The sequence below is a fragment of the Eschscholzia californica genome, unplaced genomic scaffold (genome assembly GCF_041429995.1).
Source record: "Eschscholzia californica isolate CP2 unplaced genomic scaffold, dmEscCali1.0.p SCAF_4, whole genome shotgun sequence".
Lineage (NCBI taxonomy): Eukaryota > Viridiplantae > Streptophyta > Magnoliopsida > Ranunculales > Papaveraceae > Eschscholzia > Eschscholzia californica.
The window spans coordinates 36,036,548-36,148,960 of NW_028238461.1; the positions used below are offsets into that span (position 1 = coordinate 36,036,548).

At 37.4% G+C, this 112,413-nt stretch overlaps 5 protein-coding genes and 1 long non-coding RNA gene across 6 annotated transcripts; 2 read left to right on the forward strand and 4 right to left on the reverse strand.

Moving 5' to 3' along the window:
* Window positions 1-37,246: 37,246 nt before the first annotated feature.
* LOC147544364 (transcription factor MYB53-like) lies at window positions 37,247-39,282 on the forward strand. Its single transcript, XM_086634145.1, has 4 exons — window positions 37,247-37,378; window positions 37,498-37,768; window positions 38,120-38,944; window positions 39,046-39,282. The coding sequence occupies exons 2-4, from the start codon at window positions 37,503-37,505 to the stop codon at window positions 39,101-39,103; spliced, it is 1,149 nt and encodes a 382-aa protein (XP_086490271.1). The 5' UTR covers window positions 37,247-37,378; window positions 37,498-37,502; the 3' UTR covers window positions 39,104-39,282.
* A 3,463-nt stretch (window positions 39,283-42,745) lies between these two features.
* On the reverse strand, window positions 42,746-43,657 carry LOC147544365 (uncharacterized). The gene has a single exon (XM_086635685.1). The coding sequence runs from the start codon at window positions 43,655-43,657 to the stop codon at window positions 42,746-42,748; it is 912 nt and encodes a 303-aa protein (XP_086491811.1).
* Window positions 43,658-53,406: 9,749 nt separating this feature from the next.
* On the forward strand, window positions 53,407-57,175 carry LOC147544366 (putative membrane protein At4g09580). The gene is made up of 4 exons (XM_086635130.1): window positions 53,407-53,917; window positions 55,165-55,435; window positions 55,541-55,711; window positions 56,522-57,175. The coding sequence occupies exons 1-4, from the start codon at window positions 53,724-53,726 to the stop codon at window positions 56,645-56,647; spliced, it is 762 nt and encodes a 253-aa protein (XP_086491256.1). The 5' UTR covers window positions 53,407-53,723; the 3' UTR covers window positions 56,648-57,175.
* A 1,963-nt stretch (window positions 57,176-59,138) lies between these two features.
* Window positions 59,139-61,469, reverse strand: LOC147544367 (uncharacterized). The gene is made up of 3 exons (XM_086635129.1): window positions 60,837-61,469; window positions 60,540-60,712; window positions 59,139-59,438 (listed from the first exon to the last, which is right to left on the reverse strand). Exons 1-3 carry the CDS (start codon window positions 61,341-61,343, stop codon window positions 59,336-59,338), a joined length of 783 nt encoding a protein of 260 aa, XP_086491255.1. The 5' UTR covers window positions 61,344-61,469; the 3' UTR covers window positions 59,139-59,335.
* A 32,840-nt stretch (window positions 61,470-94,309) lies between these two features.
* Window positions 94,310-96,015, reverse strand: LOC147544368 (uncharacterized). Its single transcript, XM_086635686.1, has 2 exons — window positions 95,643-96,015; window positions 94,310-95,349 (listed from the first exon to the last, which is right to left on the reverse strand). The coding sequence occupies exons 1-2, from the start codon at window positions 96,013-96,015 to the stop codon at window positions 94,310-94,312; spliced, it is 1,413 nt and encodes a 470-aa protein (XP_086491812.1).
* A 191-nt stretch (window positions 96,016-96,206) lies between these two features.
* LOC147544369 (uncharacterized) lies at window positions 96,207-97,271 on the reverse strand. Its single transcript, XR_015239729.1, has 4 exons — window positions 97,158-97,271; window positions 97,027-97,065; window positions 96,858-96,938; window positions 96,207-96,307 (listed from the first exon to the last, which is right to left on the reverse strand). It is a non-coding gene; the product is annotated as an uncharacterized LOC147544369 (long non-coding RNA).
* Between the last annotated feature and the right edge of the window lie 15,142 nt (window positions 97,272-112,413).

Genomic DNA, 112,413 nt, shown 5'->3' on the forward strand with positions numbered 1-112,413 from the left:
TCATAGTAATTGGATTCAAGAAAAATAGGAAGAAGTAAGTGGATTGTCTATGTGAGTTTTGTGCATACTACATGTTTGGTGAAATGTCTGTGTGATTTTTTCCTGGTGGAGTTCCTAAAATTAACTCTCTCTACATAACAAAAGTTCCTTACAAATGTGTATCAATCAATAATTGTGAGAGGTTGCCCTAACATGGACCAAGTACTATTGTCTGGTCCATGTATTCTGTCAAGACTACCAGTGAAAGTTTTAATTAGATTGTTGTTGTCAAGACCAAAAAGACAACTACACATATATAGGCTTATAATAACCTCCAAAAGTTGGGTTCATCCTAATCTTACTACTCCCAACAAGAATTATAGGTTAGTTTTGAGGACAATTTTCCCTTCAATTCAATTTGTACTAGCCTCTTTTGGTAGAGAAAGAAGCACGAAGAATTCATATACGATATGCACTTAGAAATTCCTATGAGAATGTATAATAAACTTATCACCAAAATTTTGCTTTCAATTTGCAGTTTACTGAAGAGGAACCAGTAAACTTGGTTCAAGTACTATTGTCTGGTCCAAGTTCCTAGAATCTTAACTTTGATTTTCTAATTGTCCAAGTACTATTGTCTGGTCTATTTACCCATATAGGAAATGAAACTTACCTCGACCATGATGACCACTTCGTCCTTTCCTTTTAACTACTTTGTCTAGAAGGAATAACCATAACTTGGTGGACTTGTCTTGGTGATTCTTTACACTTCTACAAGTTGTCAAGTTTATGTGTTTTATTTGGCCGTGAAACACAATTTAGAGCCACTGTATCTTGCACTATATGCAAGCTATTTGAAACTTCAAACTTTGATCTAAACTCATTGGTAGTAGAATATTACCTCAGATTTTTTTAATCTGTGTTTGGAATGGGATTTAGTCTTTATTGGATTTCGATATAATAGCATCAAGTCAACTTATTATCCGATAATCAATGTTAGAGACAATCACATTTTAACAATCAAAGACTTGGATTGATTTTTATTTAGCCCAAGATAGAGGTTAACATAGTTTATATAACAAACTAAAAGGAGTAATTAGTCTTTCCAATCAGATTGGTTACAGATATAATCATATTATTAGATCTAATATTCTACTTTTCACACCGAGAATATATGCTTCACTCTAGAAATTATTAGCACTTATTAGATTAATATATATATATATATATATGTATATATATATATATTCAAAAGTCAGGGTGTGTCACTGTGTCCATTTATATATGCTCAACTGTGTTGAGTGTCTCAAGATAGTTCCGTGCCGGAGGCACGGGCTATAACCTAGTATATTTTCATTCCAGATAGAGAGGCAAAAAGAGAAGAGAAGAAGTGGGTAAAAAAGAGAAGAGAAGAAGAGGGTAAAAACGGAACCTGTTGTTGTTCGCCAACAAAAAGTTATTAATGGATTACCTCTTCATCCTACAGACTGCACTTAACATGTTGATACTATTAAGAGGATCCTTCTCTTTGTTCTTTCAACAAAAAATTTAAAAGTTATGTTGCCTATAATTGTTTTATAGTGTTTCATTTCGTCAATCCAACACAAAAAAGAAAATAAAATAAAATAATATCTTTAAAAGAAAATGAAAGATGATAAGCCACCTATCTGATTTAATACTTAATTAATAAATGAATTAAGAACATATATTAAAGTATTAAGAATCAAACTTCAGGACAAATTTGCAATAGACTGTTGATATGTTTGAGTTGTTACCGACTCTAAAATGGACTTTAACGATATTTTTAGACAAATTTATTATAGGTGCAAGCTTTCCACGTTCTCCAACTCCGTCTCACTATCTCAACTAAATAACAACTTGATTAAAAGATTGTTTTGAAGAGTTCATCTAGCCCGATAGTTAGTCCGGACTCCGGAGTATAGCCTTCAGGATGCCTATTTCATGTCTCTCAAAAACTTTCCAGACTCATTCTTTTAAACTCCCATCACAATTTATATTAAAGACACAACACATTATATTCATCATATTGTCCCATAGAGTTATGCCACATACCCACTTGGCTGAGAATGATAAAAAAAATATGTTTAGGTGACATTATTCGTAAAACACCATAGTGTCTAAGTACAAAACCAATTGAAAAACTACAAAGGTGTAATGATAGTAGAAACATATTAGAAGCAGTTAGTCCGGAACCCTTTTTTTTGTCAAAAAGCTATTTTATTTCCCATATGTGAAGATTGCCCAGGACAATGACTAACTACGACGGTTACCATAGCATATGTGAAACACAAGAGATCAAGTCAATGACTACAAGTACCTAAATTTGCTATATACTCAAGCGAATTATAATTTCTCCTAGTTCATTGGATTTCTAAAAAATGGTGTCTCAGATGTCAAAATAGCAGTTCAAGAATTAATCAGACAACACTCAAGTATTCAATTATCTAAGTTTGGCCTTATTAACCCTTTTACCCAACTCTTCTATCTATGTACTGAACTTAAGAGCATTATTCGGCACCTCAAAATTTGAGTGTAGTTTAATGATATCAAGGCGAGCATTGGTTTTGTTTAAACATCAATCTGGAACATAAAATAGTTGATATCGGATTCGGTCAATAAAGAAATCAACCAAGACTTGAAAGGTAGACCGAACTAACCTGGTGAAGGTAGTATGATATGTTCAAACAACTAATTGGTGGCATAGAGTTTAACATTTATTGCTCCACTGTTGTCTTAAGCTCGGGTGGTAAAACTTTCAGCATCCGAACTACCTCTCGCAAGGATGCAATGAAATCATTCAGATCAAATATATCTTGAAATTCACTAAAACCCAAGTAAAATATAATCAACTGTGAATAGTATCTCTTGAAATTAAGAAACATATGGAATTTGGAACAATATCGAATTTACCTAGGATTGGCCCAGAAAGAAGTTTTATCGATCTGAAGGACTGCAAGTATAACGTTCAGACATCTTGGAATCATAACCATGTCACAAATATGTAAGAAGTGAGACTTGATAAAACAATAATTAGGTAAAGAACAGTAATTCATTAAATGATCATAAAAGTATCTAACTGCTGATTACATATGATTAGACCTGTTATTAGACAAACCCACGAGATACTTAATGTTCTTCTGCGTATCTATTAAAAAAGGATAAAAAAATCAAAATAAAATTGGTAAAGCATATGGGTACACAAAATGAATTGTTTAACTGACATCAAAATTATTAATGGATTACCTCTTCATCCTACAGACTGCACTTTACCTGTTGATACTATTAAGAGGATCCTTAACTTTGTTCTTTCAACAAAAATTTTAAAAGTTATGTTGCCTATAATTGTTTTATTTGTTTCCCTTCTAGACAAAACGTATAGATGAAAGAAGCATTTCTTGTAGTGTTCCATTTTCATTTTCATCATAGGCAGAGCCGGCCCTGGCCCAAAGCGAGCAAAGCCTCGCTTTGGGCCACCAATTTTTGGGGGCCACTCAGTTATATATAATCTGGTTAGGAAAAATTTAAAAGCACCCTGTTGGTTTAATTAAATGGCCCACTAACTCAATTCTTCAAAAACCCAACATGGGTGGCCACGGCATGTCTGTATCCCTATTTCCCAGGTACGGTTTGACTTCCCTTTTCAAATTAATTAACCTTTTCTTTTTATTCTTTCTCCCAGAGTACACAACCCACTTCAGCACTTTCTGAACATTTGAACTAAGATTCTTAACCAAAAGTTTTGTTAATTCATTTTTCTCCAAGTTATTTCTAAGTTTAGCATGACCACACAAAAATCCTAAAATTTTAAAACTTGTTGTCTTCTTTTTTGTTCAACTTCAAGATTCGACAACAACTAATAGTCCAGTGGTAAGTAGGTTCGATCCTATAGAAGTGCAACCTCAGGAATATTGAACTTGGTTATGAACAAAGCAGTTCATGTGGGATTTCACCATTAATTTGTCAGACGTTAGGATAGTAGTAATTCGACGGTTATCGTGCTTATCAATGGCTTTGTAATGACCATTAGTCAATATTCAGAAAAAACAACATAATTCTAACAAAAAACACTTCAAAAAAATATAGTCGTATAAGTGTTATTTGGAAAGAAATTTAGTCGCTCCTTTAGATATCGCATTTACGATACCTGGAGGATGTTGAAGAAATTAGTAACACGTAATTTATATACTACCTTAACAAAGACAAGACAAAAAGCTAAGTACATATAACACATTGAGCACTACCAATTAGAGAAGATTACCAACACCTATTAAAGAGGTTACTTACAAAATTCTGTCAACTATAGAGTTCAACGTTGCTTCCGCAGAAAAAAAAAAATCTCAAAGTTGAAGTTGATTGAATCTTTATTCGGTCTATAATGTCACAAGAAAGGTTAACTGAGTTGGTCATTTTGTCTATTGAGAAAGATATAGCCGACACACTTGATCATTCAATAATTATTAGTGATTTGGCATCAATGTAAGAAGAACAATGATCATGTAATTGTATTTATCACTATTTTTTGTTACATAAATATAATAAAATATTTATATTACTTGTAAATTTTTGCTAGAGTTTTACAATTTGCTATAATTGAAGGGGCCACATTTCGTAACATCGCTTCGGGCCATCAAAAACTCAGGGCCGGCCCTGATCATAGGTTCCTGCTTCAAACAAAAGGAAATGGATAATCCCATTTCTAAAGAAATGCAAGGGAATCCTAAGTTTTATGCTTCGAATAAAACGAACGGACTAAGAAGACACATCAACTATCTAACTTGCTTATGAAACTTTGAGATATCTTTAAGAAGAAAGGGAATTTTATGGATGTCACTTTGGTAATGTAGATTGTTACCACTCTTGGAATCAGAAATTCACTATTGAAATACTAAATTGATGAAACCTAACCTAATCCGTCTTGAGACTCAAGAGAGACGGAAACCAGTCAACTAATCAAGTATTTCTTCAATCTCGACTACCACAAACAAATACGTAGAATATTATATCTCGGTGAAGCACTTAAAAAGAAAGAAAGATGCAGAACCATATACTCCGATTAGGTGTATGATAAATCTAGACTAATTAACAAAGATGAAGAGAAGAAATGATATAAGCTTATACCCTGACATTGTAACCTTTCCATAGCCTATGATCTCCGTATTCCACAACCTGTAACAACAAAAACTATATATGTCATTAACTTCAAAAAATATTTAAAACCAAAATCAAACTGAACAAGTAAACGATTTTCAAAAGGTAACAGATTTAGATTTTTAGATTATCAGGGAAAATCTGAAGTCATGTAACTGTGAAGAGGAAGATACAACATTTTACGGTTTAGCTTCAGAGATGGTATGTGAAGATGAAGAAATTGTCGCACCATTCTTCTTGTGACCTTCTTTATGTGTTTTTTCTCTCAGAGATAGCTGTTTCCACTTCCTGTTATATAAGGTGATTTAACCATAGTTCCTTCATTGATGATGAAGTAAGCATGAGATTGAAGAAGATGATGGAGCAAGATTGTAAAGGAGAAGAATGTACGACAAAGAAAATAATAGAGGGGGAAGAGAAAGACTCATAGGTACAAACTATTTGGGGTCGATTTGGGGTGATGATAAACATTTATATTATCCATGTAAATGTTCCAAAGGAATGCAAAAAAGACTGGAAATTCATGAACATTTATTCAAATATGGAAGCAAAATCACCCACATTTCAGGCAAGCATTAGAATGTTACACAAACAAAAAAAGACAGGAAATTCATGAACATTTGTTTTTTAAATCTGAATTAGTGGGTCTGAATTATAATTTTGACATATATACCCCTACTTGATATTTTACACAAACAAAACCTAACCCTCCACCTTTTCTCTAAAATAAAAAGAAAACCCTAAACTTAAACCCCTTATCCTCTCTCTCCAAGTCTCCAACAGCCTCCCTCTCTCAACCTACCTCTTTCATTCAAACACATGTTCCGGCGATGAAGTCTGGCAATGGAGGTCCGACGAGGTTTAGACTCTCTCAATCCCTTTCTCTCTTCGCCCCTCTTTCTCTCTCCAACAAATCCGGCAACGTGAGGAAGGTAAACCCTCGACAATGGCAAGTTAAACCCTCACTCTCCAACATATTTCGTCTCTCTCCCTCTCTCTCTCTATCTCTCTCTCTCTCTCTCTCATTCCCTCACTCTCCCTAACAGATCGAGGAAAACCCTCGGCAGATCTGATCGTGACTTCGTACTTCAATTGTATGGTGGTGGTGGGCTGGTGGCGGTTTGTGTTCATTTGGTAGTCCGAATTGTACCTGCGGTGGTGGGGTTTATACTCTGTGGTCGTGGGGATGTGGTGGTCTAGGTTGTGTAGTTGTGGGGGTGGCGGTCTAGGTAAGGTGGTGGTGCTGATTTCGGTGTTGGTGATTTCGGTGTTGGTGTTGGTGTTGGTGTTGGTGGTGGTGGTGGTGGTTGTGGTAAAATTTATGGACATTTGTTTATGGTAAAATTTATGGACATTTGTGTGGTTGTGGTGGTGATTTCGGTGGTGGTGGTGGTGGTGGTGTTGGTGTTGGTGTGGTGGTGGTGGTTGTGGTAAAATTTATGGACATTTGTTCCTCAGAGACTAAGTTAAACTAAATTTTGCAGCGGCGCCAAAAAACTTGATGGGCCTAAAAGGTTACCCTAAAAGGTCTTCACCCGCAAGTATACGGGCGTCAAGTAATAATTCCGGTAAGACCGGTTCGTTCCTCAGAGACTAAGTTAAACTAAATTTTAACCTTAAAACTATTGAGATTTAAAATTGGTTTGATGGTGGTAAAATAAAATAAAATAAATATAAAATAAATAAATAAATAAGTCGGTATTCAGAAAAAGGGGACCTAGGGTTTTCGAATCCGTCTTCCTAATAATTCTAACGACAATTTAATGTTGATCTAATTAGAGAGTTCTTTATATAACTCAGGTTTTAGTCCATGAACGGTCTAAAAACCCGGAAGATTTTATCGTTAAAATGGTAAAAACTTTAATAAATTATCGAGAAAACAATTATTATGACTTCATCTAAAACCCTAGATAAGAAATTTAGTTTCTCATGATGATAGATGGAAGTTTAACTAAATAAATGATGGGAGAAAAGTAGAAAAAGTTGGATTTCTTACTGATTTTGCAGCCAAACAGAACCTTAAGGAATTGATTTCCTTCTGTTTTTCCCGGAAATCTGCCAAACGCACCCTCTGGGAAAACGATTTTCTCGTCTTCCCAGAAATGGATTCCTTCTGGGAAAATAATTTTCTCGCCTACTTTCTCGTCTTCTCCTTCTCTGTTTCTCACTCTAACCTCCTGTTTCTTTCTCCCTCTTACTCTAATCTCTCTCTCTCTATGTTATCTACTTCTCTCTCACTAAGAAACAGGAACAATAAAGAAAGAAAAAAAAAGGAATAAAACTAAGATTTAATTGATGTTCAAAACCGAGTCTCTCTCTACAATATCTCTCTGTCTCTCTCTCTCTAACTTTCTCTCTTACTCTGTAATCTCTCTCTCTTTCTCACTAAGAAATAGAGTTTTCAAAGAAAAACAAAAAATCAAAGTTAAAAACAATCTCTCTCTCTACTGTTCTATCAAAGCCTAGACTCAACTTTTCTCTCTCTCTACTGTTCCTCTCTCTAAAATCCGTCTCAAAACCGTGATGATTCTCTGTAAAAAAATAGTCTCCCTTCTTCAGCCGACCTCTTCTCTTTTTATAGAGTTAAAGCTCAATCGAATCTCTCCTCTATCTCTCTCTCTATCTCCCGGGTCTATCTCCATTTCTGTTTTGATTGCCCACCAAATATCTTCCTCAATCTCTCGATCCTCCCTCTTCTCAGGTTTCTCTCTTTCTGTTTTATATTCAAAGCGTTTCTCTCTCTATCTCTCTTTCGGGTCTTATATGAGACAGCTTCCATAAGCATTAGATAGAGACGAGAGAGAGAAGGAGATAATCTGTTTTGATTCTCTCTTTCTCGGTTTCTCTATCTAACTGTTTGAAAATAATGGCAGCTCGACTTTCACGTGAGGAGGGATCGAAATGATCCAGTGTATCGCGGAAGAGTGAAGACCGTTACTACACTGCTTTAGATGTCCACACGTGTCACGTACATGAACCCGGCCATTAGATCCTCACGGGTTACTACTTTATCTTGGACCGCATCATATGGAATCAAAGACCATAGAAAATCCCGAATGCCATCCTTCCGTACCCGAATGTAGCCCGTGTCTCTCCTGGTTCGTGCGATTGTTTCCTGGATGCATGCCATGTGTCCATCTTGTCATTTAGTCCACTAAGTCGGACTCGAACTTTGACCTTCTCTATTTTATTGATCCGGACTCCGATTTGACTTCCGTTTTTGCCTACGGGCTCGTCTTGGACTATACTTTCCATCCGAACACTAATCTCGACCAAGAAGTCAGATTCAACAAATGACCAAAATGCCCCTAGTCTGTATTCTTTCCGACTTTATCCGTTTTGCACGCGTAACTCTGTAAAAAGGTACCTGAACATAAAAGAGAGTAATTCGTGAGAGTAACTGCTCTAGAGAGACTAACTCGTCTATATTAAGAGACTCAGATGGGACATTTCCATGTCTCATCAGTGGTTGTGGTAAAATTTATGGACATTTGTTTATGGTAAAATTTATGGACATTTGTGTGGTTGTGGTGGTGATTTCGGTGGTGGTGGTGGTGGTGTTGGTGTTGGTGTGGTGGTGGTGGTGGTTGTGTGGTGGTGGTGGTTGTGGTAAAATTTATGGACATTTGTTTATGGTAAAATTTATGGACATTTGTGTGGTTGTGGTGGTGATTTCGGTGGTGGTGTTGGTGTTGGTGTTGGTGTGGTGGTGGTGGTGGTGGTGGTGGTTGTGTGGCTGTGGTAAATAATGACTGAGGAGAGTAAAATTTATGGGGGGGTATAAATGACATTTATCACATTTCAGCATTGGACATTTGTTTTCAGACTTGTTTTGAAGTCTGAAAAATATTGGCTCCTTTTCAGCCAATTCAGACAATTGACCAAATTCAGACAACATTTCTGATTTTCTTAAATACATAAAGCAAACATTTGAAACCGGAATTGATCCCAATTCAGATTTCAGATCTGAAAAATTAAAAAAACAAACACCACTTGAGTCTGCTTCATTTGTCCAATACATCTATATCAAACAAAGAACCAGATCACGATTAAAGCACACCCAAATTAACTTTTGATAGTAATTAGATAATTACGTGGTCAATTATGGCAAAAAGATAGCTAAATATAATACCAACCAAGGAGAATTCTTTCACTTTCTCAAGCAAAGGTGGATGGGATGTAGGTGTACAACAAAATAAAGGAGAAAGAAATTCAGACAGACCAAATAAAATGAAATTTGATTAGGGGAAGATGAGATCTTTTAATTCTTTCTCAAATTAAACAAGAACATCTTCATAAAGCGAAACACATTCAGAGTTCAAATGAATATTTTGAATTTACATCGGTCAAAGAAAAGAACAGGATTACCGAGAAGAGAGGTCTCGATTTAGATGGTACAGTGTTTCAGCCATTGGAAGAGATTCACATCGCCAATTTCTTTAATTTTCTGGCTTCATAAAAAAAGTGAAAGCTTAGAGAGGTAGCAATCGACAAGTCTTGAGAAGATTTGTAACGGAGAAGATGAAAGAGGCGAGAATTTTTAGAGGTGGGGAATTCAGGTAAGGAAGAGAAGACAAAAAGATAGGAAATATAGCGTTCCAATGACCAGTGGGATCCTACGGCTAGGATTCATGGGTTAAGACTCAAAGGTTGAGATTTGAACACAACTCATTAATCTTGTCCTAATCACCTTCACCTTGCATTCAGTCCTAGTCAGCAATAACCCATTCTGTTTTGTTATATATATATATATATATATATAAATGCATCCCACTCTCTTTTATGATTTTATCTATATGATGGTAGATCTCTTTTTCTCTTCTTTTCGATATATATATATATATATATATATATATATATATATATATATACATATATAAATGCATCCCGCTCTCTTTTATCTTTCCCTCCTTTATTTCTTTCCCGTTTTCTCGAAATTTAAGTGGAAACTTATGAATAAAGATTTTAAATTCCGAGTTAAATAAAATATCATATCTCTTAAAAAATTTATTAGAGATTAATACATATAGTCTTGATTAGAATGATGTAGATAATCAGAACTATATGTAAGACGTTGAAATAAAAATCTCATTAACGAAAACACAAGGATTTTCAAATACTTTTAATCAAGAAAAATTTGGATGTCATTGATCCAATTTCCAAAAACAAATTGATAGTGTTAGAGTTTTTTAATTAATACAAATATTCAAGATATTTTTATTTTCTCTGTATACGATATGTATATAGAAAATTGTGCTTATATTTTAGTTGGTCTCGGTATAAGTGCATCAACTTTTTTTTTTCGTGCGTATGATATGTCCATCTAAATTAACCTGTTGAAAATCACGTGCAAAACAATTGTAATTCTTGCTTAACACGTGTGACCTTAACCAAAATTTCTTATGTACAAACTAATGTAGACTTGCCTTTATACATAATTGAAACCTAAAAAGGTTGATAAATCACTTTAACAAAAAGAATTTTGGCCGAGGGATTTTTGAAAAGTTACACTCTGATATACATGTACAAGTATGGGGCCACAATTATTTAATTCGCTTCGGGCCCCACAAATATCAGGGCCGGCCCTGTATCAAACTAGTACCAATGTTAGTATTTATATTAGTATAAGATGCCCCTACATTAATTTTCACATATGGGGATATTGGTGGTTTCCATTTCTCCATTTCTGGCTTAGCCACTTTCTTTTGCATTATAGAAATTTTGGGAAAAGCCATAATCATTTTAATAATCGAAGCCGTATTGTTGATCGTGTGTTGAAAGCAGCGATCGCATCGAGATTTCCTGATGTACCACAGTATAGTAACAAAAAGGATAATGTTAGTATTTGGTTGTGAATATAGGACATTAGAATTTACCCCTCACAATCATATTTGAATCTAATATCAATTTCAAATTATTATCCTTATTTGATAATAAAAAAATCGGTAGAAATCAATCTTCAATTTTCGGAAAGTAAGACAATAAAGAACTAACAAAACCCATAACCCACTTCACTTAAAATGTCGTGCAATTTCAAATCCATCTTATTAATTTCTTAGGCTAACCAAAGCACTAAAAGTCTAATACATTAAAGCACACTAAAAGAGATAATAAAGCAAGTACGATATTAAGATACAAATACTCATGTTAGGATTTCATCCACTATCCTAGCCAAAGAGTTAAAAACCTATGAAACCTAAATACATGGTTCAATTGATAATCAACAAGTAAAGAAAAAGAGAAGAGAGAAAATGATAAAACCGAATTGAGGTCGATGAAGTCCGTTGTTCGTGTAAACTCTCCCTTGCGTTTTTCAAAAACTTGTATGCGATGTAGCTCTTGAATCTCCTAAATGTTGGTATATGGGTTGTTTGTGATGATGCACAAAATGTCGAGACGTTGACTAACGTCAAGAAGTCAAGAATACACCAAAAGTCCAACGGGTAAACCCGGCTTAAGGCAGCAGAAATGTTAAACCCGCAACGCTCCGATACCTACGCCCTGAACTGGGAGGTCGGCCAGGATCAACTAAGAGGTATCAGCCCTCTTTCGTCTACAACACGATCAGATCAACCCTGGAATCTCTAAAGGAACGAAGGGTAGTCCACGTAAGGTAGGCCGATGCCTCACGCCCTAAACTGGAGAGGCTGAAGCGAGCCGGTTAAAGATCTTAAGTGTTTAAGCAAGCTTGGACTTCAAGAGTCTCAAAGGAGGAAACATCTCCTCGAAGATCTATCACCTCGGCAGAATATATACGAAGTATCCTTTAACTTAGGAACTTCTATTTATCCTAGATACGAGAAAAACTATAAGGGAAACTCTAACCACGAACAGTGGGAAACTTCCCTAAACGGTGGCTCACAACTGCCTCATCTACACCGTCTATCACAGTCGGTCTAACTCAGCCTATAAAAGGCCCCTCCCCTATCGTCTTCCACAAGACATGATCTCACAACCAGAAAAATCACTTACACTAAGTTCCCAGAGCTCGCCCCTAAAAGGTTCAATCAATATTCAATCTTTCACTGCAAGGAGCAACCTAACTGTCTTGAGGGTTGGAGTTGTTTTCGAACCCTTTGCAGGTCTCCCCCCCAGGTTTACAAGGAGCAAGGAGCAGGTGAAAGTAATCTTGACCAACCTAACAGAATATTCAATCATAATGGATGATGTCATGCAATAAGTCCCTATTTCTTGAATAATTAACGGAAAACCATTTTTCGACATCAGCAATTGGCGCTAGAAGAAAGGCGTCTCTCCAACAATACCATCACTTCGGTAACCCGAATCCTTACTCAATCACAAACTAATCACCTTCGTCCTTTTAGGCAATCATGTCTTCAGACGACCACACCCCCCGAGGATCTCAGGTCAGACTCCCCACTTCGGACGAACTCATGGCCGAAATTGAGTAACTCAAAGACTGACCAGCTGCAAAAAGAGGATGAGATGAGGCGACTTCAAGAGATCCTTTGTAAAGCAGAAACGGCCCGGAAGGAACAGACAGTGGAGGAAAGGCTGGAAACAATCAAGAGTCGAACTCGCAAGCTCTTCTCGACGCTAGTTAATGCCTTTTCATCAGGGCAAGACGGTGGACAACCGAGTGCCCTCGACTAGTTGTACTTAGAAAAAGTGCTAGATGATGTCGGAGTACTGAATCCGAACTGGACGTATGTCCCAAAGCCCCGAGGGACCGGACCAGGGTGCGTGAACAATCCAACCATCAGTGGGATACTCGTGCACTAGGTGCCAGAGCTGAGCCGGACGTTCAAGAAAAGAGGAGTCTCATCGAGAGCCGTATAAACCTTCCCACTCTTAGCAATGAAATATTGGAGGCCAAAAAGCCCAAGAACTTCAAGCGCCCCATTCTCGAGCACTATCACGGTGTGGAGGACCTTGTAGTGTTTATCAACAATTATGTTTCGTTAATGAGCTTCAGCATGGCCGATCGAAACTTGTGGTGTGTGGTCTTCGCTATTATTCTGGAAGGACTAATAGAAAAGGTTCAGCAATTCATAAGAAAAGAAGAAAACTATCGGAGAATGAAAGAAGTGGCAAACATCCCTTATGAGGTTGTACCTCCCAGGAGGAAAGATCGGGAAGAGGCGAGGAAGGCCTGATTTCACCACTTTCACACCGTTGACGAGAGGCAGGGAAGAGATCCTACAAATCCTTGTCTCAAAGGAGAAAGTACATCTGCTAAACCCAACGATGATATGGAAAAGTTTGATCCCAGGGACATTACAGCTTGGTGCGCCTTCCATCGAGGCTATGGCCACATAACCGATGACTCTCGGCACCTCAAGAATTTAAGAGAAGAACTCGTAAGAAAGGGGGAGCTCGACAAATATATAAAAAAGAGCAACCGCCTTACGATTACAAGAAGGAACAACAACCTTATGATTACAAAAACAAAAGGCACTCGAGCAAAGGTGGAGTCAAATCTGAGCTCAACACCAACACAAATTCCACTTTTGGCAAAAAGGTGGCAAAAGGACCCGAGGAACACACGGGAATAATAGGCAATATTAGCACCATAGTTGGGGGTCCGAACCTTAGCGGTACCAAGGGCGAGCAGCGCAGATACGCTAACAAAGCAAAGACGCCCCAACCCTGCTTATGAAGCCCAGCATGGAGGAACCAACCATAATCATCACTAATGACAATTTAATAGGGGTGATTACTCCGCACACCGATCCGCTGGTGATAACGACCGTGATAGCCAACTTGAACGTCAGACGAATTTTAGTCGACACAGGCAGCTCAACCGAAGTCATGAGCATGGCATGCTTTCAGAAACTTGGGGTAAATTATCAATACATTAAACCTTACAAATATTTCCTGACAGGATTTGGTGACAATCAAGTCGAAAGCGATGGAATTGTATCGTTACCTATGCTAATCCGAGACGGAGTAGCAAACAAGGTCATGATGCTGAATTTTGCCATAGTCGAAAAGTTGCATGCCTACAATGTTTGACCTAAATCTGTTATCTTTATTAATCAATGACATCAACTCTTTAACGATTCTAACTATTACCTATCAACCATCAAGCATCCATTATTAAAGAAACTAACCTAAACATGATGGATCGAGAATTTTGAAGCATAAGCAATGAAAGATTTAACACGTTTCAATATATAATTATGGGATATTTAGCGTTTGGGTCAAGGATAAGTACTGGTTTTAGTGTTTAGGTCACAAGTTTGTCCGTTATAGGGTCTGGGTCACGAACTAACCATTGACCACGTTGACTAATGACGCAGTTAACTAGCGTCATTAGTCAACGGGTCAATAGTTAGTCCGTGACCCAGACCCTAAAGTCGGTACTTATCCTTGACCCAAACACTAAATAGCGTTGCTGTGAGCCGTTCCAAAGACGGAAATAAATTTGAACGCATTAAAATCACAAAAAGGATTTGAACATCAATTCTTTCAGGTCTTAAAATTGATGGATCAATTTGGTCTTTGTTGTTCATAGTAATCACCATGATTCTTTCTTCAACCAAGTAGAGAAAATTTCGTCCATGAAATTCAAAATTTCTGATAAACTTATAGATGTTGATTTCTCATTCAAATATAGATCTAAATCTTTAATAAAAATAACTAATCGTTTTGTTGTTTGAAGAAGAAGCATTTTTAGGTCAGAATCATCAGTAACATTTGATATATTTATATCGTAGATATCGTAGTTCTGGAATTTAGCCATGGCGGAAACGAATGATGATTTTCCAGTTTATGGAAGACCGAAGAAGATAGCTTTGTTTCCAAACAAGACGTAATCGATGATAAAATTGTTTTAATTTAATAAAAGATTCTAGATCTGATTTTACCTTGTTTTTTAGATGTGAATCCATGGCAACTGTATCGAAAGTTGTTAGATGAGTAAATGAACAGATCTTCACCTTTTATTATGAAAAGGGGGGAAAAGCTAGGGTTTTCTGAAGTTGGGGGTTTTCCAGGGTTCTTGAGAGTTAGGGTTTAAGAGAGCTTGAAAAGAGAGAAAGAGAGAGAGAGAGAGAGATGACCGGAAAAAGCTTGGCCGACCGGCCAATGCTTACGCCGACACGGGAAGAAGGAGTTGAGCTCGACTCATGGAAGGTGGCAGCAGCTTGGACGTTCATGGAAGCACCCTCGAGTTTGGGATTTCAAGGGACTAACTCGGTTTTCATGGCAGCAACAAATGGGACTTAGAACGGCTCACATCAGCTCGTGTTTAGTGTTTGGGTCAAGGATAAATACCGGCTTTAGGGTCTGGGTCACGGACTAACCATTGACCATGTTGACTAATGACGGTAGTTAGCTATTGTCATTAGTCAAGGGGTCAACTGTTAGTCCGTGACCCAGACCCTATAACGGACAAACTTGTGACCTAAACACTAAAACTGGTACTTATCCTTGACCCAAACACTACATATCCCTATAATTATCGCCTAAGAAGCATTTACCATTAAAGATGTTAATCTAAACATGATAAATCAACTCGATACAATACTTAAATGAGGAAATCATGAACATGGTTGAAAAGAAATCAATGCATATTACGCACTTAAGCTATCGAAATGTAAGTCTACGAATCATACATAGTCAAAACTTAATCAAAATCCTAAATTTGAGACTTTGCTATTTATGTTCTTAAAAAAGAGTTTCATTATAAAAGTTAAAAGCAAAAGAAAGGTAAGAGGAATATCACCATATATTATAAACATTTTTATGATGGTGATCAACCTTGATGATGGAGAATAGTAAGATGGTGGTGATGGAGTGTGATGAGTTTTTATGAAGTCCCTCTCACAAAGACACAAATAAAACTCAAAGAAACAATCTCTTTAATCTCTCTCTTACCAACAGATTAAGAGGTCTGTCCTCTCTCTCTCTCTCTCTCTCTCTAACCTTCTTCTCGTTGTTTAAACTCACTTTATTCTTCTCTTTCTTTCACAAAATCAGTGAGCAACAAAGAATAATTCAGTTATCTCTCTCTGTCTATAACAATTTGAAAACTTCTTTCTTACATAAAAGGATGTTATCTAAAGAAGAGAAAAATATGAAGACTTTGTTCAATCTCTTTCTCTACAACTCTTTGAAATTCCCAACAGTAAAACAAAACAATGAGAAAAGAAGATGACAATCCCTGTTTCAACACCAATCTCCTGTTTCAACACTGATCCCCTGTTTCTGTTTATTTCTCCATTCTGGTTCTTCTTCTCTCTCTAAAATCCATCCTTAATTCCTAGAGAAGAACAACCAGATCAATCCTAATTGAGCTAAAGAGATGATGATGCTCCTCCCAACCGAGATGTCTCTCTTCCTCTGTTCTCTGTCCTCCAAATAGAAGAAACACCCACCAGTCGATTCCCTTAATCTCTTTCAAGATCAATCTCTCAATAAAATTCTGTTTCTATCTTTCAGCCGAGGAGATCAAGAAAAATATACCCCTTACTGTTTCTAAAAGATTACCATGATTCTCTCTCTCTCTCTCTAAAACTTTCTATGAGAGCGTGAGAATCGACCAGCACCATCTCTCTAAGATTTTCATTTTCAAAAATTTTCTCTGTTTCTTTAACTCATCTTTGTAAAATTTCATGAACTCCCCCTTTCTCTCTATATTTGGAGTTGAAGTCTGAGAATAGAGATGAGAGGGAAGGAAATAATTGCTTTACCCAAAGATTGGGCGCCAATCGCGTAAAGGACGTGCTGTGAAGGGGGAGGGTAATAACGTGCATCGCAGAGCAATATAAGACATTACATCGTGCATCTCAGGTGAATCCATGTGTGCTGATTTTATCATGTATGTTGGATTATAACAAGTCAGGGTGGGTTGGCGGATGGCATCTTGCGCCAGGTTATACCGGATCATTAGCTTCCGGACATCCAAAAGTGACCCCTCAACTGACAAACGGTATCCCTCGCCTGATCTCTAGCGTCAGATCTTTTTCAAGCTTCCGCGCCACGTGTCTCGGGACGGTCTTTGCTTCACTCCAGTTAACTGGTTTTGACCCAAATTTTGACTTGGATTATCTTTCACATCTGGACTCCGATTTGACTTCTGTTTTCGTCGTTTGGTTCGTCTTACACTCTACCTTTTATTCGAGCATCAATATTTACCAAAATTATAACAGAACCCTTACCAACAAAATGACTGAAATGCCCCTGAGTAAGAGAAACAAGCAATTCATCAGAGTAACTGATCAAAATTGACTAACTAGCTAGAGTTAAGAGATACAGATGGGACATTTTCATGTCTCATCAGAGAGTTCGAGGTCGTCGTCTCTATAAACCACCTGATGATGAAATTCTCGATCCCGGGAACGAATCTAGTGGGGACAGTTCGGGGAAACCAGGAGATAGCCGAGAATGCTACTTAATCTCAACCCGAAATAGTAAAAAGGAAAAACTTACGTCAATCGATGCTGGAGAGGATGGAATCTTCTACGACGACCTCACAGCGGACATGCAAGAATGAGGCGGAAATCGCACAGGTACGAACAACTCCTACAACTATTCTTTTGAATTTCTCTTTAACAATAAAGCCGTTTGGCTGGAGGGTAGCGCTAGAAGCTACGATATTGATCAATAAATAATGCTTTTTCAAAACAATTATTATATAAGGAGAAGTCTTAGTTAACTAGGCGTGCTCAAGCCGACGAAACAACCCTTGTAGCCTAACCCAGGACCAGGGGCCCAAGGAGAAGTCTGGTCTAAACTAGGCGTGCTTAAGCCGACGAATATGCAGAAGTCCTAGTTAAACTAGTCGTGCTCAAGCCGACGAAACAACCCTGGACGCCCGAGCCACGACCAGGGGACAAGGAGAAGTCCTAGTCTAAACTAGTCGTGCTTAAGCCGACGAATAAGGAGAAGTCCTAGTTAAACCAGTCGTGCTCAAGCCGAAGAAATAACCCTGGTAGCTCAACACACCACCATGGGCCCAAGGAGAAGTCCTAGTCTAAACTAGTGGTGCTCAAGTTGACGAATAAGGAGAAGCCCTAGTTAAACTAGTCGTGCTCAAGCCGACGAAACAACCATGATAGCCCAACCCAAGACCAGGGGCCTATGGAAAAGTCCTAGTCTAAACTACTCGTGCTCAAGCCAACGAAATAACACTGGACAGCACTAGACATCACTGTTAGCCCAAGCCACGGCTAGGGGCCCAAGGAGATGTCATAGTCTAAACTAATTGTGCTCAAGACGACGAATAAGGAGAAATCCTAGTCTAAACTAGTCGTGTTAAATCCGATGAGTAAGGAGAAGTCCTAGTCGTGCTGAAGCCGATGAAATAGCCTTGGTAGCGAAAGCTACGACCATGGGGCAAGGAGAAGTCTTAGTCTAAACTAGTCATGCTCAAGCCGACGAATCAGCCCTGATAACGATAGCTGCGATCTGGGGTCAAGGGGAAGCCCTAGATAAACTTCGAAGTATCAAAGGAACCACAAAACAATTATATAGGGCTAACTCGGTCTCTATTTTGCAAAGGAAATTAGTAAGTGAGGACATGCATAACTAGATTAAGTCTGACTTTGAATCTTGTGTGCAGGAGAAGACATTCGGAGTCAAGCATAGTAAGTTAGGAAAATCGCATTAGTAAGCCTAGGGTTATACTGACAATAACAAGTTTCTTCGGTTAGTGTTTTCATGTGCTTGCAAGAAAAGTAGAAAGAAACGAAAATCAAACCCAAAACAGAGTTCATTCAGCAAAAGCATATGCTCCTATATACTTAAAGGACAAAAGAGACAAACATTCACTTAACAGCAAGACCGTTACGACGATAACTACATATTAGAAGAAGAAGAAGAAGAAGAAGATTGAGAAGAAAGAGAAACCACGTCAGGAGAACTCCACAGAAGTTCTCATGACCACCGCTACGAGCCGACCATTCCCCCGACGAACCAAATACCCCATCACCTCAAAAACCACCGGTCGACCATCGCTCTAAACCCCTTTTTGGGAAAAATGCAAGGGACAGAAGGGATCAGCAGAAAGGACCATTTCCAGATGCTCAAACACGGCTAGACCCATCCAGCGAAGAACCCTAACGAAACCTTCGCCTTCGACTTCAATAATATAACTTCGAATGAAGAGGTCATCGGTAGTGAGAGTCAACTAAAAACCTAATCAAAGGTTGTCCCTAGGGAGAGTCCCCTGAATCAACGAAGTGGCCATAACGGAAACGATGAAGTCACTCCCCCCCCCTCGCGAGTTACATTTATAGGGGCAAGGCAGTTGGAACGAACAGACGCGGTCACCGAAAGGCTTTAATAAAAGCAAAGAACGAGAAAAACAAACCGTCAAGTTCTACGTGCGGAAAAACAAAGAGACATAAAATAACTAAAGCAAGGACCAAAAAGTAATAATCAAAGTTCTTATTTATCCCCGAAGAACGTCTATTACAGAAGAAATTACTGTTGAAAGTGTCTCTAATATGGGTTGATATCGAACCCGGTTTACGACCCGCCAACCCGCTTACAAGGACCCATTAGCGGAGCTGATTAGTGAGACAGGGCTGGTAGGCGAAGCAGGACTCTGAGGCAGAGCTGACCTTCGAGACAGAGCTAGAACGTGGAGCAGTGCTTATGTCGAGTATAAGTGTTAGCGTATTCATTTGTATTTCGGATTTAGAAAGGGAGTCGTTGAGGCGGTGGGATTAGGGTTATAGTGGCTATATAAACTAATACTTTAAGGAGATATCGTTGTCTAATTCTCACGAATCTCTTGTGTAACTTGTTTGCTTATCACAGTGGAAATCATAGCTTTGTTGTCGCCGTGGAGTAGGTCTCATTCTCACGAAGTGACCAAAGACGCAATACGAGTAATTTGTCAGATAGGAAAATTGATGAAGAATATCATCAAGTCCGGACGATATAGGGGTCGTAGTATTTAGCTAGAAACCAACTACGATCCTCGAATTACGAAGTAATTCGTGGCTAACTTCGATCGGATCCTACATCGGGTTACACATAAGAATGTCTATCTAATCGGATGATATGACTAGTGGGAATGAGAAATATAATCATGGGAGTGCCCCATAAACATGTCTCATAGGCCTAAAACAAGTTTAGGCAAAGATAACACAAAAGCCCGGAAAAGAGGGATTTTGGGCCCAGGTAAAAGGGAGACCTTTTGGGTCCAAGAGGAGGGCCGACCATGCTCATTAAGTTGCCCATAAGGGTCTGGCCAGATCTGGAAAAGATCATATGCATGGGGCGGCCACATCTTAGGGAAATAGGAAAATAAAAACTAGTTTCTATTTTTGACTATTTCCTTAATCTTATTCAAAAGGGACTTTTTGGGAAACCTAATTAGGGTGGGACTCTAACTAGGGTTCTATATAATGTCTCTTAGGGACTTGAATAAGGTGTGGAATTTCTTAAGAAGCTTTCTTACTCTACAACATCAACTAGAGAAGAGAAAGTTAGCTAATTCCCAAGCTATCTAACTAGTCAATAAAGAATAAGGTGTATTTCATATCAAACCACCATTGGAGTTCTAGTTAGCTACAAGGTGGGAGATCAAGTAGATCATTCGGGTGTCTTGAGTAGAGGAGTACCACGTGGGCTTCTTGGTCTTCACATTCGATTGGAAAGGTTAGAGGGAAAACTAGCAATTAAGGTAATATCTATCTCTTAGTTAATTATTAGCTTATGCATGACGATCCTGGGAATGCTAGTGTTAGACATGAGATGTCTGATATTCCGCTTAGAACACTAGTATGAATCATAACCCTACAGGTCTCAATAACCGAACAACGTAAATCTCTTGTGTTCTGTGTGATTGTTCTTTATTTCCTATTGCTTTTCTTGGATTACTCGATTTAGGTCATAGCAAACCCCAATTGTCATAACAAACTAGAATCGAGCTTTAGTTTTGAGGTTTATGTGATGGCGAAATACGAGATAGAGAAGTTCGATGGAAGTAATTATTTTAATCTTTGAAAGATTAAGATGCGAGATAGAGAAGTTCGGTAAGTTGCTGGTCGTATCTCTTATATGAGTTAGGATTGGTAATCCATCCAAGTTGGGACAGTAAGTTGCTAGCCGACACCTGAACACAGTAAGGTGCTGGCTGTATCATTTATGTGAGAAAGGATTAGTAACCCACCCAAGGTGGGACAGCAAGCTGCTAGCCGTCGCCTGAACACAGTAAGGTGCTAGTTGTCTTCCCTACATAAGATGGTATCAAAACCACCCAACTAAAAAGGAAAACTACGACTACATAACCATGATACCATCTCTTTAAAAAAAAAAGAGTCACAAAAGAAATCCAATGGGTTCACTTGAACCGTTAAAGTACATACCAGGGAGTCTAAAACAAATCAACAAAACATATATCCGACGCGTGTCGACCAAACAAAAGGGTTGAACGCCTGACGACACACGACGACGACTACAAATAGTTCGTCAATAAAGAAAGGAAATCAACACACATAATATTTTAAGCAAGTCAAGACAAAGGAAAGCACTAATGAGGCGAATCACCTCCGATTGCATCACCGCCCCTCATCACCTCGTCCATATCTATCGTCATCTCTCCCGCCCGCGGCTCCGCCAATAGCTCCTCGTGACGAACCCGCCAGGCCTCTATGTTATCATCCATATCCCATCCTTCGGGTCCATTCTCTCGGTACTCGACGAACAAGTCTGCACGGGTCTGTAACGCCGCATCAGTCGCGATCTGATCCCTCACGAGGGAAGTCATCAACAAATTGTTGGTTGTAAGCCGCTGTTCGCTCCATCACGACGTAACGCCCCCGAAGATCTTCCAGCTCTCTCTCCCGATCACGCAGCGTGCCGCTTTGCTCCTGAAAAGAAACCGTCTGGCTGTCGTAACGAGTCTGCAACTGGGAGAATGATCCCGTGACCTCCGCAACTCGGTCTACACTCTCGCTCAACTGACGACGGGAGGAAATCGATGCCATGAAAGCCTACAAAAGCCAAAAAACAAGGATGAGCGTGTAAATGTAACAAGGAATAGCTGCAACTTAAATGAGAGGCGACTACCTGGTAATGGTGTGAAACACCATAGTCCGCGCCTCCAAAAGGATCATAAGCAAGGAACTTCTGGTGATCCTCAGAAGAGAGCAGATGGTCCCCTCCAGTAGACAAAAAAGTGGAACCATCAAAGGGAGAAGCAGAAGGATGATGCCTCCACATGGGAACCCCACCAGAAGACCCAGATAAGGGTATCGCCGAGTAAACCGGCTCCGAAGCTGGGGCCTCCTCGGTAATAGGAGCAGACAAAGAAGAATGCGAAAGAAAACTCCTACCTTGGGCCTCTTCCTCTGGCCACCCTTCCGGATGTCCGCGTAAGCACCAGGGATGTAGCCGGAACCCACCATTTGTGACGACGCGAAAGACTCTGTACTCGCTGCAGGAGGTGAGAATAACACCTCTTGGTGATGATGAAGCGCACTCCGTATCTCGAAACCGCAGTAGGAGGAGGAACTTGACTAGTAAAAGTTCTACCAGGGACGAAATCCCACAGAGGAGTACTTGAAACAAGAGAATGAGACAGAAGGAAAGCGCTACTTCTCTCGGGTCACGACGTTCGAGCAGCTGGAAAATCCTCTCTTTCCAGCCACGAAGCGTCGCAACGTTCTGATTGTTGAACGTACAATCTGTCAAGGAGATGATACAAGATTAGGTAACAACGTACATGGCGTACTCAAAATAAACGGTAACATACTTACGGGCGTCTTGCCAACGGGAAGGAATCTGACCTACCCCCGGTCACCGAACACTAGGTCACCACGTGCAAGAAAATAATTTGTTTTCCACTTTCGGTCGGTATCCGCAAACCAGTGATTAGGAGAACACCAGGTTTTCGCAGCTTGATGCCATACCGACCCTTGTCCCTCGAGTGACTCGCCAAGTGGTAGAAATGGAGGACATCGCTCGCTGAGAGTTCTACGCTTTGTCGGTAGGCCAACACTTCCAAACACAACAAAAGCCTCCACGCGCCCGGCATGAGCTGCGAAGGAGCTATCTCGTAATGATCTAAGACCCCATGAACCAAGCGGGGGATAGGGAACTTAAACCCCATGGAAAAAGGAGTCGTGTACAGTGCGGTCTAGCCGCCATGATCCTCGTCAATTCGCTCGTCGGGTTGAGGAAGCCTGAGCTCTATAGAGTCGGGAATGTTATACATGAATCGTACATTCTGAAGTTCATCCTCCGTAATAGTGGAGGCTGGGTTTTCAGATAAGCGCTTCAAGGATGCGCGTTTTTGCGCCAACATCCATCAATATTCAGAAGGTTCTGGCGCATGAGTCGGACTAGAGGAACTACCGTGCTGACGGTAACTCATTTCAGAAGGCAAAGTCTGTATGGAAAATGGACAAGGTTTCAGATCCTACAACGACTAAGGTTAAAACACGACAAATGCGTGAGGCTAAGGAAGTGAGCAATAGTTGGCTTTGTGTGCGTTCAGTTAATCAAGCCCAGTGATAGTTCACTCAAGGTATCAAACCTAGCAGTAACTCACTCGAGGTATCGATCCTAGCGATAATTCACTCAAGGTATCAAACCTAGCAGTAACTCACTCAAGGCATAGATCACAGCGGTAATTCACTCAAGGTATCAAGCCTAGCAGTAACTCACTCAAAGTATCGAGCATAGCAACAGCTCGATCAAGGTATCTAACCTAGCAATAACTAACTTAAGGTATGAATCTCAAAAACACATGCCAACAAATAAGGAAAGTAACTTAGAAGATCAAACACTATGAACATTAAAGAACGAATCAAGAACAATTGAAGAACACTAAAATTTCAATCAAAGAACTCAACAAAGTTAAGTAGGAAAGAGAAAAATACCTTATCAAGGTGAAGAATCCCCAGAATCTCTCTCCAAGCTCCAAATGGCAAGTGAAACAATGGTCTTTCACCTCTTTTTATAGGGTCCAACCCAAGGGGTACCCCCCACCTCCTTCCCGCGAGGTGGTCTTTCGCGCAGATACATTTGAACACTGATACGCGAAGAACATAGGCGTTCCAAGGACCCACGGCATATCTAGGGCATACGTGGGAACCAAGTGGGCGACACCCGGACAAAACGAAGTGAAAATATCCGATCGTCCAAACGAGGTGCAACAGGCCACTGGCCGTCCGGACGGCCAGGCGCGCAGGAGCGGGCTGGGCGTATTGCAAAAGACCAGCGCGCGCCACGTGGCGCGCCCTCGCCCTGCACGCTCCCATGGCGCCCGGCGCGCAACAACCCACTACGGGCGCCCGAACTATCCGATTATGTCACATGGCACCCCTCCTCACGACCACATTTCCGTCAAATGAATGCTTCTGCGATTCTGTCAGACCAAGTATGTGAAACCTATCGGCACCTCAATAATACGAGCAGGACACTCAACCTCGAAACAGCCATCGCTACGATGCAAAGTGGCACTCCCACTAGTAAAATATGATCGAGACGCGCAGTCCTCCGCTGAAACGGTCATACCTCACTACTCTCTACCTCCGCATCCAGACTTAGAGAGTGGGGAGCAAATTGTATGGGCAAATATCTGCCCCACGAGGTGCCCGTAGAATTTAAGAACAACCGCTTTGTAAGGATAAAATCCGCGAAGTTCGATAAGAAGGCTCGGTAACGGCCCGAGTCGCAAGTCTGGTCACCGGATCCATACCTGCTTAACACTAAGCGTATCTGACACGTGTCACGCGATAGCCACCTCCTAGTACTAAGCTATATGACGGCCAGAAGGTTATTGCGTAATCCATAACCGCACTAGTGGTAAGTATTCCGTATCTTCCACTTAAAGACGGGTGTTACCGGCAAGTAACTTACCGCACACGCGGTAACATCCTGACCGTCCCTCGAGAAATTCGAATATTCATCTGATGGTCAGATCCTCTAGCCCTTAACGTATCTCTCAGGAGTAATGATACGGAATAAGTACGTCGTTACTCGCTGGTCGTCATCAAGGCAATCCCTCTCCACCACTATAAATACGAGAAGCAACAATGAGACAAGGGCATCCAATATTCGACAACAGTACTCGAGTAGCCTAATCCATTCTCTCCACTCACTTGCTCTCTCATAAGCATCTCAAAGATCTTCTGATCCTCTCAAAGTCTCTGACTCATCGTCTTAGAAGTTGGGAGATAGGAGTCTGATGTCACAAATCAAACGACAACTAGCTAACCGTATCAACACCATATGACCACCACCTTATTAGAAAGCTCTCGGGTCTCATATACCTCTCATCCAACAGTAACTAGCTGGTCGTAACACCATCTCGCAGTAACTAGCTGGCCGTATCACCATCCTAATACGGCCACCTCCTTACCGCATCACTCACCTAGCAATAAGACGCTAGGCGTATCGTCATCATCCATCCAACGATCCTCACCGTCCGATCCACTTACGACCAACACCTTATTGCTGATCCCTTTACGACCAGCACCTTATCGCAAGTCCCACTTACGACCAGCAAGTTAACGACAATATATCATCACCATCATCCTCTTCGTTACAGTAAGTATATCACTACCGTGGGGATCTGTTCCGACAACTCCACGAGCCGCGACACCTAAGCACTCCGACGACGGTTACCTCCCTATCGCCTACTTTCACTTTATTTATATTTGATCGAGTATCTGACTTGACCGTCGGAGCCCCCTCAGGCCGGCACCATCCCGGTGTCCCAGAGGCTTCACGATCTCTTCTCTCTTTTTGTGTGCAGGTTCTTTTCGACACGTAGCTTGTCCCCGAAGCATCCGACCCGACCCGACAAGACTTTTGACCGTTGGCCCGACTTTCCAACCCGTAGACATTTCACCGTCTACAAGCCTACGTTGCTTCCTCAAGATATTTGAAAATTCATCTCCACACTTGAAGCTGGCAATCACCTTCTCCCGGTTCAAATTGGCTAGCTCGAGAATGTTGCGGCAGGACTTATGAAGTAAAAGCTTATATTTCTCCATCCGGAAAAGGACACCAACTTCCCCCTCGTTATAAGCTTCGAGCTGCTTCTCAAGAAGGGAAATACGAGCGCTCGATTGCTCAGACTGCAGCTCGGAGTTGAACTGGAATTGCTCATCCTTTAACTTCCAAGAATCTCGGTCAGCAACAGTGACATTCAAGTCAGTGCTCAAAATCTCAGCTTCGGTCTTGAAAGATTGGGCATCTTGCTCAAATCGCTGCCTCTCGCTCTCCAGACGTTCAATCTGGCTCAAATAAGAAGCGGCATCCTGGCTAGCACGAGAGCCCTGTAGTAGATCACTATTAGTTCAAGAGGAAAACAAATAATGATAAATCGAACATAAGATATAAAATACCTCGCTTTGAAGATGATAGTCGAGGCCATCAACAACAGAGGTCACCAAACGGCATAAGTCCTTAGGCCAGCGGGCCATCGAGAAGGAAGCCCAGCAACAGCGAGACCTTTTCCCTTATCATCCTTGGAGCTACTAGCTCTTATTCGGGAAGCGACATCCCACTCCTGGCCAGAGGAGTTCCCCCCTAAAGTAGAACCCTGAGGAGCCAAAGGGGTAATAAGACTGCACAATTCATGGATGGTGATGCCGGCAGAGCTCTGATCAGCCATCGATTTAGTTCATGGCTTCTTGATAGCAGAGGAAGAAGGTTGAGAACCAGTCTTGACCAGTTTCTTCAAAGAAACTGAAAAGCCAAAAACAGGAGCAATGAACAAAAGCAGTACAAAGAAGAAGTAAAATGAAGAAAGAATCAAGTAATGTACCTGGATAAGAGGGGGGCACACCAGCCGTGAGAATAGCAGCGTAATCAGAAACATCTTCAAGGACCAACCCTTGATCCCCCTTTTTCAAAGCACTCAGAACCTTCACACACTCAGTGTCTTCAGAGTCGAAGGGGATCTTGGGAAGTTCGGTAGGAAAATCCGGAATACGAGCAACAAAATCAAAATCCTCCGCAGGAAACAGAGGACGAACAAAGAAAAATCTTCTCTTGTAATCTTTGGGAGTAGAAGGATCCTGATCGAGAGGTGAAATAATACCAGAAATGATCGCTGGACTTAACAACAAAAATCTGATAAAAAACATAAAGACTAACCTTCTGCTTTAGTTGATGGCAGACCAGAAAAAACGACATGACCGTCATTACAACATTCAGACTCAGTTGAAAAAGCCGAAGGCCGTAAAAGTTCAAGACCTCCCCAAGAAAAGAAAGAAACGGGAGAAACAAACCCAACTTTTAGAAGACCTCATAAATGCTGATGCAGTGGTCGGGAGTGAGACAGACCCGCTCATCAGGGGCAGGGAGAAGAAGTTCAACAGTGGTCGGGATCGTATGTTCCACACGGACAGATCAAGTTCTTCTTGGGTCATCCGACTTTGATAATGCTTCCGACCAGAGAAAGAGGAATCGGGAGTAAGAGCAGCCATTCTTTTTAGAGAAAGAAGAGAGAGAAATTTGCAAGAACAGTCAAGAACGATAAAAAGTAGAATTAAAGAGATAAAAGTAAATGATTTATCTCGAGGACTGTGATATTTATAGAACAATATCAAGCGAGAGATTGGTTGAGGATCCGTGCCAACGTGGCCCATAAGTAAGAATTGAACTGGTGGCGAGAATGGCCCCTAACCGCAAAAGTAAATGCCCCCAAGGCAAATCACAAAACAAGAACACATTGGAGGTTAAAATACTTCTTTATTTCAAAATAACATCTATTACAGAAAAAAATACAAGTAAGGACACCAAGGCCAACACATGCGGTCGGGTCTATTACAGAAGAAATTACAAACAAGACACTTGGAGAAGAAATGTGATCAGTAGTCGCAGTCCCCCACGTGGAAGAAGAATAACAGCCAGAAACATTTCTCTTAAAGTAGAATTAAGGATAGAGGCTAGGTGATCGATAAAAACTCGACACCAAACCGGTACCCGAGTGGATCACCAGTCGTTGATCAATGCCCGACAATAGGTTTTGACGACCCCCACATGCCGAGAGTGGCATCACCAACCGAAGTTGCTCAAGACAAAGAGGATCCACGGGGGTCGCCACTACCATCATCGGAAGCTCCACCTTTCGCCATCACCATCATCGGAAGTATATCTCTTAAAGAAACATCAAGCATAAACTCAAACAGGGGCCTCGTCTTAAAACCCTAACAATATAGAAGTTGAGGGAAAATATCAAAAGCAATATTGTTGAAGAAAGTGAAGTGTTGAAGAAAACTCAAAGCCAAAGGTGGATATTTATAATGAAAGAAGAAGATCAAGATAGCTCCTTAAACAAGAGGAAAGCATTAAAGAAATAGGAGAAAAAAGTCCTCGGTAACGCACTAAGTCATAATGACTGGGCGTCAAATCGCGGCTGAAGACTAACCAAGTCAGAGAATGGAACTAATGAGACCCGACAAGGCTCGCTCGTGAAGGAGATATATTCTAAGTCTGAAGGTATGACCTTCCTGATAGAAATATATCCTAAAGGTCTGAAGGTACAACCTTCCGAAGGAGCGTCCTTCGACAAAGATGGCAATGCATACGTTTGGATTATAGGATAATGATGACCTTATTTGGAAGATCAATCAATCCGGTTTAATAAGGAGTCGTAATGCTTAGCTAGAAGCCGCTTACGATTGTCGGATCACTTCGGTTATCCGCGTTAACATAGATCGGATCCTACAACGGGTTAAACATAAGAATGGTAACTTGAAAAATGTGAATAGACTAATGGGAACTAGTATATAGATGGATATGATCCAGTCTGATGATACTTAACAGATAGAAAAGAATCGGGCTCGAAAGAGAAGTCTGAAAAGGCAAAAGCACACTTTTGGGTCGGGAAGGGAATCCCTTATAGGGATTTCCCTGGCCGGCCATATAAGAGAAGTGGGCCGGCCAAAACAAGCCCATAAAGGGTTGTTGTTGCCGGCCACACTAAAGGGGAAACCCTAATTAGGGTTTATCCTAATTAGGCAATCCTAGAAGAATTAAACTCTTTTTGTGTTTATCTTTTCTGAGGGACCTTTTAGGATTCCTTATTTGAGTAGAACTCCACTAAGATAATGCCTATATAAGGACCAGTTATGAGTTCAGAAAAGGTTTGGAACTTTCTCAGAAGGAGATCACTCTCTTCATAGATTAGTTCATGTATGTATCCTAGACAACTTTGTGTTAATCATATGATGATTGAGATTCCGCTTACAACACTAGTAACATGATTAGGATATGTATTAGATACATGTAATTCCCAACAGTGGCATCACGAGTCGTTTGCATGAAACTATCTTTGGCTAGAACGAACTAGATTCAAACTTGAGATTGAATGATAGATAGAATTGTTTGAATAAAGATTCGGACAAAACTTTGATTATTTTGAATTAGATTCAAACATAATCAAACATGTATTTGAAAGAGTATCAATGCATGGAATCATTACATTTTGATGTTTTTGAAAAGAGTTTTCGAAAACGGATCTAGCGGATTATAAATTTTGAAAAACGGGTTTCAAAATCATGAAGTTTTGGTGTTGAATAATGGAAAAACTGCATGAAAAATAGTAGGAAGAAGACAGTCGGTTGGAGGTTTTTGGAATAATCCAAAAACCTATAGGCCAGACCGGCCAGTTGGTCTCGGGACAGCGTCCCGAGACCGAAAAACATGGGACAGGAAGTCCCAGTCCGAGTAGGACCGGGATTCCTAGTCCCAACAGGACTGGGAGTCCGAGATTATCGAATCTCGGGCATCCCAGACGCGTCTGGGACGCGTCTGGGAAGTCCCAGTCTGAGACGAACTAGGACGGTACGAGACGTACGCATCTCGGACGCTGGGATTCTGAGACGGCCTACCGTCCAAAGCACTGCACGCATCTAGGATGCGTCCATGGCGTCTCGGACTTGGAGTCCGAGACAGCCTATCGTCCAAAGCACTGGACGCATCTAGGATGTGTCCGTGGCGTCTCGGACCTCCAAGTGTTATGCTAGGACGCGTCCAACACGTCCCAACCGAGACAGTCTTGGCATTCGTCCCTATAAGTGCGGACCATTGATTAGCTTTGACCGAGACTAGTCAAAGGACTTATTGACCAAGTTTGACTGAGGCTCATTGGGCCTTGACTCGAGAGGGAGATTTTGTTACTTTTTCTTCCGATTCCAAAACATAATTTTTCCGACATTTACCCGCGCCATCCGAGAGCCCAAAACGGAGTTTTTCCAAGTTTGATTTTGGAAATCATTAAGGAAGAAACCAAGTGGGCCATCAGTCCGAATTTTACGAAAATTGACTTAGAAGCCCATTAGACATAGGAATGATACACCCCAATTAGCTGTACGGAACATAGCAAAACCTGGAAACGAATCTAGGATACATACTTTATTTTATGAATGTCATATATTTGTATGTATACATATGTGTAGTGTAATATTGCCTTTAGTTAAGTTAACGATTTTTGTTTCTAAGCACAAACGAGTACGTGCCCGAATAATACTTAGAGTATAGGGTCTAGAAAAGTCATTGATGAATCGAATGATGAGGTCATGATTCGAGTGGGAGTAATCAATGGTGGTTCAAGGATGAGAATCCAAACGAACCATTAGGCAAACAAGAACTAAACTAAAAGATAAAGATCTTTTAAGAGGCTATACTAGGGTTTTAAGATAAAACCTTACGAAAATTCACATAAAACTTACGTATACGTTATGAATGGTTACGATAGAGTTCACAGTAACACAAACTTGATAAAATACGTAATAATCCCTTAAAAGAAATTTTGAGTATAAGCCTACCCAGAAATAAGACACCTGTTGAGCCCTTGTTCATCGATGGTGGTCGCCTCCGCAGGGTGCCATCTTTTACCTCGGGACGATATGGGTAGATCTAGGAAGAGGTCTACGCGTCTAAACTGGTTTTACTCAACGAGTCAGCAAAACGGTTTTGGATTTCGAGGCAAAGGATTAGTTTGACACTTAAGTGTGAAACTAATTAACTAAGAATCATAGGAGTATGATCAGTAAAGATGTTACTCACCCACGGCGACGGAGTTAAGGGCAGTGCCCTAGTACGCTTAACTTCGTAGAATTGGGATCTTGGAATCGTATTATTTAAATAAGGGAAAAGATTCTTGAATAATATGGCAAAATTAGGATTTTGATAGGATAACAAGTTTAAAGTCACTTTGCGTTCTTTACATGTAGTTTAATTATATAAACAAAGAAACTCTCAACATCCATTGGCTCACAGAGAAAGAAGAGTTGAACGGAGATAACTTTAAGGTATGGGAACTGAACTTGGGACTCCTTAGATCCGAAAATAATTAATGCAGTTGTCTTAGACACTCCTATTCTGATAATCACGAAAGAATCCACTAATGAGGAAAAGGAGCAAGAAAATAAACTTCGGAGGAAATCAGAGCCTGTAACGTGCTTAATGTTAGCAACCATGGAACCCAATCTTCAGGATAACTTCATACACATGGATGCTTACAGCATGATAGGACAACTTAGGGAACTGTTCCAAAAGAAGTCCATAATGGAGAAAGTACGAGACGTCAAAGGCAATACTAGATTGCCGCCTTGAAAAGGGTAAGCCTGTAGGGCCACATGTTTTCAAAATGATCAGTCTTTTTGAGAAACTAGCACGACTTGGAGTCGATCATGGCCGGGATTTCTCCATTGATATCATCCTGCATTCACTTCATAATGGGTTCAATCAATTCAGAATGCACTACAATATGAATGGATGGGATAAATCTTTAGAGGAACTACACGCAATGCTCCAGACAGCTAAGGAGAATATCGTAGTAGCTGAACCAAGAAAGAAGTTCTAATGGTTCAGAAGGACAAAGGACTTAAAAGGGAAGGGAAACAGAAAAACAAAAGAAAATTTGGCAAAGCAAAGGGCAAACAAGTTGCCAAAACCAAAAAATCCTCTTCTGACTCCAAATGTTTCTACTGTGATGGCATAGGCCATTGGGAGAGAAACCGTCCAAATTCTTGGAAAACAAGAAAAACGGAACGGTAGTTTCCGCAAAAGGTAAAAATGTTAAAAGTTGATTCAATTAAATACATTTCCCTGAAAGGTATTGGGTACCTAATGCTCATTTCCATATGAATGACAGGAGCAAGTGGGAGCTGAGTATTTAACTGATAGGAGACGAACCTGTCAAAGAGGAGAAGAAGCAATGGTTGTTGAAAAGGCTCAAGAAGGATTTTAGTCTCCTATAAGCATTACTTTTATTAGATTTTAGTATTTTCTTTTTCTTTGAACATATTCTCTAGAATTGAATTTAAGAGAAATAAAGTATTTAGTTTTAATATTTTATTATGTTCTCAGAAAGGTGCCTATTTCAACTTACAAACATTAAGACCTACCGATTCAATTAGTTATTAATCTAGTCAGACAACTAGGATGAACATGAAATTCAAAAGAATAAACATGGTTCAAACTAACTAGTCTGAAAGATCTCTTATGACAAAACAGAGGTCAATTAATCACTAATACTTATGTTAGACATAAGATTATAGTTAATATAACTAGAATCAACTAAGTACTCGAATTTAGGAAAAGGTTTTAGAAACTTGACCTAAATCAAGTAATGAATCTAAATGACTAAATTTTTTTGATGAAATCAAAAGTCCTGGTCATAACATGTCTTCCGAAACAACAATATCTAATACAAGATGCATACCCACTAAACCTAAAACTGTTGTGGAAAATAAAAGATTTCCTTATGGGTATGGATTTTAGAAAAAATTTTAAAAGGTCTTTTATTTAAGTCTGCGAACTTCAGACTTAGTTTCTTCTTCAAAAGAAGTTATATGGGGTTTTTCCCTTACAACGTCGGAACAAAATTGGATTGTTCTCCCGTTGTTGTCTTCCTTGAAAGGAGTTATTCAAGAAGACAAGTGGGAGAAATATTTGAATCTGATTCGAACCGAGCAACAAAAGAACAACAAATGGGAGTATCAGAAACTCGCCAAGTAACTTCTTAGAAGACTTAAGAAAATTCTACTATATTGTGCAAAAACCCTAGTGAGTCTTCAGAAGATCCACAAAAGCTATAGCAGAACCAGACTCTGAAAATTGGCTAAGAGTCAAAAGGATCAAAAGTAAGAGTTGGCATCTAAAATTCTTAAAGAAGTTCAAGGGTTGATTTTCTGATAAGAATAGTTAGAATCTTGTTCGACAAGAGGGTAAGTGGGGGTAGAATAAGACAATTTTACTTCCTGTATGTGAGACATACTAGAATTGAGAAACAGTTAAGTAACTGACTCAATAAGACACCAGACGAGGGTAAATAAATTAAATGGGCATTAAAATCTATAAAGTTATAGATAAACAGATGATATCACTCGTTCAAAAGAAAATTTGAAGAGGTCTAACTAGAAGTACTCTTAAAGAGAAATTTTACCCATCTCTCATGGATTACTGCCAAGCAATCAGGATTTGGAAGTTCTGATGAGCAAAAGAACACATGAGGGAAACACTGATGTCACTAGACATAAGATCATAAAGATGATCGACATTTACCCGCACATCTAGAAATACACAAGTATTTGATGTCGTCACCCATACACAACAGAGAAATTCCTAAGCTATTTAGAGCATCTAGGTTAAAGTCTCTGAAAGTAAATAGTTGAAGAAAGTCATAAAAGCAATCTTCCGAATATAAAGATAATAATCTTTTAGGAAGGACAACCAAGTGAAAAGGATTTTTCACAGTGGGAGTCGTTGCAAACTCTACTAGTGAAAGAAAATACAATTAGGACTTAGGAAGTGTTAGTTTTAGTTTAAGAAAACTGACATTATCGAAAAGCTGATGAAGGCGTTCTTCAACACAATAATAATAAGCAAAGTGGAAACCAAAGTGGATTGAATCCACAAAACTAAACTGTAACCTTAGATCAAACATGCGAGATGTACAAATCTAAGGAATTAGGGTCATGAAAGACTGCCCTAAAAGACTTGTAAATTGGGCACGTAAAGAGGTTTACGTGGGGAACTCACTTTTACAAACTCTTGTAATCCGAAATAAATTAGTTTCTTTCGTCCTCTAAATTGTGGTTTAGAATTTAGACGACAGTCCAAAATAGTGGAAAGTTCCATGCAGGTTTATTAGATACGTGATCTAATGAAAGAAACCCTGCTAAGTGAACATGGAAGCGTTCCATTATATTATATCCCTAGTCCAGGTCAGTGGTTGTAAAACAATGACTCAAGAAGACTAGCTAAAGTGATGACGAGATAGCGATGTTTCTTGGGCTATAGGAATAAGGGTACTCAAGTCAACTTCATGGGTGTATAAAGATACACTAGAAACCCACCAAGTGAGAGTGCTTCAAGAATTGAAAATATGAACGTCATGACTCTCATTTAGAAAATTGGAGAGATTCCTCAAAACATGAGTACTCGCTCATCTTATGTAAGGAATGTCGAGCTTTGGCCTCGTCCAACGCCCCGCCGTAAGAGGAGGTTTAAAGACACATGCCAGGTAAGACAGGATAGACACTGAGCTGAGTGGGAGTACAAGAATGAAATATGTCTTCCTAACGAGAGTTAGGATAAAGTATCTCTAGGCCACTTGAGGAGTGACAACTGAAAATGCATGGTCGTGCTCAAATGGATTAAATAGTTAATCATTTGATTTGACAGTCTATCTTCCCGATCAAGAAAGTTTGATAAGTATGACGTATCAGATGAGATATGAAAAGACATGAGAATCGAGCATTGCACTTGTTCTAAGTACAAGTGGGAGATGGAAGGAGATATATTATAATTCTGAAGGTATGACCTTCCTGGTAGAAATATATCCTAAAGGTCTGAAGGTATAACCTTCCAAAGGAGTGTCCTTCAACCAAGATGGCAATACGTACGATTTGGCTTATAGGATAATGATGACCTTATTTGGAAGATCAATCAATCCGGTTCAATTAGGAGTCGTAAAGCTTAGCTAGAAGCCGCTTACGATTGTCGGATCACTTGGGTTATCCGCACTAACATAGATCGGATCCTACAACGGGTTACACATAAGAATGGTAACTTGAACAACGAGAATAAACTGATGGGAACTAGTATATAGATGGATATGATCCAGTCTGATGATACTTAAAATATAGAAAATAATCAATCTCAATAGAGAAGTCCGAAAACACAAAAGCACACTTTTGGCCGGGAAGGGAATCCCTTATAGGGATTCCCCAGGCCGACCATATAAGAGAAGTGGGCCGGCCAAAACAAGCCCATAAGGGGTTGTTGTGGCCGGCCATACTAAAGGGGAAACCCTAATTAGGGTTTATCCTAATTAGGGAATCCTAAAAGAATCAAACTCTTTTTGTGTTTATCTTTTCTGAGAGACCTTTTAGGATTCCTTATTTGAGTAGAACTCTACTAAGGTAATGCCTATATAAGGACCAGTTATGAGTTCAGAAAAGGTGTGGAAATTTCTCATAAGGAAATCACTCTTTCCACACAACTATTGGAGAGAGAGGATTTTGGAGAAAATTTCCCATTCTATCTATCAAAGTCTAGAAGAAGGAGTTCTTTATCTCCACCTTCAAGAAGGTCCTAGCTGACTAAAAGGAGGGAGTTCAAGTTATACATTCGGTGTCTCAAGTAGAGGAGCTACACTTGAAGCTCTTTATCTTCAGAATACTGGTCGGAATTTAGTTCGTGAGAAAGAGAATAAAGGTATTCTTCTTCCTTCTAGTTGATAGGTTAGTTCATGTATAGATCCTGGACAACTTAGTGTTAATCATATTATGATTGAGATTCCGCTTACAACACTAGTAACATTGTACGGATATGTATTAGATACATGTAATTCCCAACAGCTCGTCCCCCCAGTTAAAAGACGCCACGTACCCCACGCATGGCAATAGAGGTACTGTGGCAAATTACCCAAGAGATCAACGCCGAAAGCGCGTGATCAGAGGATCATCAAATCTATGACGTCATAAAATCGTGCATGGAAGCGGAAATTAATCTTCTGAGTCACGAAACTGAAACGTGTCACGAGAGGGACAATACGTGGGCACATCTCTCAAAAACCACCACTCGGTCTGCTCCAGCTAAACAGCCCCGACGAGCGGAACTGCATCAGCGTAATAACAAAAGATAAGGCTTCGAAACAGCTCAGCCAAAATCAGCCTCAAAACACAGAGCTTACAGAATCAAAAAGAACGACAGAGCTTCACAAAACAGCTCTGGTCCAGGTATACCCGTTGTCTTCAGGGTTATTTGAAATATTTAATGTCCAAACTCAAGAGTCACTTCTACTCCTTAGTTTTTCTCCTTTCGGCTAAGGAGTGGCGGGACTCGTGATGATGCATAAATTGTTCAGACGTTGACTAACGTCAAGAAGTCAAGAATAGACTAGAAGTCGAACGGGTCAACCCAACTTAAGGCAGCCGGACTGCTGAACCCGCAACCTGACAGGGCAATGGTATGTGAAGCTGGGCTTATGTTTATGCGGTTACTGGTGTTAGCGGTTTTTCATGTATATTTTGAGAAATAGAAAGAGGCAGTGTGTTGGTGGGATTAGGATTTTAGTGGCTATATAACCTAAAACCATAGGGAATCTTAATATAAGTTCTCGCTCAATCTCTTGTGTAACTTGTTTGCTTATCATAGTGAAAATTATCGCGCTATTGTTTGTCACGGAGTAGGTCTCACAAACCGAACCATGTAAATCACTTTCTGTTCTACGCGATTGTTTACTTGCTTATTGCTTTTATTAGTTTACTTGATTTTGTCACAACAATTCCTAACCCTAACCCTCTATATCTAACTGATGATATTAAACTTATCCCATCTAACGAACCTAAAATATTCAGACAATCGGAAGAGTACCTGGTCGAGCGCAATCGGTAGGGTATAATAAGGAAGTGGACGGGAAGGGGTTTGGACTCACAGACGGGCGTGTGTCCGACCGCGATTGTCCACTTACCTATGCTCTGGTTGACGGGTTTTGCCCGTTACCGATATCTCCCGTCCACAGATCCTCACAGACGCGGGTGTTTATGGGTTGATCCGAGTTGCAGGCTAAAATCCCACCCCTAGTCTGAAGTCGCGGGCAAAACTGGCCCAAATTGACCTTTTATTGGAAAAGTAAAGGGATATTATAGAAGAGAGGAAAAAACAAAGCTTTGAAAAAACATGCATGTAAATGACTTATCTAATGAGTTAGAATGCGTCTCCCATACACAAAGTCTTTGTCATTTTCAAACATCAACACATACTATAAAACCAGGGTTAACTCTATTGATTTTCTCACTCTAAACCATAATTTATCTCTCAACAATCTCTCTAGGTTTGTCTATTATCTTTCTAGTTGAACTGAAACCTCAAGATTCATCAAAAGAATCCATAAAATGTTCAGAATTGATTGGTCTAATAATATTAATGGAGATTTCTTTTCTATTTTTGCAGGATTAATGATGGGAAGATCTCCTTGTTGTGATGAAAATGGGCTGAAAAAAGGTCCATGGACAACTGATGAAGATCAAAAGCTTGTAGACTATATTCATAACAATGGTCATGGAAGTTGGAGAGCATTACCTAAACTTGCTGGATTAAATAGGTGTGGAAAAAGTTGCAGATTAAGATGGACTAACTATCTTAGACCTGATATTAAAAGAGGAAAATTTTCCGAGGAAGAAGAACAACTTATAATCAACCTTCATTCAGTTCTTGGGAATAAGTATGTAAATTTTTACCTTTTTAGTTTTTATCAAAATAATGAAATATAACTTCACAACCCTGATCACCAATTAGGTGAGCTAGATAGAACCACAAATATAACACATGATTAAATATCTTAAAGTTGTAAAAGTTTGGGCGTGGGAGATAGAAAGAAAGAACTAGGTTTGGTACAAACTCGGGGTTTGGGTTGAAGCCGGTGGGAATCGCCTTCCGGTAAGCAAGCTAAAGGTCTGGAACCGCCTTGAATCCTAACAACCCCAAGGGAAACCAACTGAGCTATAAAAGCATGGTTAAATTTAATTTCATAACGAGTAATAAATAAAATTTTATTGCTTTGTTCATTTTGTAGGTGGTCTCAGATTGCAACTCATCTTCCAGGAAGAACGGATAACGAGATAAAAAACTACTGGAACACTCATCTGAAGAAAAAACTGCTACAAATGGGTATTGATCCAATAACTCACAGACCAAGAACAGATCTTAATCTCCTTGCAAACCTACCAAATTTACTCGCGGCTGCCAACATTTACAACTTGATGAATCCCTGGGACAATGCTCTTAGGTTACAAGCAGATGCTCAAGCACAAGTAACAAAAGTTCAGTTGTTGAATAATCTTCTGCAGGTTATGAATTACAATGGTGGACAACCTAATAATGATTTATTAATTAATCACTTAAGATCAGTTTCGAACCGAGATAAGTATATCTTAAGCGAACACCTTGAACCAAATAAATTTGGAGAACTACTTGGTAATGGTAGCGCATCATCATCAGGTCAAGAACTTATCCCTAATCCAACTCAATCTTGTGGTTTTGATTTTTCTAATATAGAAAGAACCCAACATTATACAAACTCTAATTATCAATCTCTTGAAATTCTTGGAGATTCTTGTTATCACTTTGAAGAAGGATCAAGTTCAAAACTGGTTAACTACAATTATGTTAATGATAATGACATGATTAATCAGTTAAGTTGTACCGATCTTGTTCCTCCTTTGGTTTCTGCCTCTTCCCCAGATTGTTCAACTATAAATCAAGAAACAAAGAGCAGAAAGATCAAAGAAAGTGATGTTTCTACTACTCATTCGTCAACGTCAACTACATTTGAGACTTGGGGAGGCCTCAATCTTGTCGATGTCGAAAACAGTGACTATTACTGGACAGATTTAGTGGAGTAAGTATTCGATCTTTCGTTTATTTTTTTCTCATGTCCAATTCCTCTTAATTACTTAATTTTGATCTCTTTGTTTGTTAATAATTTGTTTTGTTTGGCAGACATACAACTTCTCCATCTTGGCCAAGAGTAACAACTCATGATCAGCTTTTGGATTAAATATTTAAAAGAAGAGAGTAGCAGTTTGATCATTGATAATGATTGTTGTTTATTTAATTTTAGATTTATTATATAATTATGTTGAAAATATTATTAATTTAAATTAGCACATTTTGTAGAAAAAGTCACAAGTTCATGTAAAATTTTTCCTTATTTAATGATATAGTTTTTTATATTCATTTCTTTTTTATAAAATTCATTACACTTTGTCTAAAAATCAGGACTTCATTAGAACTCTCTCTCTTAGTTTGTCCAAAGTAAGTGCCAAAGATGAACTGTAGAAAGTGCAGCAGGATTGATCATCTCTAAATCTGATTTTATATTGGAGCTTTTAAGGATTTATTGTGGTACTCCTTTCGTCACCGAAGTTAGCGTTTAGAACCAGGACTATATTAGGTGCGCGCTTAAGCTTAATACTAATCAAAGCCTTCACAGAAACTCGCAGAACTTTTTCTTTAACAACACTTTGTGTGAGTTGAATTTGATATGAATGAAGCAACAAATGCAAAATATAATATCAGTAATTATAAGGAATTTCGGTTTTACATATATAATCCGATGGCGCCTCGAGTTATTTTGAAGTAAATAGAGCATTTAAAACTTGTGGTACCTAACCTAAGATATTTTCGTTCTATTTAAAATATATGTTGAGAGTGTCTAGAATATAGACCGATATCTAACCACGTTAGTGACCCACGAAACTACTTCCAAAGGCTGGAAACTTTTTGCCTGCCTTGTTTAGCATATGTTTGCTAATATATCGAGGGTTTATCTCCAAGTCTGATCTTCGCGGCTGCCTAAGTAGGGCTAATCTTCATTGCATGCAAGGCGGACTTCTGTTTTATAATGGGTATCCCTTTATCTTTCGGAATTAGAAAGAGAAACAGTGAGATTAGTGTTCCTGGTGAACTTTATAAACTAAAACTCTAGAGATATGTTAGTAGCTTGTCCTTCATTTATAGTAAAAATCATCATGTCATTGTTCGCCGTGGAATAAGTCTAATATACCAAACTACGTAAGTTCTATGTGATAGTTTAATTCTTGTATACTGGTTTTTTTAGTTGTTTGTTCTTCGTCATAACAATATACACTACAAATCATTATGTTCAAGAACATGAAGACTAAGAAAAGCAGCAAGGAAGAGAGATTAGATGAAACAAAATCAACTGTATATGAATATAAAACAAGTTAGTTGTAAAGAGAGTCAAGACAAGAAATAGAAAAATCACTGAAAATGACCAAAGAATTCTTCAATTAGAAGGTTTTATTCATGAAAATGTTGATTGTTATTATGTGGAGGATTTGACCTTTTAGGGTAAAACAAACAATGTAATGTCAAACATCCTTTACGTGGATACTCTGTAAGCCTATAGAGGCACTAGAGTCTGAGCCTCTCCTTCATCAAAAAAAGAGTCTGAGCCTCTGAGGTCTTATAACGTAGAAGAATTAAGATGAATAAAATTAATAAAAAACAAAAAAGTAATCTTATTTAAGTATTTTAATATTTAATACCTATTAGGTTGTTAAAATCATATAAATATAAATATACATGTACCTATTATATATGAATTAAAATGAAACAAAAGTCAAGATTATTTGTTACTCATTAGGTGAGAGGGAGACTACTTCCTTTGCTTACAAGCCATTGACTGTTCACTACAAAAGCCATATTTAATTACCAACCTAGCCAACACTGCAAACAACTGCACGGCTAATTGGTTGTGCAACTATTTTAAAAATTTGTACGTCATGAGGTCGATTCGTAGTGGAAGTGGAATCAATTATTTTTTAATTTGCGTTAACAGGTATAATAAAGTACAAATAAGAACGGATTTTCATGTCTCGAAGTTGACTTTAAAGGTCTTTATATGACTTTTGGGTCTAAGATGTCTTTGCTGATGGTAGTTATCAGACGTACTCAGTTCATGTATTTATTGATAATGTATCCACACTGTATTGAATGTAATAGCTCTTGAAAAAATTCAAACAGTTTTACTACATAAAATTACCAATTAGTGTCAGTTCTATCTTGTAAGCGATGTTCTTCATCTGTTCCTTACGCCACCCTTAGTAAGGGCTAGTACCTACATGTTCACGAATGGTTGAAAGATGGATTCCTGCAAACATCTGTTATCTTAGTCTTCCTACAGAACTTCCCAAAACAATTCTGAAAAGGTGTTTTTTCACATAGCTGACGTTTCACAACCCGTCGGCAATGGCTTAATATGACGGGTTGACAAAGTGGCCATCTGTATTCAAAAATTCTATTCATCCTTCCATTTTGGTCCCTCCTGTAGCCCTCTGTTGATGTGGCGACATATCACTGGAGTATATTTTCTCATCATTCTCTCTCCAATTGCTCCACACTCAAGTGATATGTCGCCACATCAAGGGAGGGCTGGGGGAGGGACCAAAATGGAGGGATGAATAGAATTTTTCTTCATCTGCATTATCCTATATACAGGTAGATATTACCATAAAAGCTTCGCGACTAGGAGTAGAACTATTGCGGAAATTAATTTTAGTGACGGTTTGATAGAACTCCAAGTAAATGTCTATCACTAAAAGTTAACATGTAGTGTGGGTAAATTTAGTAAGATTATGAACTTATCCTACTTGAGCTAAATGTTATCTTAAACCTTTGTGATCAGCAAACCTTTAACCACACCCATTTTCAGCCAAATTCTGTAATATTTTCTAATTTACTCTTACTTTGACGGACAAATTTGGATAGGAAAAACCGTAAAAACATGAATATAGAATAAGGCTAAACCGTGTATCTTCGAAATGTGTATAGATAGCAAGTAGTGTTTGTAATTACAATGTTTAATTATTATTAATAGAAACAGTAAATAAATGAGTAAATTTTTATATGTTTACTTCTATTGAAAAAGTAGTTGATTAAGTTGAAATTAGTAAATAAAAAGATTAGTGTGATTAGGAACTAGAACTTGAAAAAAGTTTTGACAATGAAATATATATAAGTCCTAGCTATTCTGTTCTTACAAGGTAACCTTGTCCAAGAAGGGACTCAAATGATACTTAGTAGGTTTCTTATTTACCTATAAAAAACAACTAACATACCTACTTTTTCTGATTATGAAAAACAATATATGTAGAGAGTTAGTAAATATCGAAACGATGTTGATACTTCAAGCATTACCTTGTTACTCATTCGTCAATGTTAACCAAATTTTGGAAGATAAATAAACAATAAATTGAAAAAAGAGATAATAATAAAATTGTATATGTTCACAAAATCAACTATAGAATCAAGACAAGAAACTAAATTTGATTGCAAGCATTTATATAGAATTAAGGTATAAATTAAAATAGCTTAACTAACTCCAACAAACAAAAAAAAAACCTAAGCCAGTATTGGAGCTTGCCCCTAGGGTCGTTGTCTTGTCTAGTTAGACCAGGGGTGTAGCTGAGATTTTGAGGGTCCAGTGCCAAATTTCAAAGAGGCCCCTTATACGATAAATAAAAGTAAGAAAATGTGATTAAATAATAGATAAAAATGATGTTAAATTGATAATCCGTCCAAACCTAACATATATTGAACTAAAAAATAAAAACTAATAGAAAATAAACAAAAAAACTACAACTTTTGTATTTTATGTGACAATCTGAAATGATTTTCACTTGAAATTTTTTCTCCTTGCATATTTTGAAGCAAAATCATCACTTAAATCCTCGTAATCAATCTGATCTAAAAATTCATTTTCGATAGTGAGAAGAGCTAATCCGTTTAGTCTATCATGTGACATAGTCGATCTCAAGTATGATTTCAAAATTTTTAACTTTGAGAAAGTCCTTTCTGTCGATGCAACTTTGACTGATATAGTCAATAAAATCCTATAAGCAATACTAGTAGCTGGTAAACAATTCATATTCTTCAAGAAATTCAATATGCAACTAGCTTTCTTAACTTCACCAGACAAAATATTTTGTAAGAATCTTAGCTCTATAAATAATTCATCTCCTTCAACTTCAGAATGTTCCCCATTTCTCAAATTATTTGTAAGATTATCGCAAAATCCTTTTATTTCACCATCACTATATCCACTCAATTTTTCTGGTCCCAACAAAAACCCGAAGACCTTCTCATATTCTTGGTATTGGTTGGATCTTCTCTCTAATGAACCAATAGTTTTATCTACTAAGAAAATAAAATAATGAACTCTGAAATATTCCTCACCTGATTGTGAAACTAGTTCTGAGGATCCATTACCAATCTCGTCAAATTGTCTTTTTCGACGAATGTCACGCTTCTCGGGAAATACAACATCAACTTCCATTTCAGTTGCAAGTTTCTTAGCATCAACCATGGCCTCTTCAAACCCAGTTTCTCTGTATTGCTTAAAAATAGCAATTAAGCCTCTTATCAGTTCAATGGTGACATCAATATGCATATCTTCTGATTGCAAACTTTTCCTGACCTTATTTACTGACCAATATATTGTACCAAATAGTGGTGTCCAATAAAAACTCAAAATTGCTAAGCTCCTGTATTGCAATAGAATTTGCTTCACTTTTAGTTTTAGCTTCATTGTCACTTCTTCCTAATTCGAATAAAGCTTCCTTGATTTGTTGACGTTGTGTTATAATTGTTTTGACACTTTCAACACGACTTTCCCAACGTGACGTTGACAATGATTTTAGAGTAACTCCTAGATTATCCTTTAAAATTAGCCAACGCTTTGTAGAATTTGCAAACAATGTATAAATTCGTTAAATAACTCCAAAGAAATCCTTAGCTTTACTATAACAATTTGTTATATCAGAAAGAGTTAAGTTCAGACTATGACAACTACATGGAGCATAAAACGCTCTAGAATTAATATCTATGAGTCTTTTTTGGACCCCTTGCTTGCACCCTTTCATATTTGATCCATTATCATATCCTTGCCCTCTCACATCATCTATCTCAATTCTCAAGATCAAAAGCCTTTAAGGCAGTTTGTAACTCTTCAAATAATCCGACTCCAGATGTATCATTCACATTAAAAAATTCTAAGAAATATTCTTGTACCTTTACTGGAGTAGCACTCATATCTACACATCTTATGACCAAAATCATCTGCTCGTGGTTATTACTATCAAGAGTACAATAGAGAATGATTGAAAAGTATTTAGCTGCACTTACCTTTTTAAGTGTTTCCGACTTCAGACGATAACATTTGCATTAACTCATTTTGAATTACATTACTGAGATAATGAGATCGAATTTCATCAGTCTTAATCCGACGAAGATGTTCCTCCATAATTGGGCCATGTTCTGCAAGCATCTCAACAAGACCCATAAAGTTTCTGTCGTTTTTTTCACCAATTTCTTGTGTTCTTCCACGAAATGCTAGAGTATACTTGGCAAGATATTTTAATATTGAAATTGACCTACGCAATAATAATCTCCAATGTTCTTTCTCTTTTCTAATTGCATCTTGCACGGCTTTGTCTATTGTTTAGCTTGTTTTTAATCAAATTTGTGTCTCAATTCAAAGAGCCATATAAGCAATGCGTTTAATGCTAATCTCATGTTCGTCAAGCCTCACACTAAGATGTCTCCAATCTCGGTATCCTTCATTTGTTAATTATTTCTCAAAGGTCCTTTCTTGAACAATTTACAACAAAAGCAAAAAACTTTACCTGCATCTTTTGAGTACACAAGTCAATTTCGATCATGTTTTTCTCCATTTGATAAGTGTCTACTGTAGACATCTGAAGAAAAATGTCTTTCTCTACCATCTGTTATTGATACATCTCTTACGGGACCTTTTTCAATTACCAGGTCTCTTTGTTTTGCATCTAAAGTATCCCAAAGTCTTGGGTCATATATATTTTCGAATATTGGATCATTTTCTTTTTCATGAGATTCATCAAGAACACCATCAACTAAAATTTCATCATTTAAGTGTTCATCACCATTTCTATCATTTTCATTTTGTGCACAATCTTCACTTAGTTCTTCATTAATTTGTTCAGTAACTGAGTAACTACTCTTCAACTAAATTTGGTTGTTCTTTAAAACCAAATCTATTAAGAGTTCCTCTTTGTGATTGTATCATTTGTTGATCTTTTGTTTTTGCTTGACGTTTGAAATACCTTGATTTTTGTTTCTTTAGTGCCATCTTGACTTAATTGTATATATATAAAATATACTAAATTATGACTCATTTGTCAACAAAACATAATATATATATGTTGTTTATTGTGTAAAAAAAAGTTGAGATAATTTTAAGTAAGTGAATAATAAATAATATAAACTTAAAAGATTTTTTTTATAAAATTGGGGAACAAAATGAGTAGAAAACATTACTGGAAGGTTGGAAATCTCGTAGATGATGTTGTCTTCCTCTAATTTCTCTCTATATAGTGAACTTTGTAAATTTAGATTTGATATAGATTGTGATTGGGTAATGTCATAGAAGGGAGAGAAAATAATAATTTAAAAAGAAAGTGAAAAGAATAATTAGTCTGAGATTGAAATAGAAATTAGTAGATATTGTCAATTTATAAATGTTAATTCTGATTAGAGAGAGTTAAAGAGAGAAACTCAAAAAAATTAAAAAAGCCTGGTTAATAGGCTTGTATTTCCCTAGTCAAAGTCTGACCCATAGTACCGTTTTTTTTTTAATAAAGTAATAGTACCGTTTGGAGAGAGAATCATTAAAGTCCCACTTCCCTTCCTCTGCTCACGGGTCCCACTATTGCAAGAACAACTTTTTTTTCTTTACGAGAGTGGTATATTTGGTTAGTTTAATACTATAACTACTTCTTGGATATTTGTTTTGACCCTTGGATAATAGAAATGGCCCCTGGGTAAAGGTGGTCCCTATGCCACCGCACCGGTGGCACCCATTTAACCGCGGCTCTGAGTTAGACTACAACATAAGTAATAACATACGTCGGGTTCTAATATCTTTTGGATAAACCGAAGAAACAGTGGTTTGTCCTTACGGACACTTATTTATTTATCATTTACTCTCTTTTGAAATTCTCTTTTGTCATACCTATTTAAACTCTTGAATACCCCTCCAAAAATCTCTTCATTTGTTCTTCAATTTCTTTTGTTTTGGGAGATTTTATCGAGACTCGTAGATCCAAACTGTCTTTGGTTAAAAATGATCCATCAATTCTTTTTACTCTTCGGCTACCTCTGCCTTTTTAGTAATTACTAAATACCCTCAAAATAAAAAGTAAATAAATAAATAAACCCTACCAAAATTTATCAATAGTGAGTCGCTCATCCTCTCTTTCTCTCTGTCCCTCTCTCCCTTTTCGTCTCTGATAGGTTACTCGAAAGTGAAATGAAAAAGATGATTTCTGGAAAGAAAACTCTTTATTTAACTCCTAGAAAAATGAAGGAGAAATCGTATATGAATTGTTTTCCTTTTCCAATTTGGTTCGATTCGTGGAGTTGGATCTGGTGTGCAAGATTGTCGTATAAATTGATAATTAGAAAGACGATGTTGAAGGAGAAAGTTTATCTAATGGATGTTCGGGTTGATAGACATGAACTCTGCAAGGAGTAATCTACGTTCTCCGGTGACTTTTTATGTCAGAATTCATGAATTGTAGAAGCTTTATGAGAACTTTGTTGTTAGAGAAGTCCATTATAGAGAGAGAAAAATGCTAGAGAGGATGAAAAGTCCAAATCAAATATATCCTTTGGCATTTTGGTGAAGATAAGTGTTTGATAGAATGCTTGAATGAGAAGACAAATCTAAATGTTAGGTTTGTAGTACTGGTTTTTCTCGACAGTTTAAAACCGTTTGCGACAGTAGGAAGGTTGACGGTCGGAAATCCAAAGGCCTTCTGGAATTTCAAACGTCGAGGTCTTGATCGGTGAGAACTAACAACATCTAGAAGAAATCTGCAAAAGAAGATAACAAGACAAACAACCCGTGAAGTTTTTGGACACCGGGGTGGTGCCACTGCCAGCTATAGAGTCTCTCACGGTCAAATTAGTTTTGTAGAGAAAACGTAATAAGTGGAAGGAATGGCTTAGAAATGTCACCATTATAGCGTAGTCGGAGAATGGCATGGCTCATAAAATGACCCGAGCTCGGATTTACAGAAAAGATGAAGGCCAGAGGCATAAACTGTCGTTGTTAATTGAAGCGTCGATCGAAACAAAGTGAATAAGACAACGTGGATCTAAACAGCGTGGACGATTGAAACAAAGTGAATAAGACAACGTGTAAAATAAGAAGGATAAGGAGTATCGAGAATTAGAGAACTTGTAAGCTCAAGAACAACGTGAGGGCATAGAGGAAAAGAATTAAGTGTGTGTTTGCTCTGCATTTGATGGCTTTGACAAATAGAGCTACTCCCTTTATATAGTCATAAGGAGTAGTCTGTTGAGAGGCGGCGTGTAATGATTGGCCATTACAAAGTAAATACGCGACGTGATTCTTGGGATAAGGTGGCGCGTACAATAGGATTTGTATTTTATTTTGTAACCGCTCCAAGTATACGAGCACGATCTTGACAATCGGTTAGATGGTACGACGCTATGTTGTTTATCAATGATTAAGATATTTCCTTTGAATGTGAATTGACTAAGTCCGCGATACTCATCATCGTCGAGATATTTGACGCATGGAGAATAATTCTCTCTAATGATTTATTCCACGTGATGCATGGAGATCCGGATGCGTCGAGACTTTGACGTGTACATATTCGAACACGCGGAGAGTTGAATACGTGGAACCACTTTATAAATGTTCATGTCTTGAAATGAGCTCGTGGAATCTGACTCAAAGAGGACATCAAGAGATTTATGGGTTGGGCTCAAATGGGAAGCCTATGCGGAGTTGGGTTGTCAACGACAAATACGTATGTTGACCAAAAAACTTTATTAGGGTCGTCAACCTAAAAATATGTGGAACCTATTTATACATGTTCGGATCTTCAAATGAGCTCGTGGATTGACTCAAAGATAACATCAAGAGACTTATGGGTTGGACTCATATGGAAAAACTACGAGGAGTTGGGTTTGATGCCTAAAATGGTCGCTTTTGCCGTTGACGACCCTATTACAGTTTTTGGTCAACACAATGATTTGCAAATAACTTGAAGTGATTTCGAAACAGGTTGCAGTTGTTTCGAAACAACTTGCATTGGTTTCTAGATAGTTTACAAGAGTTTGCATATAGTTTGTAGTAGTTTGCAAACTATTTAAAAAAGTTTCGCAATAGTTTGCAAACGGTTTTGTGAAATTCCAAGTCAGAGCGGCACAAATTTATAATTTGAATAAAGGTATTAACGTGTATTATAAGTATTTAGAGTTACAATTATAAAATCCTAAACCAAATTACATCTTATAATAACCATGGGTTCTAGAGCAATTAGGGTCATTGGATTTGAAGAGAAGGAGGCCCTCTATTGTGGTCGGTTGATGCAGCTTTATAGATGCCTTTGGCTAAGGGAACTTGGAAAATAAATGGTTGAGTTGTTTATAACAAATCCTGTCAAAAATCTCAGTCGGTGAGAATTTGAAATATTTACCAAAGTTGGCCTTCAAGAGTCTCACAAAGAAAAAACTTCTCCTAAAGAATCTACAAACTCAGAAACACGATTTATTAAGTATCCCAGAACAAGGTCAGTTCTAAATACCAAAGATACATGATAATCCCAAAGAGGAATCCCAATATCTCCCGACTGCAAAATAGCAGTTTTAATACAATACGATGGGCCCCAACCGTCTCTCTGCAGCTGGTCAAGGCAACCTATAAAAGGTAATCAAATTGCCTCGTAGAAGACACAATCACAACGACCGACCTAACTCTCTCAATCGAATGAGTAAGTCTATAAGGTTTACTCAATATTCAATATTTTAACCGCATGGAAAATTTGACTCTCTTGAGCGTCGAAGAGGTTTTCGAGTTCCTTGCGCGTTTCTCCTCTAGATCGAGAAGAGAAAAGCGAGATTCAATGTTACAGTCTCATCATTTTGACTTATTTCATGAAGACAAATTTTGACATAAGCAAATTGACACTAGAAGGATGGCTGACTCCTGCAAAACCATCATCTTTTGGTAACTTGAATCTCAACCCAATTGCTCGGGAGTCATATCCTACTTTACTTTCGAATTTACTTTGCGGTTAGTTGCAATGTCGTCGGAGAAAACCAGAAAATTACACCCAGATCTGGTCAGCAAGACTGGCCTCAAAATCAGTAAGGAAACCCTATCAGATAACTTATTATTGGGAGAAGGCGACGCGAAACCACCAGACCAAATAAAGAAGGAAGTAGACTTGGGTCCAAAAAAACAATATAGTAGCTGGGGAAAGGGACAGAATCATGACAAAACTAGAATTCACTCATGCCAAAGAAGCCGACAGAACCGCCAACATAACCCTCCTAGTCTAGTTGAAGATTCTCCCTCTGAGGTCACTTACATCAGCAACACGCCAACCAAAGAAGAAAAGGCAGAGTTGAGCGAGTTCTTAAAGGGACAACGACGTATCTTCGCTTTCGGAATGAACGAGGAACCTGGAATAGACCAATCAGTCATCACCCATAAGTTAAACTTCAGAGAAGATCACAAATCGGTCAAGCAGAAGAAAAGAAATTTTGCGCATAAGAAATAAGCCGAAATAGCAAGGTGTATAGGCCAAAATACGTCACCAGGAGAGCCCTCAGAAATCCACGATTAATGGGCTCACACAGTGACGAAGCCCACAAATTAATAACTAATGGGTCCGACCCATTTATCTTCGGGTACCTCGAAACAACGATAAAACGCGCAAGCACATCCAGCCCTGGATGAAGAGATCAGTCCTCACCTCCTCAGCTGACCTCCCACCATGTATCCGTTGGGGAGACATTACAATCATTCAACATGGCAATATCCTAGATACACCCGTTAAGGGGTTACGATATCCATATTTATGGTGATAGCACATGCGTTACCACCATTAAAGAAGACGGCTTAACACCAGATAGAAATCGACCCAAGACACTATAAATTGACTGAGCCAAAAATGATACGGATCATCTGGTTCTAGACGAATACATCTAACATGCGACTGACATCACTGTCAGTGATCCAGCTTCCGACTAAAACACCTGAGCATCTGGTGATCGACAACCACATTGACTACTAGCTTAACATCATCGTCTACTATCTAAACACTTGAACCACTTTCTCTATCATACAGTCTGGCTTCATCTCTCTCATCCAAGTGGTATTACGGTCTTACATCAAGATACGACCTTATCAAACACTGTTCGTAGAAGGTACAAGACCTTATTACCTTTCACCAGGTACATGACATTGCCAAGTATTGTACCTAGAAGGTACTACACCTTATCAAGTAGATTGATCAAGGTACAGAACCTTATCAGGTACAGGATCTTACCAAGTATAAGATGTTATCAAATACGAAACCTTATCAAGTACAGGACCTTGAGGAAGCAGGTTATTTTCTCTCATATGACAACCACATGATCAAAGGTTCGGCAACTTTATCCACAAATGTCATCTTACTTTATCTCTCCTAAACTTCAAACCCTTCCCACATCACCCACGTGATTATTTACAAGGTCAGACCCTTAGAGATTCTCACTTTATTTACGATACATACCCCAAGGTAACTTGACAAACCTCACCAGGACTGCCTTATTTACAGTACGTACCTTCGACCAAAGAAAACCTCACCAGGGTTGCCTTATTCAATGACAGACCTCTTAGGTTGTCTAATCTTTCTCCAATCAAGTCAGTCTACCCATTGCGATCGAGCTTCAGCCACTCTACTAGCCGTGCCTAAACTCCGACCATTATCCAACCAACGGTAACATTCCAGGGATATCACTCACGTATCTATTACTTCTCTTGCAAGCTTACTGACTTGACCATCGGAGCCCCCTTAGGCCAGCACCATACCGGTGCCCCAGGGATCTTACGGTCACGTGTGTTTTGTCTCTTGTCACTGGTATAAGCCCAAAGACGTCGTTGGTGCCAAAAATATTAATAGGTGAAGGTTTGACTTCCAGTCAATGGTCTGGTCCTCTTGACTTCTTGACCAGTGATTTCGACCCCTCACACAAGGAAAAAAGACAAGCTATAGGCTTTGGGAGTAATACGAGAAGCTCGTGACGTTGATTGACTAGCCAATGTCGTGGTTGTCCCCAAGAAGAAAGACACTTGGAGGATGTGCGTCGACTACACCGATGTCAACAAGGTTTGCCTGAAGGATAGCTTTCCACTACCTTCCATTGACCAATTGGTAGATTCCACATCGGGTCACGTGCTGATCTATTTCATTAATTTATAATTAACTTCGTTTAATAATTGTTATTGAACTTCTTTAATATATTATTATTTTTTATTTTTTGACCATCTATTGTGGTTTTCATGTTTAGGCCAGTCATAAATTTCGTTGGCACTCATTTTTCTCTTCATGCATTTAGGGACGGTCCCAGTCCAAAGCAGACGCCTTTTGATTTGGATTTTGTATGTCACTTCGAAATGATAATTATATTTTCACCCAATTTCTTTGACGGAATTTTAAATATTATTTAAGTTGTAGCTTAATGGTTAAGAGTTCGCACGCAGAAGGTAAATGGTTCAAATCCTCCGATGAACACTATAATATTTTTTCTAACATGCCTTCTCTAGGGACTCAATTTTAACTCCGCTTGAGGCCTCCAAAATACTTGGGCCAACTCTGATTGGATATTCGTGATTTAAGAATAGTGATTCATTTTGTTGTTAATGGTTGTGGACCTTTTTTATTGTGAAAAATTGTGTTCTTTTTTTATCCAAAATCTTTACCAAATGACGGGTGAAATGAATTTTCATGATAAAAGGGAACTTGTCTCTTCCTGAAAATCTTTCCAACTTTCCATGGACAAAATTATGGAACAAAAAACATATGGATCCCAAAATTCAATTATTTATATGGAAGTTAGTGCATGAGGGGCTAGCAACTCTTTCTACAATAGGTAGAAGAATTTCATATATTAATCAAGAGTGCAAAATGTGCAATAATCGGGAAACAGAAACTCATTCGCATCTTTTTGGTACGTGTTCTTGCTTAACATCATTAATTTCTTTAACTAATAATCAAGATTTGATGCTATTAGACACAGATCCAGTGGAAAACATTAAAAATATTCTCAATAAAGGAGATGAAGCGAACGAGATTTGGTTTTTGTATACTTATCTGCTTTGGCAATGGTGGAAGCAAAGAAACGAAGTCCATTTTAATAACAAACAAATAGATCTTCAACGAACTTGGTGGCTGACGAAACAGGAGCTTCAAATAAACCATAATATTATCTCTGTTTTTCCAAATGATTTGTTGTTGCAGGTACAACAATGGCAACCACCACCGCAGGGATTTATCAAGATTAATGTTGACGGAGCGTATAGAACTGAAGGAGGAGCTGCGGCTGCTGTGATAAGAAATAGTGATGGAGAGATGTTGGCTACTAGAACGATTAGGTTCTCTTCAATCTCAGCTCTATATAGTGAAATGAGGGCTTTCAGATTAGGGTTGGAGATGGCAAAAGAAATGAATTTATATAACACCCAAATAGAGGGAGATTCGAGGGTTATGGTGACCCTTCTATCCGATGGTGAAGCTTTGATCCCGTGGAGACTAGTGAATGACATCTCCTATCTACGTGTTTTAAAGAGAGAAATTCAAGCTGAAGTCTTCTATTGCAAAAGAAATTGCAATACGGCCCCTCATTTGCTTGCATATGAGGAATTGGTACCTCAGTAGTACCTTTTTATATTTGTTGTTATTGGATCCTTTATCCTTTACGTTTCTTGTATTGGATGTTGGTTTTTGATATATGGTATCACAGTTCAAAAAAAAAAAAAGTATCAATCCTCAAGGGGAAAGTTCTATACTACAGGCGTTTCCACAAGTGTTAAAGGCGCCTATTTCCCTCGCAACATCTCGTTCAAATTTTAACACTTATAGAGGGTGTCTTTATAACTTCACTTCAGTGGATTGATTTATTTACGAGAAAAATAATACGTAAAGAGAGGTTTTGTGGAGGGATGGGATATGAAAAGTTTAAAAGCGCCCCTTATAAGTGTGTGCCTCCATTCTTTGCAAACGCTTGTTTTGTGGAGGGATGGGATATGAAAAGTTTTAAAAGCGCCCCTTATAAGTGTGTGCCTCCATTCTTTGCAAACGCTTTTAACCGTTATAGGCCCTTACAAACTTCCCAAGGAATACGAGTGAAACCAGGAAGGAGCACATGCCGTGTCGTCTACGAACATCAATGATTATTTTCCGCTATTTAAATACGCACGTGGATGACGTGTCAACTATTTTCCCACTTCCATTTTCCGGATTCATATTTCCCCTCTCTCTCTCTCCTTGTTCTCTCCAAACAGTCTTCAGATTTTCAGAGAGAGAGAGAGAGAGAGAGAGAGAGAAGACCCTCCAGGGAGACGATGGTTTAGGGCATTCTCCTCTACTCCTCCCACTGAATCTTCCTTACTTTCACCCATCGACAAGTACAAGTTTAGAGAGAAAAAAAGTTAAAGCTTCTCCAAGAAAAAGTTAAAATCCTAACTTACCCTAATTCCTAATTAGAGTTCTTTTCCTCTCCTGGTAATTGGTGAAGTTCTTTTTTAGATCAGGAAAATGGAGAAAAGCAAAGAAATCCGTACAGGAAGTACTGGATCGAAGTTTCCGTTGAATGTTAGAGAGGTTTCTGTTGCTTTAGCTGTTATTTTAGGATTTGGGTTGGGGCTTTTTGGTGTTTATTTAACCATGCCAGCTTCTGATTATAGCTTCCTTAAGCTTCCTAAGACTCTTCAAGATCTTCAAATTCTCAGGTAATATTCATTCTAAATTTGTTTACTTTTTCCTAGTTCTAGATTCATCTTTGATGCCCTAATCCTGATTGTGTTTTTATGGAAATTCTTTTAATATTCATGGAAATAGTTGGCTTACGCCCTTACCCATTGTTTCTAATAATGTACTTTGAATCTGCATTTGTATATATGATGCATTTAGATTTAGGGTTTCAATTAAAGGCTAGAAATTTACAGCTAAGCTGCTTGAATTAGATTGGTTCGACTTAGGCCAGAATAGTAACAAGAGCTGTAATGGTATGAATTGGGTTTGAAAACAACTGGAGAATAGCTGCTGGTCTAGCTGATTTGAAACCTTGTCTTATGATAGGTTGGGAGTAGAATGGTAGAAAATAAGATATGGATCCGATTGTTAATGTTCTGAAGGGCTGCAAGTCTAGTTCGGCCTTAAAGTGAACTATTAGCAACCCAAGTTTTTCTTTCCATAATTGTTTGTTTCTTGTTTGAAATCGTTAATGTTATATGACGCGTACGTAAGTAGCTCAATATGTGGTATTGTCTTCCATAAACACTAATACATATCCAGTCCTTGGAAGTTGGAACTGGTCGAGCGCTCGAATTACAATGAAACTAGATAAATTGTGTATTGCGTAAACAATGTCCGGTTCTGTATGTCTTCTCTTGGTTATGGTGTCCCTCCCCATTACTGTTCAAAAATTGAGTTCTAATTAGGCTTTCTTTTGTGAACTTTGTTACCAGGGCTTGTTATCATTGGTATTATCGAACTTATAACTTCCTTTTTCATTCTTCATGGAATGATCATATGGATGATTTACCTTCTCATTGGAGGCTATAGAGACAAGAAAGGTTTGGTGCTACCACTATTTAGGCCCCGAATCTACTGATATATCAGATACCATTGAGTATCTAGAGTTGTCTTTTCTGACCCCAATGCATGTAATGAATTGTGGGAAGACATTCTAACCATTGAGGTCAGATGTCACCTTTCAGCAAAAACACTGGGTTTGTGCTCCTTCGTCCATCGTGATGGAAGGTTGACAATTGACTCATACATCAAATATTTAATTTTATAATGCATCTAAGTGGTGGAAAGCAGCACAACCAAAGTTGAAAAATGAGAATCACCTTTTATATTATAATCTAAGCTATTTCGCAACTTGTGCCATTTGACAACATCTCTCTCTGGTTGTTGGATTGACGAGACAATCAGGACCCAACTAACGCTAACTTCTGCGGTTTATTTGCAGGGATCACCTAGAGAGTTACACAGGAGACTACACAATACAAGTTCTGGTTGGGTACTGTGTTGTTTACATATTTATGCAGACTTTCATGATCCCAGGAACTGTTTTCATGTCATTGCTAGCAGGAGCACTTTTTGGTGTACTTAAAGGTGTTGCTCTGGTGGTCTTCTCTGCCACAGCTGGTGCTTCTTCATGCTTTTTCCTATCGAAAGTTGTAGGAAGACCACTTGCAGTTTCTCTCTGGCCAGACAAACTTAGTTTCTTTCAAGAGCAGGTAAACATAAGCTCCAGTTATTCCCATTTATCACAATTGACTCGTACTCTATCATTACTTCCCTGAGCTAATAATTTATTGATACATCTTTTATTTACTCTATAGGTATCTAAGAGAAGAAAGGGACTACTCAACTACATGCTATTTTTAAGAGTAACTCCAACATTACCAAACACCTTCATCAATTTTGCTTCACCGATAGTTGATGTGCCATATCATATCTTCTTCATAGCTACCCTCCTCGGGCTTATTCCAGCTGCTTATGTCACAGTCAGGGTATAATTAACTTCCTGTAACATTTATCTTTGTTCTTAAATGATTTACAGAGAAATCAAGGTCTGTAGAACTTACTAGCCATTCTCTTCTTACCTGCATAGACCATCACTCTTGAATCTTGATCCATAATGATTAGTCCTCCACTTGTTCAGTGTAACAGCATAGAGCTCAAGTTCGGCCAATGGAGTCTATTCCTGCTCATTTTTTACCAGTACAGTTTAAATTGAACAGCTAATAAACTGATTGGTAGATTTCGGCAACTGGTTGATCAAAGAATTCTTTTGCACTTGGGCTACATGTAGTTCACACCTGAAGTCATTGTTCTCAAATCGTGATAAAACACCCACCCGAATACCCGCCATATTGCCTTTAATTTTGGACATCACCCAGGCCCAATGGCCCAGTTCAAACATGGTACAAATTTCTGTTGGCGCCCTACACCACCCAAAGCTTCTCCATCTAATCAGCGTAGGCACCATACCTTCCAAATGGCATAGGCATTATGTAAGACAATGTACATGCCTATAACCCAGGTCCTAGTGGTATTTTGAAGCAATGTGCTACTTTATAACCCTTATCTGAAAGCTCTTCCTTAGCAATGTGAGACCAAGTGTAATGCACATGAACCTCCTTGAAGTCCTCGCTAGCACCATGGACCGCCATTTGGGAGGGAGCATTTCCTTGGCTCTGATACCATATGATATATGACATGAAAGTTCCTCAGTCCGTGATATTTTGCTTCAGAACATAATATTTTGGTTGCAGAGGATACTAAATTAGACTGATTACTCCATCTTTTGTTCTGTGCAGGCTGGTATAGCTCTAGGAGAGTTGCAATCACTAGGTGATCTCTATGATTTCCAATCAATAGCTACCTTATTCCTCATTGGAGTTGTCTCGATTACTCCAACATTGATGAGCAAGGCCAAATCTTAGATTAAAGAGCTCTCATGCTTCGATAGGTGAAGAAGACAAGACCTTTTGGTTTTGCAGGTCCGTACTTGATTTTTGGTACTACACCCATATTGTACAGATTAAAACGAAGCATCAAAATAAGTACCATTTAGAAGTCACTACGAAGTTGTGGAGACAGTAAGTTCCCTCATTCCAGGTTTATTCAGGGGTGGCTTTATATTTGAACTAGTGTCAATTGGGTGAAAGAACATTTCAGTAGTTTAAGATCTTTTATCTGAATGAAAATCCACTCCTACATTTATTGGATCAATGTACATTTTAGTTGCTTTTAGTCCTTCCGTTTGAATCTGATATTCTTCTGTCCAAACTACAAACAATTTGTTCTCCATTTTTCTTGTTCTGTGGTAACGTAGTTGGTTTTCTCTTGTCTAATTATTTCAGAATGTTTGAAGAATTGAAACCAAGATGGTTTGGATGTAGCCATACCTAATTTTGCATTTGTCTATGTAAACCTTCTCTTAAAATCTCTGAATGCAAATGATGATTACAGATTCTTGTCTTGCAGATCCTGTTTATTTATTTTTTTTGACAAACAGATCCTGTTTATTAGTTTGTTTAGATTCAGACTCAAGAAGCCACTTCTAAGATAGTGTTTGTCTTTTTACAAGTCACATGAAATCTATATCCATATTTGAATCGGCCCAAGTAAGATTTTAGAATGTTTATTTTTGTTAGACTTGTGATCTCTAACTATTTGGGTGATTTGTGATGTCTGACTGGTCCGAGATTTGGGTTAAGTTTAGGTCCATTTGTGATGATTGTCAGATTCAGACATTGAGATTAAAGAAAAAAACACCAACCTTGGTAATATCATCAGTGATGCAAGAGTAACTTTGACTGCCTGGGCCGAAATGATATCGTCCAATGACATTTTAGGACAAATTAATTAAACTTAAGGGTGGAAAAACTACAAACTTTGTCCACCTACTTGTGTGGGAATAAGTGTTTTTTCGTAATGGCAGAAATACCCATTATTCCTCTCTCTCCCTCGTTCCAACATTGGCACATTGTTGTTCACCACCCTTTGGTATTGTTGTCCACCACCCTTTGGTGTAGCGGTTAGACACCCCCTCTTAAGTCCATCAGGTCGTGGGTTGAGCCCCAATGAAAGAAGTTTGCTATCAAGATTTATCCCATGTAATTTACGCAATATATATTATAAATAACATAATAAATTTATCGGACTTCAGGTCTCTTTCATTTTGTCGTGTTTTAGGTCTTTTTCGTTATGGTTTAAATTAGGCGGTTATCGTGCTCATCACATCTTCATAATGTATTAATGCCTTATAACGTAGTCATGCCTTGCAACGTAGTCAGATTTCTAAAAAAAAAACCTTGACACATTGTTGATATAGAGAGAGAATCGTCTCTTCTTCGGAAACCACCACTGCCATGACAAAACAAAAACTCAATATGAAGATGGTTAAGACGATTCTCTCTCTCTAGAATGATATGTAGATGTGAAAATCTAGAAAAGACTTGGGTTTTAATTCAGGTTTTGAAATTGACCATCTGTTTTGTCTCTCTAGAAAGATATGAAAGTAACAATAATTTGATTTTTGATGATCTAAGTATTTTGCTGGTTTTGCTCTTTGATATTTTTCTAAGTTTTGATGATTTTGTGTACTGTCTTTTTTTTTTAGATATTTCCTATCTGGCCCCCTATTTTGTGACCAGCTTTCTTTATGACCCCCTGTTTTTCGTAAATTCAAATATGACTCCATTTTTTAATTTAAATTTCATAACTACCCTTCCTATAAATATCTTTGCAAAATGAAATTAAATAGAAAATATAGATTTCCACCTCACCTCTCTCTCTCCAACTCACTTCTCACTCCCTCTCTCTCTCTCCAACTCCCCTCTCACGAAAGTCGTCGGCCGAAAGAATTTCCAGTCGGCGACTTTCAACCATTTAAAAAAAACTCTCGTCTCTCTCTCTCTAAACACTCCGACGAAGGGGTTTCACTTCGCCGGTGGTAGGTCTGTTCTTGAACAGACCGATCTGGCATGTTTAAGAATTGATATGATCTGTTCAAGAATATATATGATCTGTTCAAGAACAAATCTGGTATGTTCTTAAACAGACCAATACCTCCGGCGAAGGAAAACCCCTTCACCAGAGTTAAGAGAGCGAGGAGAATTTTTTTTTCTTTCAAGATCGCCACCGCCCAGAAAATTTTCTGGTCGGCGACCTTGTCGGAGAGAGAGAGAGGAGATGGAGCGAGAGGAGATGGAGAGAGAGGAGAGGTGGAGAGAGAGGTGAGATGGCCTCCTACTTTATATTTTCTATTTTATTTTGAAAAAATATTTATAGGACAGGTAGTTATGACATTTATATTAAAAAAAATAAGATCATAACCAAATTTACGAAAAACATGAGGTCATAAAGGAAGCTGGTCACAAAGTAGGGGGCCAACTAAAAAATAACTTTTTTTTAATAATGTCTCTCGTATGTGAACAATGATGATTATTGTTTTAATGAAGAGAGGGTGACATTTCCGGTAGATACTTATTTGTCAGTAGAAGTTAAAATGTACACTAATTTATACCAGTCTTCTAGCAGTCGCTAACAGGTAATCATCTTAGGAGTTAGGAATGAAAGTGATACTTCTAGAAAGATAGAGATCGAGAGAGTAGATCTCAAAAAGCTTAAACCGGAACAGATTGTGTGCTTGTTGTTTTTCCAACTTCATCTTCGTTTTCTTCTTCTTCTGCGTCCCAAAGAAAGTGGGCGTATGCTCCCATTACAAAGCTGCACAAATTTCAGAAAATTAATATTTACAAACAAGTTTAGATTAAGAGCGTCTCCAATGCAATAATCAAACTCTAAATCTTAGAGTGCCACATAAGATTATTTTAGAGTTCGTCTCTAAATTCCATCTCCAATGCAAAACTCAACATGAGTCTCTAAAATGATGTGTCAAAATTTATTTTAGAGATCCTTAAGATGACACTTGAGGATCTTTAAGTGTCACATAAACAAATCAATTAGTTTTTAACTAAAATATATGTTTTTAGAGTTTCTCTTGAATGTTGCATTGGAGAAGGTTTTGCAATAGGGTGTCTCTAAACAGGACCGTATTTGGGCCCGTGCGGGCAGGGCCTGCCCTGACACCCCCCTACAATTAAGGGCCCATTTTAAGTAATAGTCTAATATTAATGTTTTTATATAATACAAAAGGTAACGTAAATAAACATGAAATGTCCCCTAGCTCAGATGGTAATGTTTATGGGATTCCATCTGCGTGACATGGGTTTGATCCACAAAGCATGTATTTTTTTTTCTCTCTTTTTGGGTGATGTTGATATTACCATCGCTAAATGAATTTTTATATCTACTCCGCTACACTTTTTCTTAACCATTTTGTTATTTTAGATAAAAAATTTCGTCTTTTGAAATGTTTTTCAGAAATAAAAATTAAAAAATTGTAAAAAGAATTCGACAATAAATACATATGTGAAAAATCATGATACAAAATTAGAAAACTCATCTTTAGATTCTAAACTATACCGTATCCAAAAAAACAATACATTTTATACCTTGCTCAATTTTTATTTTTAATTTTTAATTCTTCGAAAATGTCAAATTCAATTTTCGCACGGCCCCCTGAATTCTCAGACACGGCCCCCTGAATTCTCAGGCACGGCCCTGTCTCTAAAGGCGAAGAGACCATTTAGAGATTAATTTTTCACACTTTGATACATAGGATTTTTAGAGTTTTTGTTGAGTCTTGCATTGGAGATGCCTTAAGAGCGTCCAGGCAAAACTCAAAAGTCAAGTGTGCCGCTTGGAGTTACCAAGATTGAGTCATGCACTGGATATGCTCTAATCCAAAGTTAAATAGCAAATTACCAGTCATTAGGTGCAACTTGAACAGCTTGATCAAAGTAAGACTGCGCCCTAATTTCATCTCTTTCATTCTCCCATATCAATTTACCATATAGAGATAATACTTCTCCATCACTTGGATTAGCCAAAATTGCCCTAGAATAATATTCCTCTGCTTTCACCACATCTCCCTCCACCTTTATTAATCCAAAAACAAAAACAAAATTCATGAACAGAGCTCTTTCAAATCAATTTAGAGAGAGAAAGAAAAAATGCCCCTGTGGGCCTGTTGCTTTTTCTAGAGAGAGAAAGAAAGTATACCTCGTGTAGAAACTTCCCGTAGTTCCTCAATAGAAGTGAATTTCCAGGATCTGTCTTCAACATTTCAAGATAATTAGTACCGATCTTGTTTTTATCACCGCTAAAGCCATTAATTTCGTCACCGATTTTCTTTCCGATTTCTCCACCAGAATAAACTTTAATTTCCGGCAAAAGGGTATTCTTCAAAATAGCAGACCCATTTAGATCTTCATCTTCAACTTCCTCCGGTGGTGTTCTCGCCGGAAAAGATGTAGATCCAATTTCAGTCAAATCAGAGTAAGCTCGTCTAATCATATTTCTCAAGATATTCTTTTTACTAATCTTTGTCTCTTTGATTTCCAAATACAAAGAATTATATCTTTGAGAATTCATATTATTCTTGCCTGGAAATAAAATTCCAGTAACAGAATTATGATATGACATTGGAACTTTATGTGAACTATTGGTAATCAATGAAGAAGATGAGTGAATCGGAGAAGATCCAGTTCTGATTAGTACAGCTTTCATATCTTACTTACTCTCTCTGGCTAGGGTTTCTATTCTCTCTGGCTAGCTCTGTGTGGAATTGTGAAAAGAAGTTGGTTGTCTTTTATAAGCACGTAGACTCATGAGAAAAGGTGTCAACTTTAACGTGATGATGTATGAGGAAATGACACGTTTTATATCCAAGTACTGTGACGTCCAGCAAAGCAACCTATTTCCAATGTCATCAACAATGATGCTATGCCCGGTGGTTTTCCCGGCCCATTCCCGGCGCACCTACGTGGCGGACCACGCAGACATAGCATCACGTGGGAGAGAGGGCAACGTTATACTTGTAAGGGATTTCAGAGTTTTGATATATGGTACCTCAAAATTTATTTTAATCACAAAAAGGGGCTTCCCAATTAAAACAAGTAAAGAAATTTCATGGTGTGTTTGGATGTCGGAATCATGAATCCGCGGATTCATGAGTCCTTGGGATTCATGATTCCATGGATTCATGAATCCAAATAATATTTTTTGGCTTGTTTGGCAACTAAGAATCCTATGATTTATTATTATTTGAGTATTTTTAAACGTCTTTATAAAAAATATGATTTTTGAAAAAAACAATGATTTTGAAAAAAAATAATGATTTTGTAGAAGGAAATATTTTTTTGTTGATTTTTAGTTTGAAATTTAGGTTCATTAATCCAAAATCCTAGCAAATCCTAGGGGGTAGGGTGGGATTTTGGTCCAATACAAAATTTGGAATTAGGAATCCTTAGGATTCAAGAGTCCTAGGATTCTTGGTAGCCAAACAGACCAAGGATTCATGATTCCTACCAAATTCCACTTTTGATAGGAATCCTAGTTAGGAATCCTGCAACCAAACACACCATCAATCCCTTTCCATACAACAACTCATCTTTTCTTCTTGACTTAGGTTTTCATTTTTCTTCATCCAAACTAGTAAAATCCAGGTTCTTTGTCTCTCTTTCTCTCTACAAATCGACAGTAAAGAATGAAAAATGAAAACATCAAATTACCAACTTAGAGCTTAAGATTCAAATAAAGCTTTGAGTGAGGGAATGATTTTGAATACCTAATGATCTTTTAAAAGAACTATGAAGAGGTGCTGAACCCATACTTGATTATTGGTAAGGATGGTGCAAGTTAGCATAAGTTAAAGAAGCAGCAAAATGTTTGTTTTTTTTTTTTGTTCATCTTGATCATACAGTAACTGGGAATCAAGATAAAACTGAGGTTTTGTTGTTGATGAAGAAGAAGATGAAGAACCCACTTAAAACAATTAATTTAGGTTAAGTTCTCAGGGTTAAACCCATGATTATGATTCTCATCAGAATATCCAGCTCACAAGTTCAATCTAGAGAGCTTTTTTTTTATGATATTTGTTCTTGATTTTTAAGTTTGGGTTTTGATTTTCTGATGAGCTGTCTAGTACTATTAAACATTGTTGAGATTCTCATGAAAGGGACTAAGGGAGATGATGCTCGATGAGGAATCTGAGTAGGGTAAATACCTCTTCTCATTTTGATTGGGAAGCCTCTTTCTGTGATTAAAATAAATTTTGAGGGACTATTTCTGAAAATTGTGGGATCCCTTAGGTATTTTGTGATTAAAATAAATTTTAAAGGTACGGTTACTTTTCACTTGCGCCGTTGGGTATTTGGTCCCAAAGTCTCTCCCTTCTTTTTTCAACAACAAAAAAAAAATATCTCCCTTTTGAAGTTTTTTTTTTTTTTTTTTCGAGACATTAACAATAAAAGGGGCCTAAAATCTAACAGTACGAAAGAGATCTAAAGTCCGACAAACTTATTACATTATTTATATCTTTTATAACTCAAATTCAATAACCATAGATTCCACCTCTTTGGGATCGGATTTCGGACAAATATTGGAGTTTATGTCAACCCTATCAACTACTTGAGTAACCAAGTGTTGACCTTCTCAAGAACTATAAACCAAATACGCCCATTTGATACGTCACCTCTTCGCCAATCGCTGGTTGGCATAGAAAGTGTTTTTTTAATTTTCTTATAGAAGAACATAAATATGGTCAAACACTTATTTGCTCAAGTGGTTGATAGTGTTGACATAAATTCTAAAATCATAGAGGTTACAAGTTCGATTCTCAAAAGAAGTGGAATCGATGGCTATTGAATTTGGATTATTAAAGGTGTAAATAAGTTTGTCCGACTTTATGCCAGCTTAATTATTGGTTTAACTTAGGCGGTTATCATGCTTATCACATCTTAATGATGTATCAATGTCTTGTAATGATTAACGTAGATCGTAGTCATTTCTCAACAAAAAAACACAAATTTCGATTGTTTGTTCAATCATTGTTATGTAAACTGATTAATTCATTCTAGGTTGCAATTTCTATTTCTTGCTAGCAAATAGGATAGTTGGATTTCACATTTCTTTCGGTCATCAACCAGTTTTTTCTTAAATACTCAATCTGAAGTCAGAGACCAAACGATTTAATCCAACATAACCGCACATGATATGTAATAAAAGTCATGGGGAAATGGACCAAAAAAGTTCAGAAATAGAAGAAAAAGTCACTATAATTTCAAAAGCTCGTCGCTTTGAGAAAACAAGAAAAATTCTCACAACACAAAATTTTAAACAGAAATCGAGGATTTTGGTATTGTTAGGCCAAATATTAGTAAGTTTTGATCTCAAGCGGTCAAAGGATTGGTCGTGATCGCATGTAAGCAGACCTTTGTCGAAGTCATCAAGGAAGTGGATCCGACGGAACATTGATCTTTGCTCCGCCTCGAGGCAAGAAAGAAGGTGGATCTGAGTCAGCTATATAACCTGAACTCCGCTCTGTCAGAGATAAAGTAGGAAGATCGGTTAGAGTAAGCTCGGCCTCTCGAGCTCAGGTATGCCTGATGATGAGATTATTAACGTTGAAGGCCGAACCAAAGATTCATTTTTCATACACGAACTTTTATGTGTCAGAAGATACGCACTCAACGGATATTATCTTCTAGACGACCATACACACGTTGTCATCATCAGAGTCGATTTCTTACCACTGCATCATCACGGTCGTGCATTGTCAAAGCTTTCTAAACATATATAGGCATATCAAGTTTTCCCTAAAACGTTAAAGATCATCTTCTTCACTCTCACTCATTAAATTATTTCGTTAAACTGCAAAAATACCCCGTTGACTTGGACGCCTGTTGAGATACGTGATACATGGGACGGATCGAGAAGGCGAATATCCGACGATCAATACTAATCCGGGATATTAGAAGATATGGAATATATAATTTCTTATATCAGGATATATCTTGTAACTATGTAATGGAAATAATAGATAGATATTATCTAGTTTCCTAGTTTAGTTAGGAGAAACTAGGAAACTTTGAACCCTAATTTACTCTATAAAAAAAAAGATGGGTTATAAGACTTTAAGCATTCGGTTACTATTCAATTATTGTAACGAATCACCACAGTTGTGGGTAATAAAGTATGTAACAGTTCTGGCTTTCTCCGAGGATGTAGGTCGTGACTATCCGACTGAACTTTTTTTAATATTGTGTCTTTAATTTATGTTCATCTATCCGATTATAATATAATCGTGAATTTCATAACGCCCGAGATTTTTCTCTTTTTATTTGTAGGCTCTTCTTCTACTTGAGTTCGATTGAAGATATCCGGAATACCACTTCCAAACACCATCACTTTTGTGCTAGCGGAATGGGGAACACTTCAGCAACCCCTTTAGTATTCATTAGAGACGCATTCAGTTAATTATTAAGTTAGTTTTTCAACTAACCAACTAATCAAGTCAGAGTTTATTCAATCACCTAGATCCGAATATCACTAAGCCTTCCAACGAAGATCCGAACATCACCAAGCCTTCCAACGAAGATCTAACAACAGAGTTTTTTTTTTGGAATAACCAGAATAGATAACAACAGAGATATGGATTCAAAAAAACAACAGAGATATGTCACGATTGAAAGAGGAAAAGATGTTGGATGTAGTTGTTATGCTCGTGATGCAATCCACTGTTTTAATTTTTAAACCCATGACTTCCTAGTGCATCTTGTCCCTGAAGATGTGCATTCTTCACGTCCTTTTAGAGGTTCTTGTAGAACAAAAAGAACTTCAATCTTATTTTACTTTTTTTTGGTTGAATATCAACCTTATTTTACTTTTTCTTTTGTTGAAGAAATCTTATTTTACTTAGTACCCACAGACATATACATCAAAGGTGAAGTAAAGGTATTCTACGTGCATGCTTGTCTATGGTTTTAAAGGAGCTTGTCAATGTCCTCAAAAATATTCTATGAATAGTGCAAACATCACATGATTTAGACAGTTGAAGTTAATGTTGTTTTGATTGTTTACAACATTTGACCATGTAGTAAATCATGTTATCTTGTAGCATATCTCCACTTCAAAATTGAAAAAAAATTCAATTAATTTTCATCTTTGATGAGTGTCAATTGAGATTCTCATCTTTAGGTGGCAAAAATATAGATCTTCAATTCTTGTACGTAATTAAAAAATCATGATATATTTACTTATGTGACATAGCTAATTTTGCAAGAAAAGAATGAATTATTTTAGAAATATATAAATATAAGAACACTTGATTTCTATTGGTTAAAATTTAAATATTGATAAGTTGGACATTTAGAGATATCTTAAGAGGACATTCTAGAAATAGAATGCCCTCTTAAGATATCTCTATTCCACCATTGACACGTCATCTTTGAAATCTTAGAGCATCTCCGATGTAACATTCAACAAAAACTCAACTAATCCAATGTGTCGAGTATGAATTGAGATTCTCTTTCTTAGAGCATCACCAATGCAACACTCAATCTTAGAAACCCTGAGTGCCACATATGATTTTTAGAGTTTTTTTCTTAAAAACTCTGTCCAATGCAATTCTCTAGGACTTTTATGTTCTTTTGTACATTTTCGGGGGTACATTTTTTTAGCCTAAAAATATATTTGATCAAACATTACCTTTTAATCTTTCATCTTCTCCATCACCTTCACCACCACAACTTCCAACCACCACCATTCTGACCACCATTGCAGCCTCCTATCTTCTCCTCTCTCTCTCTCTTTCACTATTGCCCACTCTCTCAGACTCTCTCTGTCTCTCTTTTTCCTACTCCATCTCCCTCTATCTCTTATCGTTTTTCTCTTTAGATCGTTTTCTCTCTCTCTATCTCTATCTCTTTCTCTCACTCGGCATCTGCATATCTCATGATTTCTCCCCCCTCACACAACTTCAAGGAAGGGAAGTCTCCCTTTCGCTGGAACCCCCTTATTCTGTGTGAGAGAGGGAGGGAGATAGAGATCGAGATGAAACGATTGAAAGAGAGAAAAAAAAACAGTGAGAGTGAGAGAGAAAAATTATGAGAATAAGATAATAAGAGAGAAATTGTAGACTGAGAGATAGAGTAACAAAACGAAAGATAGTGAGAGAGAGAGTAAGTATATGAACGAGAGAGGGGGCAACATAAGAGAGGGAGAGAGGAGATGAAAATTAAGGGGCAATGTTTGATCAAGTCAAATTTTGAACTAAAAAAGGATATGCCCCTAAATCAGTATTTATTGACTAAGGCTTTATGCCCTAGAGATTTATCTTTATTCCCCAAAGTCGCAGCCTTAATCTTTTATAACACTTTTAAAAAACTGCTTCGCAAAAACCGCCTAGAGAGATAAGGGACCTCCCTTTACTGGAATCATTTCACGTCAAAGTGGAAGTTGTCGATTTATGTTTTCACTTAGTTTCTCCATCTAATTTCGACCTTTCGGAGCAGATAAAAGAGGTAGGCAAGTATAAAAGAAGGGGAGAAAGTCAGGTACGGGAGGAAGATCACTCTTCCATTCTTAACGAGCCATCATCAGTTTCATCATCATTATGATTGGTGTTGTTTCCTTTTTGTTTATCTTTATGTTCTTCTCGATTGATCTCACAATTATACGACATATTAACCGGTAAGGATTTATGTGGTAGTTTTACCAAATCAACGTTGTTGTTGTGAGCATTATCTACTGAAGAATTTTTATAATATATAGAATTTCAAATTGGTTTTTCAAATCGAAGATCGATAAAAAAAGTTAAAAAAGAATTATTAAAGGATTAAAAAAAATGTTTTAGTCGAGGCGAGAATAAGTTATATTTCCTTAAGACATTTTACATCCTTGTACCCGTGCCAACAATATGATGTATGTCTCCCATGATTCAACGACTTCCTTTCAGAATTGTGATGATATTTCATAATTATGAATTGACCTGACACAAATCCAACTACTGTACACTTCAATCCTATATCTGATATATCGATTTTCTTTTTACGTAAATTTATTTATATTAAAGATTTATTTTTTGGACCAATAATAAATTTGGGTTGATTTTTTTTTTTGAGAAAGGTTGAGAAAGTTAAACATTCCTATGTGATTTAAAAGAATCACATCATTTAAGTATTATGTCTTACCAAGAAAGTAAAATTTGTCCAAGTCCAAAAACCTCCCAATAATAGAAAGGAAAGGTATGGGAGATAGGTGAAGATAAGAGGTGATCACGTGATCGGATGTGACTTAAGTGGGACCCACATGTGTAATTGTACGATCACATTGTCTACCGAAACGTGGAAGATAACAAAAGACAAGGAGCCACTATCTTTCTTCTCTTTTTTGTTGAAACGAAACAGCCACTATCTAGAGAAAGGAAAGGATATGGAGACCCATGCCATTGGCTTATGTGAAGTGCAAGGTTGAATATGATGATCGAAGCATGTGGGAGGGAGTAGGGTTGGAAAAAAGGCCTGCGAGCCTGGATCCCCCGACGAGCCGCCCTAGTCCGATTTGACTGTGAATACCCGGTGTTCGAGATAGACATTACCCGTCTAGACCACCAAATTTAGTCGGACGGGAGCGAACGAAAGGCTCTAACCGGCATTCTGCCCGCGTCCGATCGATTGTTATTTTCGACTTAGTCAGACATTTTAATCGTATATATTATATAGATAGTTATAATCAATTAATATAGTTAGCATTTGGACTACACACTTATACTTATATGCATGGAAAGACTACATTTCTTATTTATAAAGCCTTATATCTCTTTCATCTTTACAATGTGGGACTATATTTTATGGGTTTTCTTGGGTAAAACCTTAATGAGTAGTATCATTTATGAAGACTCAAAAAAAAAAATAAACACTGTGTTCAAGTCCGACCGGTCCGGAATCCAGATTGCCAGGCAATTTAGGCGACAACTAAACTTTGTCAACTGTCTGCCCGATTTGTACGGATGTCCGAAAGAACAAATTGAGAATTTGTCCATTCTGACCGGACTGGAAGAGTAAGTGACTGTGGACTACCCGCCGATCAGTTTCCCACCCCTAGGAGGGAGCGAGGACCCAATGATCGAACGGACTTTTTAATGCAAATACGAACTTAATAGATTGAGCTCATGCAGCCAGGCGCCAGCCACCAGCCACCTCTCACTAGTACCCAAGTCACGGCCAAATGTCTATTTTTGGTTGCAGTTATACATCTATAGCCCTGTACTGTAGGCACCCTTACCTATTACAACCCTTTATATATGCACCAATGGTATTTAAAAACTTTTTGGTTTGTAAGAACTTGAGAATTGAAATATATTTGAAGCCCAAAAGGTGAGCTCCTTTCTGTCTCTTACATTACTTGAAATCTTTCTTGCTCACCAGAAAACCACTGCTGTCTCCAACCGAAAAGGTTACCCATCATCTCTCGACTCTCTTCATCTCCCTTCATCTTCCTTCATCTTTATAACATCTCATTACATACTGTCATACTCCACATTCCTTTCTTTTCCAAACCTAGTTTCATGAAATTTTTTGTTTACTTCATTCATTTTCACTACCATTCATGTTCATCTCTTCTTTTCTAAAACTTATCTTATTTGATCGAGGCGAGTGTTTATCCGATCGACAAGGTTGTGATACCACTTCTCCTAAACAAAAGAGCGATTCAACACTATCACTCGAAAGCTTGTGTGGCACTTATACTCAAAATGTTACTTGCCAAGCACAAGACAACCTTTATTACAATATTTGCACGTAACCCTGACTAAGGCAAATGAATAGTTCTCTTGATAGCGAAACTCCAAGAAACCGGCACACTAAATTACTTAAGAGAAATAAGAACACGACACACCAACACACTTAGGTGGACTCGATCTATCAACAGAGTCAGCACTGGCTCAAAGCGAACAAAGGGCCGGTTTTGGGCACAAAATTTAGGGGCCACATTTAGGTAGAATTTAACCCGAGGTGGCTTTAAAATTTATGCCAAAGCCACAACTTTGCAAAGAAAAAGGGCCACTCGTACTTGGCCCCAAAAGAACGTGATTTGTATAGGGCCCCCTCAACGAAGTCTTTTATACTCTTCTGTCAAGTCCCACCTCTCACCTCTGACCTCCCACACTTCTCTCTATTTTCCTTTCATCACGTGAACTATTTTGTTCCTCCTCTCATCCCTATCTCTTCATTTATTATATATGAAAATATTATGAATATATTTATTAGGTATATGAACAGGTATATTGATTACTTTTAATTTTCTTTGGCTTCTTATTTCAATTTTTTTGGTACATACTCATAGATATATTATCGTTTTGATTTATTATCACCACTATCATTAACGAACGAATCATTATCGATGTAAATATAAATTTTTATTTCACATTATCGATATTATTATAAATACTTACACTATTTTCTTATGTAACTGGCTAACGACTCTGATTTATGTAACATTAAATTAATATAACAAGGTTGTTGCTACAAGTATAGAAAGTTGCATTATCACCACAATTAGCTTTTGAAAAAAATTAGTCAATTTAATTTTACTAAATTGATTTCATTGTGTCGGAGGAGTGAGGACAACCTATCTTAAAACCTAAAAAGTTAAATAATCTGTAGTTCAATTTTTGTTGTCTCTCTTGATCATCTAAAGAAAGATGTTTTTTTTAGGCTTGCTGTCTAATTTGTCTACAATTATAGGGGCTGGTCAGGTTCTTTCTCGAAACCTGGAGATATATTGTTGGGTTATTTCTCGAATAGCCCCCAACTTTGTGATCAGTTTCCTGTCTGGCCCCTTACTTTATAAAAACTACCCAGATAGCCTCCTTTTTCAGTTATCGTTATAACTCCGTTAATTAGTCATCATCTCTCTCTCTCCTCCATCTCATCACCTCTCTCAGCCACCTCATCTTCTCGCCACCTCATCGTATTCACCGGCGAAGGTCGCCGGCCGGCTATTTTCCCGACCCGCCCGGCGACCTTCAAACATAAAAAAAAAAATTTCTTCCTCTCCTGTTCTCTCTCTCTTCCTTTAATCAACCTATCTAATTAGGTTATTTGATCAAGCAAGTCAGCTCTCTTCTTCCTCCTCAATCGTCACCACCACCATCGGGATATCCCCCATCATCTACTCTTCGATTTCTTACTCAACAAAGAAACCTCTTTTCCTCTTCTTCTTGTACTCTAATTGAATCCCCCCCCCCCCCCCTCCCGCCGCAACCACCACCACCACCACTGGACAACAAAAACTTGAGACCCCACTACAGTTTATCCCCGAAAATGAAAACCCCTCTTCTCTTTTACCACAACCACCATCACCACCACAAAAAATCCCCATTTTTCAGCTGAATATTTCTCCACTAAAAATGAACCTAATTTTCCTCTACCACCGGAAAACCCTCTTTCTAAAGCTATTGTTCCAGTAGATAAACATTCTTATGAATTCTCACCGGAAAAACATCTCACACCACCGGAAACTCCATTAGATTCAGCTCAGGGGAAGGCCACATCACCAGTAATCTATTATTCGAGAGATAAAGAGATAGAGATGATGAAAATGGCAGAATTTGGGTTTAGGGTTTGTGAAGTTATTTTCTGTTTGATTTCATTTTCAGTAATGGCAACTGATACAACTCGAGGTTTGGCTGGTGACTCATTCTATCAGTATAAAAAATACAGGTAAAATTATCAATCAATTCCCAAATTAGGGTTTCATCAAGTTTGAATATTTATCGATTTTCAGTTAAATTTTCTGAAATTTCTCTCTTTCCTACTAAATTAGATACATTTTTGTTATGGGTGTGTGAATTTAGGGCAAAATAAGAAAATTAACACCCATCGTTTGGAACTTGAAATTGATTATGTTCTTTCTACAGTCTAAGATGAATTGGAAATTTAGGATTTTCCCCTTAATCTTCACTGTGAATTGAATTAAATTGCAGGTATTGTATGTCTGCGACTGTAAAAAAAAAAAAATTAATGTTTAAAGGTAAGACACACGGTTGAGATAGACTAGAAGAGTGAGAAAAGGAGAGGAAGAGAGAGTTTAAAAAAAAAATGTTTGAAGGTCGCCGACCAGAAAATTGGCCGGCCGGCGACCTTCGTTGGTGAAAATGATGAGGTGGCGAGAAGATGAGGTGGCAGAGAGAGGCTATGAGTTGGATGAGAGAAAGGTGATGATTAGTTAACGGTGTTATAACGGAATCTGAAAAAGGGGGTCATCTGGGTATTTTTGATAAAGTCGGTGGCTAGGAAGGAAACCGGTCACAAAATTGGGGCTATTAGAGAAATAACCCTATATTGTTATAACCACTGAATTGGAAGTTCGAATAAAGACCGACTAGGACTCTCTTGAACCCAAGTAAATTTTTACGTAACTGAATTAAATCGTTTGAGTAATACTACATAGTTATTAACACAATTTCATGTTTAAATTTGACTTTAGGTGTAAGGGAAATGTTAAAATTCCAATATACAATTTTTTTTAGAAATTTTGGGCTTATAGTCCAAAAAATTGGCCCGAAACACACATTTAGTCATCTCTAATCCTATAAAGGGTTTGTAAACCAAAATATTAATGTAAATTGATATCTAGTCCATTTGTATCCATCTCGAGAGAAAACACGAATCCTTAGAATACATATTAAATCATAATACCTAAACTAACCTTCCTTATATATAAAAACTGATTTACCTTCAAAATCCCCAATTATCTTTTTCCATTTTTATCTCCCACCTTCTCTCTCCAATCACATTTCTATTCAAAGTAACCATTATCTTCATTATCCTCCATAACGGAAACCTGTTTATTTTCTCTCTCTAAAACCGAATCATCTAATAAACCGCCATTAAACTTAGAAATCTTGTTTCATATTCATTAGAGCAGCTGAAACCTCCATCGTTTATCAGGTTTTACATTGTGAAAGTCTTTGTTCGTACCATTGGTAAGATCTAATATTGCTTCTCAGGTTAAAGTAACAGATTATCTCTCTCTCTAAAATTAAACATAACAGATTTTGATTTTGTTCTCAAAGATTTGTTTACTAATTCATTAAATTCGAATGTTTGAGGTTTATTTTCTCTCTAAGATTTTCATTATTGTGTATGATCTTGATGTTTAATCCTTTACTGATTCCTTCAAATCGAGTATGTTATGTTCGCATCCAGTTATCATATCATTTTTCTTTAGATTTAGGTTTAAGCTTCTTGATTTTCTGATATTTCTTCACATCAGATATTTGTATCCGTACAATTTATGAACCAGGTGTTATTTCGTTCGGTTTCTGATGGGCCTAAAAGGTTACCCTAAAAGGTCGCCACCCGCAAGTATACGGGCGTCAAGTAATAACCCGGTAAGACCGGGATCGATCCACGAAGATAGGAAGGTAATAAGAATATCGAGAAAGTCTAGCCCACCGGTCTAGGTGTCAACCACTAACTCAGACTAAAATGAAAAGATGATGATTGGGGTTTTGATTGGTTTATAATAAATAAACAAATAAAACGATCTAATCTAAAAGTGAGAGGTGAGAGAGATTCGGGAAAAATGGTCGAGCAAGAATAAAGTGAGGATACTTCGATCCACAAAATCGATAGTGACTATTACTAATAATCAATAAGCATGAAAAGTTAGTTAACTTCACCCATTTACTTAGATTGGCAACGAACTCTTTGTATAACTCAGATTCTAGTCCATGAACGGTCTAAAAACCCAGAAGATTTCATCATTAAAACTCATTTGTCACATCAAAACATGTATCACGAGTATCCGAATACAAAAGTTAGCTAGACATGGCTATACAAATAATAAATGGGAAGAAAATAAAGAAATACATGAGTTAAGGTGAGAATCTCCCTATTCCGATGAGGCGCGAGACTAAGATCGACGGGAAATATAAGTGTTCAAGTGCTGTCGATCTCCCTGTAACAGAATGCAGGGGTCCTCTTAACAGTATACAATGGGTGTCCTCTCAGCAGAACTTGACCTCCCCTTATCAGCCAGTATCATCTTCTTCCTTAAACAAAATCCACCATTAAATCTAGCTTCAAGCTTTCTCTCACTAGAAATTGGCAACCAAATCACAATCAAACACTAAGAAAATCAAGGCAATAATATGTCAATGAAAAGCCCTAAGGTTTCCAACCCAATTGATGGCCGGAACACCTATAAAATCCGGCTAAATGGAAGTGAGATTCCGGCCAAGTGAAGAAGATTCGGCCAAAACAAGGTCCTGCCGAGTTCCCGAGCTAGCGTTGCCGTCCCGAGTTGGTTCTGTCCGAGCTTCTAGAGCTTCGTCCCGTGCCTTCAATGGCTGTCCCGAGCTGATCCCTAAGAAATCCGAACTCGAGCTGCTGCTCCCGTGCTTGAGTTCGTCCCGAGCAGCTGCTAATGGTGTCGATCTCAGCAGCTTCTGTGGTTTTGATGAAGAACCCGAGCTGGTTCTTGTTGCAACCGTGCCGGCCAAAGCTTTGGCCGGCCTTAAGTGATAGCCGGCCAAGCTTGGCCGGTACTCCTTCTCTCTCTCTGCCTCTCTCTCCCGAAATCTCCAAACCCTAGCTCCTTGATGAAGAAGATCATGTCCCAATCAGCCTTTTCCCCTTTTTGTTCTTTCACAACTAAAGCCCTAGTCAATCATGACTTATTTTGACTTGGACATTAAAATGAGGTGCTCATAGAATTTCTTTGTTCTATGTTAGACTCTTAGCTTTTGGGCTTTGGGCCTTGTATCTCATTAGCAACCAAGGGGTGCCTTCAGCATATATTTTTACATTTCTAATTTTCAAAGTAGACAAAAATGTCCCCCGACTTCTTTCTTCCATAACTTCTCCGTCCGAACTCCGATTCAACTTCCGTTTTCGCCGTCGGACTCACCATTGACTTCAATTTCCATCTAACCTCTGATTTTCTCAAAATGACCAAAATACCCCTGGTTCCCTCTCCTTCTGATCTCTTCCACATGAGATGAAAATGTGACGAATTGCTTCGTTTTATTCCGAATGTAATGCCAAACTCCAAATAAGCTTCCTAACAAGAAAAATACATAAATTATTAGAAATAAAACCCGAAACGAACCAACTCATCCAAGTTAAGTGATCTCAATGTGGTATTTTAACGCCACATCAAACATCCCCAAACTTAGAATTTGCTAGTCCTCGAGCAAATAAACAAAACAAAACAATAAAGTAAAATCCTAACTCACTTTCTCATAACAGAATATACAATAGGCAGATGCTAGAGTTACAAAGCATTTTGACAAAAGAAAAATACCAGCTGATGTGGCAGTTGTGATATTCATCTCTCAACGGCCTAGATTTGGTCAAAGTTTCAAACCACAACTGCCACATCAGCTGGGAACTATTTTTTGTCAAAATATTTTGTAGCTTTAGCATTTTCCTATCCAATATAGGTAGTTTACAATACATTTTCATACTTTCTAGTACATTACGCAAACATCTTCTGTACGATGTTTTTATAACAGAATGTAAAATATATGTATTTTGTTACAAATTATACATACTTTATAAATAATATCAAAAAGATCTTATAAATCTGCGTACATTATATATAATTTATTCAAAATTACGCGTACTTTTTTCCCAAAACAGTTGTCGTTTATAGTACAATAAATGTTCCAAAAATTATATGTAATTTATTGTACATTATACATATTTTTTCAGATAACAGTGACCTTGTGATTCAAACTAAAGTTCTGTTTGTCTCCTAACACATTATGAAGTTTAACAAACAGTATGCATAATTTATTCCATTACACATGTCGTTTCTAGTAAATTATATGTTTAGTTGACAAATGTATATGTTTTCTTTTTGTAGTTTTGCTGTTACTTGTAGAATTTCCTACAGAATCATCCAATCTAAGTAAGACCACAAAACTAAAATCTGATGGCTGGGATAAAATATTTACTGAAGTTGGTCAATTGTTTCCTGGTGGTGCAAAAGCATTTCGATATACTCTACGACAATATAGTGTAACTGTTGTTTGTCCTGCTCAAGACTACAAATGGAGAGTACATGGATGGGCACCATTTTTGAACCAGAGAAGATTTTGTACGTTTTTTTTTGTAACAGAATGTAAACGATATGTAGTGTGAAAGAAATTATGTGTAATTTATTGAACATGACAGACATACAGTTGATAAATTACGTTGTATACATGACAAATGATGGTTTCCTCGTCATAAATAACACATAATTTACGTATTTGTTTCATAATTTGTATTCGATGTGTATTTATGTATGAGTAAAAACTAAAACAATTGTTGTTGTAATGTACCTAGAATTATATACTATTTCCAAATCTGAAAATTAAGTGAGAGAAAGTGATATATACGTTTTGTATGTTAACCCCCAAATCACGCTAAATTGATCCCAAAAAATATACTCTTTCCAAATCTGAAAGTTAAGTGAGAGAAAATTGATTTGAATCGAAAAAAAATTACATAGCAAGATAGAGAAAATTGATTTGGTTTCCAAATCTGTAAAGAAGATAGAGAAAATTGATTTGGAAATATCCGTGGTGATGGCGTTTTGTTTTGGTTAGGATTTTGGTTTCTGATCGATTCGGGTAATAGGAAAGAGAAAATTTGATTTCCAAATCTGTTTAGAGGAGAGAGAAATTTTGATTTGTTTCTATTCGTTTTTTGCTAATAAATCCCCCAAATCACGCCCAAATTTGATTTTCGTCTTTTCAGCGCTTGATTAGTTTCTGGTAATGGCGTTTCGAAGATTTAGTTAGTGTTTTTGGAAACAATTGGTTTTGGGAAAGTTTCGGTTTTGTTTTTAACCAGTTTATGGATGAGAGAGAAAGTTTAGATTCAATTATATATGTTCTCCTAATTTTATCCCCAAATCACGGTACGTAATAGGACGTTTCAAATTTCAGTCCGGCCCCACATTTTAAATCCCGCAAAAATTGAATGGGACATGGAAGGAATAAAATCATGTATAGTAAGGGTTTTTAGTCCCGAGTGCAAAAGGACTAAAAATCCATTTTTTGAGAAGATTGGACCCTAAACCTTTTTTGAACATTTTTTTTGGTCTATAAACCCATGGACCCTTTTTTTTATTGCGAAACACACGTGGACCACATTCTTTAAACTCGCGTCGGGCCTCCAAAATCTTAGAGTCGGCCCTGTTTATTGGTCTCTCTCAACTTTAGTGATTTGCAAATGAGCACACTTTCCCCTTTTATAGGCCTAAGAAGCTAGGAAGTTTCACACACTTTCAAGGATGGAGAATTCCAGAACACTTCCTAAAGACATTCCTATAAATATCTTAGACTTTCTAGAGTGTACTCCAAGGCTCTACAAGCTTCTAAAATCTTCTAGAATTTCCTTAAATTGTGAAGAGTTCTCCATATAACTGTGTATCTAGAATGCTCCCGAGAGTTACACCAAGGCAAGAGAGGTCAATTTGACTATTTTTGTATTCCAAAGCTGATGTCTTGCAATTATTGATGACATAGTTTTTGCTTGTGACTAACCATGACAGATGGAGAAATATAGGGCTCTTCTACTCCTTAGCATCTCTGCATTCTGTTATGGAGTGGGAGGACTCGTACTGAGCCAATATATAGTTAGCCTTGACCAGTCATGAAGTCAACTGATTGACCTGGACGGCTTATGGCGGATGATGTGGCATGAAAATGGCACATTTGGATCACTTAACTTCGATGAGTTAGTTCCTTTCGGGTTTTATTTCTAATTATTTATGTATTTTTCTTTGTAGGTACCATATTAGGAGTTTGACGTTTGATTCGGAATAAAATGAAGCATTTATCACATTTTCATCACATGTAGAAGAGACTGGAAGAAAAAGGAACCAAGGATGCTGATGTCGAAAATTGGCTCCCGGTTGGAAAAGGGAGTTGATGCATGACAGCCTCCGTTACGATGGTATATTCTGTTATGAGAGGAGAAATTCCCCTGTTCAGCTCTGCTTCTCAGCTCTGCTTCTCAGCTCTGCTTCTCAGCTCTGCTTCTCAGCTCTGCTCCTCTGTTTCAGCTCCTCGCTCCTTGCTCCTGTTCGTCTGTTCCCAAGGGAGAAAAACCTGCAAAGGGTTCGGAAACCCCTCCGACGCTCAAGACAGTCAGGGTGCTCTTTGCAGTAAAAGAATGAATGTTGATTGATCCTTTTGGGGGCGAGCTGTGATAACTCTGTTTTTGGAGGTGATCCTTCTAGTATGAAGAGATAGTATTTTTGGGGGAGAGAGTGTGTCTGTTCTCCATAGACCGTCCTCTGTGAAGGACGATGTGGGGGGCCTTTTATAGGCGAAGTTAGGCTGACTGTGAGTAGTGGCGGTGGTGAGGCGGTGGCCGCCAAACCGTAATAGAAGTTACCTCTATTGCGTATCTAGGGTTTCTCTTCGAGTCTATCCCAGATCTTTGATAAGTGAAAGTTCCTAAGTTCAAGGATACTTTGCTGATATCTTGCCGGACTGGTAGACTCTAATGGAGAAGTTTCCTCCTTTAGATACGTGGAATCAAATCTGGCTTAAACACTTCAAGATGTGTGGCCGACTGAGATCTTTCTGGAAAGTCCGGGATTAAGTCATTAGGTTGCGCAGCGCTGATATCTCCCCAGTTCTGGGCGTAAGATATGGGTTGAACCCGTGGAGACCCCCCTTATTCCTTTAGAGATCCCAGGGCTGATTTGTCCATGCCGGAGACGTTTTGTGCAGAGCTGGTTTCTTCTGGCCGACCTCCCAGTTAGCGGAATGTGTGGTGGACCATGAGGGATTTTAGCTGTTCTGCTGCTTTAAGCCGAGCTGTTCCAAGAGACTTCTGGTCTGATCTTTGACTCTTCAGACGTTATTCAACGTCTGGATATTTTATTCATCATCATGAGTCCCGCCACTCCTTAGTTGAAAGTAGAGAGACTAAGTAGTAGAAGTAACTCGTGTGTTTTACTTTGAAGGCCAGAAGTCGAAAGTATTACCTGTCCCAGAGCTGTATCGTGAAGCTTCTGTGGGCCTTACCTAGACCATGGCTATTTGGTAGAGCTCTGTCTTCCTGTCAGTACTCCAGAGTTGATGCATGTTTTATGAATTGGGGATCTTCTTCAACTAAGTATTATCCTTGCCAGGACTGACCCAGCCGTGTTCTTGCTTTGACGTGTGGTTTGTCACTCCAAGACACGTTTCGTCTTCCGCGCAAGTAATTAATTCTTTTCCATGCGTGATTTCATGGCGTCATAGATTTGATTCTCTGATCACGCGTTTTCAATGTTGATCTTTTGGGTTATTGCACACGGCAACTCACTTGGTCACGTAAGGACACGCGGAGCTCTGTTATTGGGAATAAGGCGCGTTTCCCAGAACTTTTAATTTTATCGCATGTTTCCAAGATGCGCTCGGTCTTTGTCTTCAATGCTTTGTACCCATTTCCTTGATCATCTTTTCTGTTATAAATATCTGCTTTGATTCCTCAACCTGCTTCTTCATCAGAACGATCCCAGAGGTTTCTTCCTTTGCTCCATAATTTCTTCATGTTCTTGTTAAGGATTCGAGATGAGGCCTCTGTTTGGAGTTCGTACCTGTTACCTGCCTGAAGGGGTCTTTTTCCGTCGATGGTGATAGTTAGGGACAGCTTTTCCGGCAATGGGGAAGAATCTATAGGCAACCCCTCTTTGATGTCTTAGGATCAAAAACAAAAGGAAGAGGGAAATTTGAAGGGAGGTAGCTCCGGAAAACCAGAGATCTCCATTGATGCAGCTCGGGATTTTCAGTGCAAGACTCGGGACAACAAGGATCAGCACCAGACGTCTCCATAGCAGCTCGGAACAGCAACCAGCTGAATCGGGAGGGCCACCAGCTGAATCAGGAGGGCAACCAGCTGAATCAAGGTGGTACCAGGTGGCTCGGGATTGTTGCACAGTGGATCTGGCCAAATTTGTTTGATGCTATACCGACCAATTTCTTGACTAGAATACTTGGGGTTTTGGCTTTTGAGTATCTTGTCTTGATGTTCTTGTGCTTTATTTGTGATTTGGACCAAAAGTCTTAGAGAGAGAAAGCTTGAGCAAGCTTTCATGGTGGATTTTGTCTAAAGGAAGAAGAAGACTTTCTTGCTAAGGGGAACTCTGGTTTTTACTGAGGGGACACCTAATCTGCACTGTTAAGAGGAAATCAGGATATTGCTAAGGGGAGATTGGCAGCACATATATATCCATATTTTCTGACGATCCTAGCCTCGCGCCATCATCAAAAAAAGGGGATTTACACCTTAACTTTTGTCTTTCTTTATCTTTCTCCCGTTTAGTATTTGTTTCGCCATGTCTAACTATCTTTTGTATTCGGGTACACGTGAAACATGATTCGATATGTGATGAATGACTCATTGTTTACTAAATGTTAGTTTGATTAACTTTGTCTAATTTTACGAATTAGAAGTTTTGATCTTAATCGTCTATTGACATATAGTTTGATAATACGTGCTTAGTTTGATAATCGATGCTTAGGATCCGTTTGATACGTGGGAAAGTAAATGGATGTGAAAACCAAGATTTTCTGATGGGAAAGAAAACTGAGGTTTTCTGATATAAAATTAAGTTTTAAGTGTTTGGTAAGACAATGGGGTGCCTTTAAAAATTTAAATATTAGTTAGTCTTTTAGGGAGTGCTTTTAGACTCTTTCCCTTGAAGTTGTCTTCTAAACCCTAAAGGCCCATGTCGATAGAGAGAAGGATAGAGCAGATCTATCTAGAGAGAGAAGCAGATCGAGAGAGAGCAGATCGAAAGAGAGACATAACAGATTGGGAAAGATAGAGAGAGAGAGTGTGTGCAAAGTGGTAAAGAAGGAGAGAGCGAGAGCGAACATTTTCTCTGTAAAAATTCGTGTTCTGTGTGGAAAGAAAGTTTATTTTGCCGTTAATGCTTGGCTGCAATTCTTCATCATCAATTCTCAGATGTCAATCTTTCATAAATCTGTGTTTTATGTGTGCCAGCAAAGCTCAGAGGCCAATTCTCTTTGTTAATTCTCAGATGCAATTCTTCATAAATCTTTCGCAGAAAGATCTCTTCTAAACCCTAAATCAAACAACCCTAAAACCAAGACAGAGGGGAAATCGAGAGTGAGGAGAGATGAGATTTCGCTTGAATTGATGACAGAAAGAGAGATGAAGATATGGTTGAATTAATGATAGATAGAGATGAGGTTTTGAGAGAGAGAGAGAGAGTTGGAGAGTTGTTGTTGTGAGAGAGAGAGTCAGAGACCCCGGGAGAGACGATACGAGAGAGGAGAGAGAGCGTAAAAAGATTAAGATAGGGTAACATTACCACTTTCCCATGTTTTAGGTGGTAAAATTTTTTAGGCTATTTTCCCACCTTATTTTAACATGGGAAATCGACTTTCCTAGCCTATTTTCCCACGTATCAAACGGACCCTTAGTAACTTTTGATATGTTATACTTAGTTTAACGTATTATACTTATTAGTGTCACACTTATTCATTGTCAACTTATTTCATAGTGTGTTATTAGTTTGATAATCGATGCTTAGTAACTTTTGATCGACTATGCTTAGTTTTACACATTATGCTTAGAATTATCAATGTGGGTGAAGTTAGCTAAACTTTCATGCTCTAGATAATTAGTTATTGTCACTATCGATCGTGTGGATCGAAGTATCCCTCTCAATCGACTCTTGCCCGATTATTTTTGCATCTCGTCTCCCGAGTCTCTCTTATCTTTAGTTTAGTTAGTTTTATTTTTTTCTTTATCTTAAATCAATCTAAAAACCCCAATCATTATCTTTCTGTTTTTAGTCTATGTTAGTCAGTGACACCTAGATCGGTGGACTTTACTCTCTCGATATCTTTATTACCTTTCCTATCTCCGTGGATCGATTCCGGTCTTACCGGATTATTATTTGGCGCCCGTATACTTGAGGGAAACCTTTTAGGGTAACCTTTTAGGCCCATCAGCAGATCCCTGAATATGCACGAGCAAAACCCTTACTAAATCAATAGTAAGGTGGACCCAAAAGAACTCTGTGACCTCAACCCTGACATGAGTAGTTGACACGAGTCTCGTAGACATCGTGAGCTCTGTCATGAATTAAAGCCCAATAGAAGGGTGGATCAGAGTTAAACTCTATAACTTAAACCTTGATATGGGAGTTCTGCATAAGTATGCTCAGCACCTTAAGCTCTACTCTGCCTAACAGAAATGTTAGTTACGCGGAAGGATAGTTAACGGTGAATATTTGCTTGACTTATCTCAAGGTATGATCATAGCTACTACGATTGGAAAGATTCTATTAAAAGCCCTCCCACATGGTCTTTTTTAAGTTGGTTATTAACTACCACCGTTCAAGCATATGCAAACAAAACAACTTATCTCTGAATAACGAATTTAGTGCTTACCTCTTGATTATTTGACTTTTAACCTACAACAATATACTGACTTGAGCATCGAAGTCTCTTTGCAGGTGCCCCTCTCCATCTCCTCACTAGTGGCACAGGGGAACAACAACTCGATGGTAGAAGAACAATTTTCAGGATGGTTTTCAGGAAGCCACTTGTTGACATCATCATATACTATATATTATATTTCTGTTGATAACCTGACTTAATTTGTAGCTTCGTTGATGCAACGTTCAAACAGTCCAACCATTAATGACAATAGACTTCAATTCAACCAACTAGCTAAACCATTAAATCCGATAACTCTTTAAATATATCTTGATTATTATTCTCCAACACCACTATATCCATGGGGTCCAACATCGACCAATCCAACGCCTGAAGTTCACACTATAATAGTTTATATTCTTTGCTAGATATGTCATGTTCGGTCCTTAAAAATATTGCTTTGCCTTTTGTCGAAGCAGATTAAAAGAGAAAAGCGATTGATTTGTTATCTAAGATGATAACCTTTGAGTTTTTATTTTGTTTATATTTGACGAAGCTCTTGTTTAGAATAACAAATGAATATTGATCAATCGTCAGCCTGATGATGAACTAGTATTTCGAAGAAAAGACAAAAATATTGAGACTGTCATGGATTTTGTCGAATCGTCAAAAGCTAAAATGCGATATGTACAAAAGCATGAGAGTTCATCATTGGTTTTGAGTGTTACTTCTTTTTGCGAAAAACATAATATCAAAGTCGTTGATCTTAATAGTTCATATATTGGTCAAGGGAGAAATAGGTGAAACGCATAAAAAATTTCAATAACGTATCAAATATCAAGTAGAGAAATTCTATATTGTTACTAATAGTGCACTTTGAAGAGCTAAATGCTCGTTTGTTTGAGAAGAATATTGAGTTGCTCTGTTTTACGGCATGTTTTAATCGATCTAATAGATTTGATATTTTTGACAATAGTAACTTGATGCTGATGATGCATGAATCGTCCAGGCATTGACTGACGTCTGGAAGTCAAAAACTGACCTGAAGTCCAACGGGTCAACCCGGCTTAAAGCAGCGACGCTCCGGCACCTACACCCCTAACTGGGAGGTCGACCAGGACAAGCTAAGAGGCATCAGCTTTGTTTCGCCCCCGACACGAACAAATCAGCCCTGAAATCTCTAAAGGAATGAGGGGGGTCCACGTAAGCTACACCTCTGTCTCACTCCCTAAACCGGGGAGGCAGAAAAGTGCCAACAGTTTACTGACTCAATCCCGGGATCTCCCTAAAAGATCTCAGTCGGTTACAAATCTTAAATGTTTAAGCAAGTTCGGGCTTCAAGAGTTCTTCAAAGAGGAAACATCCTCTAAATGATCTATCACCTCGACAGGATATCTACGAAGGATCCTTAAACTTAGGAACTTCTATTTGTCCTGAAATACGAGATAACTACAAGGAACACCCTAACCATGAACAGTGATAACTTTCTCAAACGGTGGATTCTCACCGCCTAATCTCGGTCGTCTAAATCACAGTCGGTCTAACTAAGCCTATCAAAGGGCCCCCCATCATTTTCTATAGGACACAAGCTTTTACTCGACTGACTAAGCTTAACTCAACTCAAGATCCCTCAAACAGAGAGATCCCCCCATCACTATAGAGTTCCCATAACTTGCCCCCAAAAGGATCAATCCCCATTTATCCTTTTACTGCAAAGTGAAACCTGACTGTCTTGAGTGTCGAAGCGGGTTTCGAACCCTTTGCAGGTTTTCCCCCCAGGAATCAGGAGCAGGAGCGATAAGTAAGAGCTGGAACAGAAGGGCCAGAGCAGGAATCCAGAAGCACAACCCACTTAACAGAATAATAACCTTAACGGACGCTGTCAGGCATTCAAGTCCCTTATTTTCATGTTGATAACGAAAGTCCATTTTTGACATCAGCAGATGCATCTTGCTAACTTTTATTGATGCGTCTTGGTGAGTTTTATCCGTCAGATTTTAGTAGTTTCGTTACATATAAGTTTAGTTCTCAACTTGATAACTACGTTTACAATATGAGGAATAATAATGGTTTCTAAATTTTAGATTGGATTGAAGCTTTTGCATGAAAATTGGTGGTAACAGTTGAAATTGATCAAAGATATTGTTTTATTCCTTGACGAACTCAAAAGAAATACAAGACTCCATTTATAGAGTTAGAATACTACTAGTTTCCAATTTACTAGTTACTAAAAAATCTAATAGTTTCTAATATCTAATAGCTTCTAATATCTTTACTAGTTTCTAATATAAACTATTTTCTAATATCCCAATATAGAAAAGATATTCTATGAAATATTTCAATATAGGAAAGAATCTCAACACTCCCCCTCAAGTTGGTGCATAGATATCACACATGCTCAACTTGTCCACCAATTCAAAAAATATTCGACTCGAAATTACTTTTGTAAAAACATCAACTACTATGTTAACCATTTACAAAACCTTCGCACTTGCAGCAGAATAATCACCATGACCCGACTCAGACTCCAAAACATATATTTCTTCACTGAGCTGGTCACTCTCCCGCTCCAATGATTTTAGCCTCCGTGCTTCATTGTTTAGCTGCTCGTTGCGCTCATTGAGCAGGTTTATCCCATTATATTGGCGAGCTATGACCTCCTTTCGTTCTAATAATTTACATTCTAGTTCTTTGATGGAGGATTCATTTCTATCAAGTGATGTCTCCAATTCATGAATAAGAGTTCCTTGCTCTGTTTACACTCTGTTTCCACATTCTTGTGCATCTTCAATTAAATAGCCTCTTTTTTTAATCTTTCTCTTTCTGCAGTAAGACAACTGATTATTAATTTGTTGGAAAAAAATGGCGTTTAAGTTGAAATAGAAGGTGGAAAATAACCGACGAATAAAATCGCGTTGATCACTGAACTTCAAAGTTCGAGAATCTCGATTCTTTTAGACAGTAATTCGCCCCCTTCTGGTATGAAATCACGAGTGCACAACGGGTCAGGAATTATGCCTTCGGGATACGATGAAACCTTTCAACAACTGCTTGGTTCAAAGTATTTACGCTTTGACCAAGACCAAGAATACTCTGTATTAATAAACTGATAATGCCAAAGAACCGACTCCGAAATTCGACAAATCATTTATGATAGAAACCCCAAGACTACACTCTTGATTATGAGACAGAAAGTTCAAGAAAGATGGAGAAAGAGAATTTCGTTGTTATGCAACCCAGGGATGGTGGATTACCACTTAATTTATATTAAGTGAGAAGACATGGATGCATCTCATCCCATGGGATGCATCCATTTGAAGCAACAATCATCAATTTGAATGGGCATTGCACCCATTCAATTCTTGACAAGATAAACTACTGTCATCTTCACTCATCCTTCAAATGCCTTATTAAATATTGAAAATTTCCAACAATCTCCCACCATTTTCAAAATTTAAATAAAAGAAATATATAAAACAATGTAGCGAAATCAAGACAAAAATAAAACAAAACAAACAACTTTTGGCATTATCATAGAAACGTGTACATAAATGATAGGTATCTCATGGATTTGAACCTTCACTTAGTGCAAACAACTCAAAGTTTTATCAGAATGCTATGGTGAACGTAACTTGAACCAAGAAATAAAACCGGAGCCGTCGCTCATACTTGTTTCGATGAATCAGAGTGTTCATACTCCGCACATTAATGGTCATGTGCAATATCCCGTTCATGAGTCTTATTCAGAAAATGGTCTTATTTTCTTAGGAAATGGCCTGATTTCCATACTCACTTAGGTAAGTCCACTTGAGGTGTTTTCGCGAGGCACCACTTAAAATGAGAACTTATTAAGGATTTATCATCCATCCTTTGTCTTGCAGAAAACCAATACTAGCTCAGAAGTGGGATGATGAGACATGGAAATGTCCCATCTGAGTCTCTTAATTTAGACGAGTTAGTCTCTCTAGAGCAGTTACTCTCACGAATTACTCTCTTTTATGTTCAGGTACCTTTTTACAGAGTTACGCGTGCAAAACGGATAAAGTCGGAAAGAATACAGACTAAGGGCATTTTGGTCATTTGTTGATTCTGACTTCTTGGTCAAGATTAGTGTTCGGATGGAAAGTAGAGCCCAAGACGAGCCCGTAGGCGAAAACGGAAGTCGAATCGGGGTCCGGACGAGCAATTTAGGTGAGGTCAAAGATTGGGGTCAAAATCATTTGACCAAAACACCTAGAGCCACGTGGCGCAGATCCATCAGGAGGACACAACGCAATCTGACAGTAACATAAATTCTTCTTCTTGAGCTCATCTCCTTGTTGCGCCTTCTCCTTTGCTCCTTAGTGTTTTTTTCTACACCAAAAACGGAAAAGCAAGTAAAAGTGTCCAAAAATATAAACTTACCAAAAATAGAAATAAAATTAGATTAAATTTAAACTAAGTCCCCGGCAGCGGCGCCAAAAACTTGATGGGCCTAAAAGGTTACCCTAAAAGGTCTCCACCCGCAAGTATACGGGCGTCAAGTAATAGTTCCGGTAAGACCGGTTCGTTCCTCAGAGACTAAGTTAAACTAAATTCTAACCTTAAAACTATTGAGATTTAAAATTGGTTTGATGGTGGTAAAATAGAAATAAAATATAAAACTCAAAAATAAATAAAGAAATAAGTCGGTATTCAGAAAAAGGGAACCTAGGGTTTTCGAATCCGTCTTCCTAATAATTCTAACGACAATTTAATTTTGATCTAATTAGAGAGTTCTATATATAACTCAGGTTTTAGTCCATGAACGGTCTAAAAACCCGGAAGATTTTATCGTTAAAATGGTAAAAACTTTAATAAATTTATCGTTAAAATAATTATTATGACTTCATCTAAAACCCTAGATATAAAAGACTTAGCTACTCATGCTAGAAACGATAAATATTTGAAGTAATATAAGAAAAAGAAGAAAGAAACTTAACTTTTCTGCGATTTTCCCACCAAACAGAGCCTAAGGAATTGATTTCCTTCTGTTTTTCCCAGAAATTTGCCAAACGCACCCTCTGGGAAAACGATTTTCTCGTCTTCCCGGAAATGGTTTTCCTCTGAGAAATTTATTTTCTCATCTTCTTCAACCTTCTTTCTCTCTCTAAACTTTCTGTTTCTTTCCCTCTCTTTCTGTAATCTCTCTCTCTCTTTCTCTGTAATCTCCCTCTCTCTCACTAAGAAGTAGAAAACAACAAAAGAAATCAAAAATCACGAAAAATCAAATTAATTACTTAAAACCGAGTTTCTGTTTCTCTCTCTTTACAATAACTCTCTTATTAATCTCTCTGTCTCTCTCTAATTCTCTCTCTTCCTCTGTAATCTCTCTTTCTCTCTCACTAAGAAGCAGAGGAAACAAAAGGAAAATAAAAAATTCAAGAAAAAAAACTAAACTGTTAAGCTCTCGGTTATAACTCTCTCTCCTCTGTTCTTGGTCTCTAAAAACCCAAAATCGTGCTCTCCCCATCTCTCTGTTTCTCTTCTGTTTTATAGACCAAAAAATCAATCGAAATCTCTTGGTTCTCTCTCTCTCTCTAAAATCCTAACAACCATCTTTAACAGTCGTGATCCAACTCTCGGTTTTGATTTCTTTTCTATCTTCTTCACTCCTTCTCTCTATCCTGTTTTGATTCTTACCGAGAATATCTCCTTCTCCTTCTCTCTCTCTCGGTTTGAATTCGTATCCTTTTCATTCCCTCTCGGTCTTATGAAATCTTCTCCTTCTTTACTTCTCTGTTTTTTCTATTTATTTCAGAGGGAATGGATGAAAGGCCCAAAGTTAAGCCCAAAATAAGGGCCCGATCCAAAGTTGGGAAAAAATGTAAAAGAGGTCCTCTGTGTCAGATCTGAATATGGAGAAACCAAATACCCTTGCTTTATTAACAAATTACAATTTGTGCCACTCAAAAATTACGATTCGTGCCACTCAATATTTACGATAGTTGCCACTCAAATTGCCCGGGAAACGCGAAAAAATCTGAAAAATTCGGCCCGATGTGACCGTTGCAGGTGGAGGCGTCCCATCTCCATCACTCTCTCTCTCCCACGCCTTTACTCAAGCAAAACGTTCACTCTTCTTCTATTAACTTCTCCATCACTCAGAAACCGTTCCCTCTCTCAAAATCCCTCTTCTTCTATTAACTTCTCCACCACCAGCCATTAAAGAACTAGAAGCCATAAAATCCCTCTAAAATCAGACCTCTTTCACCTGATTTCAGTTCATAAACAGAAGCCAAGAAGGAACGGTTTTCTCTCTCTCGTCTCAGCCCTCTTTCACCCGATTAAAGTTCAGCCCTCTTTCACCTGATTTCATTTCAAAGGTAGGTTTTCTCTCTCTCTCTCTCTCTCTCTCTCTGTCTCTCTCACTCTATATCATGAACATACGTTATTGTTATTTTCTCTGGTAATTTTTCATTCAAAAAAGCCCTAATGTTCTCTCTCTCTCTCTATCTATCTCTATATCATGAACAACTAAGAGATTTCGTTACTGTGTGATATTACTTTGTTTTGGACAGATGGTAAAGCCTACTTCATCAAAACAATCAAGTAAGAAAGTATCCATTGATGAACCTCGGTCTAGCAGATCGAAGACAGTTATTGAAGAACAAGTAAGTAGAAGAATGAGCCCTAGAAAAAAGGTATGTAACTGAAAACTTTAACAATTTTCTGTTTCATAAACTTATTCCGAGTACATAATAATGTTTCCTGTAGATTGATCTGTTTCATAAAGTTGTGTACTGGTACAACCATATAGTTCCAGTAAACCAGTTGATTTCTTGTACACTGGATAGTTTCAAAAAAATTCAACACTTTCTTACGTAACTATCTAAGAAACAGATAAATTTTTCAAAAAATTCAACTCTTTCTTATGTGAGTGGTTTGTAGTTTTGTTTTTTATAAAGCTGTATATTTTACATAGAGGAATTCGCAAAAAATTTTACTACGTACTAGTACAACAAAATAGTTGCAGTAAACCAGTTGATTTCTGGTAGAACAAAAAGTTGCAGTAAACCAGTTGATTTCCTGTACACTGAATGGTTACCATAGTTAAGTTTTATTTATGAAACACACAGATGATTGCCCGAAATTCAATTCTTTCTAATGACAATGGTTTGTAATTTTTTCAGGTCTCACAAGATGATCCCTTAACAGTGGTGCCACAAACAAAAGGAAAGAGAAAAATGGCAAATGTAAAACCTGAAGGAAGGCCAAAAAAGAAGACACAACAAGCTGTACCTGAAGGTGACTCTGCAAGGGCCTGGGTTGGCTCTCCAAGTGAGCTAAAAAATAGACCCGAAAATTTAGCAACCAAGTTGTCCAAGGTGTACAAGAATTCTCTTAAAAACACATGGACCCAGTTGAAATTAACATATCCAAAATTGACAAGCAGGCAGAAGGAGTTGCTTGCAGAGTCTCCCTTCAACAACTTGGTGAACGCGTTTCTAAATGACAGGATTGGCCTAGACAGCACAAGCAGACCAAACAAGGCGATATTTGAACTACTCTGCTTGTATTCCTCTTCCACAGAAACCTTCAACCTAGCTGGGAAAATGTTAAAGCTGAAGCCTCAGGATGTTTCTTTGATTCTGGGCATGCCATTGAGAGGGGAGGTGACAGAGCTTTTCTCGTCCACCAAAACACTGAAGAAACCACAACAAGATTTTTGTGTAAAGTACTTTGGAGAGGTGCCTCCAAAAGTAACATGCATTATGATGGCTAATGCACTGAGGATGGCGATTGATGAAGAGGATGAGCTGGATGCCATCAGGTTGATAATCATGTTCATTGCTGCCAATGTTTTGTTTCCTTCAACAACCGGGTACTCGATTCCACCACATATTCTGCTGTACCTGGAATCGATGGAAACAATTCAGAGCTATAATTGGCCAGTGGTGGTGCACCAATTCATGATAAACTACATGAATAAGCACCCGAACGACCCGATTAAAGCTTCAGGCTGCCTACTACTCCTGCCTGTGAGTATGTTTAAGTTTATTTCAATTATATATTAGAATTGAAGTGCCTTATTGAATTTACAAATGTGTTTGTCTTATTTAAAGGTATGGTTCTGTGAGCATACTCTATGCTATGAAAGAGAGGAGAGGCATAAAGATGAAATCCCAAGGATTGTAAGGTGGTCTCTGGTGAAAATAACAGATACGTTTGACGAGAAACTAGCCAGCCTGACATCTGAACAGGTATAAAATAACATTTACATACCACTAAACTTGTGGGTTCAATGTAAACTAACTTATGTACATACCACTAAACTTGTGGGTTCAATGTAAACTGGAAACTGTTTGGTTTACTGGAAATTTATTGGTTTACTAGAAATTGATTGGTTTACTGCTATGGTTATTACTGAAATGTTTTTCATTTTCTTTCAGGTAACTGAAGATTTTGTTTTCCCCCTCAACGAAGAAGAAACCAAGTTGGTGCAAACAATAGAGACCAAGTCCAACGTAAGTGACTTGATTCTTGAGATCGACCAACTTAAGCTAAGAAATGACCAGCTGGAGAAAGAGAATGAAAAGCTTAGGAAAGAAAATGAAGAACTTCAGGCAGAACTGGCAGAAGCTATTGAAGAGAGGGACGATGCATTCAAAGGTTATTCAGATCTACTGGCAGAGGGAATGATTCCAGTAGCCACTTATGTTCGATCAGCGGATGGCATTTTAGTGCCTGTAATGGAAATGAATACAGAGAATGCACCAGAACAACAACAGGAGGCTCAGGAGAAAGAGGGTAAAGAGAGAAAAGAAGTAAAGGAAGTAAAGGAAAAGGGAAAAGAGCAGAAAGTAAAAGAAGATAAGGGAAAAGGTTTAGAAGTTGCAGGAAAAGGTAAGGAAGAAGGTAAAGAAGTTGCAGGAAAAGGTAAGGAGAAAGCAAAAGGTAAAGAAGTTGAAGGAAAGGAAGATAAGGGGAAAAGGTAAAGAAGTTGCAGGAAAGGAAGTAAAGAAAATTGCAGGAAAGGAAGATAAGAAAAAAGGTAAAGTGAGAAGGAGGAAGATTCCGAAAGTGGAGAAGATGATACGGATGATGAAGAAGGTGAGGAAGAAGAAGCTGAAGAAGATGATGCTGAAGAAGATGATGGTGAAGAAGATGAGGGTGAAGAAGATGATGATGAGAACAGTGAGGAAGATGATTCAGAAGGCAGTAAAGAAGAAAAAGAAGATGAAGCGAGTGAGGAAGAACAGGATGAAGATAAGGAGACAAAGGATGAAAAAAAGGAAAAAAGAAAGGGTGCAAGCAAAGCTGCGAAAAAAGGCAAACTCTAATTTCAGATTAAGAATTTATTTTGGTTTAATCTAATATTGTTCTCTACATTTCGTATTCAGTTAGTTTCAGGTGTTTTTATTCTTATTCCAAAAATAGTAAACATCTGGCTGGTTTTAAGTATTGAAATTCTAATTACGCTCATTAGATCCTCTATAGGAAACTTTTTGATTCACAGTAAATTATTATATGTCTCGGAAATGACTTAGTGTTGTTTTCACTGAACTTATATCAGACAATAGCGAGGAAAGCGATGAAAGCAAGGAAAGAGATGCTGAGAGTAAACAAGGCAAACAATTATTTTAACCCACAATTTTGTACGTAACTATACTAAATGGTCCTCAAAATCAAGTTTAAAATTCTTCTTTTATATCCATTTATAACAGAGATAAGTAACGAGGATTCTGATGAAGAGGAGATCCAAATTAATTTGTCAAGTGAGGAGGGGGGCTGGGTTGAAGATATAATGGAAAAGGAGTTGCCAAAAGAAAGAGGTAACCTTCTGATATTAAGTTGTCCCCACCATTAAGTTTCGTCCGGAATTTAGAAATTTAATACTCCACATGTAATTTATTTACAGATTATAATGTAAAGAGGATGGTGGATCCGAACAATGATTATCCTAGTTTTGATCTCAACATGGAACTCCAGACTCAACTAATTCAGTGGACTCCACCAAAAAAGTCTCCCGTGCAGATTGAAGAAGATGAAGAGTGTACACCCAAGGCCCAAAATTTCGACTATATCGCTGAAATGGGAAGACAATCAGTGGAAGAAGTGTCCGCAAACATGGAACAATATCAATCACCCCATGTAAGCCCTCCCAAAAGAGTAGCATCCAAAAAAGGGAAAGGGTCTTCGCCAGTACCAACATCACTTGTGAAGAGGATTAAGAATAATCCAAGGGTGAGGAGGAGAACGGAAAAAGGGACAAGTGAAGTGCAGGTTATTGATTTGGAGATGATTAAACTGAAGAAAGATCCCCGTGTGAAATTGAGTAACTGGAGAATAGGGGGGATATGGCCATATGTGAAAGAGAATGAAAAACCATTGATGGAAGAGTTCATGAAAAGTGGATGGACAAGGTATTATCTATTCCTTCATAATTTATTTGGTTCATAATTTTTTTTTCAGACAGAAAATTAGTGTGTGTCTGGAACACAGGAAGGTTCCGGGTAAACTGGTTTGTGGTTAGTAAACTAGCCAGTTTCTAGTTAATTATTCTGAGTGACTGATGAATTGTACTTTGTCTTGTACAGCCTCGATGTCTGGAACAAGGAACAGCATCACTGCCTAACAGCAAAAGATTTAGACGAGCTGATGATGAATAGAGGCTGGGACTCTCAAATAATTGATTGGTTTGCAGACAGCTTAATGTTGGCAGATTCGAACATCGACCGTGAAGTGCTATTCCTATCATCGTTGCTATTTGTAAGTTTCTTACCCATTACTATAATAAATTTAAAGAGGATTTTGTGAATTCAATAGTAAACTAAAAATGACACAATGTAGACAATGATAAGGCAGAAGCGCAGTGAAAGAACAATCAAAGCTAATTTAGATGATCGGATTAAGCAGCACTTCATCAAAGATCATACATCAATGTTGTTGTTCCACTGATGACTCTTTGGAGGGCCATCACTGGACTTTGTTGGTGTATGATTTTGAGGAGAACGAATGGACGCACTTCAACTCCTTACTTCGTGACATCGACCTGGGAAACAGATGTAACTACAATGCAAAAGAATTAGCAGAAATCCTGGCAGCAAAGATGATAAAGATGAAGTGCGGAAGGAAAAAAATTGCCTCAAAAATCCCATTCATTAAAGATGTTGAATGCCCCCAACAAGGGGACAGGTGAGCCCAGATTTTGGACCATTACAGTACTATGTTATTCCGTACATGAAACTAACTGTGTGTTCCTCAAATTTTAAAAACAAACAGTCCTGATTGCGGTCTCTACGTAATGATAAAGATGGAAGATATATTTCTCGAAAGCATCAAGCATAATTACCCGCCAAAGTGCTCGCAAAAGGAACAATATGAAGACAGAGCAAGGAGAAAGAGGGCAGAAGTAACCTACCAAATTTTGGAGGAGTCAAAGGACGGATGGAGGAGGAGTATTGCAGAAGAAAACTAAAAATTTAAATATCTAAAAGTTTATGTGTTGTTTTGTTAAGTTTACTTAGGAACGGATTATATGGTGTTTGAAATATTAATGGTTTGTCACTTAGAACATTGACATATTTGAATCATTGTGTTGTTAAGTTCATTAATCGAAGTTCAAAAGTGTCTAACTACAACATATTCTCGGAAACAATTCAATGTCCAATACACTACTAAATTTACTTTAAACATAAATTGGAAACTCAAAACATAGAGACAGTAAATTTACAAGCTTCACTTTAGTACACAAATAATGTTCAATGTCCAACACATTACCAGATTCACTGGCATAGGTTGTAGATGGAAACATAGAGACAGTACATTTACAAAATTTCAGGAAACAGTTCAATGTCCAACACATTTATAAATTTACTGGAAACAAGATAGAATCCTAAAAAACATAGGTTGGTGGAACTAAATAACTAACTTATATGACACATTATTTACACAAGAAAGGGAGAGCAAAATGTTAACAAAAACATAGGCATAGATTGGAAACTCAAAACAGAGAGACAGTACATTTACAAGTTTCACTTTAGTACATTTACCAGATTCACTAGAAACAATGAAGGAAACCTAGAGACATAGAGACAGTACATTTACAAAATTCCAGGAAACAGTTCAATGTCCAACACATTACTAAATTTACTAACTTATGTGGCACATAAGTTACACAAAAAAAGAACATCAGAATGTTAACAAAAAACACAGACTCTCTTCATAATCTGAAAAACTTCAACACTGTAGAAGCTATTCAAAATTGTAGAATGCCCGGTGCACACTCTTTCCCAGCTCAAATGAAGAACATTTACAACCACTAAATAGGTTGGTTGCACGAAGCACTGTTGTGATAACAAAGTTGTTTACATCGACCACATACCCTCTGTCTTTTCCGAAAGTTCCCGACACTTTCAATCCTAACAGTTCGCGGTCTCCCGGGACGCTTCTTGGTTAAGGGAGGAAGTATCATGTTGGCTTTATCGAAAGACTTTGGTGCATCAAAAGTAGGGACAGGGTTGATTGAAAGACTGTAGGTCTTACAATAAGCGTCCGTTGTGACAGCAGGATCAAAAAACTTTGAGGAATCACCTCCATGCACTTTAATACACAAGATAGCATGTTCACATGGAATACCTTGAACTTGCCACTTACGACATGAGCAAGTCAGATTAGCAAGATCAACGGAGTGGCTGGGGTTCGACATAACTTCATATTTGAATTCAGAAGACTGAAGACATTTCCAACTGCAGGCAACATTAAATCTGGACTTCATTGTCTCATTGACTTTTGGGCATAGGAATGAGTTCCAGGAGGCCGATTCAATCCTTTGATCGTTCATCATGTTCATTATTTTTACCCGCAACATATCGAGCATGACCGAAATGGGAAGAACTCTCTCATCCTTTACCCAAGAATTGAAAGACTCCGATAGAGAAGAACAAATCAAACCATACCTATTACCTGGAAAATATACATCGGCCCAGTTTTTAGGATTGACAGAGTACAAAAATGACTGCACTCCATTGCCGCCCATGACAACAAGTTCAGTAGTGTACTTTTGAAAGTCTGGAACAGTTAACGCCCGAGCAGCTTTAAATATTAATGACTGGAAGTAGTCAGACTTCTTGGCACCATTTTTGACACGTAAATTCATATTGTTGCGTAAATGCCATACACAATATGAATGGTGGGCCTCTGGGAATATGTTGGAAACTGCATTTATAATACCATGGTGCCGATCAGACATAAACGTCAACTCTGGACTACTAGCGACAACTCGTCCCAAATTGCAGAAAAACCATGTCCAGTTTGGATCGTTCTCTACATCAACAACAGCGTAGGCAACAACAAACAATCCTGCAATGAATCAGTAATGAATTAGTAATGAATCAGCGTAGGCAACAAACATTTATTTTATTTCTTACCAGAAAGTTTTCAAAAAACTGGGTAGTGGTCAGAAAATCAGGTAGTGGTCAGAAAATCAGTTAGTGGTCAGAAAATCAGGTAGTTTTCCGAAAACTATACTAGGTCGTACGTACCATCGTTTCCATTCTTTGCTACCGCTGCAAGTATGCATCCATTGTATTTGGTTTTGGCAAAGGTACCATCAACAAATATTAACGGTCAGCAGTGCTTGTAGCCTTCGATACTCGCTCCAAGAGCAATAAAAATTCTAACAAAACGACGAGAAACTGGATCGACTTGAAGATCAATATGACTATTTGGGTTAGATCGAAATAGTGCATCCACATACCACTGGAGCTTCGCATATGAATCCTCTTCTTCACCATATGTTAAAGAAATAGCAGCATTCCGAGCTTTATATGAATAGTAGTAGCTAAGAGCTATACCATAATCCTTTTTAAATGATGTTATAATGTCTTTCGTACTCTTTGTAGGATTCTCTCGGATGCCATCAGCTATTAACTGGCTGACAGCTTCTGTAGACAGCCTAGGCTTACGAGTAGACAATACAAAATCATCACACGTATGGACAGGGTTGAAAGCTTTAAGAACAAACATGGAACGCGACTTTAGAGGAGCAACAGCATGAATGGTCCAACCACAGCGGGGGGTTTTGCATATACAAGTTATCCGGGATAGATCATTCTTAAGGAATTTATAATTGTATCCATGTTTTATGGAATATCGACTAATAGCTTGTCGAAACGCAGGAGCACCTCCGGGAAATTCCTGCCCAATGGATGTAAAAACTTCTGGCCAACTATCTGATCGTAGAGGTTCACTCCTAACGAGCGCAGTAGATGCCTCAGCATGAGTTGTTAAAGAGGGAGATATAAAATCTTGTGGGAAACTACATGAAACATAACAATTGTCAATAGCCAGAGAATCTAGTTCACATAAAATCTTTCTGGTTTCCAGAAACCTGTTAGTGCACCGGAAACCAATGAGTTTATTGTAAATAAGACTACGAACATATATGAATAGGGTAATTCTTATTTTACAGGAAACTGAGTTTATTGTAAAAAACCATTAGGTGTCCAGTGAAAAGTGGATAAGTTCTAATCTAATGGGAAATAATATGAATAGAAACTATCAAGTTTACTAGAAACCAGGTAGTTTACTCGAAACAGACTAGTTTTACAGGAAACATCGACTTTACTAAAACAAATTCAGCTTACGCAGGTATATGGTTAGAGAACTATGTAGTTGACAGAAAATCATCTTGTTTACTATAAACCAGTTGGTTTACTGAAAATCAAAGAGTTAACTGTAAATAAGACAATTTACGCACTTATCTAAATAGGGTAATTACTACTTTATAGGAAACCAGATTGTACAATGGAAATCAATGAGTTTACTATGAATTATTATGAAATATGAGGAGTATTAAAGTAGACTACCGCTGTCGTTCCTGTTGAGCATATCTAGCGTGTGCTACAGCTACAGGAGGAGGGGTAGAACAAAAAAAGTCGCGCTCCACCCTGAGTAGTTCAAGTAAACATTCATTCAAGTAATCGATGTAAAAGCAAAAGAAAAGTATTAAAGAAAGTAACATAAACATCCATTCACCAGAGAGGACCGGTTGATCCAACGTTCAAAAGCATTTGACTTAAAGGAAAACAGAAAAGAAAATGAGAATACGAATCTTGTTATCAACAAGGATTCAGTTTTTACATAACAATATCAATTTACTTCCATACGTGAATGAACCTGTGTTTGACAGGTTGGTTATTTCTTCAAGGCCATCCATTATGTAACGCCAACAAATAAACCTGGAATATAAGAAAGTTTGAAAAAAAATCAGAAACATTCAGGGTGAAACCTTGAAGGTAATGGTTTAGGAAAGCATTAAATTAAGTTTCTTAGCCATGAAAGTCAGAAATATTCAGGTGAAATATTTAGGATAGCATTGAAGACAAAGAAGATCATGGTCTCATGGTTTCGGGTGAAATATTTAGGATAGCATTGAAGACAAAAATCAGAAGCATTGAAGACAAAGGAATAACAAATAAGAAAGTTTCACCTGAAAGAAGAAAACAAAGTCAGAGGAAGAGCAGAGGTTGGGAAGATAATGACCAAAATCTCGGTATAAATAAGCTTCTCAGACTCAATCTTTCTAACTTATGGGCGGGCTTTCAAATTTTAGCTGAAAATTTGGCTAAAAATTTGAACTTTGAATGAAATAGAGAGAGATGAAACTGTTTTGAGAAGGATTTAGAGAGAGAAATAAGCACAAAATAAGGAGATTTGGAGATATTTAGGTGTGATTGCCAGAGTTTAGAGAGATTTTTGGAACAATTAACGTCAAATCTCCATCCCTCATTAAATGGTATTAATTGCTCCCTCTCCATCAGCTGACAGAGGCGTCAGGAAGTAAGAGGAAGGGTAATAGAGGGATTTTTAAAAATCTGTCACAAATAAGTGTGAGCTGTCACAGAAAAGTGTGAGCTGTCTTCCCTCTTTGGACTGGAAATGCATATTTGGCTGAGAAGGGACAAAACGCCCATTTCCCCCCAAAATTTTGGACCAAACGCTCATTTTTTGTTTATTTCATAAGGAAGGAGAAGATGAGAATGATATGACCCAATCAAAGAGATCCCCCAAATCATGGAGCCAATCAATGCTTGTCACGTTTAACCAAAAGCTGGCATAAGGTGTGATTTGGTGCTTCGTGCGGCAGCCAACATAAACTACGACAGGAGCCACATACACAGGATCTGCGGGAAATATCTACGGCCGTCGATCAATATGACGTGTGTAAGGGAGCATCATAGTACCATGTGCCATGTCGCACCCAACTGCTGCTAGGTCAGGATCTCGAAAACACCCGGGAGCCCACCAAGCTTCCCGACAGTATACCACAAACTCATGTTACCGTCAGATTGCGTTGTGTCCTCCTGATGGATCTGCGCCACGTGGCTCTAGGTGTTTTGATCAAATGATTTTGACCCTAATCTTTGACCTCACCTAAATTGCTCGTCCGGACCCCAATTCGACTTCCGTTTTTGCCTACGGGCTCGTCTTGGGCTCTACTTTCCATCCGAACACTAATCTTGACCAAGAAGTCAGAATCAACAAATGACCAAAATCCCCCTAGTCTGTATTCTTTCCGACTTTATCCGTTTTGCACGCGTAACTCTATAAAAAGGTACCTGAACATAAAAGAGAGTAATTCGTGAGAGTAACTGCTCTAGAGAGACTAACTCGTCTAAATTAAGAGACTCAGATGGGACATTTCCATGTCTCATCATGGGAGAATATAAAATGCTAGTATTCCATAATCGCGAAAGCTTTAACTTGTTGGTACCCGTTGAACTTTGCTTATCTATTTGAAGACATAAGTTGGGGTTCTGTTAAAGGCGATCAACTTTCATTCACATACCTTAAACCATTTCTTTTTCTTTAGAGATAAGCTCTCTAGAAAGTCTGACAAATCATTAGAAAATATTTGTCTAGATAACAACAACATTAGAAAACATTTCTGTACAGACAAAACTGACTTAATACAATCAGCCATAACTTTACATGAACAACAATTGACAGCACCTGTTTTGGCCAAAACATTATATGAGTAATAGTTTCTCAACCGTCTACTATTTGTCTCATGTTGGTTACTCAAAATAATTGATCACTGAGCTTCTTTCTAGTGTACATGACTAGAAAAATTAAACAAGTCAATTTTAGTGAAATTAAATCACCACTTGTTTCTTGGATGCCCAAGACAACAACATCTCACAACATGAGGATTTATGTATGGGCCCTCAAAATGAATCCACCAACTTGTGTAATTGTATTCTCTTACTACATTGGGATATTCTTTTAAACCAAAAAATATAATGTCACTTGAAAATAAATAGTCCAAAGGAACCATAATTGTACTTTTATTCAATACAATTTCCATTCATTATATTCTTCACTCAAGAATATGATTATTCATTTCATAGAGTTTTAATTCTAAGATCACCATTAACTTTTTCATAATCTCAAATGCATATCTCTTCTTTATATTTCACACTTTCGTAAATAACTCAAGTACACTTTCACCTAACGCAAAGAACAGTGTGACCAAAATCACTTTCCTCTAAGGCCCATATATACCTCTTCAAGTGGGTTACCACTTGGATTCCAAAACCAAATAGGTCTCGCGAACAAATAAAATGAACCAACAATAATGTTAAGGGTTTCATGGTAACCACAAAATTACAACCAACTTTTACTATGTATTATGCCTAAAAGATATTTTAACATCTCATGATTAATAAAAAAATCACAAATAGCTAGACACCTACGCAATTAGTGTGGTGTGTGGATTGTCTCACTTACATCTGTTACTTGTCAAACAAAATAATTATTTTAAGTTAGACCACAAAACACAACTAAATAACTAATAACTTTTAACTATTCATCTTATCATTTATAAGTGAACAAGTTGATGATGTTAAGCATCAATTTATTAACCTTAATGGTCCGTTACGATGGTCAACATGTGAATTGCCTGAATATGTTAAAAGAACAAACTATATATAATATGTAATATGTATGTATCTAAATACATGGTGCACATGCATGCCTGTGTTCTTGTATAATACAAATTCACATATGCTAGCAGGAAATGACTCACATGAAACACCGCAGGATATCAAACTACTCCATCAAATCATGCATCAAATTTAACTGAAGTACTTACAAGTGTTCTGCTTATTTTATTCACTAGGTTCGCATGATCATATGGTGAGATGTTGATTGAAATGACTTCCATTTCAACTACAAACTTACTGTCTAAAAATTGTTGGAAAAAATTGGCGTTTAAGTTGAAATAGAATGTGGAAAATAATCGATGAATAAAATCGCGCTGATTACTAGACTTCAAAGCTCGAGAATCTCAATTCTTTTAGACAGTACTTCGCCCCCTTCTGGTGTGAAACCACGAGTACACAACGGGTCAGGAATTATGCCTTCAGGATACGATGAAGCCCTTCAACAACTACTTGGTTCAAAGTATGTACGCTTTGACCAAGACCAAGAACACTCTGTATTAATAAACTGATAATGCCAAAGAACTGACTCTGAAATTCGACAAATTATTTATGATTGAAAACCAAAGACTACACCTTTGATTATGAGACAGAAAGTGCAAAAAAGATGGAGAGAAAGAATTTCGTTGTTATACAACCCAGGGATGGTGGATTACCACTTAATTTATATTAAGTGAGATGACATGGATGCATCTCATCCCATGGGATGCATCCATTTGAAGCAACAATCATCAATTTGAATGGGCATTGCACCCATTCAATTCTTGACAAGATAGACTACTGTCATCTTCACTCATCCTTCAAATGCCTTATTAAATATTGAAAATTTCCAACATAATTCACGTCGTTTGATTTCTGATACTAACTCTTCTACCTTCTGGTTGGCCTATGAGGCCACAAATTCGGCATGTTGTTTACCACGTTCAGTTGCTTCCAAAGTTACCTTCATTTGCTTTAAACATGCGCTTACTTTACCAACTACCGTCATATTTTCAATCACCTCTTTCTGCAAGTTTGCGAACTTAATACGTATGTCACTTGGACATGAAATACCAGGAATATCATCGGTTAATGACTTCCATGCCATTAGTTCATCCTCCAACTTTCTCACATCAAATTAAGGGGGAGGGGGTAGTGGTTGTGGACATTGGGGGACATGACAATGTCCCCCAATGTCTGTGTTATTGGTTGGGGACATTTTAAATGTCCCCGAATGTCTGTGTTATTGGTTGAGAACATTTTAAATGCCCCGAATGTCGGTGTTATTGGTTCGAGACATTTAAAATGTCTCCAAATGTCCGTGTTATTCGTTTAGGACATTTTAAATGTCCCGAAATATCCGTGTTGTTCGTTTGGGACACTAATTTGGGGACATTTAAGGACATTTTGTCTCGGAAACATTTTGAGAGATTTTTGTGAAGGAACGTTGCGAATTTTGGCTCTCATATGTCTGCTGAAAAGGGAGAAACATTTGGGGACATTTCATTCTTTTGTTTAGGAGTTGTTTAGGGCAAGTTCCTCCCTCAAGTTCCATTCGATTTTGCAAGGAGCCATATCAACCATCAGGTATGGTTCTTCTTCTTCTCATTTTTCTTCTTCATTGTAGTTCTTCTTCTCTTTTTTCCTTCTTCATTTTCAACTCAGATCATAATTTTCAAGTTTTTAGGGCAAGAAGGGTCTACTGCTTCACCATCATCGCCATACTTTTTCAGTCAAAAGATCTACTGGTAATGAACTTGTTAACATTCTTAAATGGTTTTATTAGGTTATGATTGAATTGTAACCTATGATTTGATTTGTGATCTATTTGTTAATGGGTTGGATAAATTAAAATAGGAAGATTTTCTGAGCTAGATTGATGTTGAAATTTTTGATTTTTTTAGCTTGTTTGATTTATAGCTTATTTGAGGGTTTGGAGTTCTCACTACTGTATTTTAGTGGCTTGTTTGAGATGGAAATAGGGTGATTAAGTGTCAGGCTAATGTAAGAAAGTTTAATGTAGGAAAGTTTAATGGAGCTTGTTTGAGGTGGACTACTGTTGATTTTAAGGGTTAGGTTCACCGATTTTGCTTCAAATACAATAGTAAAGTGTTAGGTTAATGAATTTAGTTGATGTTCAGTTGTTGTGTCATTGAATTGTACACATGATTAATATGAAGTACATCAAAGACTTGTAATATATATAATCTAAGCTAGGAAGTCTTTAGTTGTGTTATGCTAAAATGGTTTCTTATTTATTTTCAATTGGTGCTCTACAAACATAACCAAAGATGTGAGTTTTACTGATAAACCGAAAAAATGAGGTAAATATATGATAAATTATCATCTTAATTATAAAGCAATAACCTTGAAATATTATTTTCATACTTCTATTACAATTTACAGACTGCAGTAGTAGTTGTTAGAAGACGTCTTAATCCTCCCATAATATTTAACTACATAGTTATGTAGGGTTCAAGTACAATGACTCATATCAATGCATTAAATATCGTTTTTGAATTAACAATCAAGTTGTACCAGCGCAACTGTATATATAATTTCTTCTTCATTATAAGTTCATGAAAATTGATAGCTTATATAAATTAGAGATAGCGTTATAGCATTTGTGTGGTAAATAGCATTAATAGTCATAGCAATTGTGTGTTTCCTGCAAAATATGAAATCATTTGTCATGAAGTTAGAGATAGAGTTAATAAACAACATTGATAGTTATAAAGTAATGTAAAAGATTTTTCTTCTTCTATGTAATACCATAAAATGGATACTTCCAATCCAACGAATGTAACCAAAGAAAAAGTAACATATAAAACTTAAACTATGGAAGAGACAAATGTCTTATTGAAACTTCTAGTAGATGTCGCAGGCTACAGTTGGCGGGACAGAAGTGGATCTTTTAACAAGAAGTTAGTTGAGACCAAGATCTTACCATCATTAAATGCTCAGTGTAATTGCACCATATCATATGTGGAATATCGAAGTCGTTTCAAACATTTCTAGAGGAGATATGAAAATTATCAGGAGCTATTGAAATTTAGCTTCGGATTTGGATATGACTCTACAACTAAGAAGTTCACAGCCGATGAAGAAATACGGAATAACTATCTGAATGTTTGCATATGTCTATTTTATTTGAATATTTTCATTCTTTATGTTTGGTATCCACACTTGTAAGAAATTTTTGGTGATTTTCTAGTCTCATCCAAGCCATAGATGGATGAAAGAGACATGTGATGACTATGAAGATATATGCGTCGTGGTCGGAAATAAAAATGCTAGTGGGAAAGGATCAATTGGTTTAAACTTTGAAGAGAACGATGCAAGTACTTATCAAGATAACCAAAGTACTTATGGAGTTTCAACACTGGGTGATTGTGAATTTGATAGTGAAAGTAACTTTTTTATGTATGATAATGATTCTTCATTCCAAGGAGAGCATGAAGCTCCACAAGTACCCTTGCCAACAACTTCCAACATTCCATGTGAGCCTACAAGTTCAACCATTCTGTAACACCCTTATTTTCTTGACATACCAAATTGGGTGGAAATAATAAAAGTCTAGTTCAGTTTTGTTTAGATGAAATACTAGTGGGTTTAAAAACCCTATTTTTCTTCACTTTTGAGGAAACCCTATAGAAAAGAAAGAGGGTGCAGCCGCTCCTTAGTGAAGGAAGGAGGAATAAAGAAGAAAAGTGATGGAAATAGAGTTCTCTAGTGAGAGAACAAGCCATGGTTGTGGTCTTAAAGTCATCTAAGGCGAAAAGAGGTAGATTTCCTATCTCCTAATTTTTTTGTAGGCTCTTTCAATTTATTCCATGATAGGTACAGTATTGTTAATCACATGAAATAACGATTAAATGGCTTACAGAATAGTTTTATCTAGAATTTCATAAAACATATAGACAGGACAGTATTTCGATTTAAATTCAACTTACATCTGGTGATGATATATGAAGAATCTCGGTGTGATTCTTATATGTTTGGAAAGGTCTGTTTGTCTACTTTCTAGTAGTTCAAACGGTTCGTTAATCCGAGTTCCGAGTGAAGAGTTACGATAGTTTTCGTACAAGGTGTCAGAACAGTATCTACTGCACGTCAGTTTACATTAAAATTGAATCTGGTGCAGATATATAACGAATATAAGTGTGATTTTTATATGGTTGGAAAGGTATCTTTGTCTACTTTCTAGTAGTTCAAACGGTTTGTTAATACGAGTTTCGAGTGAAGAGTTACGATAGTTTTCGTACAAGGTGTCAGAACAGTGTCTACTGCACGTCAGTTTATATTAAAATTGAATCTGGTCTAGATATATAATGAATCTAAGTGTGATTCTTATATGGTTGTAAAGGTCTGTTCGTCTAATTTTTAGTAGTTCAAACGGTTCGTTAATCCGAGTTCCGAGTGAAGAGTTACAATTGTTTTCGTACAAGGTGTCAGAACAGTCTCCGATGGACGAATTTATTGAGATAATTCACATGGTTTCTGTTCTTTAGGCAATGTATCTCCTAGGTAGATACCTTCTAGTGGTGAGTCTATGTTTGTTAATTATTATTTTTATTTGCTTGTTTGAGATTGCGATGCACGTGAGGATCTACTATGAGCATCATCGCTTCTGACTTGTCATGTGTTGTTGACTTGAATTGTTTGGTGAGCTTGTTTGTAATTCTTGATAAGAGTCAATGTTTGCTGTGTATTGGTCTGAGATACCTGAACGAGAGTTTGATGATTGTGTCTTTCGACATAATGTGTTTGTCGACGTACATGTCAAATTTGTGGCTATAAAGGTTTACCTTAGTTAAAGGCATGATATTTTCTATCTGCTAAAAAAAAAAAGATCGTTGTATTATCAGGGTTAGTATTAGATTAAAATACGAGAACCGGAAAACCTAATAATTAATCAAAGGACATAAATTATTAATTTCGAGGGGGATTGGATAAATCTGATATATTATGTTAGTATTCACCGTTAAATTTCAGATAATGCCAATAATGAATATGAATGCAATGCTTCCTTGATTGGAGATTGAGCTTGCCTACCCGAGACTTAGGTTTGAGGAAATCTACTGCGGTTGGGTTTTAACCCAGCTATTTTGTTTTTCAGGTATTGATTGTGCACTCATGATAGGTGTTGCTCGTGGATCCAGTTTGAAGGTCTCAAATCTTCGATTTCAAGGCGGTTAGCTTGAGATTTGGGATTTGGGGCGCTACACATTCCTACTAGATGTACTCGAAAAAGGGCAAGGAAAGATGTTGAACAAAGTAGCCTCACGGACAAAAGTGTTATGAAAAATTTATCAAGTGGAATGATATCGGTTGCAACTAATCTTAAGGCAATACGTGCTCCTATGGAAGAAAGGGCTGAAAGAGTTAGGAAAGAAAAGGAGAAGAAAACTTCTTTCTTGGATGCTATAATGGAAATGTTGGACTTATCGACGGACGACAAATTTGAGTTGGTAGAGTTTCTTGATACTAAGGGGAAACAAGAGATGTTCAAACTTTTAACACCTGGAGAAAGAAAGAATTGAGTTTCTGCAAAGCTCCATCAGTAAAAAGTGTCCTTCAATACTTTGGTTTTTTTTGTCATATAGTGACATTTTTTTGGAATGATTCTGTCACTTGAAAGTTGTTAACTTGTTATATATAACTTAGGTTTGAATCTTTTGGTAAACAACATTTACGTAATCTTTTTGTAAAGTAACTTCTATATGTATACTTGTAAGTTGGTAAATGGATTGAACATCTTTTTGTTATATATGTAAATGAAAGTTATATTAATGCTTTATCACTTTGTAGTAAATTACATTTACGTAATCTTTTGGTAAACAACATTTACGTAATCTGTTTGTAAAGTAACCTCTATGTGTATACTTGTAAGTTTGTAAATGGATTGAACATCTTTTTGTTATATATGTAAATGAAAGCTATATTAATGCTTTATCACTTTATAGTAAATTCTATGTAAATATTTGTATATGTCTATTTGAGTAGGTACAAATTCACTATGAAATGGATGCAAGTAATGAAGGCGAAATTGATGACATCAATGATGATAGTGATAATGATACCGACGATGAAGTGAACGAAGAAGAAGAATTTTATGAAAGTGTTGATATTGTATTGGTCGGAGCTTATTCTGTAATGTGTGTCGCAACAAAAGTAATAGATGTCACACGTCATCAGCAAATTGAATATCCGTTATCTCGACGTCCTATTACTAGATTCGGACATGAGTTTATACAAAGAGTACTAAATGAGGACCAATAGGACTTTCGACGGATGTATAGGATGTGTCCTGATGCATTTCGAAAATTATGCAGCATCATCAGAGAGAAAACACCACCACAAGATACTAGATATATTTGCGTGGAAGAAATGCTTGCAACGTTCTTGCTCATTGTTGGTAAAAATTCACGATATTGTACGGTACGTGAGACATTCGGTCGATCTCGGTTGCCAGTCAGTAATAATTTTCATCGAATACTAACAGCCTTGAACACAATTACACCACAAATGATGGCGGACCTGCAACAACAACCCCTGCTAAAATAAATGATATTACTAGATTTTACCCATATTTTAAGGTATGCAAACTCCACTTCTAATTTTATTTTACTTGCATAATTTAGTTGTGAACCCATTTAGATAGAATTTTAATTTATTTTTTATTCAGGATTGTATTGGAGCCATGGATGGAGCACATATACCAGCTATGTTACCAGAACGTGAGCAATGTGTTTATTACAACCATCATGGAATAACATCACAGAATGTATTAGCAGTTTGTAACTTTGATTTGGAGTTTATATATGTACTTAGCGGATGGGAGGGCTCAGCTCATGATTCAAAAGTGCTAAATGATGCTCTTACAAGAAGAAATGGATTAAAAGTTCCACAAGGTAACTACTACCTTTTTATGTTTACTATACCTATAACAACTTATAATGTGCGTCTAAATTTATATTTTGTTAGGTAAATATTATCTAGTAGATTGTGGATTTCCAAATCGACGACAACTCGTATCCCCATATCGTGGTGTTCGTTATCATCTTCAAGATTTTTTACGTGAAGGTTGTCATCCAGAAAAAGTCGTTGACTTATTCAACCTTCGACACTCTTCTTTAAGAAATGTAGTCGAGAGGATATTTGGCATGTTCAAATCTCGATTTTCAATATTTAAGTGTGCACCTCCATTTTCATTTAAGACGCAAGCAGAGATAGTGTTAGCATGTGCAGGATTGCACAATTTTCTTCGCAAAGAATTTCGTACTGATGAATTTCCTCCAGAAGATGAAGATCAACCGTATTCAGTACCCTTGTCGGTTTACAATGATAAAATTGATACGGACTCGGTTTATTTATCTCAACAACGACAACATGAAGAAGCTAATGAATGGCGAGATAGTTTGTGCAATCGAATGTGGGCAGATGCTGAACGACAACGTGAAGAAGCTTAACGTGTATGAACAATGTTTATTTTGTTTGAACAATGTCCGTTTATTTTGTCTGAACAATTTTATCATAACACTAGCTTAACGTGTATGAACTATGGTTATTTTGTCTGAACAATGTACGTTTATTTTGTCTGAACAATTTTATCATAACACTAGCTTAATGTGTATGAACTATGGTTATTCTGTTCGAACAATGTTTATTACTAAAAATTATATTTTTGAAAATATATTTCATATGATAAGACAAAAATAATATTATAAAAATAATAAATATTTACCAATTTTCCATCAATGTCTATTGATATCCTGATTTCAAAAAGTTCCAAAAATTATATTTTTGAAATATTAGTAGAAAATATTATTTCTAATAATAACAATACTAATATATTCAATACCCATATTGTTTATAGAATCAATATTTTTGAAATGTCCCGGGATATTTTGTCCACATACCAAATGTCTTGAAATGTCTGCGGGACATTTTGTCCACAAACTCAATGTCTTGAAATGTCTATATAGACATTTTGTCTCTAGACTAAATGTCCCAGAATGTCTTGAAATGTCTTCGTGACATTTTGTCCATGAAAGTCCTTCGAAATCCCTATCCACTACCACCCTAAGTCTCTTGTTGTTTAAGTGACTCGAATTCCTCACGCTCTCTTCGGTCATTTTCTTCTAATAATTTTTCTTCTAATAACTCGTTCTTTTGATGAGATGATTTCAACTTCCTTGCTTCTTCGACTTCAAAGTCATAGTTCCTTAGCTTTTCTTGTAACTGCTTTACCAACATACTTGTATCCGCAGAAGTACCTTCTTGAGATAGAGAGCTAAGACTTGATAGTTTCTTCTCCACTTCGCACTTTTGGTGCAGACACTCGTTTAGTTGATTGCAGAGATTCTCTAACTGCTCCACGTAGCAGAGTTTATCCCTAAAGTTCATCATGTCCGTCTCTACGTTATTTGTAGTGACTATCATTGTTGAAGTTTGCTAAACAATTGGATTTTTTTCCTTTGTCTCAACAAGTGCAACTACAAGGGTTTTCTTGGAGCTTTTCTTTTGATTATCATCCACCATTTTGGATAACTTACTAGTTCATAATGCTGAGTTTTGGTATGACCAGTTTTATTGTAGTGGGTACACTTATAAGAAGATTTGTCGGATTGACAAATAGCTTTAAGATTATTTTTTGTTGTATTTCGAATCATCATTAACTTTTTCATAATCTCAAATGCATATCTCTTCTTTATGTTTCATGCTTTCGTAAATAACTCAAGTACACTTTCACCTAGCGCAAAGAACAGAGTGACCAAAATCACTTTTCTCTAAGGCCCATATATACCTCTTCAAGTCTGACCAATATCACGAGTTGTTGGTAAACGAATGTATCTCTTCATAATTTCTGGGGTCATTGACATCAATAACCATCTTTTGACTTTTTGATTTTCTGCGAACCATTTCTCATATTTAACGTCATCTTCAGCAGGTGGTCATGAATTACCTCAAATAAACGAAACTTTTTCTTTTTCAGCAATATGCATCCCAATGATTTGAGATCATATATCATAGTCTTTTTAATTCAATATAATCACTGAATTAAAGGATCCTCCTCACTGAAATTTTTTACCAATTGTCTAATCCATATTTTCTACTATATTAATTATAAGGAAAAGTTTATATCAGAAAATTTAAGAAACTGAATTTGTGAGAAGATGTGTTCTACTAACCCAAATTCTTGTAAATTGTGGGACAATATAGATCACACAATAACAATTGAAGCTATTGTTTGTCTTTTAACCTTCTTTTTAGTATCAAAATAAATTCTTGCTCTTTAGAATAAAAAAACTGATGAAGGTTTTTTTCCCTTCTTTGGAGCTAAGATAGAAAAAAAGATGAAGATGAAGGTTTTTTCTCCTTCAATCGACAAAAATTCTAGAAAACAAATTTAAGATCGTTGGCTCTGGTGCCAAGTTGAAATTGATCAAAGAAATTGTTTTATTTGTTGATGAACCTCAATAGAAATACAAGACTCTATTTATAAAGTTAGAATACTACTAGCTTCCAATTTACTAGTTACTAAAAAATCTAATAGTTTCTAATATCTAATAGCTTCTAATATCTTTACTAGTTTCTAATATTTACTATTTTCTAATATCTCAATATAAGAAAGATATTATATGAAATATTTCAATATAAGAAAGAATCTTAACAGTAACTAAGAAAGATAAACCATATCTATTTGTTTATTTGCTTATCACTCTAACAATGGGTTTCTTGGCTGCAATTTCCAGTTGAAAGAGATTTTTCAGTTACGAAGTTAGTCAAGACACACGCTTAAGAAACAAGATGAATGATCTTTGGTTCAGTGATTGTTTAGTCATTTTTATATTGAAAAAAATATATATTTTTAGTTAAATTGACAATGATTTGATTTTACGTATATATCAAAAAATATGAATTCTCGTATAGGTCACTTTTTCTTTTTGTTAAAAGCTCGTATAGGTCACTTGTTTGTAATGTTTGATATGTTAATATAATTAATAAACTTTAGTATTTTCTTAACCATTAAGTTTGCATAGTTTTTTTTTTGTCCATAGGGTATCCAACTTTGCTCCCCTTAATCCAAATCTTGGATCCCCACTGCGGATAATAGCAAAAGACCCAACAGATCTTTGATACAGTGCACCACATCATTTAAAGCAATTCTGAATTGTTTTGAGTTTGGGGCTGTTCAGTTCATTGCAACCTACTAACCTTTAATGATCACGTAGACAAATAATATCTATTTGCAACCAAAAAATAATATCCACAACATTGAGTAGCATAATGTTTTATTTTGGTGGAAAGGGAATTTTTAGGTTATTCTTTGGAGATATCAATAGCATCCGGGAAGATTGCTGTATCTGTCCCATTAAATGAAAAGTGAGAGTCCAAAGTGCAAGTTGATTGAAATTCGTTAATTGATTGACTGGAGGTGGTAATATCCATCTGCAACTACTTAGATTTGTTGGACACCACTACTCAAATTTCATTATATAGATAAGGACACTAAATGGTTTGACTACTGATACAGTGCAATTAATGAGTTAGTTCTTATGTTATGTCATCCTCTTTACCAATTACCATCAATTACAATAGGGCACAACTACTTTTTTCCTTAAGTCTTCGTTTATCGCTGGGGAAATGGTGATGTAAAAATTTACTTTTTCTAATGGTAAAAGAAATCACCTTAAATCAAGCTTAGGGTCCGTTTGATACGTGTGACAATAGCATGAGAAAATTAATTTCCTATGAAAAGTGAAGTTTCTGTTGTTTGGTTTGTTAAAAAAATGCAACCTAAGCCCTAAAACTAGAGGTCACGACTCTCCTAGGCACAATGATCTGTTATAACTAAAAGGCCAACAAAAGGTTGAATCTGAGTCAACTCTACAACATGGGCGCCGAAACGGGAGGTTTACAGAAGTATCTTCGTCACTTTGAGCTTTACTCTGCCTGTAAGACGTCAGGTACGCGGAAAGCCAGATACTGCCGGATATTCGTTTTCCAAATCCAGATATACGATCATATTGACTATAATAAAAAAATATTCTACTAACGACCCTGCCACGTTTAGTCCTAATTAAGTCGGTGATTCACCATCGTCATACAAGTCTATATAAACAACCAGGTTCTTTCTGATAGGAGATTGTATCCTTAACATTTGATTTTTCATTGACTTTAACCTGCAACATTGAACTGACTTGTGCGTCAGAGTGTCTTTACAAGTACCTCATACCCATCCCCCATCTAGCATCAACGACAAGGAGGAACTATTATGTTAAAGGTAACATTGAAGAATTTCAGGACGAGTCCCGAGAAGTCACTTTGTGATATCACCAACTTTAATTTATTATGATAGAATCCTTTCACTTAATCTATTAATATGTTGTTACGCCATATAATTGTGTCACAAATTATTTAAAAAGTTGAGATAATTTTGGTCATTTACTAATTAAACTTAGAGAGTCAGCTCGATTAAACAATTGTTTCAAATTTTATTTTCGATGAATATGTAAAAGGGGACAACAACTGAAAAGGTCAAAACAAAATTGAAAATGAGTGGAAAAACACAAAACATTTGATAATTGTTATTCAGGTCAAAAAAACATACAAAGTCCGAAATACTCTATTGTCATTTTGTGTAACTAATTCTTTTATTTTTATTTTAACTATATCCATATAACTTTATATTGAAATGTCGGATTTCTATGAAATTTGTATATTTGGAAAGGATTTTTCATTATCTTTTCAACAAGGTCAACTTTCAATACTTTCTTTTTCAAACAAAACTCAGAAAAACATCGTTTTTTCTATTTTCCTTCAAACTGGCGTTTGCAAAATGTAAATTGCAGTAAATTGCAAACGGGCGTTTGCAAAATGTAAATTGCAAATTGACTTTTGCAAAATGTAAATTGCAAATTGGATTTGCAAGCTTTTCAGAATGCAATCTTGGGTTCAGATTTTGCAAAATCGATTAGCAAATCGATAACAAAAAACCGAGTTTTTTCTTCAAATCTGAAAAATTTCATCTTCACCATCATCAGATAAATTAGGGGTTCGGATTTAAGAGAGCACATCATCTTTAACATCAAATTTATCGTCAACATCAGATTCATTATCATCATCATTAATATTAGGGTTTCGAATTTAAGAGAGAGATAAAAAGAAGAGAGATTTGTTAAGATCCATCACAAGCTCATCTCTGTTTGATGACACAAATCAACATCTCTCTCTTTCGAGAGTTTGCTTCTTCTTAATTAATAACTTTAGGGTTCGATGCTTCTTATTCAAAATTGAAATCCACCACCAAATCGACATGTAGTTGCTACTTCTTCACAACTAGGTTTCCAGCCAAAATCAGCAACGACAATCACCATAGCTTCTATGTCGACTATGACTTCTTTGAATAGAGCTTGATGAAAGAGATTCGAAGAAG

Bases quoted from the DNA above. Each gene is read 5' to 3' on its own strand.
- LOC147544364 (XM_086634145.1), top strand. From the start codon at position 37,503: ATGATGGGAAGATCTCCTTGTTGTGATGAAAATGGGCTGAAAAAAGGT. The intron at 37,769-38,119 runs GTATGTAAATTT...TTCATTTTGTAG, and splicing joins CATTCAGTTCTTGGGAATAA to GTGGTCTCAGATTGCAACTC. The intron at 38,945-39,045 runs GTAAGTATTCGA...TTTGTTTGGCAG, and splicing joins TACTGGACAGATTTAGTGGA to ACATACAACTTCTCCATCTT.
- LOC147544365 (XM_086635685.1), bottom strand. From the start codon at position 43,657: ATGAAGCTAAAACTAAAAGTGAAGCAAATTCTATTGCAATACAGGAGC.
- LOC147544366 (XM_086635130.1), top strand. From the start codon at position 53,724: ATGGAGAAAAGCAAAGAAATCCGTACAGGAAGTACTGGATCGAAGTTT. The intron at 55,436-55,540 runs GTAAACATAAGC...TTTACTCTATAG, and splicing joins TTAGTTTCTTTCAAGAGCAG to GTATCTAAGAGAAGAAAGGG. The intron at 55,712-56,521 runs GTATAATTAACT...TGTTCTGTGCAG, and splicing joins CTGCTTATGTCACAGTCAGG to GCTGGTATAGCTCTAGGAGA.
- LOC147544367 (XM_086635129.1), bottom strand. From the start codon at position 61,343: ATGAAAGCTGTACTAATCAGAACTGGATCTTCTCCGATTCACTCATCT. The intron at 60,713-60,836 runs GTATACTTTCTT...GGATTAATAAAG, and splicing joins ACGGGAAGTTTCTACACGAG to GTGGAGGGAGATGTGGTGAA. The intron at 59,439-60,539 runs GTAATTTGCTAT...AAATTTGTGCAG, and splicing joins CAAGTTGCACCTAATGACTG to CTTTGTAATGGGAGCATACG.
- LOC147544368 (XM_086635686.1), bottom strand. From the start codon at position 96,015: ATGTTTGTTCTTAAAGCTTTCAACCCTGTCCATACGTGTGATGATTTT. The intron at 95,350-95,642 runs GTATCGAAGGCT...GATTCATTGCAG, and splicing joins TTTTATTGCTCTTGGAGCGA to GATTGTTTGTTGTTGCCTAC.